General features: G+C 41.5%; 2 protein-coding genes and 1 long non-coding RNA gene across 25 annotated transcripts in view; 2 read left to right on the top strand and 1 right to left on the bottom strand.

Moving 5' to 3' along the window:
• PPIG (peptidylprolyl isomerase G) overlaps positions 1 to 47,610 on the top strand; it is a 58,429-nt gene extending 10,819 nt beyond the window's left edge. For 16 of the 17 annotated variants that reach the window (XM_008258714.4, XM_017342915.3, XM_070070721.1 and 13 more), the window contains 13 exons: positions 6,907 to 6,974; positions 7,933 to 8,009; positions 8,106 to 8,180; positions 8,581 to 8,688; positions 10,329 to 10,373; positions 12,780 to 12,867; positions 22,817 to 22,846; positions 22,930 to 23,069; positions 34,474 to 34,687; positions 35,720 to 35,887; positions 37,994 to 38,081; positions 41,682 to 41,818; positions 42,009 to 47,610. In XM_008258714.4, coding sequence (XP_008256936.1) covers positions 7,949 to 8,009; positions 8,106 to 8,180; positions 8,581 to 8,688; positions 10,329 to 10,373; positions 12,780 to 12,867; positions 22,817 to 22,846; positions 22,930 to 23,069; positions 34,474 to 34,687; positions 35,720 to 35,887; positions 37,994 to 38,081; positions 41,682 to 41,818; positions 42,009 to 43,119 — 2,265 coding nt within the window. In that variant the 5' untranslated portion in view covers positions 6,907 to 6,974; positions 7,933 to 7,948 and the 3' untranslated portion in view covers positions 43,120 to 47,610. The remainder of the gene's footprint in view (positions 1 to 6,906; positions 6,975 to 7,932; positions 8,010 to 8,105; positions 8,181 to 8,580; positions 8,689 to 10,328; positions 10,374 to 12,779; positions 12,868 to 22,816; positions 22,847 to 22,929; positions 23,070 to 34,473; positions 34,688 to 35,719; positions 35,888 to 37,993; positions 38,082 to 41,681; positions 41,819 to 42,008) is intronic. The other variant, XM_070070726.1, reaches the window with a different exon arrangement.
• A 5,817-nt stretch (positions 47,611 to 53,427) lies between these two features.
• On the bottom strand, positions 53,428 to 115,068 carry CFAP210 (cilia and flagella associated protein 210). The gene is made up of 9 exons (XM_008258719.4): positions 114,905 to 115,068; positions 105,146 to 105,372; positions 95,927 to 96,100; positions 95,616 to 95,809; positions 82,149 to 82,305; positions 74,330 to 74,469; positions 69,017 to 69,209; positions 67,466 to 67,630; positions 53,428 to 53,882 (listed from the first exon to the last, which is right to left on the bottom strand). The coding sequence occupies exons 1-9, from the start codon at positions 114,951 to 114,953 to the stop codon at positions 53,538 to 53,540; spliced, it is 1,644 nt and encodes a 547-aa protein (XP_008256941.1). The 5' UTR covers positions 114,954 to 115,068; the 3' UTR covers positions 53,428 to 53,537.
• Positions 115,069 to 115,083: 15 nt separating this feature from the next.
• On the top strand, positions 115,084 to 125,547 carry PHOSPHO2 (phosphatase, orphan 2). 7 transcript variants are annotated; one of them, XR_011387270.1, is made up of 5 exons: positions 115,084 to 115,354; positions 115,884 to 115,917; positions 119,135 to 119,309; positions 122,388 to 124,086; positions 125,462 to 125,547. It is a non-coding gene; the product is annotated as a phosphatase, orphan 2 (long non-coding RNA). The 7 variants fall into 7 exon arrangements; XR_011387264.1 differs by lacking the exon at positions 125,462 to 125,547 and having other exon boundaries at positions 115,100 to 115,354; positions 122,388 to 123,148; XR_011387266.1 differs by lacking the exon at positions 125,462 to 125,547 and having other exon boundaries at positions 115,108 to 115,354; positions 119,171 to 119,309; positions 122,388 to 123,148.
• Positions 125,548 to 144,179: the final 18,632 nt, after the last annotated feature.

The following is a 144,179-nucleotide window of genomic DNA, read 5'->3' as shown; positions in this document are numbered from 1 at the left end:
ACTACATAGAATTATAAAACATTAAATAGATAGGATGAATATGAATATATGCTCAGAAATCCTGGTCTGTAAAGCCAAGTTGCTGTAAAAAAAAAAAGTGAAAAGTTGGTTTCATTTATACTTTTAGTTATTTCATTTTTTTTGTGAATTGTCTGTTCATGTTTGTATATTTTATTGTTGACACATGGAGACTGATAGTCATTTTCATGGTATGTGCATAGGGACAGAGCATTTTTATTATTATAGGAAATGATATTTAATAGGGGCAGTATTGCTTAATATTTTTTGATTAGTAGGAAAATGAAGAATTGTCCTAATGCTGCCATTCCTAAGTATTATTCTAGAAACAGAAAATTAATACATCATATACTTGTTGAAAACCTTTCCCTCAACTTTTTTTTTAAAGATTTATTTATTTATTGGAAACAGAGTAAGAGAGCCCAGTGTCCAGAGCTGGGCTGATCTGAAGCCAGGAGCCAGGAGCTTCTTCGGGGTTTCCCATGCGGTTGCAGGAGCCCAAGGACTTGGGCCATCTTCTACTGCTTTCCCAGGCCATAGCAGAGAGCTGGATCAGAAGTGGAGTAACCGGGACTCGAACAAGGGCTCATAGGGAACGCTGGCATTGCAGGTGGCAGTTTTATCTGCTGCACCACAGCACTGGCCCCTCCCTCAACTTTTAACTTTGGCATTTCAACTTTAGACCAATAGAAACAATAGAAATAGATTCAAGTCTGTTTATTTCCACTATTTACTTCATTATTAATGATTTTTTAAAAATTATTTTAATTGATGGGGCCGGTAATCCTCTGCCTGGAGCACCGGCATCCCGGTTGCTCCTCTTCCAGTCCAGCTCTCTGCTGTGGCCTGGGAAGGTAGTGGAAGATGGCCCAAGTACCTGGGCCCCTGCACCTGTGTGGGAGACCAGGAAGAAGCACCTGGCTCCTGGCTTCATAAAGGTGCAGCGCCAGCCGTGGCAGCCATTTGGGGAGTGAACCAAAGGAAGAAAGACCTTTCTTTTTTTTTTTTTTTTTTTTTTTTTTGACAGGCAGAGTGGACAGTGAGAGAGAGAGACAGAGAGAAAGGTCTTCCTTTGCCATTGGTTCACCCTCCAATGGCCGGCACGCTGCGGCCAGCGCACCGCGCTGATCCGATGGCAGGAGCCAGGAGCCAGGTACTTTTCCTGGTCTCCCATGGGGTGCAGGGCCCAAGCACTTGGGCCATCCTCCACTGCACTCCCTGGCCACAGCAGAGAGCTGGCCTGGAAGAGGGGCAACCGGGACAGAATCCAGCGCCCCAACCGGGACTAGAACCCGGTGTGCCGGCGCCGCTTTGCGGAGGATTAGCCTAGTGAGCCACGGCGCCGGCTAGAAAGACCTTTCTCTCTGTCTCTTTCTCTCTCACTGTCTATAACTGTCAATAAATTAAAAAAATACATATTTTATTTGAAAGGTAGAGTTACAGAGAGAGACAGAGTTCTTCCATCTGATTCACTCCCCAAATAGCTGCAATGACCTGGGCTTAACCAGGCTGAATCCAGGAACCAGGAGTTTCTTCTGGGTCTCTCACATATGGGTGGCAAGAGCCCAAGCACCTGGGCTATCTTCCACTGTTTTCCCAGGTGCATTAACAGGGAGCTGGATCAGGAGAGGAGCAGTTGGGAATTGAACTGGTGCCCATATGGGAATGCTGGTGCTGCAGGTAGCAGCTTAAACTGCTAGGCCACAATGTCAGCCCTGATTATTAGTAATTATAAAAAGTTTAAGGGGCAAGTATTTGGCACAAAGGCTAACACACTGCTTGGGATGCCCACATCCTATATCAGCATGCCTGGTTTCAAGTTCTGCCTCTGCGTCAATTCTAACTTCCTGCTAATATGTACCCTGAGAAGCAGCAGGTGATGGCTGGGTACTTTAGTCCCTCTGACCCACATGGGAGACTTGGATTGAGTTCTGGGCTTTTGACCTTGACCTGGTTCAACTCTGACTGTTGTGAGCATTTGGAGAGTGAACCAGTAAGTGGAAGATCTCTTTATCTTACAAGTAATATTTTGTTTTAGTGTCCAGTTTGGGAGAGTATACAATTTTATGAAGAAAAATATCATTTCCTAAGATTAATTAGACTTAAATATTAAACAATAGTAGTAATCATGAAAGTGAGATACTATACGTCACCGAAGACTTACAGTGATAGCACTTTTTAATAGTTTCTAAGTTTATTGTACAAAATCTGGGAAGCTCAAAGTTTACTTATAACCCACTAACCTAGAAATAGGCTCTTAATATTTTTATGTTTCTCACTTTGATTTTATTATGCTGATAAGTTTTATTTCAATATTTACTCACTTTTAAAGGTTTATTTATTTGAAAATCAGAGCCACACAAATTGAGAAAGAGAGGCAGAGAGAGAGAGAGAGAGAAAGAAAGGTCTTCCATCTGCTGTTTCACTCCCCAGCTGGCCGCAACAGCTGGAGCTGTGCCTATCTGAAGCTAGGAGCCAGGAGCTTCTTCCAGGTCTCCCTTTGGGTGCAGGGGCCCAAGGACTTTCCCAGGCCATAGCAGAGAGCTGAATCAGAAGTGGAGCAGCCGGGATTTGAACCAGTGCCCATATGGGATGCCGGCACTGCAGGCGGTGATTTTACCCACTACACCACAGCGCCGGCCCCACTGATAAATTTTTAAATTCTGTTAATTTTAAGGTGGAAAACTGAAACATGAACACATTCTCATTGAAAAATTCAGAGCTATAATTTTTAATTTTCAAAATAATTTTAATTTTATATTTTTTATTTATTTGAAGGCAGAGTTACAGAAATGGAGAGATAGAGAGAGCTGTTTTCACTGGTTCACTCCCCAAATGGCTGCAAGGGCTAGGCCTGGTCCAGGCTGAAGCCAGGAGCCTGGAACTCCATCCAGGTCTTCATGTGGGTGGCAGAAGCCCAAGCACGTGGGTCATCTTTCACTGCTTTCCCATGTGCATTAGCAGGGAGCTGGATCAGAAGTGGAGCAGCTGGGACTCAAACCAGTGCTCATTTGGGATGTTTGCATCATAGATGGTAGCTTAATCCACTGCACCATAATGCTGGTCCCCAGAGCTATTATTAAAGCTGAAGACCCCACTGAATTCCTTCCCAGCCTACCTTACTCCCCAGTCCCTTTTATAGAGATGCATACTGTTGTTAGTTTTGGTGTATAGTCTCCAAATCTTCAGCTGTACAAATAGGGTATTATTTTTATGGTAATAAAAGAAACACAACTTTTTTGGGGGGGTTTCAACCAAACATTAAGTTTGGTGGATTATGTATATAAAGACTTTTTAAGCTACTGTATAGTATTAAATCACATATATGTATATGTCATTGTTTATTCAGTTCATTGTGAGACATTTTCGGTGTTTCTGAGCTTTTTTTGTTGTCGTTTAAAAAGGAAGACCAGTCTATTTTGTCAGTGGTACTGAACCCCTGTTGTTTTTCTTGCTTTTTATTTGAAAGGCAGGGTTAGAGAGAAAGGAAGAGACAGAAATCTTCAATCTGCCGGTTTATTCCCCAGATGACTACAATGGCCAAAGCTGGACCAGTCCAAAGCCAGGAGCTTATGCCTGGTCACCCACATGGATGCTGGGGCCCAAGCACCTGGGCTATCCTCTGCACTTTTCCCAGGCTCATTAGCAGGAAACTGGATCAGAAGTAGAACAGTGGGACTCAAACTGGAGCCCATATGGGATGTTGGTGTCACAGGCAGCTGCTTAACCTGCTATGCTGCAACACTGCCTGCCCACATTTTCTCTCTCTCTCTCTCTCTCTCTCTCTCATTTATTTATTTATTTATTTATTTTTAAGATTTGTTTATTTGAAAGGCAGAGTTAGAGAGAGGGAGAGACAGCTAGAGATCTTCCCTCATGGCTACAGTGGCCAGGGCTGGGCCTGACTGAGGGGAAGCTGGGAGCCAGAAGCTTCATCTAGGTTTCCTATGTGGGTAAGCAGGGACCCAGATCCTTGGGCTGTCTTATGATGCCTTCCCAGGCACATTTAGGGGAGCTGGATCTGAAGTGAAGCAGCTGAGACTCCAACCAGTGCTTGCATGAGATGCTGCCATTTTAGGTGGTGGCTTAATCCACTGATGCCATAGCACCATGCCCATTTCTGGGATTTTCTTTTTATAACATCGCATTTTCTTTTTTTTTTTTTTTTTAAAGATTTATTTTATTTATTTGAAAGAATTACAGAGAGAGGTAGAGACAGAGAGAGAGGTCTCCCATCTGCTGGTTCACTCCCCAGATGCCTGCAACAGCCAGAGCTGAGCTGATCCAAGCCCAGGAGCCAGGAGCTTCTTGAGCCAGGGGCCCAAGGACCTGGACCATCTTTTACTGCTATGCCAGGCCATAGCAGAGAGCTGGATTGGAAGAGGAGCAGCCGGGACTAGAACCAGCACCCATATGGGATGCCGGCGCTTCAGGCCAGGGTGTTAACCCACTGTGCCACAGCGCCGGCTCCAAACATCACATCTTCATGTGTACCTATCTTCTCCCATTTATTCACTCATTTAATAAATACTTATTTCCTGTCATGTGCCATGCACTGTTTGAGGAACCGGGAATTAAGAAAGGAGTGAGAGTCCATCATATTATAGAGCTTATATTCTAGTGCTAGGAAAGAAAAGGCATAATAAGAGGGTATAAATTGTTGGTAAATGAAAATTGCTATCCTGCATACACTAGTTAGGGATGGACTTCTGGAAAAGATGACATATAAGCAATGATTTTGGTTGAATGAGCCTTGGGAAGGTCTGGGGCAAAAGCATTCTATATAGTGGGAACAGCAAATTAAAGGACCTGGTAAGGGATAGGCTTTGGGATGTTTGAAGAACAATAGGAACACACATGTAAAGTTAAGGAACATTTTAGGAGATGTAACAGCAGTCAACAGATGCTGAAATATTTAGATGTGTATCATTGAAATTCAATAACCAGGAGCTATGTGTGGTTATTGAGCATTGGAAGTATGGTTAGTCTGAGCTGAGTTATACTTTAAGTATAAACGATACACTGGGTTTCTAAGACTTAGTGCCAAGAAAGCGATGTAAAATATCTTAATATTTTTATGTTGATTGTATGTTGAAATAATATTTTGGGACATGCTGAGTTTGAAAAATTTCTTGAAATTAACTTGTTTTTACTTTGAAAATATGGCTACTGAAAAATATAAATATATATTTATATAAATTTATATAAATATAAAGCTGTATTTCTATTGGATAATGCTGGTTTTAAATGTGATGGCAATTACAGCATTATAATTTTAGGCAAGGAGTAATGTGACAATGTTTATTTTTTAAAAGATTTACTGTTATTTATTTCAAAGAGTTAGAGAGAGATCAGTCTTTAATCCACTGGTTCACTTCTCAGATGGTCGCAATGTCCAACACTGAGTCAGGCCAAAGTCAGGAGCCCAGAGACTCTTCCGGGTCTCCATGTGGGTACAGGGTCCTAAGCACTTGGGCCATTCTCCAGTGTTTCCCAGGCACACCAGCAAGGAGCTGGATCGGAAGTAGGGCAGCTGGCCCTCAAACCAGTGCCCATATGGGATGCCATTGTCCTAAGTGGTGGGTCAACCCTCTATGCCACAGCACTAGCCCCAACGAGATTTATTTTAAAAAAAGAATTATTCCGCTGTGATTGTTTTATGAAGGATAGATGGTAAAGACTTCAGCAAAAGCAGAGGAACCAGTTAGGAAGTTACTCCAGTAGTCCACATAAGAAATGAGGATCGGGCCGGCGCCGTGGCTCAATAGGCTAATCCTCCACCTTGCGGCGCCGGCACACCGGGTTCTAGTCCCGGTCAGGGCGCCGGATTCTGTCCCGGTTGCCCCTCTTCCAGGCCAGCTCTCTGCTATGGCCAGGGAGTGCAGTGGAGGATGGCCCAGGTGCTTGGGCCCTGCACCCCATGGGAGACCAGGAAAAGCACCTGGATCCTGGCTCCTGCCATCGGATCAGCGCGGTGCGCCGGCTGCAGCGGCGGCCATTGGAGGGTGAACCAACGGCAAAGGAAGACCTTTCTCTCTGTCTCTCTCTCTCACTGTCCACTCTGCCTGTCAAAAATAAAAAAAAAAAAAAAAAAAAAAAAAAAAAATAAATAAATAAAAAAGAAATGAGGATCTAGCACTGACATGGTGCTGTAGAGGGTAAAGCCGCCACCTGCACTGCTGGCCTTTTATATGGTTAGAGGTTTGTGTCCCATCTGTCCCACTTCCAATCCAGCTCCCTGCTGACAGCCTGGGAAAAGCAGCAGAAATCGCATACATGCTATCCATGTTGGAGCCTGGAAGAAGGTCCTGCCAGGCTGGCTGTTGTGGCCTTCTGGGGAGTGAACCAGCAGATGGAAGATCTCTTTCCTTGTCTCTCCTTCTCTTTGTAACTCTGACTTCAAATTAGTAAGTTAATCTTTTATAAAAAAGAAAGAAATAAGAATCGTGGTAAAGGTAGTGAAAACATTTAGTATGATTTTTTAATCTAGAACAGTCTGCTTCCTGATGGTTTGGAAAATGGAATGTGAATGAGAGTGGAACTAAAGGTGATCAAGTTTTCAGCCATAACAAAACAATGTCTGTTTAATAGTAACAGTCGGCTGTGTAGATAAAGCTGTTATATAGTATCTCACTTACTGGTATTTTTTGTATCTTTATTGTCCTACCCGTAAAGGCTAGTGCTTGTGATCAGAAAATAGTCTCATATTTAGTCTCATAGTAGAGCTTTAAGGTGCTTTTATTTTATTCAGAATGTAAATCTACCATGTAATACTATTGTTAAAATACTTTCTTCCTAGATGTTTTCTTTTTGGTATTGTTTAAGGAATTTGAATGTTTTTGTTTTTAAAAGCTTTTTAAAATTAGAACTCTCATTTTTGTTTTCTAGGAACAAAACGATTGGATCAATTGTCCTGTGGTGTTGGTTTTTCCTTTTTTGTCTTTTTAAATTTAAAGGTAATCTGCTTGTTGTGTTTACTGATCATACAGTTTTCTTTTTTGGGCTGACAGTCTATATTTAGTTACTAAAATAGGAGTTTGATTTGATTTTATGATAATGGCTAAGCTTTATCTTTCAAGTGTGTGTGTGTTTTTGAAAAAGGCAAAGTTACTGGGCGGGGGGGATATCTTCCATCTGCTATTTCACTCCCCAAATGCCCACAATTTTGGAGCCTGAGCCAGTCAAGAGCCAGGAGTTTCTTCCGGGTCTCCCAGGTGGGTGCAGGGGCCCAAGTATTTGGGCTGTCCTCTGCTGCTTTCCCAGGCGAATTAGCAGGGAGCTGGATCATTAATAAAGTTGCTGGGGACTTAAACCAGCATCCAAATGGGATGCTGCACTGCAGGTGGCAGCTTTACCTGCTATGCCAAACATTTTCTATATCTTTAAAGCTTTTTCTAGTTGCTTCACAAAACACAATCTAATCTCTAAAAGTAAACCACTAATAATCCATGTATTATACCTCACAGAAATAGAAATCAAGATAAACTCAAACTACATTTCTTGTTAATGTACCACAGAATTTTTTTTTTTTTTTTTAAGATTTATTTATTTGAAAGAGTTAGAGAGAGAGGTAGAGACAGACAGAGAGATCTTCTATCTGCTGGTTCACTCCCCAGATGGCCACAATTGGCCAGAGCTGCACCGATTCGAAGCCAGGAGCTTCTTCCAGGTCTCCCACGTGGGTGCAGGGGCCCAAGGACTTGGGCTGTCCTCTACTGCTTCCCCAGGCTATAGCAGAGAGCTGAATCGGAAGAGGACTAGAACCGGCACCCATATGGGATGCGGGCGCTTCAGGCCAGGGCTTTAACCCGCTGTGCCACAGTGCCAGCCCCCCACAGAATTCTTTTTCCCACAAATATGTAAGAATCTTTTCTGTTTTAATTTCCTTGCCTGAAACTATATTTTTTCTCATAGATTGAGCCCTGGGACCATGGGAATAAAGGTTCAGCGTCCTCGGTGTTTTTTTGATATTGCCATTAACAATCAACCTGGTAAGATTATTAATATTACTAGCTAGCATTTATAAATCAGTATTTAATATTTTAAACTAGTAAGAGAATTTAAATTGTCTTTTTTTTTTTTTTCAGCTGGAAGAGTTGTCTTTGAATTATTTTCTGATGTGTGTCCCAAAACCTGCGAGAATTTTCGATGTCTTTGTACAGGTTTGTCCCCATTTTCAGAAACTGTGGTAGTAGTTCCATTGACTATGGTATGCTTAACTTTTTAATTTACTATATTTTGGGTTTTTTCTTCATGTATATTCTTTCTCTTAACATGAAGATTATGCGGCATTAATGAGGTCATGAAAGTAATTCTTACAGAAATATTAGGCATAATTGGATTTTATCAGAGATTAATTTCTACCTACTCCAGAAAGTATGGGTAATTTTTAAATGACATTAAAAAAATTTTGAAGGGACTGAAAATTCCATAGTTTAAAAGTTGGTAAATTTCAAGAAAGGTAAATTTAAAAGACAAAGGCTCTCTTCATTAATTTTACTTTAATACTATTTGCTTGATTATCTTTCTCCTAATTGTCCTACTGGTTTTTCTTCTGCACAGGTGAAAAGGGCACAGGGAAGTCAACTCAGAAGCCATTACATTATAAGAGTTGTCTCTTTCATAGAGTTGTCAAGGATTTTATGGTTCAAGGTGGTGACTTCAGTGAGGGTGAGACTTTGATTCCTACAAAAGAAAATCATGTATATGTATTCTTTATTAAATATCGTATCTCAAAATTGAAAAAAATCCCTAAGAATCTTAGTCCAGTTTTCATTTCACTTTATTTAGTATTTGGTCAAACAGAATTGCCTTAGACAAAACATAGACAATAATTTTACTTTGATACATCAGTTAAGTTCAAAAATTTACTTGAGTACAAAATGCTGTATTCCTGGTTGATTTTGTCATAACTGGTGATCTACTACAATATGAGTATGGTTTTTACCTCTTTATTGTAAAACGATTGATGCAAATATCTTTTTTTTTTTTATAAGATTTATTTATTTACTTGTTTGAAAGGCAGAGTTTTTGGGGAAGGGAAACAGAGAGAAAGAGATCACCCATCAACTGTTTCATTCCCCAAATGGGCGCAACAGCCAGGGCTCATCAGGCTGACGCCAGAAGCCACAAGCTTAATCTGGGTATCCTATGTGTATGCAGGGGCCCGGGCACTGGGATCATCCTCTGATTCTTCCCAGGTGCATTAGCAGGGAGCTGAATTGGAAATTGAGCAGCCAGGACTGGAACCGACATTCACATAGGATATTGGCATCATTGTTTCCACTTTATCTGGTGTGCCACAGCACCAGTCCCTTAAAACTGTGCTTTTAAAGACACATTTTGGGGGCCAGTGGTGTGGTGTAGCAGATAAACCACCACCTACAGTGCTGGCATCCCATGTGGGCGCCAGTTTGAGTCTTGGTTGCTCCACTTCTGATCCAGCTCTGCTTTGGCCTGGGAAAGCAGTGGAAGATGACCCAAGCACTTGTGCCCCTGCACCCACGTGGGAGACCTGGAAGAAGCTCCAGGCTCCTGGCTTCGGGTCAGCGTAGCTTCGGCCATTTGGGGAGTGAACCAGTGCATGGGAGATCTCTCTCTCTCTCTCTTTCTCTCTCTCATTCTCTCACTCTCTTACTCTCTGCCTCTCTGTAACTCTGCCTTTCAAATAAATAAATCTTTGAAATAAATAAATACATGTTATATCTTAATTCTCTTTAAAAAACCTGTCTAATCATCATCAGAATCTGAGCTCTAGTTTCTACCTATCTTAATAGACTTTGTCACATTTTTTGTAATGATTTTCCGTGAACATTTTGAATACTATTGTTTAAAAGTCTTGAGTACTGGCCGGCGCCGTGGCTCACTAGGCTAATCCTCCGCCTAGCGGCGCCGGCACACCGGGTTCTAGTCCCGGTTGGGGCGCCGGATTCTGTCCCGGTTGCCCCTCTTCCAGGCCAGCTCTCTGCTGTGGCCAGGGAGTGCAGTGGAGGATGGCCCAAGTGCTTGGGCCCTGCACCCCATGGGAGACCAGGAAAAGCACCTGGCTCCTGGCTCCTGCCATCGGATTAGCGCGGTGCGCCTGCCGCAGCGCACTAGCCGCGGCGGCCATTGGAGGGTGAACCAACGGCAAAGGAAGACCTTTCTCTCTCTCTCTCACTGTCCACTCTGCCTGTCAAAAAAATTTAAAAATAAATAAATAAATAAATAAAAGTCTTGAGTACTTACTTTGTAAGAAGTACTTTGCTTAGACAGCAGTTTTAAGGAACTTATTACCTTTAGGGTTCTGAGTCTGTGTTTTTCATTTTTAGGAAATGGACGAGGAGGAGAATCTATTTATGGAGGATTTTTTGAAGGTGAAAATATTTATATTTTTAATGTTTTCTAGTTTATTCATTTCATTATTTTTTTAAATGTTTATGTATTTTATTTTATTGGAAAGGCAGAGAGACAGAGAGGGATTTTTCCCTCCACAGGTTCACTTCACAAATGCTTACAACAGCCCAGGCTGGGCCAGACCAAAGTTAGGAACCTGGAACTCTGTCTTGTTCTCCCACATACGTGGTAGGGACTTAGGTGCTTGAGCCATTACCTGCTGCCCCCCAGGGGGTACATCAGCAGGAAACTAAATTGGAAACAAAATAACTGGATTCCAGCAAGGGAATCCAATATGAGATGCAGGTTTCACAAGTTGCAACTTAACCAAGTGCCAGATGTTCACCATTTGGTCATTCTTTCTTGAATCAACAAGATTATTCATTAAACAATATACTAATATTCAACTACCTGCAGCTCATCTGAAGGTTAATTTTCTTGTGGAAAATTCTGTATGATACTTTTTTTTATAAAGGTAAGTTTGTGTTTGGAACATTAATATATCATTTTATTTGAGGAGTTTCAATGATCTACACTAAAATCTTAGAAATGTAGTGCTAGATTAAGAACTTGTTCACTAAAAGATTCAGCAATATTTCTTAGTCATAAAATTCAAATTTTAGATATTTTTCTCTGTAAATTTTTAAAATTCTCTTGGTATGCTGAAATTTGACTGTTTTCCCCAAATTTATGTTTTTTTCTCTGTAATTTTTATCGGTGTGAAGATCATTTTGACAAATGCAAGCATGCGAATGTGGAAATAATTTTTTTCCCAATTTTCACTTTGGGTGTCAGTAAAATTTTGTTTCAAATTCCATAGGTTTTGTTTTCATATACTAATCTAATCATATACTAATCACCTCTTTGCAGTAGGTGATACTATGGCAAAGGTTAACTTAATGAGTCTAGACTAAATATTATGAGAGTACTTCAGAAAGGTTGGTGGTAAATGCAATTAAAAATAAAGTAGCCGGCGCCGTGGCTCAATAGGCTAATCCTCCGCCTTGCGGTGCCGGCACACCGGGTTCTGGTCCCGGTCAGGGCGCCAGATGCTGTCCCAGTTGCTCCTCTTCCAGGCCAGCTCTCTGCTATGGCCCGGGAGTGCAGTGGAGGATGGCCCAAGTGCTTGGGCCCTGCACCCGCATGGGAGACCAGGAGAAGCACCTGGCTCCTAGCTTTGGATCAGCGCAATGTGCCGGCCGCAGCACTGCGGCCATTGGAGGGTGAACCAACGGCAAAAGGAAGACCTTTCTCTCTGTCTCTCTCTCTCTCACTGTCCACTCTGCCTGTCAAAAATTTTAAAAAAATAAAAATAAAAAATAAAGTTTATTTTGCTACAAAAAATTTTTGAAATCCATGCATATGAAGGGGTCTTTAAAAAGTTCATGGAAATGTATATTAAGAATTACGGATTTCAAGTTTTCTTGTACTAAAAGAGACTTATTTTCTAATTCAGGTTTTCTTGTTTACAGGGTGGGGGAGAGGGAGGGAGGGAGGGAGGGAGGGAGGGAGGGAGGGAGAGAGAGAGAGAGAGAGAGAGAGAGAGAAAGAAAGAAAGAAAGAAAGAAAGAAAGAAAGAAAGAAAGAAAGAAAGAAAGAAAGAAAGAGGGAGGAGGGAGGAGGGAGGGAGAGAGATTGATTGATTGATTGATTGATTGATTCCAGCAGGGAGCTGAATCGGAAGTATAGCGCCCGTGACTTGAACTGGCACCCACAAGGGATGCTGGCACTGCAGATGGTGGTTTCACCTGCTATACCACAATGCTCCCCCCTCTTTTTTTCAGGATTTATTTGAAAGGCACAGTTAGAGATCTTCCACCTGCTGTTTAACTTTCCAAATGGCCACAATGGCCAGGGTTGGGCCACGCTGAAGCCAGGAGCCTAAAACTCTATCGTGTTTCCCATGTGAGTGGTAGGGGCCCAAGTATTTGGACCATCTTCCCCTGCTTTTCAGATTCTTAGCAGGCAGGTAGAATCCAAAGTGCAGCACCCAAAACTCAGACCAGTGCTCATGTGGGGTGTCAGTGTTAAGCTGATGGCAGCTTAACCTAGTGGGCCACAACACCAGTCCCATCTGTTTTCTTCCTTGGTTTCTTCTGAAAGTTTTGTGTTTTGTTTAAATAAGCCAACAGTTATGTTGTCTTTTCTAAAAATTGTACAGGACAAGATAAGTGGAAAGACAGGAAATTCATAAAGGCTTTGGTTTTTATAAGCAATAAATAGGAAAATTTAATATTCTAATCTAAACTTACAGGAAGGGAAATTGACTCATATTTGATCCTTTCTTTATAACCTACCTTTGTTGTCTTAAGTTGTGTCTGAAGAAGAATGAAAGTGAAGTTTTTTGGAGATTGTGTCTATAATATAACAGTGTTGCTTCTCTATAGATGAGAGTTTCGCTGTTAAACACAACAAAGAGTTTCTCTTGTCAATGGCCAACAGAGGGAAAGATACAAATGGTTCACAATTCTTCATGTAAGTATTTATGATCTGATGATTTAAAATACCCCATTCATTGTCTCTTGTTTTTCTGTGTACCTGCCATTAATCATTAGTAAGCAGGGGAGAAATTCATAAGGTGGGATAATTGAATGAAGAAGGTAAATAATTCTTGAAGAGAAAATTGTTAAAGGAGGAAGCTGCTCTTTCTCTCCATCTCCTGATCTCGCTCGCTCTCTCTCTCATTCTCTCTCTTGATCTCTCTTATGCTCTCCTTTTCCCTGTTTTCCTTCTTTGCCCCTTCCCTCCGGTCTGTCTGGTTTCCCTCAACAAACCCTTCCCCTTAAAAAAAAAAAACAGGGTGGGGTGGGGAGCTGAACTGTGGTGCTGAAATTTTTCAAGTGATGGAGACTTGTCAGTAGGACACAAGAGCCAGGTTAGGGGGGTTCCCACTGGCTAAATTGAGACAATATGAGCATCAAGAAAAAGAAAATAATGGTATCAAGTTACAATCAAATAGGAATCCCAGAGTCTGTAATGATGTTCTTATAGTCTTTCCTTATCTGCAGTTCCCCTTTTCTTAGTCTCAGTTATTCATGATTAACCATACTCTGAAATATTAAGTGAAAGATTCTAAAAATAAATAATGCATAAGTTAAATTATGTGCCATTCTGAGTAGCACGATGAAATCTCACACTGTCCTGCCAGGAGCATGAATCACCTCTTATAAACCACCCCTTTGTGCAATGTATACAGCATGGATACACTGCCTGCCTGGTAGCTGTCTTGGTTGTCGGATCACTCTTTGGGTATTGCAGTGCTATGTTCAAGTAACTTTTTTTTTTTTTTTTTTTTTTTTAAGATTTATTTATTTGAAAGTCAGAGTTACACAGTGAGGGGAGAGGCAGAGAGAGAGAGAGAGGTCCTCCATCCGATGGTTCACTCCACAGATGGCCGCAACGGCTGGAGCTGTGCTGATCTGAAGCCAGGAGCCAGGAGCTTCTTTCAGGTCTCCCACGTGGGTGCAGGGGCCCAAGGACTTGGGCCATCTTCTGCTGCTTTCCCGGGCCATAGCAGAGAACTGGACAGAAAGTGGAGCAGCCAGGTTTCGAACTGGTGCCCATATGGGATGCTGGCGCTTCAGGCCAGGGCGTTAACCCACTGCACCACAGCACCGGCCCCCTCAAGTAACTCTTAAGTAGTAGTTTAACACTATATCATATACCTGTGTCATTTACCTCATTTCATATAAGCATTGTATCATCACGAGAAGAAGGGTGAGTATGGTACAATTAAGATATTTTGAGAGAGACCATAATTTTTAGAAAAGTATATTATTATATTTGTTGTATTATTAACTTTATAATAAATATGGGAAAAAAACATAGTATATGTTGGCATTCTTGTTATCCTTGGTTTCAAGCATCTGCTAGAGGTGAATGCATCCCCAGTAGATGGGGGAATTATTGTAGGTAAAGGAATAAGTTAAAAGGGAGAAGGGAAAGCTGTTCCTTAGTAGCATGTCAGCTAATATATGTATATGTATATATGTATACACATATATATTATATGTATAAGGGAATGGTAGAGTTATAAAAGTTATTGTTTCGCAGTTATCATGGTAGTAATTTATTCAGGAAGGAGTCATCTATGCATAAATTTTGAGGGATAATTTTAATGGGAAAAGGGATGTAAGTAAAATAAACCTGATGTCATTATTCCCAGGCTTTATGAATTCACCTACACATTAAAATTTATTTGTAACACAAAGTTAATGCTACTAAAAGTTCTCCAGTTCTGCCTATAAAATAATTGTAACAAAGCTCTTGTCAGTAATATTAATATTTTTTATGCTGTACTGTGCATGAAGATTTGCTATCTTCTTCAATAACCTTGAAATCTTTTGTTGTTGTTGTTGTTTTAATTTTTATTTATTTGTTTGAGAAATAGGGCTCCCATCTGCTGGCTACCTGCAATGGCCAGGATTGAAGCTGAGACCAAAAAAACTGTCCCTGTCTCCCACTTGGGGTGCTAGGAACCCAATCACTCAAACCACTACTGCTGCCCTCCACAGTCTGTATTAGCAAGAAATTGTAATCAGGAACCAGAGCTGGGAATCCAACTCAGGTGCTCAGATGTGAAATGCCAGCATCATAACTGGTAGACTAAATGCCTGCCTGCCCCTCTCCTGAATTATTCCAGTATTTCGCTGTTCCAAAAATATTTTTTTAAAGATTTTTATCTATTTATTTGAGAGGCAGAGCTATAGCAGAGAGAAGAGAAACTGAGAGAATGGTCTTCCATCCTCCAATTCACTTCCCAAATAGCCGCAACAGCTGGACTTGGGCTTATCTGAAGCCAAGAGCCAGGAGTTTCTGTTCTCCCATGTGGGTGCAGAGGCCCAAGTACTTGGACCATCTTCCGCTGCTTTCCCAGGCCATACATAGCAGAGAGCTAGATCAGAGAGGAGCATCCGGGACATGAACTGTGCTCATAGAGGATGCTGGCGCTGTAGTCGGAGGCTTATTAGCTTACTATGCCACAGCACCACCCCTCTGTTGCAAATTTGTTAATCCCATCAGCAGTGAGAAATCTGACTCTTTTTACTTTCAGTATTTCTACACGTTTGCTGAGTTGTCAATACACAGTTACCATCCTATAGTACTATGCAAAAGAACCTACTAACTAAAGTTCATTATTTATAGTTATGTTTTGTTTTTAGGGTGAGAATAGGTGATTAAAATGACATTTAAAATTGGCCTGTGTTAGTACTTTTTTTATGATGTTTTGTAACTCACCAAGTATATTAGCTTTGTTTCTGATTACATTTTATTTTGTTCTCCCTCCTACCTTGCCATTTTGATTTGTTTTTGCTTTTTTTGGGGGGGGGGGTGTTGTATATTTATAAAATAGTAACATGATTCCAAAGGTCAAAACAAAAAGAACTATCATTTCTACCCAACCCTACTCTGTACCCATTCCCCCGTTTTGTTCAGCCCATTCATACCCATCCATGTTAGTATTCAGCCTCATTTGTTTCTGGTTCATCTTGCATTTTTTTGCAAATGTAAACCAATTTTTTCTTATTTTCCCTTCTTTTTAAAGTATTTATTTGAAAGGCAGAGAGACAGATTTGTTATCCAGTCTCCCAACCACTGGTTCATTGTCCAAATATCTGCAGCAGCTGGGTCTAAGGCAGGCTGTACGTGGCTTCCAGGAGTCTAGTCTCGGTTTCCTGTATGGGGGCAGGGACCCAATCACTTGAACCACTACCTTCTGTTACCTGGCTATGCATCAGCAGGAAGGTAGAATTGGGAGTGGAGCCAGGACTCAAACCCAGGCAGTACAGTAGGGGATGCAGGCATGCCAAGTAGTATCTTAACTTCAGTTTATTTACTATAGAATAGCTGGCATACTATCTATATTCTTTTGATTTTTCACATAACAAAATATTGTTGAAATCAGTTCATCCAGAGATAATTTTTTAAAGATTTATTTACTTATTTGAGAGGTAGAGTTACAGACAGAGGTACAGACAGAGAGAAAGGTCTTCCTTCCGCTGGTTCACTCCCCAAATGGACGCAAAGGCTGGAGCTGCACAGATCCCAAGCCAGGAGCCAGGTGCTTCTTCCTGGTCTCCCACGCAGGTGCAGGGGCCCAAGGAATTGGGCTATCTTCTGCTTGCCCAGGCCATAGTAAAGAGCTGAACTGGAAGAGGAGCAGCCAGGACTAGAACCGGCACCCATATCGGATGCCGGCATCACAGGCTGAGGATTAACCTACTGCATCAAGGCACTGGCCCCCAGAGATAATTTTTTTAAGATGTATTTATTTGAAAGAGCTACAGACAGAGGAGAAGGAGGGAGGGAGGGAGAGAAGGATGGATATCTTCCATCTGTTGGTTCACTACTCAGATGTCCACAGTGGCCTGGGCTGTGCTAGGCTGAGGCTAGGAGCCAGGAGCTTCATGCAGGTCTCCCACTTGGGTAGCAGGGGTCCAAGTACATGGGCCATCTTTTCTTCTTTTTCCAGGCCATTAGCAGGGAGCTAGATCAAAAATGGAACACTCAGGAATGGAACCAGCACCCATATGGGATGCAACAGGCAGTGGCTTTACCCACTATGCCACAACACTGGCCCCAGATCATTCTATTGTACACCTGTACAGTAATGTCTTTGTGTATATACTGTAGTTTTACAGCTGCATAGTGCTGTCGTCTGTGTATATATACTGTAGTTTATTCAGCCAGCTTCCCCTACATGAATAAGTCTGATTTTTTTTAAAGATTTAATTATTTTTTGAAAGGCAGAGTTAGAGAGAGGAAGAGAAAGAGAAATCTTCTATCTGTTGATTTATTCCCCAAATGACTGCAGTGGCCACGGCTGAGCCAGGCTAGAGCTTCCAGGTGCCCCATGTGGACCCAAGGACATGGGCCATCTTCTGCTGTTTTCCAAGGCATATTAGCAGAGAGCTGGATCAGAAGTAGAGCAGCTGAGGCTCAAACTGATGCCCATATGGGATCTTTGCATTGAAGGCAGCAGCTTTACTTACTACAGCTTTGCACATTGCACCACAAATGCTGGCCCCAGTCTTTATGAATTTTTAAAAGCTTTGTTACCTCTTGCATTTTGCTTTATAATCAACATCTGGATATAATATAAATCTTTGTATATAATTACACATTAATCCATTATTTGACTATATTATGCTTTATTAATCTCATTTTTGGACATTTGATTTGCTTTCTGTTTCATTTTTTTTATTTGAAAAGCAGATAGAGTCAAAGATTTTCCATCTGCTAGAAATGCCTCTAACAGCTGGGCCTGGTCAAGCTGAAACCCTGAGCATGGAACTCATTCTGGGATTCGTATGTGAGGGGAGGGACCTAATTTCTTGAGCTATCACTGCTGCCTCCCAGATTTTGATTTAGCAGCATGCTGAAATTGGGAGTAGAGCCTTAACTGCTGTGTCAAATACCCCTACATCCCAGTTTTCAGATGAATATTGTTATATCTTCTGTTTGATGTATTTTTAAAATTTCTTTAAGTTGATAAAAAGTTTACTTAGTGAAATATTTACACAATTTGGCATTTTCATATATGATTAGAATCTGAGAAGGATTTTCAGAAGGAAGTAAAATTGACTGTAGCATCAGAAGTAACTATGTGCTAATTTTACCATATCCTCAGTAAAAGAGTATTACCATTTTATTATCTTCTCTTAGATCTTTCTAGCCATAAATAAACTCCTGCTTATGTTCATGTAATTTTTTTTGGTAGTCTAAGAATCTTCCCTCAGAGTGTTGACTTCTCCTTATCTCTTTGTTTTCTTTCCTTTTTTTTTTTTTTTTAAGATTTATTTTATTTGAAAGAGTTACAAAGAGAGGTAGAGGTAGAGTTAGAGTTAGAGAGAGAGAGAGAGAGAGAAGGTCTTCCATCCACTGGTTTACTCCCCAGATGGCTGCAACGGCCAGAACTGAGCTGATCCACAGCCAGGAACCAGGAGCTTCTTCTGGGTCTCCCACACAGGTGCAGGGGCCCAAGCATTTGGGCCATCTTCAGCTGCTTTCCCAGGCCATAGCAGAGAGCTGGATCAGAAATGGAGCAGCCAGGACTCAAACCTGCGCCCATCTGGAATGCCAGCCCTGCAGGCCAGGACTTTAACGTACTGCACCACAGCCTCAGCTCCTCTCTTTGTTTTCTAGATAATCATTCCTTTTCTGTATTTTTTTTTTTTAAGATTTATTTACTTATTTAGAATGAGAGGGGAGAAGAGAGGGAGGTCTTCGAGCCACTGATTGACTCCCTAAATGGCTGCAATGGCCAGTGTTGGACCAGGCCGAAACCAGGAGCCAGGAGCTTCATCCAAGTCTCCCATGTGGGTGGCAGGGGCACAAATACTTGGAGCATGTTCTAGTGTATTTCCCAGGCCATTCGCAGGGAGCTGGCTGGGAAGTGGAGCATTCAGACACAAGATGCCATATGGGATGCCAGTGTTGTAGGCTGTGGCTTTACCCACGGTGCCACAGTGGCTTTTTTTATGTATCTTTTAAAGGAAACATCTTCGGTACTTAGAGAGCTTCATTTTTTTAGGAAAAAAATTGGATAATGCATTAAATGTAAAATTTTGCTATTTTAACTATTTGTAACTATGTAGTTGTCATTATTATTCACCATGTTTTGCAGCAATCTCTTATCTATTTCCATAACTATTGGATCATCCCAGAGACTATTCATTTCCCTTTTCCCTCAGCCCCTGGTAATCTCTAATCTACGTTCTAACTCTGAATTGCCTATTTTAGGTACTTCATTTAAGTGATAACATTCAATATTTGCCTTTTTATGTCTATCTTGTTCATTTAGCATGCTTCCAAGGTTCATCCATATTCTAATCTATATGAGAACTTCATTTGTTTTGATGGCTGAATATTACCACTGCATGTTTATAACGCATTTCTTTGTTCATTCATCTGGATATTTGGGTTATTTCTGCCTTTACAGTATTTTGAATAATACTGCAATAAGCATTGGCATTGGAGTCTCTGTTTTCAGTTCTTACAGCTGTATACCTAGAAGTGGAGTTTCCAGGTCATTTGGTAATTTTGTAAGTTAGAGGTTTTTTTTTAATTATTTAATTTATTTATTTGAAAGAATCACAGAGAGTAAGGGACAGAGAGAAATCTTCATCTGCTGGTTCACTTCCCAGCTGGCTGTCATGGCCAGAGCTGGGCCAGGCTGAAGCTAGGAGCCAGGAGCTTCATCCAGGTCTCCCACGTGGATGCAGGGGCCCAAGACGTTGGGCCATCCTCTGCTGCTTTCCAAGGCACATTAGCAGGGAGCTGGATCGGAATTGGATGAGCCAGTATTAAAACTGGTGCCCACGTGAGATGCCAGCGCCATAGTTGGCATCTTCACCCAGTATGCCACATTGCTGGCCCCTACATTTCGCTTTTTAAGGAACCACTAAACTGTTCTACAGCAGTTGCACCATTTTACATCCTACCAGCATTATATAGGAGTTTCAGTTTTCCACATCTTTGCCAACACACTTGTTTGCCACTCATGTTTTTGCAAAGGATCATGAAAACACCACAGGTTTTGGGGTTACAAGTAAGAATTTGCAAATATAAAATCTTTGAAGTGAGAGTTGACTATATCAGTGCAAATTACATGCAAGGACCTCAGAAAAATTCATGGAAAATGTGTATTATAAAAAAATGCACTGAGTTCAGAATGCTTTGCACCAAAATAAAGTTACTTTTTAATTCTGGTTTTCCTCATATATATGCACTGTGAATGTAACCGGTAAAAGACATATATAAAAATAGCATATTAGGCTTTTACATTCCTAGGTGATTTTAGCAAGTTCAATTGAATATAGTGTTATAATGAGGAAAACAGACTAATTTTAAAATTAAGCATGCTTAAAAAATGCTTAGGCTTTGTCCCAACTTTCAGTCCAGTTCTCTTGAGTGTGAAGTTTAATCGATGTCAGGTGTAATAAATTCAAAAGCCTAGTCAAGGCAGATAACAAAGCCTATTGGGACAAGAAACTAAATTATTAATTCTCATGTTAAAAAAAATGGGAATATTCAATCTGTCCAATTGTTGTCACATGCTAGGTACCGTAACTTCCAGTTATCCCAAGAAATCTGAAACTTGGATTTTTTTTTTGTAAAAAAGTATCCAAAACTTGGCAGCTAATTTAATTATTTGTAGAATACCATATGAACCATTTCTGTTTGGATCCAACAGAATATATCTGAATATCAATATGATCTGTGCTTTAATTGTATAAAATGTTAAGATTAAGGGGTCAGTATTGTGGTGTGGGAGGTTAAGCTGCTTTCTGCAAAGCTGGCATCCCATATATGCCTCAGTTTGAGTCCCATCTGCTCCACTTCCTGTCCAGCTCCCTGCTAATGCGCCTGGGAAAGCAGTGAAGTGGGCCAAGTTCTTGGGCCCCTGTACCCATGTGGGGAACCTGGATGAAGCTGGCTCGTGTCTCTTTCCTGGCCCAGCCCTGGCCATTGCGGCCATTTTGGGCGTGAACCACAGATGGAAGATCTGTGTCTGTAAATCTGCCTTTCAAATAAATAAAATAAATTAAAAAAAAAAATGTTTTTAAAGGGGGGCCAGCGCCATGGCGCAGTAGGTTAATCCTCCGTCTGCAGCGCCAGCATCCCATATGGGTGCCGGTTCTAGTCCCTGCTGCTCATCTTCCAGTCCAGCTCTCTGCTATGGCCTGGGAAAGTAGTAACCTTTATCTCTGTCTCTACCTTTCACTGTCTATAACTCTACCTCTCAAATAAATAAAATCTTTTAAAAAAAAAAAAAAGTACATATAGGGGCTGGCCCTGTGGCGTAGTGGGTTTACGCCCTGGGGCACCGGCATCCCATATGGGCGCCAGGTCCAGACTCGCTGCTCCACTTCTGGCTGGTCTGGCTCTCTGCTGTTAACTGGGGAAGCAGTGGAGGATGGTCTGGGTCCTTGGGCTCCTGCACCTGCATGGGAGACCCAGAAGAGAAGGATTGGCGCAGCTCCGGCCTTTGCGGCCAGTTGGGGGGGAGTGAACCATCAGCTAAAGGACCTCTCCCTCTCCCTCTCCCTCTCCCTCTCCCTCTCCCTCTCCCTCTCCCTCTCCCTCTCCCTCTCCCTCTCCCTCCCCCTCCCCCTCCCCCTCCCCCCCTCCCCCTCCCCCTCCCCCCCTCCCCCTCTCCCTCTCCCTCTCCCTCTCCCTCTCCCTCTCCCTCCCCCTCCCCCTCCCCCTCCCCCCCTCCCCCTCCCCCTCCCCCCCTCCCCCTCCCCCTCCCCCCTCTCCCCCTCTCCCCCTCCCCCTCCCCCTCTCCCTCTCCCTCTCCCTCTTCCTTTCCCTCTCCCTCTCCCTCTCTCTCCCTTTACCCCTCCCCTTTTCCCCTCCCCCTCCCCTCCTCTTCCCCCTACCCCTCTGTGTGGCTCTGACTTTCAGGTGAATAAGTAAATTTTTTAAAAAAGTACATGAAGTGTTCAGGAAAAAGTTTTCTTTTATCTGCAAGACAGATATAGAAAGAAATCTCGGCATCTGCCAGTTTACCTCCAGAAGCTCACAACAGCCCAGACTGTGCCCCAGATCCAGGAGGTGGGAACTCAGCTGGGTCTCAACTGTGGGTGGCAGGGACCCAGCTACTTGAGTCATCACCTGCTTTCTGTGCATTAGTAGAAAGCTGGAATCAAGAACTATATCAGCCGCTGGCGCCGTGGCTCACTAGGCTAATCCTCCGCCTTGCGGCGCCGGCACACCGGGTTCTAGTCCCGGTCGGGGCACCGGATTCTGTACCTGGCTTCTGCCATTGGATCAGCGCGGTGCGCCGGTCGCAGCGCGCAGGCCGGGGCGGCCATTGGAGGGTGAACCAATGGCAAAAAGGAAGACCTTTCTCTCTGTCTCTTTCTCTCACTGTCCACTCTGCCTGTCAAAAAAAAAAAAAAAAAAAAAAAAAAAAAAACAACTATATCAGGATTTGAACCCAGGCGCACTAGTCTAGAATGCAGACATTTTAAGTGGCATTTTAACTGCTATGACAGATGCCCACCACTAAGATGTTAAGATTGAAAGGGACTATTGTTAAAGTTGTAAGCTAGTAGGATAGTAAGATACATTTTGAATGTCTATACAGTAAGCTATATATTTTTCCTATTCAGTAAGCATTCAGTTACATGTAAGAAGCATGAATGGATAAAAGTAACAGCAAAATGTCATTCAAGTTTTATTACATTAAAGTTTTCAACAATGAGTAGGTATTGCTTTTATAATCAGAATAGATTTTTTAAATATGAAAACATTTTGCATTATATTCTACTTAAGGTAATATTCTGTTATATTAAGGTAGCATGTGATTTGTTTTCAACTTTTTTCCAATACAGTTATTTTGTTTTCCTTTTTAAGAGATGCTAACTTTGTTTTTTTTTCTTTGTTTTAATTATTCGATCTGATGACCTTGCAAAAGAACAACGAAGCCAACTCCTCATTTAGATGGGTAAAGATTCTTTTATTTTACAACATACTTTGTTAATATTAAATAAGAAGCTTTTAGCTAGTCATCTTTTCGTGACTCTTTAGGCATCATGTTGTTTTTGGGCAAGTGATCTCTGGTCAAGAAGTTGTGAGAGAAATAGAAAACCAGAAAACAGATGCAGCTAGCAAACCATTTGCTGAGGTACGGATACTCAGTTGTGGAGAGCTAATTCCCAAATCTAAAGGTAAGAATAAGTATATGTTTCTGGAAATCTAACCTAAGATAAGCAGGGCCACACTGCTTGTCATCGTAAAAGTGATAGAAACAGTAGATTTTTGTGTTCCTAAGTGTATTTTTATGTTTTTATGTCTAACTTTTTAAGATGACAAATAAAAATTGTATATGATTGTTATGAACAGCGTATTTTGAAATGTGTACTTTTGAGATGCCTAAATTGAGCTAATTAACTTGTTGCCTCATATTTTCTGGCGACAACACTTAAAATCTCTTAGTGATTGTGAAGAATACAATATGCCGTTATAACTATGGTTACCATGTGTATAATATATCCCTTGAACTTGTTCTTTCTATCTAACTGAAACTTTGTATCTTTTGACAAACATCTCACCTCACCAATCCCACCACCACCTCCATTACCGAAAGCTCCTGTTAACCACTATTTTTCTTGTTGCTTCTGTAAGTTCATCTGTTTTGGATTCCACATATAAGTGAATTTTTATGGTATTTTCCTTTCAGTGTCTGGCTTGTTTTACTTAATATCCTCTAGGTTTACCTGTGTTACTGCAAATAGCAGGATTTCCTTCTTCTTTAAAAAGAGGCTGAATAGTATCCTATTGTGTATATATTCTACTTTTCTAATCCATTAATCCATTGATGGACACGTAGATTGATTGCATTTCTTGGGTGTTGTGGATAAAGCTGCAGTGAACATGAGAGTACAATTCCCTTCAACTAACTGATTTCATTTATTTTGATTCTATATCCAGTATTGGAATTAATCATTGTTTTAATTTTTTTCTTTTGAGAAATCGCCGCACTGTTTTTTAACTATTAATTTACATTGCTACAGACTATGAATAAGAGTGCACTTTTTTCTACATCCTCACCAACAATTACTTTTTTCTTTGTATAACCATTCTTTGTTATAAGGTAATACTCTAACTGTGGTTTTAATTTGCATTTTTCTAATGATTAGCAGTATTGAAGATTCTACCATTTATATGTCTTTGGACAACTGTCTGTTCAGGTCATTTGACCATGTTTTTGATCAAGTTTGTTGTCTTGGTATTGAGTTGCTTGAGTTCCTTATATATTTTGCATATTAGCTTCTTTTCCGGTATATAGTTTGTAAATGTTGTCTCTCATTCCATAGCTGTCTCTTTGTCATTCTTTTGATTGCTTCCTTGATTATATTGAAGCCTTTTAGTTTTATGTACATTTTCACTTTTGTTGCCTATGCCTTTGGAATCATATCCAAAATCATTGCCTAGACCTGTGTCATGGAGCTTTTCCCCTGTGTTTTCCTCTGTTTAAGTCTTTAATCCATTTTGAGTTAATTTTTATATGACTTATGAGATAAAGGTCAAATTTCATTCCTCTCTGTATTGATATCTAGTTGTCCCAAGGCTGTTTTTAATGACATTTGTCTTTTCCCCCATTTTTTGTTCTTTTGTATTTCCATTTGTGTTAGATCATACTTGTTAATTTGTTTACATGGAACTACTTTTTCTTATTTATTTGCAGTAATTTGCCGTTTTGCTTCTCTTTGGCTTTTGGGATTTTTTTTTTTTTCATTGTAGTTGTCAAAATAGTGTAATGAATAAATATTATTCTAGAGAAAGAGACTGGGTGGAGGATGGTAATTGAAGAGAGTAAGATAAAGAAACTTTGTGGGAAGAGCTTTGGTTTTATAGTTAAGGTGCTACTTGGTTAAGTATGGTTAAGATGCCACATTGCCCCTTTGAGGAAGCCTGGGTTCAAATCCTGTCTCTGCTTTTTTTTTTTTTTTTAATTAATTTATTTATTTGAAAGAGTTACGCAGAGAGGGGAGAGGCAGAGAGAGAGAGAGAGAGGTCTTCCATCTGATGGTTCACTCCCCAAATGGCCACAACGGGCAGAGCTATGCCAATCAGAAGCCAGGGCCTGTTCCGGGTCTCCCACTTGGGTGCAGGGACGCAAGGACTTGGGCCATCTTCTACTGCTTTCCCAGGCCATAGCAGAGAGCTGGATTGGAAGTGGAGCAGCCAGGTCTCCAACTGGTGCCCATATGGGAAGCTGGCCCTTCAGGCCAGGGCATTAACCTACTATGCCACAGTGCCGGCCTGTGCTTCTGATTCTACTTTCCAGCCAGTGTACACTCGGGAAAGCAGCAGGTGATGGCTCAGGTTGTTGCATCCCTCACACCCAGGTGGGAGACCTAGATTGAGTTCAAGTTTCCTGGCTTTGACTTGGTCCAGCACTGGCTCTTGATAGCACTTGGGGAGTGAATTGATGATGGGACATTTCTCTTTATCTATCTCAGTCTGTCTTTCAAATAAAAAAAGAAAAGAAGTGAGACTTTGAGGGAATGAATTATTTTTGCTAAATGCACTGCTTAGATTCAGAAGCATTCTTTACTTTTTGAGAAACCTCTTTCACTTAGATCAGACCATTCGAAACTAAGATGATTAATTTGTGATATTGTCTGAAACAGTAAGAACTTTGCTTTAAGTAAATATTTTGTCTTTACATGTTGTATCGGAAATAAGCCAGTGCTATCATGTAACACAGATACTGAGTCTGACACTCTAAAAGTAATGGAATAAAATTACCTTTAAACCTGTACAGATGTATAACACATTAGACTATTCTTACTGATCTGGAGAGTAGTAATATGAATAGTTGTGGTTAGGAAATGTGAAAGTCATCTATAATCTTTTCTGATCCTTGAAATAACTCTATAATACTATTGCCCCAGTTTTCAGGTGAAGATAGGCAAAGAGATTAAGTTATTTATCATATGAGGGGATTGGGCTTTAAACCCAAGTTTGGGATTTAGAGCTTTTTCTGTTATATGTTACTGACTCATTGAAGTTTAAAATTCCTTACAAAATTGCTCTAAGTGGATGTTCTCATCTTTGAGGTATACTGATTTGCTCTATAATATTTATACATACATAGTTTTTAAAAAGTTTTTAGATACCACAGATGAGAATAGAGAATGCAAAATGCATATTTTAAATTTTCTGTCTAGTGATTTCATTTTCTTCAATATTGTACTGCAACTAATAATGGAACTACTTATATAACCTCCTGGTAAACCTGAGACTGGTACAAATAACAGATATAATGCATACTTTTTCCCTCTTGAATTTTTAGTAAAAGAAATGGTGAGACTATTTGAGTGGTACCCTACTAATGCAATTGTTTACATTTTTAAAAATAAACAGTAAAAAGCAGCCTATATCAATATTAAATGTTCGCAGATTTTAGACCATGGACTTTCTGATGTTGAAATCCTTAGATTGTTGTTAGTACCTTTAGAATTTTTTTAAGGTGCTACTTCTTCCTACATATAGAAAATTTTTATCTTCTGTACTTGACAAGTGATTATTTTTCTTTTGTTTTATAGTCTTTAAAGTCTCTTGTATTAGGATCTATCTTCTGATTATATAAGCTAAATGTCCTATGTGGCTTATATATTGAGTAAGAGATTGAGGAGCCTACACTGTGGCATAGTGGGTGAAGCCGCCACCTGCAGTGTTGGCATCCTATATGGGTACCAGTTCAAGTTCCAGCTGCTCCACTTCCAATCCAGCTCTATGCTATGGCCTGGGAGGGCAATGGAAGATGGTCCAAGTCCTTGTGCCCCTGTACCCACATGGGAGACCTGGAAGAAGCTCCTGACTCCCAGCTTTGGATTGGCCCAGCTCTGGCCGTTGTGGCCACTTGGGGAGTGAACCAGTAGATGGAAGAACTCTGTCTCTCCCTCTCTCTGCCTCTCTGTAACTCTGACTTTCAAATAAATAAATATTTTTTAAAAAGAGATTGAGATAATAAAAGCTTGCATTTTAAATTATAAATAGTAATCATAGACCCATAAATATAAAAAGTCTTTTGGTACAAAAAGGACAGTTTAAATTTTTGCTAAAGATCAAGAAGTAAATTAGTATAGCTCTTTATATATTACGACTCACATCTTTGTAATCTGTTGTCACCTGAAGAAATACAAGAGAATTTTAAGAAGTTCACAGAAAATTCCTGTTACCTTTTCTGTCTTTGGGAGCCAGTGAGGAAGCTCCCCAGATGTCTGCAGCAGCTTCACCTAGGCTGGCCTGATATCAGGAGTTGGGAACCCAGTATAAATCTCCTACATGGATGGCAGGAACCCAGTCACTTGAGCCTGACTGCCTCCTCAGTCACCACCTATCAGGGGTTGGAGCCAGGTATTAAACCTCAGTGATTTGGTGAGGGATGCAGCATCCTAACTGGCTTCTTACCTGCTAAGTCAGCTTCCCATCTTTCTTGTTGTTTCCATTAACTTTTTTTTTTTTTTTTTTTTTTTTTTTTGACAGGCAGAGTGGACAGTGAGAGAGAGAGACAGAGAGAAAGGTCTTCCTTTGCCGTTGGTTCACCCTCCAATGACCGCCGTGGCCGGCGCGCTGCGGCCGGCGCACCGCGCTAATCCGATGGCAGGAGCCAGGAGCCAGGTGCTTTTCCTGGTCTCCCATGGGGTGCAGGGCCCAAGCACCTGGGCCATCCTCCACTGCACTCCCTGGCCACAGCAGAGAGCTGGCCTGGAAGAGGGGCAACCGGGACAGAATCCGGCGCCCCGACCGGGACTAGAACCCAGTGTGCTGGTGCCGCAAGGCGGAGGATTAGCCTAGTGAGCCGCGGCGCCGGCCTGTTTCCATTAACTTTTTAAAGTCCCTCATGTGGCCCTTTATTTACATATATCAGCTCAGGAATTCCTGGAAAAGTCAAGTTTATTTTGAGCCTGACTGCCAATTTTGCTCTGTTCTGGTTCACATTGGAAAGAAGAAAAGACCTTTATGATTGACATCACACAATTTGGCATCTGTTCCCCAATAGTCCTTTAATTTGCATTCAGAATATTGTCAGAATGAATTTTGTCATGGATTTAGATAATTTTTTCATAGCAGAGCATGTCTTACCTCCACTTTATAAGTTTGATGGCCTCTTTATAAGAATTTAAAAATCGGGAGGGGCCGGCGCCGTGGCTCACTTAGTTAATATTCCGCCTGCAGCGCTGGCATCCCATATGGATGCCAGATTCTAGTCCCAGCTGCTCCTTTTCCAGTCCAGCTCTTTGCTGTGGCCCGGGAAGGCAGTGGAGGATGGCCCAAGTGCTTGGGCCTCTGCACCCGCATGGGAGACCAGGAGGAGGCACCTGGCTCCTGGCTTCAGATCAGCATAGTTTTGGCCATAGCAGCCATTTAGGGGGTGAACCAATGGAAGGAAGACCTTCCTCTCTGTCTCTGTCTCTGTCTCTCTCTCTCTCTCTCTCTCTCTCTCTCTCTCTCTAACTCTGTCAAATAAAAAAAGAATTTAAAATTGGGAACAGACTAAAACTTTGTGTAGCACATTGGTGTTCATCATTATCATATTTAAAACCTCATGTGATGGCCGGCGCCGTGGCTCAATAGGCTAGTCCTCCACCTTGCAGCGCCGGCACACCGGGTTCTAGTCCCGGTCGGGGCGCCGGATTCTGTCCCGGTTGCCCCTCTTCCAGGCCAGCTCTCTGCTGTGGCCAGGGAGTGCAGTGGAGGATGGCCCAGGTGCTTGGGCCCTGCACCCCATGGGAGACCAGGAAAAGCACCTGGATCCTGGCTCCTGCCATCGGATCAGCGCGGTGCGCCGGCTGCAGCGGCGGCCATTGGAGGGTGAACCAACGGCAAGGGAAGACCTTTCTCTCTCTGTCTCTCTCACTGTCCACTCTGCCTGTCAAAAAAAAAAAAAAAAAAAAACCTCATGTGAAAGATTTATACCCAGTTTAAGAAGAAATAAATATAAAATCTTTTTTTTTAACTTCCTGAAAGAAAACAAAAAAACTTCTGAAGAAATCTGACTGGGCCCACCTGTAGATGGTCTTTCTGAGTCTGGGCACTTTTCTTGTCCCTTTGTTTCTGTGAGATTGGAGATTTGCTTTTTGTGTCAGGAAGAACTTGGCAACAAATGCAGAGTTGGAACACTGAAAGCTTCTAAGAGCTGCAGTCCCCACAGAGCTTCAACAAAGGACTGTCGAGACAGTAGAGGATAGAACACTTACCACCAGAAGATGAAACCACTGTCTTGGCTAAAGTGCTTCCTGTTTTTTAAGGAGTTGACATGACCTCAGGTCATGTTTTCTCTTCAGAGTTCACTGCAGTTGTTAGAGTCTCTCCATCTTTGCCATAGCTCAGAGAGATGAGGGTGTTGCTATATATGTTGAGTAGATTAGGCATTAAGTGCAGTTTGACTTAGTTGTGGGTTTTTTTGTTTGTTTGTTTGTTTTTTAATAGGCACAGTAGCCTTCCATCTGCAGGTTCATTCCTCAGATGTTTGGGAACTGAGAACCTAATCCAGGTCTCCTCTGTGGGTGGCAGGGACTCAACTATTTGAGCCCTTACCTGTGGCCATTATTTGCTGCCTCCAGATTGTGCATTAGCAGGGAACTAAAATCTGGAGCAGAACTGTAACTAATTCAGGTTCTCTGGTATGGGATACAGGCATCCCAGGTGTCGTCTTAACACTTGGGCCACCTTCCACTGCTTTTTCTAGACATTAGCAGGGAACTGGATTGGAAGTGGAGCAGCCTAGACACAAACCAGTGGTCTTATGGGATGCTGATGTTGCAGGCAGCAACTTTACCCACTGTGTTATAATGCAAGCCCGTTGAGCATAAATTATTACCTGTAAAAAAAAATAACCTTTCCTCGTTCCTCCTTCCCTGTCACTCTTTCCAACCTCTATAATCACCTCTTTGTTCTCAACTTCTATTTGTTCTGTTTTTCTAGATTACAAATATTAATGAAATCTTGCTGTGCTTAGCTTGTTTTGCTTAACATAATGACCTGTATCTAGCTCCATCCATGTTGTTGCAAATGACAAGATATCATTCTTTTTGTAGCTAAGTAGTATTCATTGTATTTACATACCACGTTTTCTTTATCCATTCTCAGCTTATGGTTACCTGGTTGTCCCCATTTCTTGGCTACTGTCAGTACTGCTGCAGAAAACATGAGAGGCATTCAATGGACTGATTTCATTTGTCTTGTATATACACCCAGTAGTGGAATCACTGGATCATATGGTATTCTAGTTTTGTTTTTTTTAAAGAACCTCTGTGTTTTCCATGATGGCTGTATTTAATTTACATTTACATTCCCACCAACAGTGTGCAAGGGTTGCTTTTTTTCCATATCCATGCAAGCACTTGGTGTCTTTTCAATGATAACCAATTTATTGGAGTGAGGTGATATCTCATTATAGTTTGGATTCATATTTTCCTGATTAGTGATGTTGAACTTTTTCATGTTCCTCTTGACCATTTGTATGTCCTCCTCTGAGATATAACTGTTTCTACTGCTCATTTAAATTTTTTGGCTTCTTTTTTTGTTTTTGCAATGGTGTTATGTTGCTTATGTAGTCTGATTATTAACGCTTTGTCAAGTGGATAGTTTACAGATCTTTTCTCTCATTCTATAGGTTGTCTGTTTACTCTTTTGCTTATTTTCCTTTGCTGTGCAGAAATTCTCTAGTTTGATGAAATCTCATTTGTCTATTTTTGCTTTTGTTGCCTGATCCAAGAAATCCTGGCCATTCCAATATTTTTGAAGGATTTCCTCTGTTTTCTCGTCTAGTAGTTGCTTGTCTTACGTGTAGGTTTTTAATTCATTGAGTTGATTTTTGTATGTAGTAATAGACATCTAGTTTCATTCTTCGGCATGTGGATATACAGTTTTACCAGCACTATTTATTGAAAGAGCTGTCCTTTCCATAGTTGTATTCTTAACAGTTTTATTAAAGATCATTTGGCTGTTAAAAACAAGATTACTTCTAAGGCCACTTTGTATGTGTTACGGCAGAACTGACTATACTTCCTCAAAGCCTTTCTACTCTATTGCTACTTACCTCTAAATCCATATACAGTTAGTAGACGATGTCCATAAAATGTGTTACTAAAATATTTTCTGATGCTGTTTGCTATTGAACTCATTTTCTGGCCTGTATTGTCCAAATAGGGTATAAGCTTGGTGAGTACAGGGCCCATGTTGTATCTGATTTTCTCTATAACTTTGCCCTATTATCTTTAATTCTTCATGTCCATGCCCCAGTGTTATGTTGACTTTCTCTCTCTCTCTCTCTCTCTATATATATATATATATACATGGACTGTTAATTTAAACATACTGGACTGTTAATTTATACATATATATGGACTGTTAATTTAAACATACTGAAAGATAGTATTTTACTCATATTCTGAAGCACCTTAATCATATTTTTAAATTTTAGGTTAACATAGATTTTAGTCTCAAGTTACAGTCTACCAGAAGTAATATTGCTATTGTTATATCTCCATTTTTGCTGTTTTACCTTTCTGTTTTTTAATTGCCATTTGTTCCTTAACCATTTTCTCTCTTTTTCTGAACAGATTCATAGGAAAAGGATAAATTAAAGTTTACTCAAGCATAATATTAACAAATCTGAAAAGAGAGGATGTTTCAGTATTAGAGCTTTCTAAGCTGTATTTCAAACACCATTTCTAAAACAGTCTTTTTCTTTTATACTTAATACTGCCTGATACTTAGGTGCATTATATTATTATACAAATAGTTAGGAGTCTCTTTATTGTCTTACCATGCTATTTTGGTATCTTTAATAAGATGATTTCTTCAAAATGATGCAAAAATTAAATAATGGTGACTTAAAAATATATTTGTGGGGCAGGGCAGACTGTTTTCAAAATAAATCCACTGCAGTGTATTTCTCATAGGAAAGAGTCCCAAAATGAAATAAATATAAATTGGAGCTGGCGAAGAACCTTTATTATTCATGGGGTAAAATGCTACTTTTATCAATTTTTTTTTCATAAAACTGCATTTTTTATTTCATAAGCATTAAGGAAAAAACCCTGCTCCATATCCACCCTACCCATTTGCAAACAGTCTTCATATTTTATGTTATCAATTTTTTTCTTTTTTTTTTTTTGGACAGGCAAAGTGGACAGTGAGAGAGAGAGACAGAGAGAAAGGTCTTCCTTTTTCCGTTGGTTCACCTTCCAATGGCCGCTGCGGCTGGCGCACCGCGCTGATCCGATGGCAGGAGCCAGGTGGTTCTCCTGGTCTCCCTTGGGGTGCAGGGCCCAAGCACTTGGGCCATCCTCCACTGCACTCCCTGGCCACAGCAGAGAGCTGGCCTGGAAGAGGGGCAACCGGGACAGAATCCGGCGCCCTGACCGGGACTAGAACCCGGTGTGCCGGCGCCGCAGGCGAAGGATTAGCCTATTGAGCCAAGGCGCTGGCCTGTTAGCAAATATTTTTAACATGCATATTTTGTGTTTATGTGGATTATTTTCATTTTACTTGTTTATATATACTTGTATATATTATTTGTATATAGTCTGATTTTTATTTAAAGTTACTCATATCTTATGAATTTATTTCGCTCTTTTAGATTCCTTTAGAAATTTTCTATTCCTCTTTCTCCTGCATACCTCTCAGACTTTTATTTTAGTACATATATTATACTAAATATATGTATATATGTATAAACATAGATTTTTCACTTTTTACATGTTTGCTTACCTATTCTGCATTAGCAGCAGCAATGATTGGGGGTTCAGAATCACAGCTAGACTCGTGAGAAAGAATAGGCTTTTCCCAACGCTAAGTTTACTTACCTTTAAAAAAAAAATACAGGATAGGAAACAGTACACCTGGCAAAGCAACAACATAGTGAAACTGTTAATGGTGTCTAGGTACTACATATAATAGATTCAGGTCCTGAGGAACATGGCTGGATGAGAAAGGTGGACTCAGCTTGGTTGAATGAGGCCTTTACATCAACATTTTTTCTTTTTTAACATTCTATTAATTGAAAGACAAAGTTAGAGAGGGGGAGAGGGAAGACAGAGAAAGAGGTCTTCTATCCACTGGTTCACTTCCCAAATGGCCGCAACAGTCAGGCTGGACCAGGCCTAAGCCAGGAGCCAGGAGTTTCTTCTGGGTCTCCCACATGAATGCAGGGGCCCAAGCACTTGGGCCATCTCCCATTGCTTTCCAAGCCATAGCAGAGAGCTGGATTGGAAGTGAAACAGTCGGGACTAGAACTGGTGCCCGTATGGAATCTGGCACTGCAGGCAGTGGCTTTACCCTGCTGTGCTATAGCGTCACCCACCCCCCATACATTAGCTTTTATACCTCATTCCCATTCTTAAGTGTAGCAATATCAATATCACTATGAGATAATGGATTTAAATATATTTACTATTTTCTAGTGTGTTGTTATTACCACCCATATATCAGTTTTCCATCTTTGGCCTGATTTAGTCTCTTCAAAACAACCATGCTAATGGCCAGCGCTGTGGTGTAGTAGGCTAAGTGTCCATCTGCATCACCATCATCCCACGTAGGCACTGGTTCATGTCTTAGCTCTTTCTCTTCCAATCCACCTCTCTGCTTATGACCTGGGAAAGCAGTGGAAGATGGTCCAAGTGCTTGGGCCCTGCACCCATGTGGTAGACCCAGAAGAAGTTCTTTGCCTGGGATCAGCTCAACTCTGGCCATTGCAGCCATTTGGAGTGAACCAGAAAATGGAAGACCTTTCTCTCTGTCTCCCTCTCTCTGTCTTTAACTTCATCTCTAAAATAAGTAAATATAGTCTTTAAATAAAGGATAAACCCATTATGCTTTGAATTAACATATTATTAAATAATCAGACACTACTCAGTTTGTTATTTCTTCCTCAAATTTCTATGTGATATATCTTGTTAGCTTCATGTTTGTTAGTTGCCTGGTCCAGAGAGCATTTGAAATTTTGGGTCTGTTTAAAAATCATTTAATTCCTTAACCCAAGTTTCAGCTTGAAAAATTACTTTTCATAGACATATCAAAACACAGTTACTCATCATGGGCACATGACTTCCCTTCAAATTATGAATTGTGAATCTGCTCTTCAACTGAAGCTAGATTTCCTAATCACTAGAAGAATACTCAGGCATTAAAACATAAGCCTCATGTCTTTAGAATCATGTTTCTTATCTCTTCATGTTGAGTATTTTTTTAAATTATTTTCTTATTCCAGTTTTACTTCCAATCTTGAGAAGAGAAAAAGTAGAAAAAAGAAGATTTGAATCTGGGAATCTTAGTTGTACTTCATTAAAACTTAGTATTTCTTAACATTAATTTAGTTTAGCATTTTAGATGATACTTTTCAAAAATTGTTTGTGTTGACCCACAGATCTGTAGATCTGGATTCTAATCCTGTGTCATACCTAATTCCATTCATATACCTATCAGATCAGGTAGCTGGATAAGCTGAGAGTTAAATACCAGACTCAGTGAAAGTCTGCCGAAAAAATTTAATTTCCACTTACAAAGGTTGTCTGAAAACTGGTGCCTATAACCTTTTTGTTTTCATTAAAGTTAAGAAAGAAGAAAAGAAAAGGCATAAGTCATCATCATCTTCCTCCTCATCATCCAGTGATTCAGATAGCTCAAGTGATTCTCAGTCCTCTTCTGATTCTTCTGATTCTGAAAGTGCTTCTGAAGAGAAATCAAAAAAAAGAAAAAAGAAACATCGGAAAAATTCCCGAAAACACAAGAAAGAAAAGAAGAAGCGAAAGAAAAGCAAGAAAAGGTCTTTAATTTCATAATCCTACCTTTATATTCTGGTTCCCTCTGTTTATAAATAAATTTATTGATGTTTTAGATCAATTAAAATAGGAATCTTTTATACCATGAAACATCATAAGATCAGTGTCAACATTCTGTCAACTGTAAATTAAATTTGGGTACATGGATTTCCATTTAAAAAAAAAAAAACCTTTGTTTGTTTTATGTTCATTCAGTAGAGTGATGCTTTTGGTTTTATAGGCTTGTACATTGTATGGGAGGACCATAGGATTAATGAGAATATAGGAAACCAACTTGTTTTCATTGTTTTATATGGTGGGCTGTTGTGCTTTTTTGTCCATTATCTCTCTTGCTGTTATGATAGCATAAAGGAAGAAAACACATAATGCTCACATAATTTAGTTTCTTTTCCATTTTGTTCAAAATAATCTGTGTTTGGACTAAAATTTGTCTTTATCTTCCTGTGACCTCCAAAGCAATTATTTTATTTATTTTTTTTTTAAGATGTGTTTATATATTTGAAAGACAGAGTTACAGAAAGAGAGGGAAAGACAGATCTTCCATCTGCTGATTCACTCCCCAAACGGCTGCAACGGCCAGAGCTGGACTGATCCAAAGCCAGGAGCTTCTTCCGGGTCTCCCACATGGTTGCAGAGGTCCAAATACTGGGCCATCTTCCACTGCTTTCCTAGGCCTTTATCAGAGAGCTCGATTGGAGGTGGAGGAGGATGAGGAAGTGGAGTGGGATGCTGGCATCACAGGCAGCAGCTTTACCCACTGCCACAACACCTGCCCCACCTGTCATATTTTAGACTCATTTTATGGCAAAATACTTTTTGAGAATATACAGAAATAGTTTGTTTGGGGCTTTCATTAGTCAATTTGTCAGAGGATGGAGTTAGATTTTACCTGTGACCACATCTTTGGGAGGGATCGAGTTGTCTGTATATTACAATATAAGGGGTATATCAACAATTGATATTTTGAATATGTACATAATAACCAAATGTCAATTGTTTTCTGTGTTTCTGTTAAGTGCATCTAGTGAAAGTGAAGCTGAGAATCTTGAAGTGCAGCCCCAGTCTACTGTCCGTCCAGAAGAGATCCCTCCTATACCAGAAAATAGATTCCTAATGAGAAAAAGTCCTCCTAAAGCTGATGACAAGGAAAGGAAAAACAGAGAGAGAGAAAGAGAGAGAGAGTGGTATGTAAATGTGTATTTTTTATAGAGTGCCCTACATACTTTAAACTTAGAACTTTTCCTCACTTTGAAAAGTTTTTACTTAACTTTAGACAAATTTACTTAGTGACCTTGTCCCAAAGTTGAAATCTTTTTTTTTATAGGATATTATTAGCGAAACTCCTTTTTGATAACCATGTACATAGCTAGAAAGATAAATTGAGTTATATTACAAGCAGATTTTTGGTAAAATTTACTTTATGAGATAGTAGGCACTACAGATATGAAGACAACATACTAGGTGAAATCAATAACAAAGTATTGTTAAACCAGTAAAACAACATAGGGTCTTAACTGTGTTATTTGTGTGCATTAAACTCTTAAGCTTGTTTTTAAAATATATGTAATAGGAAAATATCCTGTGTTCCTTATCAGGTTTACAGTGTGTGGTAATTAAAGCTGATATCATGTTCAACTACTTTGAAATTTTTCTAGATAAATCCATATTAATCAGTCCTGTTGGTTCTTTGTGAATTGTTTTAATAGTAATGTCTAAAGTTAGTAAAAAAAAAATTGAAGTCTTTCTTAGTTATGAGCAAACATACAAGTAATAACATTCCACGTGATCCCCTTATGCTTTTACAGTACAACAGTAAAAATGACTTATTTGATATTTAGGGTGATTTTAATGAATTCAGTTGAGTGTATTTTTCTTTTCTTTTTTTTTTTTTTTATATTTATTTATTTGAAAAGTACAGTGACAGATTCACTTCCCAAAAGGCTGCAACAGCCAGGTCTGGGCCAGGCTAAATCCAGGAACGTGTACATCTTGGTCTCCCATGAGTGGCAGGACCCAAGTACTTGGACTATCTGGAAGCTGGATTGGAAATGGAGTAGCCGTAACTTGGGTCTTGAACTGTCACTCTGAAATGGGATGCTGATGTTAGAAGCAGTAGCCTAACCCACTGTGCCACAGTGTGGTCCTAAGTTGAGTTTATTTTTCTGCTAGTATAGGAAGAGATGTTTCTAAGGAAATAAAGTACAAGAGACTATTTGAACTATATTAGGGTGAACTTTTGTGAATGTACTGATTAAATATTACCTCATATGACTATTTGAAAACATGATTTCCCCTTTTATTATGTGAACATTTCCTAATTCACACAAGTTTATCTCTGTGATTCACATTATTTTATTTTTTTTTCCCTGTTTTTTATTTATTTATTTTTCTTTTTTAAAATTTTATTTGTTATACAAGTTTCGTGTATTTCATATATACATATTTAGGAACATAGTGATACTTCCCACCCTATCCTCCCTCCCAACCATGGTCCAACCCTTTTTCCCCCTCCCTCTTCCATAGTTCTGTTACCAATAGGATAACAAGATACTGTGGGATAAGATACTTTAAAATTGTTCTCTGAAAAGCATGTACCACTTCTGAACTCTTCTGTGTTGATATTCTTTAGCGTTATCAATTAGCTTCATATTAGAAGTGAGGTTTGGTTTTTTTTTTTTTTGATAGAGTGGACATTGAGAGAGAGAGAGACAGAGAGAAAGGTCTTCCTTTGCCGTTGGTTCACCCTCCAATGGCCGCCGCGGCCGGCGCACCGCGCTGATCCGATGGCAGGAGCCAGGTGCTTTTCCTGGTCTCCCATGGGGTGCAGGGCCCAAGCACCTGGGCCATCCTCCACTGCACTCCCTGGCCACAGCAGAGAGCTGGCCTGGAAGAGGGGCAACCGGGACAGAATCCAGCACCCCGACCGGGACTAGAACCCGGTGTGCCGGCACCGCAAGGCAGAGGATTAGCCTAGTGAGCCGCGGCGCCGGCCATAATTGTTTCTTGACAAGGCATGATGAGCATTTTGGGGCAACATTGTTCTTCATCCTCACACATTACAAAACTTAGTGTTTCTGACTCCTGAGCACTAAGAACTGGTGATAGTCTACTCACTGACAGCTGAAGAAATGCTCCCATACTTTTCCAGATATTTGCTAGGAATTGATAGCATTTTGGGTTGAGAATTACTGATTATTGTTTTGAATCTATTTACAGTCAGCAAAACTATATTCTCCATATTCAGTTTTATAAAGTCAATATGTATTAACAATTATTTTGGTTCCTTCTAGCAACCTGCCTAACTCCCAGCCTGCGTCATACCAGAGACGGCTTTTAGTTACTAGGTCTGGCAGAAAAATTAAAGGAAGAGGACCAAGGGTAGGTGATTCTTTCTCCAGAAATCTTAATAGTATTGAATTTATCTTTCTTAAATACTTTGAGTGTTTTTCTAGATGTTATTTTACTGAACAGGTTCCTAAATTTAAGGAAGATGTGAATATTGAATTCATAGTCTCTTTTTATAGCAGGAGTGGGGAACATCAGGTCCATAGGCTATATAATGCCTATGAAATAATTTGATCTGGCCCTGCCAAGGCAACCACATGCAGGACTCGAGATAAAACTGTAATAGGCCTGTTTTTAAGTTGATAATTTCGTATGGCCTGTGAATGATGTTACAAGTTTCCAAATGGCCCTTAGCAGAAAAATGGTTCTCCACCTGTATTTTATAGTAACTTTGCATGTTGATACTTCTAGCTCTAAAATCCATGAGATATAAATGGATTTTACAGTTACATGGTATAAAATGGGATTGAAATTTTCTGTGGCCTTTGTTAGTTTCTGCCCACCATACCTCTATTCTTGTTCAAAGTAAAGAAGGAATTAATAATTTTCTCGTGTTTCATTCTCTTTCTGTTTACTGTATTGTCTTCATCAGAATGGAAATGTCTCCTTGTGTTTTCAAAACTTTAGAAACTTAACTATACTTCCTTATTTCTAACTCATTCCTGCAGTATTTCAGTGTGTCTTCTTATCATTAGTATTCTACTAAAAATAGCATTTGCAATATAGTCAGCTTCATGTCACAAAATCCAATATATCCTTTGCAGTCTTCCTTTTAGCTCTCTCCTTGTAATATTCCCTCCTTGTTGTTTTTGTCACATTTTCTTCCTGTCTTTGTCTCTAGTTCTAGTTCATAGTCCTCTATCTGACTGTTAACTATTACACTACTTCAGAGTTCCAACTCTTCATACTATATGTGTTCCATGGACAGTCTGATTACTCCCATGGCTGGGAGTAATTGATAGTTGATAGTTATCAAATTTCATCTGTTCTTGCCACCAAAGGTTTATTTGACTAAGGAATACTGCAAACTTAGCCTGTCAAGAGATGAGCATAAGCACTTCCCCTTCAGATCTAATCCTTCTTTAGGTTCCTGGTCTCAGTGAGTAGCAGTACAGACTGCACAGTTCTTAAACCTAAAGCCCAGGAATCATTTTGATTTTCCCTTTTAATTCATGCCTCATATATCTTATTAATTCTGAAGTCTTCTCAATTTTACGTACTAAATACTCTGAAATCTATCTACTTTCAGAAAATTTTACTCTTGCCATGTTAATTCAGCTTATCATCATATTGTCCAATCTGTAAATGGCTTTCTAATTTGTATTTTGGTAATTCTCAAACTTTTTTGGTCTCAGTTCTGGTTCACACTGTTAAAAATTATTGAAGACCCAAAAGAGCTTTAACTGATGTGAGTTGTATAAAATGAGGGGTTGGCACTGTGATGTAGTAATTTAAGCCTCTGCCTGTGGCACTGGCATCCCATATGATGCCAGTTCAACTCCTGGCTGCTCTGCTTCCAATCCAGCTCCCTGCTAATGTGTCTGGAAAAGCAGCATAAGATGACACAAATCCTTGGGCCCCTGTATCCAAGTTGGAAACCCAGAACAAGCGCTTGGCTCCTGGCTTTGGATTCTCCTGGCTCCAGCCATTGTGGTCAATTAGGGAGTGAACCAGAGGATGGAAGAGCTCACTTTCTGTCTGTCTCTCCCTCTCTTTGTAATTCTGCCTCTCAAATTAATAAATAAATCTTTAAAAAATTAAAATGAGTAATATTTAAAACATAAGACTATGTAAGAACATATTCTAGTAGCTATGAGGACGATAATATCAGAACACATATGTGATCTCTGAATGACTACACTATATGCTAATGAAAGATTGAAAGTGGAAAGGCAGATAATATATTATTTTGAAGTAGTTTTGACCTCTTAGATCCCCAAAATGTGGGATCCCTAGATCACAGTTTGCAAATAACTGATCTAGTCCTTTTTCTTTCTTTTTTTAAAAATTTTTTTCATATTTGAAAGGCAGTTTTAGAGAGAGAGGGAGAGAAAGAGAAATTTTCCATCCACTGAGTTACTCCCCAAATGACCAGAGTGGTGGGGGCTGTGCCAGGCAGAAGCCAAGAACTTGGGGCTTTTTCTAGGTTTCCCACATGGATGCAGAGGCCAAGGCACTGGGGCCATCTTCTGCTTCTCAGGCACTTGAGCAGGGACTTGGATAGGAAGTGAAGTAGCTGGATCTCAAACCAGTGTCCATATGGGATGTCAGCGTGACAGGCAGCAGCTTTATCTGCTGTGCCACAACTCTGGCCCCAGTCTTTTTTTTTTTTTTTCTTTTTCTTTCTTTTCTTTTTGTAGTTCTTTTTCTTAACAGTAACAGAAATGTCATTTAGAAATGAAAAACCACTGGCATCACATTTAGGTGCCAGTTCAAGTCCCAGTTGCTGTACTTCTGATCTAGCTCCTTGCTAATGTACCTGGGAAAGCAGTAGAAGATGGCCCAAGAACCTGGAAGAGGATCCTGGCTCCTAGCTTTGGCCTGGCCCACCTCTGGCCGTTGTGGCCATTTTTGGAGTGAATCAGCAGATGGAAGATTCTGTCTGTCTCTCCTTCTTTCTGTAACTGCCTTTCAAATGCATAAAATAACTATTTTTTAAAAAAGTATCTCCTTTACCATTATGTCCCTCTTTTACCATTAATATTAGGACAAATCCAAAATTTCTATGATAGCCTACAAGACTTCACAAAACTTAGTGCAGGCTTACTTTCTTAGAAGTATCTAGTTCTATATTTCCTTCTTTTTTCCTATTTTAGCTTTAGCTATAATAATCCTAATCTGTCTTCTAATAATATCTAAAACCCGCTGTATAGACATGGTATTTTTTCTGCCTAATCTCTGTTGCTCTTCACTCGTTTATCCTTAGCCCCTTTACAAGCCTCTTGTTTCCTTATCCTTCCCTAGGTAACTCATCATGAGCATTCTTTGGTTCTCAGATTTCATTGTCTTAACTATTCATACTACCATACTAGGTCAGATCACTCTGCGATTTTTTTGGGAGCAGCTCTTTTCCATTTACACTCCTACTTTTTTAGCTGCATCTATGTTTAATAATAGTGATTATATGTCTTTTCATGTGTTCTGCCCATGGAATACACGTTCCAGGTGAGCAAAGTCAAATATTTCTTGGCTCACTAACGTTCCTCAATATGTGGTAGAGTGGTTAACTCTCCAAGGGCTGAATGAATTTTGGTTGAATAAATAAACATCTGCACATTTATTAAGTTTTTCTCTTAATGTGGGACACATCAAATTGGAACTTTGTAACTCATAAGAGTTTGATCTAGCATCACTTGAATATGACTGTTGTTCCGTGTTAAGATACAAGTGGCTAACTTGTAAGTTTCTGTGGTTAATGTTTCTTACTTGGAATCATTGGTATAACTATTTAAAGTGCTTTATTGATTTCCTGTCTGAAAATTTGGAAATTTTAAAGCCATAGAAATATCAGACATTTTATTTGAACCAAGAAGAATATATACTAGTTATTGCTATAATACTTATTTATTTTTAAAGATATTTGAGAGGCAAGTATTTTTATTCATTAATTTTTCCCCTTTTTATTTTCTTAAGCGTTATCGAACTCCTTCCAGATCCAGATCAAGGGATCGTTTCAGACGTAGTGAGACTCCTCCACATTGGAGGCAAGAGATGCAAAGAGCTCAAAGAATGAGGGTATCAAGTGGTGAAAGATGGATCAAAGGGGATAAGTAAGATTTAACTTTATCACTTAAAATGTAGTGATAAGTATATTTTAACTATTGTACATAGTTACTTTGTTAATGCCATTTTAATTATTTCTCTGTACCTTAAGGAAAATAGAATATCATTGTAGCTAAAATTTACACCATTCTTTACTTGGTAACATTTCTGAAAATATTTTTTTTCCTTATTTTTTAGGAGTGAGTTGAATGAAATAAAAGAAAATCAAAGAAGCCCAATTAGGGTAAAAGAGAGAAAAGTAATTGACCACAGGCATGTGTCTGAGAGTCCAAACAGAAAAAATGAAAAGGAAAAGAAAGTTAAAGAGCATAAATCTAACAGCAAAGAGAGAGAGATCAGAAAAAACTCTGAAAAAGATGAAAAATATAATAAAAACAAAGTGAAGAAAAGGGCCAAATCTAAAAGCAGAAGTAAGAGCAAAGAGAAATCAAAGAGTAAGGAAAGAGATTCAAAACATAATAGACACGAAGAAAAGAGGATGAGGTCAAGGAGCAAAGAAAGAGATCATGAGAATATTAAAGAAAAAGAAAAGCCATTAGATTCTAAAGGAAAAGATCAGGAAAGGAGTAGAAGTAAAGAGAAGTCTAAACAATTAGAATTGAAAAGTAATGAGCATGATCATAATAAAAGTAAGGAAAAGGATAGACGTGCACAATCTAAGAGTAGAGAACGAGATATAACTAAAAGTAAGCACAGTTACAATAGTAGAACAAGGGAACGGAGCAGAAGTAGGGACAGGAGCAGAAGAGTGAGATCTAGAAGCCACGACAGAGATCGCAGCAGAAGCAAGGAGTACCATAGATACAGAGAACTGGAGTACAGGAGAAGAGGAAGATCCCGCAGCAGAGAGAGACGAGCAACACCAGGAAGATCCAGAAGTAAAGACAGGAGGAGGAGGAGGAGAGATTCCCGGAGTTCAGAGAGAGAAGAAAGTCAAAACCGAAACAGAGAAAAATACAGAAACCAAGAAAGTAAGAGTTCCCATAGAAAAGAAAATTCTGAGAGTGAGAAAAGAATGTACTCTAAAAGTCGTGATCATAATAGTTCAAATAACAGGGAAAAAAAATCTGATAGAGATCCAAGTCCATTCTCGAAAATGAAACAAAGCAGTCAGGACAATGAATTAAAGTCTTCCTCGTTGAAAAATAAGGAAGATGAGAAGACGAGATCCTCAGTTGAAAAAGAATACCAAAAATCAAAGGGTCAAGAAAATGACCATGTACATGATAAAAACAAAAAATTTGATCATGAATCAAGCCCTGGAACAGATGAAGACAAAAGTGGATGAGTGAGTCCTGTATACTTACTTCATTTTTGTCTCAAATTTTAAGTTTTACAGACTTGGCTGATGAATCTCCTTTATGTTGTTTTCATTGTTTTGGGGTTGTTTTATGTTTGTCTTTTTTTTTTTTTAATGTGGACTTCATTGAGTTGATCTTTTGATAATCTGCACCTGGATAATTTGTACTGCTAAAGTTTTAATAAACTTGAAATGAGAAAAACACTTTGGTGTAACACTGTGTGCTGTGTTAAACTATTTTATGTATGCATTTTTGTGTTGCAGCAGTCAACCAGTAGCATCCAATTTCTTTAATCATCGCTTGGAAATAAGCTTAATGATTGTTGGAATACATTGTTTAAAAAAAGTTCTTGTTTTTCATGATTAAAGTAACTTTAGAAACTAGTAGAAATCTAGTATGGATTTTTCTGATTACATTTGTGATGGAGGCTTGCAGCAATTTTTTTGAATTATACAGAAGCAGGATTTTGTCAGCTTGAGATCTTGGACAGTTTTTTTGATTCTACAGTAATTTGTGCTTTAAAATAGATAAATATTTAGTTATTTATAAAGTGCTTTATACCTTATTCTTTATGGTTCCAGCTGTAGCCATTTTGTTTGGTTTTGTTTTACTTAACTGCCTTTTAAAATCATAAATATTTTTTTCAGTTGATGTGCTGATCAAGCCTATGTTCCTATTGTACAGCATTTGACGGGAATTATTCTTTGGAAGGCTGGGTTGTAATTCTTAATTCTATGTTGTTTTTGGTCTGAAGAGTTGAAATTGTTGGTTTTTGAGAACATTGTTTTATTACTGTTGTTATTGCTATCTTCTAAAAGAAAAATACTTTTTTCACTAAAACATAATACTTAAGCTAGAAAGATCCTAAAAATTGTTAGTATTTACACATTAGCTTCTAAGATTTCTCTTTTTTGGCCCTAACCTATATAATGTTGAGTGATAAGTCTGCATGGTTTTTGTTTTTTAAAACTTGAAGTGACTTCTTTAACTCTGATAGCTGTGAGTTTCAAATGGCAAGAATATCCATCTTTTCTGTATGTGTTCCATGATCGGCTGTTGCATGTTTATGACTCTGATTTCTTTTTGTTCAGGTGACTTTATACCATTATTATTAACATTATTTTAATTGGGCATGTATAACATTGCCGCATAGAATAGAGTAGAAAGTTGCAAAACTTGGTAACTTAAACACTGAACATATCCAAAATCTATTCAGAGTTTTGTGCATTGTATTTTGCTATTTTTGTGATGTTATCCTGTAAAATCTCCCAAATAAAACATTGAACATCCAACAAACACAAAACCTGCCTCATTTGAAAAGAAATTTTAAAATTCTGAATCCTGTAGTCTCTAGAGAGAGTTATACTTTAATATTTGTCACTATAGTGTCAATTCTGTTACCAAGTTGGCTTCTGAGTAAATCAGTAGCTACTCAATGCTGTTTGTATTGAATGAAGCAATGCTTAACTTGATACTTCCCATTAAGATTAATGCCAACAGTGATACATTTGGATCCTAACTTGGGAATACCTTGAAGCAAATATCCACAGTGGATTTTTTCTGATATTTTTCTGTCTGATCATGGTAAAACTAGATGTTTATTATAATCCAGAGTGATCAGTTCTTTAAGAGACTGACCATAATTCCACATTAGGGATAATTGAGTCTTAGTGCACAAGCTGTATAATCTATTGTGTATTTTAATCAAATTATTTTGTCTTAAATTCAGTGACTTGCATTTCAAAATCTTTGTTATAAATTATCAAGTTTAAAGAAAGGTTCAATTAAAGAAAGGATTTCTAAAAAAAAAAAAGGCCATGCTAGGGAAACATACTTCTATCTTGTCTGATCCCAGAGCTTTATCTCTTAAAAATTATGGACGAGAACTGTCCGAATCTTAGTTTAAAACAGTTACCATGAGGGGAAATTTTCAATTAAGTAATATTCTCCTGTTTGGGTTATCAGAAGAGCAACTCCATGCCAAGCATTATTTATAGGCCTTTTTTTTTTTTTTTTAAGCTTTGTTAGCTGGTTTTGCAGAACAAGTGTGGTGAAGTAGTTGAAATGAGAGAGGACAATCAACTAGATTTTGTTTTCAGAATGTAAAGAATCTTAGGAAAATAATTAAGCAGCACTAACTGTACCTCAAGTCTGCCCTTGTATTGTAATGACACAGCTCAAAATGGTCCTTTTCTTTCCTTACATTTTTAATAGTTGTGTTATCTTTAGTTTTATTTTGAACATTGTTTTTCTAAGTGTCAGTTACTGGTTTTTCCATCAAGTTGATTTTACATTCATAGCTGAGCTTACGTAGTTCATGTCAAACTATTTTTAATTTCATAACCTTTTATCCATTTAAAGATAGTTTAAGTATGCCATTTTTGTTTTTGTTTTTGCTTGATTGGTGGTAACTGAAAATTTCTTCATTATGTAGAATTGTGTGTAGTAGCTGGGTAAACAGCTACTACAGAAATTGACAAAAGAGATTAATGTAAAATATGCAGTAGAGAGTGTTTGTTCTAGAACATTCTTAAATTACTCTAGTTAAGTTCGGAGAGCATTGTCGTTTAAGTCACTTAATTGACGCCCTCAGAAGTTGCAAAGAACTCCTTTGATAAATCTGTCTTTGCACAGGTGTGATACTATTGCATGTTGACTTTGCTAATGGCCTTTGATTGTTCTGCTCAATGGAAGGTGTGAAAGTAAAACCAGTAAAGATTTCTTTATCTTATTGGCAGACACACATTGAGTTTGTTATTTTGAGTAGTGGTATTCACTAACAATTCTAGTGTATTTTCTACTTAGCATTTAGAGCCAGTTAGTATGTCTTTTAGTACTTTATTGTGCTTTGGTCCAGATGGCAATGGTTTTCATCGCACTGAACTTTTTATATTAAACTTCTGTAGAAACTTGTTGAGTTTGCCTTCACCAGAAGGCAAATTTACATATGTACCATGTAATTGATTGTTTTAAAGAAACAAAATGAGTATTTTTCTGTTTACTTTTAGTTGTGTTTACTGTAGTTACTCTGCTTTGGACTCATACTTTTACAGTTGAAAAAACTCCAGGGACTAGGCTGATGACATTTATTTTGTAAAAGTGTGTTTTGTTACAAATACTTGGTTAGAGAATTAATAAAGTAAGCCCCAAAAAGTGCATCTTTGGCTGGCACACCTTCCCACAGTGGGCTTCTCAACTGCATTGAAGGGATTCAGGCAAATGAAAATTCTCTGGCCTATTGTGTGACAAAGTAGTAAGTATTAAAGGAAAAGAAAAGGAAGTCACGTGAATAAGAAAATCCCATCAGCAAGGTTGAAAGAGAGGGGTGTGTGTGTGTGTGTGCGCGCATGCACACTCGTGCACACACAGGAGGTAGCAGAGGGACTGGTACATGCTTTTATTTTATTTTTTAAAGCAAATTTCTTATGTTACCAAAAGCACATGCTGTATATTTTCTTCCCCTTTTGTATGTTTATAGTGCTTTGAAAGATTGATAAGTGAGTTGAGCATTTCTATGTGGGGATGTTCAAAGTTGTGGCTGCTCTCTTTGTGAAAGGGGAAAATAATGAAGTTAATGCACTTCTTTTCCTAGCTCAGAAGTCACTGTGATGTATATTTTTTTAATGAAATTTAGAAATAAAACTGTTGTCTTCTCAATTGTAAAGTTAGTTTCAAAATGCTGCTTCTCGTTATTCTTTAGTAACTGTTTTCTGCATTTTACAAAATTTAATCTTCAAAACTGTATTAATTTTTATAGTTAAACATTGTATTAAATAAACTATACTATAGTCAACAGTTTGGTTTTGTATTTTTTAAGTTGTTACTAGTTTTTTGACCTTTATTTTTAGTAAAAGCAAATAATGAAACTAAGCTAACTAAAATATACTTTTATTTTACCCTTGGAGATAAAAATTACATTTATTATGAGAAAACTGAACAGAGTTTAACAATGCCGACCTTCTTGAAGAATTTGGCCGTTGCCCAGCAGTGACAATTTCCAGGTTTCAGAATAAGTTCTAGTGTAAGTGTGTAATTATAATGCTTCAGATTGCAGCATGTCTTTTGGACAAACAGACTTTTTAAGGTTAAACTTAAGGAATTTGCAATACTGTCTACTAGAATATTACTTTTAATTTCTCAGTATTAGGAAGACTAATATATTCTGTGCTTGTCAGTTTTAATATTTATAGTTGTAAGGCCATATACAAATTCACTTTTATACAACAAATTGTCTAGTTGTTTTGTTTTACTTAAATTACACATTTAGGGAAAATTTTCCTAGTTAACTTAGGGAAAACACATGAGTAGGAAAAACATTCTGAACACTCAGAGGTTTGTGTATGTGAATAAAAGTGTTAAAAAAGAGTACTAAACTAAAATCTGGAGTGTTGGTAAATGCTTTATTTAGCCAGGAGAATATATAAAATGTGAGTGCTGCATATGAACTGTACAAACTATTAAAATACTTTTGGAATCAATTTGCCTTTTCTGTTTTCTTTGTAGATTTCTCTTCCAAACATGGTGGTTTTTTTTTCCTAATGCTGTAAGTGCTGATGCATTACTTTTATGCATTTTCCCCTCCTATCAGAGTTTTCTTAGAATCCCAAATGCCTTGGTTCTGCAGTTTATGTCTTTGCTACACATTTTATATACAGATTTCCTTTACCAAACTGCCAGATTATAGCAGTTGGATTTTTTCTGCTTTGTGTGCTGTACTGGTTTCATTGAGTTGTTTTGTGATTGATTTAAAAATATTTGTATGGCCTTCATTTTGTTTTTGATGTGCAATGTTAGTAGAATGTGCAGTCCAGTTGTAACTAAAATAAGTTGTGTATATAAGGAAGAAATACTAGTAACTTGTGTTTACCTTTCACTCAACTAACTTGGTTATATAATGCATTTAATGTTATTAACCATTTTGTAAAACTATAATTGTTTCATAGTACGAAGATGATTGTATCTAAAATTAGTAACTACCACTAAATGTCATACTTTTTAAAACTGAATTTAAAGCAAAGAATGTATGACAAAGGTTCCCAGACTTGCTTATTTTACCCTTACATCCCAATAAAACTAGCATGCTAGTTAATCCCTAAGCCAAAGGAAATACCTAATAGATGTGTATTATATAATTTTTGTATGATATTTAAATCCTTACAACTTAGTACCATTTGAAATTTTTTCTATTTTGAGTAGTTCAAAAAGTTTATGAGGAGCTGTCATCTGGCCTAATGTTTTAAATGCCCATGTTGGATAGCAGAGTACATGGGCTGAATTCCCAACTCTGGCTTCTGACTCCATATCCTTACTGTTGCAAATCTTAGGAGGCAGGGGCTGATGGCCTAAGTAGTTGGATCACTGCCATCCATGTGGGAGACCCTGACTGAGTTCCTTGCTCGTGGCTTCCACCTCCTCAGCCACCAGTTCTAGGAAGCCTTTGGGGAGTGAGCTAGCAGATGGGAGCTCACCTTGTGTATGTGTGTGTTTTTCTCCCTCTCTCTCTCTCTCTTTCTTTTTCTTTTTCTTTCTTTTTTTTTTTTTAGACTTTCTTGAAAATACTCAAGCATGCATAAGTTTTTCATAAGCATTTTCCATAAGATTTCAAAAATCTGTCATATGCATGGATTTAAATTTTTTTCACCAAAAATAAACTTAATTTATAATTTCCATTTCCATGAAGTTTTTGAACTGTGTTTTTATTTCATTCTTAACTACAGTTTTAACAAATGGGATGTGTGCAAGTGTTGGTCATTGCACAGCTCCCCAAACCTTCAGGTTGTATACCACCACCCCATTGTTCCTGTAGTACTTTGTTTTTGTGCAATCTGTGAGTTTTAGCATATGAACTGCTGAAAATCCAGCTTTCCAAAGATAGGATGTCATTAGGAATAGTGTATGTAACATCCTGAGCTACCTCATGCTAGTAATAACCTGTGGTATCCTATAGATGTCAGATTCGTTGCGCTTCCCTTAAAAATTGTCAATGTTCCACCAGGTGTGCTTTTGTTAGTTCATTGAGGTCTCTCAGCACAAGCACTTTTGCACACAATTCAGGAGTTGGTATGTATAGGTTTTTTAATTGGTTTAAAAATCTAAAGCATGGTTTATTAAATTTCTGCTTATTTAAAAAATCAGGCATAGTGACAGAGATCTTCAACCCACTGGCTTACTCCTCAGATGCCCCCATTAACTAGAGCTGACCAGGCTGAAGCCAGGAGCCAGGAAATGTATCAGAGAGCGAGCCTCCTAGGCACATTAGCAAGAAGCTGGATGGAAAACAGAGGCAGCCAGTATAGGACTTGGATGTCCAAGTGGTAGCTTGACACGCTCCCCCAGAGTTTTAAATTTAGATTCCAAAGTGCTCACAATGATGACTCAGAATAACAGCTACTCAGATTCACCATCCTCATCCCAGATAGACTTCACCACAGTCATCTAGTTTTGGGTGAGAGTGCTGTGCTGTTTTTCAGAGTATTGTGGATATCCTGCAATTAGATGCAGAAGTGTGTGTGTTTCATATTGCTATTAGAGAGAGGTTTTATCAGACTCCCAAAGAATCATAGTAAGAATCTTGACTATAAAACTTGGCCTCTGGGCCGGCGCCGTGGCTCAATAGGCTAATCCTCCGCCTTGTGGCGCCGGCACACCGGGTTCTAGTCCTGGTTGCCCCTCTTCCAGGCCAACTCTCTGCTGTGGCCAGGGAGTGCAGTGGAGGATGGCCCAAGTCCTTGGGCCCTGCACCCACATGGGAGACCAGGAAAAGCACCTGGCTTCTGGCTTCGGATCAGCGCAATGCGCCGGCTGCGCCGGCCATTGGAGGGTGAACCAACGGCAAAAGGAAGACCTTTCTCTCTGTTTCTCTATCTCTCACTGTCCACTCTGCCTGTCAAAAAAAAAAAAAAAAAAAAAAAAATCTTGGCCTCTGAGGGAATGATACATTGTAAAATTAATACTTTGAAAAAATCTTGGCCTCTGAGGGAATGATACATTGTAAAATTAATACTTTGACTTATTCTTGTGTATCAGGTACATTGACAAAATGTAAAACAACATGCACAAAGCTGTTGATTGTAGAAATACTTGTATGCCAGTGGTTGAATAAACTGGTACACCCATACAACACTACTGTGGCAGTTGGAAAAACAGTAAAGATCTGTACTGTTACTCTGTGATCTCTAGAACATACTGAGTATAAAGGTAAAACCTCAAGGTTCTTTTGAGTATGACATATTTTGCTTATGAAAAAATAGCAAGTGACAACAATGAAAAAGCAACCTAAAGAGAGAGAAAATACTTCCAAATCCTTACATAAAGAACTACAACACTAAATGACTGATGGAAAGATGAACAAAGGATTTGGAATTGATTTCTTTTAAGATAACCAGCATTTTTAAAAAGGTCTTTGACCATTCATTAGGGAAACGGAAACCAAAGCCACAGTGAGATACCACTTCATAGCTACTTGAGATGGTTAATTTTTTTAAGGTGAAAATGTGCACAGAATGTAAATGGTGAAGCTACTACAGAAAATGGCATGATAGTCCAAAAGTTTTTTTTTTTTTTTTTAAGATTTATTTATTCATTTGAAAGTGAAAGTTACACAGAGAAGGAGAGGCAGAGAGAGAGGTCTTCCATCCGCTGGTTCACTCCCCAATTGACCGCAACAGCCGAAGCTGTGCCGATCTGAAGGCAGGATCCAGGTGCTTCTTCCAGGTCTTCCCACGTGGGTGCAGGGGCCCAAGGACTTTGGCCATCTTCTGCTTTCCCAGGCCGTAGCAGAGAGCTGGATCTGAAGAAGAGCAGCTGGGTCTCTAACCAGACACCCTTATGGGATGTCAGTGCTTCAGGCCAGGGCATTAACCCACTGTGTGCCACAGCGTCGGCCCCAATCCAAAAGTTTTTAAGACAGCATTGTATGATTAGGCAATCCCAATTCTGGGTAAATATCCAAAAGATGAGAGGCTCTCAAGGGTTAATTGCACAAAAACGTTCACAGCAGTATTATTCAGAGTAGCCACAAGGTAGAGCAGCTCAGTGTTTATCAGGGAAAGAATAAAATTGGTTCTTCCATGTAATAGAATATTATTTGGCCTAAAAAAGGAAACTGCTTGCTGCAACATGAATGGGTCCTGTGGAAAGTATGCCAAGTGAAGTAGCAAAAAGATGTGTACTGTATGATTCCTCTTAGGTAAAAAATGATTAGAATGGTCAAAATTACAGAAACAATAAAATGGTGCTTAGTAGGAGTTGAGGGAAGATGGAAATGGGAAATAATGGATCCGGTTGTGCAGTGTGACATGGCAGAGTGATGTAAGTGTGTACTACTGAAGTGTGTTTAGGAATGATTCCAGCCAGCGCCATGGCTCACTAGGCTAATCTGTCTTGCGGCGCCGGCACACCTGGTTCTAGTCCCGGTCAGGGCACCGGATTCTGTTCCAGTTGCCCCTCTTCCAGGCCAGCTCTCTGCAATGGCCCGGGAGTGCAGTGGAGGATGGCCCAAGTGCTTGGGCCCTGCACCCCATGGGAGACCAGGAGAAGTACCTGGCTCCTGCCATCGGATCAGCGAGGTGCGCCAGCTGCAGCGCGCCAGCCACAGTGGCCATTAGAGGGTGAACCAACGGCAAAAGGAAGACCTTTCTCTCTGTCTGTCTCACTGTCCACTCTGTCAAAAAAAAAAAAAAATGATTCCAATGGTAAACTTAATTTTTTTTTTTTTTTTGACAGGCAGAGTGGACAGTGAGAGAGAGAGACAGAGAGAAAGGTCTTCCTTTGCCGTTGGTTCACCCTCCAATGGCCGCCGCGGCCGGCGCGCTGCGGCCGGCGCACCGCGCTGATCCGATGGCAGGAGCCAGGAGCCAGGTGCTTTTCCTGGTCTCCCATGGGGTGCAGGGCCCAAGCACCTGGGCCATCCTGCACTGCACTCCCTGGCCACAGCAGAGGGCTGGCCTGGAAGAGGGGCAACCGGGACAGAATCCGGCGCCCCGACCGGGACTAGAACCCGGTGTGCCGGCGCCGCTAGGTGGAGGATTAGCCTAGTGAGCAGCGGCGCCGGCCGGTAAACTTAATTTTTTACAATAAACTGTTTATGTGAAAGTGACAGATCTGTTCACTGGTTCAATCCCCAAACAGCCACGACAGCCAGGGTTGGGCCAGGCCAAAGTCGGGTAGCATGGGGCCAGGTACTTGGGCTGGTTTCCATGCCCCCTCCCAGGTGCATTAGCAGGTAGCCTGATTGGAAGTAGAGCAGTTGTGACTCCAGGTCATAGTCCAGTGTGGGATACTGGGATCACAAGCAGTGGATCAATCTGCTACACCACAATGCTGCACTTACAATAAAAAAATTTTAAAGAACCAGAGAATACTATTAATAAAAACTATCTGAACCGCTACATCAATCTATGACAAAAGTACATGTAGAATAATTTTAAGTGACTTCAGAAAATGACCTGTCTAGTGAGGTACACTCTACATAGTAAACTGGAAAGACGTCTTAATCCGGGGCCAGCACTATGGTATAGTGGGTAAAGCTGCTGCCTGTAATGCTGGCATCCCATGTGAACACCATTTCAAGTCCTGGCTGCTCCACTTCTGATCCAGCTCTCTGTAAATGCACCTGGGAAAAGCAGCAGAAGATAGCCGAAGTGCTTGGTCCCCTGCCACCCATGTGAAAGACATGGATGAAGCTCCAGGCTTTGGCCTCCCTGCCTTGGCCATTACAGCCATCTAGGAAGTGAGCCAGCAGGTGGAAGATCTGTCTCCCTCTGTCTTAAATTTTAAAAGTCTTGATCTGCATTAGTTGTGATGTTAATATTGATAGTGTTATTTGATAGTAATACTGAAGGACAAAGCAAAGGCATATGAATTTGTTGAAAAAATAATATACCTGGTGTAATATTCAGGCATAAAAGGGAATCAAGTTCTGCTATGTGATACAACATATATGAGCATTGAAAATGGCTAAGTGCAGAAAATCAAAAGGCCATGTTGTGATTCCCTTTATGAAATACCCAGAGTAGACAAATGCAGAAAGCAAGCATTTTAGTGAGTGCCAGGGGCTGTGAGGATCAAGGATTGAGGATGCTTGCTTAATAGGTACAGAGTTTCCATTGGGAGCAACTAAAAAGTTCTGGGCCTAGATAACTGTCATTGCAGAATATTGTGAATGTGCTGAGTGCCACTAAATGTACATTTTAAAAATTATTTTACCCTAATAAGTATAAAAGGGAATTTGGAACAATTAATCTTGTGCTTTATAAATATCCAGTGGACATATATGAGAAGTCTAGTCAAAACAATTGGGATAAAGAGTAGCTTTATTAACAGAAATTATAAGTATATAATCCATTTACATTTGTGTAGCTCATTAACTATAAACATGGTCCTTTTGATCTTAAAATAATTTTTTCTACCATGTAAAACCTAGCCTTCCCTTTGACTTTTGAAAATTATTATACTTTGATCCCTGAGAGTTATAAAAAGGGAGCTGGACTCCAGTAGTATCATGGGCCTGATAGCTGGGTCTTAGTCCACCTCTGTGCACAAGCACTGGTCCGTGGCCACCTCCAGGTCCTTCCCGTGCAGCTTTTACCAGAGGATATATATATTTATTTGCTGACTCAGACTCAAACTCAATTACTTCTCTGGCATAATCCTGAAATTCTTTCTCCTTTCCGGCAGCAAGAGCTTCAGTAAGTCTGCAATAATCTAATTCTGCTTGTTTTGCTTGCTTTGCCTTTAATTTATTTTTGGCCTAATTGGGAAAGAGAGAAAGTAAAATTTTATTTTCATTAAAAACATCAAATTTCTAAATATATGTATCATTTCAAGAGGTATAAATTTCTAAACTCACATTTTACAAGTTTTGACAACTACACACCATAACTTATTAACAAAACTCATGCTTCTTCATGCTTAAAGTAGTGGCTCAGTAAAGCTTATCTTAATAGGCTTATGTTATAGATGTTCAAACAAATAATACAGAGAAAGGTTAAAAATGTGAAATTTAGATTTTAAAAAATCAGTTAATTGAGTTTAGAAACTTTAGGCTATGAACTTTGGCAATTTAGGAGTTATAACAATCATTGTCCCCAACCTGTCCACTATTCTGAAGGAATTCAATCAATTCTAGTTTCGTGGGTCAGCCTAAGAAACAGTGTTTTCTAGACATAAAAGATTGAATCAATAGGAAATATCTGAAGTGAATTAAATTATACATTCTGGTTTCCAAGAATTTGAAGTCAGAACAATGAGTGACATCTATCAGCATAAGTTAACCAGGAGCTAGGGAGAATGAGTTATTCCACTATTTGCCAAAAGCTGATCTACAATATTTGGTAAAAAAATATTTTGTTGTACTGGTTCATATTCTTTTTCATTAGATGATTTTAGTGAATTTTCTGTGATATTCTAGCTAACTCTTCATTTTGTCTTGTCTGTTTTTCAAGTGCTGAGTTCATCAAAAAAAAAAGTAACTTTGTATTTATGAACATATAGTCATGACAGTGTTTTTTCAAATTCAAAAACTTAGGGAAGCAGAGAACAGTAGCCCAAACCCGATATCTTCATAAACTGAAATTTGAGGGACTAGAACAACCATATGAATATCATTTCCTATTACTGAGTGCTACAATTCAGATTTAAGACTGAGGTGCTATTTGTTGAATTAATGACAGAATGCTAGCAGTTTGAAGAAAAAGAAAATGTCATTCAGGGACAGGGTCTTGGTGTGGTAAAGACACTGGTTGGGACGCTCACATCCCATATTGGACTGTTTGAGTTCAAATCCTGGTTCTGCTGCCAATTCCAGCTTCCAAATGCAGACCTCCAGAGTCAAGAAGTAACCGCTCACGTAGTTTGAGTTCCTCCACCCATGTGGGAGACCAGGACTGAGTTCCTGGCTCCCAGCTTCAGCCCTGCTCCTGGCTTCAGCTTGGTCCAGTCCCCACCACGGTAGGCATTTGAAGAGTGAACCAGTGAATGGATGCTCCTCCCTGTCTTGCCTCAAATCAACAACATGAAAGAGAAAAATGGTTTCCAATAAAATTGGAACAGAAGTCAGGGCTAAAATTCATCAAAGGTAAAATGCTCAATTTGGGGTTCTTAGGGGCAATAAGGATATGTTAAACACAATTTATAAAAAGGTACTGATGGAACAGGAAAAAGGATTTGAAGAGTGAAAATGGAAGTAAAGAACTATGCTGGATCATACAATTGGCACCTCAAATTTGATTTGCTTGAAACAAATACAAATTTTTATTTTAAAATTCTGAAAAATTTTTAATCCTGAAAAAGGCTAAATATGAAGGTAAAGTAACAAGTGCCTTTGGAAGATAGCAAAGAGCTAATTAATTATTCTGAATTTTGGAAAATGAGTCAAGTATCCTGAGTTTCAAGATAGTACCTCAGGGGAATCAAATAGTTGGTCATGAAAAGTTCCTTATAGGTTGCAGGCAAATAAATCAGAATGGATATATATACATATACCCACACATACACATATGTACAAAGACATGGGATATATAGATCTCATTCCTGATTGAAACTTACAAGACAATTTGGGAGAAATGCAGACCCTGCTGGTTGTTTTCAATGTCATGCAATTGTAGTTTTGTTGATTTCTAAAGGGTCTCTTTTTAGAGATGCATACACGTGGATAAAATGTTATCTGGAATCAGGCTTTATATTGTGGTGAAAACATGTTTCATAATTTGAGTAAATGGAAAGCAATTTAAAAAAGCAATGCTCTCAGAACAAAAACAATTTGGAATTTCTACAACTTACTCTTTTTAGAATATCAAAAGTTTTGAACTAGAAATTACTAGAACATAGAGAAACAGGAAAGTGTAACGTACTTCTCATACAGGGTTGGAATGGGGGAGAATATTCAACAGAAACTCGAGTGGAAACAGGATTGATTTTAGTACTCAGATTTTGAAGCAACTATTATGGATATATCCAATTAAAGAAAAATATGCTCAGAATAAGTGAACAAATGGAAAATCTAAACAAATACAAACTAAAAGCAAACCAAATGAAAGTGTAAAAATTGAAAAGTTCAATAATAAATGAAAAACTCAGTTCAATATCAGAATCAGTGAATTTAAAGGTAAATTTACAATAGAAATTGTATAGCATCTGAAGAACCAAGAGAAAGATTGGTGAGAAATGAACAGAGCTCAAAGATATGGTATAGTATCAAATGTCTCTGTAAATTAGGTCCCTGAAGAAAAGAAAGAAGCAGGAAAAATATATGGAGAGGGTAAAGACATTACAGCTGATCACATTACATGTGATCTGAGAAAATATTGAGACCAGGAAGAGAAAACTGACAAATCATGTTTGGGGATCCAATAAAATGACTAACATTTGACTTCCCATAAGAGAGCCAGAAGACATTGGAATATAACACAGCCAAAGGGCTGAAAAATGTGATGTCCCATAATTTTATATTTAATGAAATACAAAGCTATTGCTTGGAAAATTTTATTGCTACACACTTGTGGCATAAGACATGCTAAAGGAAGTCTCAAGCTGAACATAACTGACACAAGATGGTAACGTGGATGCATAGGAAAAGAGTGATGAACACTGGAAAACAGTAAATATGTGGATAAAAAAGTATTTTATACATATCTCCTTCTTGCTCGTAATTTCTACAAATGGTAGCACTATTTAAGACAAAATATATAGCTGTGAGTGTGTGTGTATTAAATCAAGGGTGAGGATGGGGACACATGGTATAAAAGCTCTCTTTAGTTCCAAGAAATCTGTACTTAATGCAGGTAGAATATGATTGGCAAAGCATGCGTGCTCGAATACCTACAGCAGTGATCCTCAAACAGGAAACTTCTTCCTAAGGGATATTTGGTAATCAGTGGAGACTTTGGCTCTTACAACCTAAAGGCATCTAGAGTAGAAGCCAGAGATGCTGCTAAACATTTGGTAACTCATAGGAAAGAGGGCGTATGGCGCAGCAGTTAAGATGCTGCTTGGGAAGCCTGCATCTCCTGTTAGAGTGCTGCCGTTCGTGTCCAGGCTCTGCTTCTGCTCAAGCTTCCTGCTGAAGAACATTCTGGGAGGCAGCAGATGATGGCTCAAACAGCTGAGTCTCTGGTACCCATGTGGGAGACCCAGATTGAGTTCCAGGCTCCTGGTTTCAGCCTGGCCCAGCCCCAGCTATTGCAGCCATCTGGAAAGTGAATCAGCAAAATAAAGATTTCTCCCTGTCTCACTCTTGGTTTCTCTCCCTTTTAAATAAACATTTTAAGATCTCTCTCTTTTTCAAATAATTTTTAAAAACAAACATTGTTGGGGTCAGCATTGTGGCATAGCAGGCAAAGCTGCAGCCTGAAACGCTGGCATCCCATGTGAGCATGGATTCAAGTCCCAGCTGCTTCACATCCAATCCAGCTTCCTGCTGATGTGCCCGAGAAAGCAGCAGAGGAGAGCCTAAGACCCCTTGCATGGGAGACCCAAGGAAAGCTCCTCGCTTTGGACGAGACCCACACAGCTCCAGCCTCTGCGGCCATTTGGTGAGTGAACCAGCAGATGGAAGATTCTCTCCATCTCCACCTCTATAAACTCAGCCTTTCAAATAAATAAATCAATCTTTAAAAAAATAAAAACAAAAAAAGCATGCTGTTCGAAAGTGTCAATAGTGCTATTGTTGAGAAAGCTTGATTTCGAACCATCACACACACACACACACACGTGCACTGGACTGTGTAACTAAAAAGTCAGCATAGTACATGACATGCCAAAAGCACTATTTAGCTAAAAGAAAAAAAAAAAAAACACAAGAACAAGAGGAGACTAAACCAAAATAGTTGAGACAAATAGAAAATAAATCACTAGATGAAAGAACTATATTTAAATAGAATAGATAAAAGCAAAATCTATATACTGTGTACCAGAAAAACGCTTTAAATTCAGAAAACACAAATGGATTGAAAGTCAAAGGAAGGAAAAATAACTACATGGAAACTGGTAGCAAGAGTTGTAGTGGTGATATTAGACTTCAAAACAAGGAAAAAGAGTTATACAACAATACAAATTGCCTAATGCCACAGAAGTACAGAGCTAAATTTATTAAAGTAGTTAATTTTATAAATTTTGTTATGTACATTCTAGTACAGTAAAAAACTACATTCCCAATAAAATCCCATTTATTGGCCATATCTCCCTCTTCCCCTAAAAACTGAAAAACAAGGAATATTACTATAAATAGGGATATTTCATAATGATACAAAGAATGTTGCAGGAACATATATAATTGTAAATATATATATATACACATAGTGTATATATATGCACCTAACATGGTTCTAAAATATGTTAAGCAAAAAATGATAAAAATGAAAGAGTAATTCCACAAGCATAGTAGGAAGTTTATCAGTAAGAATACAGATGATGAAAATAACACCATAAACCAATCTGATCTCATTGGCATTTATAGAATTAAACAATATACAATCTTTCCAAGGATACATGTAACATTAACCAGAATAGACCATTTATTTCAAAACAAAAGGAATCTTAATAAATTTATTTTTATTTATTTATTTTTTATTTTTTGACAGGCAGAGTGGACAGTGAGAGAGAGAGACAGAGAGAAAGGTCTTCCTTTACCGTTGGTTCACCCTCCAATGGCCGCTGCAGCAGGCGCACCGCGCTGATCCGAAGGCAGGAGCCAGGTGCTTCTCCTGGTCTCCCATGCGGTGCAGGGCCCAAGGACTTGGGCCATCCTCCACTGCACTCCCTGGCCACAGCAGAGAGCTGGCCTGGAAGAGGGGCTACCAGGACAGAATCCAGCGCCCCGACTGGGACCAGAACCCAGTGTGCCAGCGCTGCAAGGCGGAGGATTAGCCTATTGAGGCGCGGCGCCGGCCGAATCTTAATAAATTTAAAATGACTGAAGTCAAACAGAGATCATTCTCTAACTTCATAAAATTAGAAATAAATCACAGGGAAAAATCTTGGAAATCCCCAAATCTGCAGAAATTAAGCAATATATTTCCAATTAGCCCACTTGTCAAAGAATATGTCAGAAGAAAAAACAGACTATATCTGCTTTCTCAGGCACATCATCAAGGAGCTAAATTAGAAGTGAAGCAGCTGGTTTAAGAAAAAAAAAAAAAAGCAGTGGAGTTGGCCCAAGTGCTTGGGCCCTGCACCCATATGTGAGACCTGAATGAAGCTTCTGGCTCCTGGCTTCGACCTGACCCAGCCCTGGCTGTTGCAGCCATCTAGGAAGTGAACCGGCAGAAGGAAGACCTCTCTGTCTCCACCTTTCAAATATTAAAATAAATCTTAAAAAAAAAAAAAAGAAGAAGAAGAAGATGGAGCAGCAGGGACTTAAATTGGCTACCATATGGGATGCCAGCATTGCAGGTGAAGGCTTAACCTTCTATGCCACAATGCCAGCCCCTAGGGCTTTATTCTAATGAATAACGACAGGTATACTCTAATGAGTGAAGATAAAAACATACCAAAATGTGAAAGGTTAGAAAGAAAGGATGAGAGGATGGGGCCCCGGCACTGTGGCAGAGTAGGTTAAGCCTCTGCCTGTGGCGCCAGCATCCCATATGGGTGCCGGTTCCAGTCCTGGCTGCTCCTCTCCTGATCCAGCTCTCTGCTACAGCCTGGGAAAACAGTGGAGGATGGCCCAAGTGCTTGGGCCCCTGCACCCCCATGGGAGACCGGGAGGAAACTTCTGGCTCCCTTGGCTTCAGATCGGTGCAGCTCCAGCCATTTCAGCCATTTGGAGAGTGAACTAGCAGATGTAAGACCTTTGTCTCTGTCTCGCCCTCTCTCTGTAACTCTACATCTCAAATAAATAAAATATTTTTTTTAAAAAAAGTATATAATCTCCAATTTTTATAATAGAAAATAAGGTCTAAAATTAATTACTAAAGCTTCTACCTCAAGAATTTAGAAAAAGGGGACTGGCGTCTTTGCACAGGTTAAACCACCACCTGCAATCCCAGCATCCCATAAGGCAATCCAGATTTGAGTCCTGGCTGCTACAGTACCTGGTAAAACAGTGGAAGATGGACCACGTGTCTGGCCCCCGCCAGCCATGTGCGAGACCCAAATGGAGTCCAGACTCCTAACTTCAGCTTGGCCCTGCCTGGTCATTATGGCCATCTGGGGAGTGAACCAGTGAATGGAAGATCACTTTTCTCTCTGTCCCTCCCTGTCACTCTGCATTTCAGATAAGATAAAACCAAGCCTTTTTTTTTTTTTAATTTAGAAACAGAGGAAAAAGTAGAAGGAAAAATCTAATAATCAGAATGGAAAACAATAAAATATGAATGTGCACACAGTTGAGAAAACTCACTGAAACTAAAACCTGGTTCTTTGAAAAAGTTAATAAACCCTTGGCTAAAATGACAAAATAAAGCAAGCACAACTTAACTAATGTTAGGAAGAAAAAAAAAATCAATGCAGAATCCACAGACTTCAAGTAGATAATAAAGGGACAACACCAACAACTTGGGTAAAATCATCAAATTCCTTGAAAGACACAAATTATGATAATGGAATCAAGAAGAAATAAAAAATTTGAATAGCTATATATAAAGGAAAGAAATTTAATTAGTCGTCTAACAACTTTTCCAACAGGCCCAGATGACATAACTGGTGAATTCTATCAAGCATCTGAAAACTGATATGGGGGCCGACAATGCCGGCATCCAAAATGGGTATCAGTTTGCATCCCAGCTGCTCCACCTCCTATTCAGCCCCCTTCGGATGTGCCAGGGAAAGCACTGGAGGATGATCCAAGTGCTTGGGCCCTTGCACCCAAATGGGAGACCTGGATGACGCTCCAGGCTCCTGGCTTTGGCTTGGCACAGCCTTGGCCATTGCAGCTATTTGGGGGAGTGAACCAGCAGATGGAAGATCTCTTTCCTTCTCTAATTCTGACTTTCAAATAAATCAATCAATCTTAAAAAAAAAAAAAAAAAAAACAGAACTGATACTGGGTTGGGGGAAGGCGGCATTGTCAGTAGCTAGTTAAGCTATTGCCTACCATGCCATTATCCCATATTCGAGCTGTTTTGAGCCACAGCTGCTCCATTTCTGATCCAGCTCCCTGATAATGCACCTGGGAAAGCGGTAGAGGATGGCCCAAGTCCTTATGCCTCTGCACCCACATGAGAGACCCAGATGAAGCTCCTGGCTCCTGGTTTCTGCCTGGTCCAGCTCCGGCTGTTGCAGCTTTGGGGAGTGAACCAGGGATGGAAGATCTCTCTGTCTCTCCCTATTTCTTTCTGTAACTCTACCTTTCAAATAAATAAAATATAAAGTAAAAAGTTGTGTTTTTTTTTTTTTTTTTTTTTGTTGACAGAGTGGACAGTGTGAGAGAGAGACAGAGAGAAAGGTCTTCCTTTGCCGTTGGTTCACCCTCCAATGGCCACCACGGCTGGCGTGCTGCGGCCGGCGCACCGCGCTGATCCGATGGCAGGAGCCAGGTGCTTCTCCTGGTCTCCCATGGGGTGCAGGGCCCAAGCACTTGGGCCATCCTCCACTGCACTCCCGGGCCATAGCAGAGAGCTGGCCTGGAAGAGGAGCAACTGGGACAGAATCTGGCGCCCCGACCGGGACTAGAACCCAGTGTGCTGGTGCCGCTAGGCGGAGGATTAGCCTGTTGAGCCACGGCGCTGGCCTAAAAAGTTTTAATTGTTTAAAAAAAATCCTATATGAAGTCTCCCCCCCCCCCAAAAAAAAAAAAAAAAAAAACAGAAGGTAGCAATACTTCCCAATTTATTGAATAAGGTCAGTTTTACTTAATCTAGACAAAGACATCATAAGAAAATACAGACTAATTTTCCTCATGAATATAGATGTAACAATCCTTAATATTAGCAACTGAATCCAGTTATATACATGTATATATGTTGTATGTTATATGTTTGTATATATATGTATGTGCTTTTAAATTCACCATGACTAAATGGGTTTAATCCCAGAAATATAAGGGTACTGCAAACAGTTCATGGAAAATAGAATTAAAAGATGGTTATTTTTAGTAGTGAAAACATGAAAATCCACACATTTGAGGGGTCTTCAAACCATTTGTGAAAGAGCATATTATGAAAAAACTATACATGGATTTCTAATATTGTTGGAACAAAATAAACATGTTTAATTCTATTTTTCCATGAATGTTTTAAGTAGCCTCATACAAAGATGTTTTAACATCTAAAAATTAATAAACATATTATATTAGTAGATAACAGAAAAAGCATAAATTATCAATATATGCAGAAAAAGTATTTGACAAAATTCAAAACCCATCTGTGATCTTTAAAATAACTTTCAGTAAATCTGGGAATAGAGGGGCACTTCATCAAGCCGACAAAGGACATCTACATAAAAACCTACAAAAAGTATGCCGTAATGACAAAAGACTGATGGCGCAGACATAGGGCACAGCAGTTAAGCTGTTGCCTGGGACACCCACATCTCATATTGTCCTCATCCCACTTCAGAGTGCCTGGTTTGAGTCACGGCTACTTCACTTCTGATCTAGCTTTCTGCTAATGCACACCCTGGAAGCCAGCAGGTGATGGCTCAATGTAATTGGGTCCCTGCCACTGACATAGGACATTAGAATAGTTCTGGGCTCCTGGCTTCAGCCTGTCCCAGCCCTGGCTGTTGCAGGCATTTGGGGAATGAACCAACAAATGAATTTTTTTTATTCATTCATAAGGCAGAGTTACAGAGAGAGGGAGAGACACACAGAGAGAGAGACACAGAGACATAGATCTTCATCTGCTGGTTCACTCCCCGATGGCCAAAACGGCCAGGGCTAGGCCAGGCAGAAGCCAGGAGCTTCATCCTGGTCTCCCATGTGGACTCAAACACTTGGGCCATCTTCTGCTGCTTTCCCAGGCAAGCATCAGGGAGCTGGATCGGAAGTGGAGCAGCCGGGACTTGAACTGCACCCATATGGGATGCTAGCGTTGCAGGTGGCAGCTTCACCCATCCAGCCACAACACTAGCCCCTTAAAAAAAAATACTTAAAAAATAAATTTATAAATAACTACTGAAAAGGCTAAGAAAACTTGTAACTGAATTTAGCAAGGCTGTATGATATGTCAAAATACAAAAATAAACTATACCTCTATATATTATGAATGGTACAAATACAGAAATAAAAAAATAATTTCACTCACAAGGACATTTTAAAAATAAGAATAAATGTAATAAAAACATTAAGGGCCTAGAAATCCCAAACTACAAACCATTAAGAGGGAAATTAAAGAATACCCAATAATATATAATGTTCACGAATTTGAAGACTGAATATTATTACAATAGACCCCAAAATGTTTTCTCCAATTCTTCCTAAGTTGCACTATTTACATATTTATTGTAATCCTTAGAAGGACTGGTCAGACTTTTTTTGTGGTAAAAATTGACTCTAAAACTACTATGCCGCCAGCACCGCGGCTCACTAGGCTAATCCTCTGCCTGCAGCGCCAGCACACCGGGTTCTAGTCCCGGTCGGGGCGCCAGATTCTGTCCCGGTAGCCCCTCTTCCAGGCCAGCTCTCTGCTGTGGCCTGGGAGTGCAGTGGAGGATGGCCCAAGTGCTTGGGCCCTGCACCCGCATGGGAGACCAGAAGTACCTGGCTTCTGCCATCCGATCAGCGCGGTGCGCCAGCTGTAGCGCGCCGGCCACGGTGGCCATTGGAGGGTGAACCAACGGCAAAGGAAGACCTTTCTCTCTGTCTCTCTCTCTCACTGTCCACTCTGCCTGTCAAAAACAAAACAAAACAAAACAAAACAAAACAAAACAAAACAAAAAACAACTACTATGCCATCTCCTGCTCCTTCCAGAGTATGCATGAGCAGGAACCTGGAATTGGAAGTGGAGCCAGGTCAATCCAGGCACTTCAATACAGGATGTGGGCATCCCAATGGTCTCTTTTTTTTCTTTTATTAAGATTATATATATATAGATATGTATATATACATACTTGAAATACAGTTACATATATATGTATACATATATATATACTTGAAATGCAGAGTTACAGAGAGAGGAGGAGAGACAGGGAGAGAGAAAGAGAGAGATCTTCCACCTGCTGGTTCACTCCCCAAATGGCTACAATGGCCAGGGCTAGGCCAGGCCAAAGCCAGGATCCCAAAGCTTCTTCCAGGTCCCCCACATGGGTGCAGAGGACCACTTCCACTGCTGTCCCATAATGCATTAGCAGGGAGCTGGATCAGAAGTAGAGCAGCTGGCACTTAAACCAGTGCCCATATGGGATGCTAGCATCTCAGGCAGAAGCTTAACCTTCTATGCCACAGCACTGGCCCCTTGGTGTTGTCTTAACTACTAGGCCAAATGCCTGCTCCTTATACAAAATATTTATGACCTAGTTTAGGTAATGTTTTTTCAGCAGGGTCACAAAAAGCACAAAACAAAATTTAGAAATTGATAAATTGGACTTCATCTACACTAAAAGCAGTGGGGAGGTGTTTATCCTGTGTTAGGTTCCCAGCTCTGGATCCAGCTTCCTGCTAATGCGGACCTTGGAAGGTAGCAGTGATGGCTCAAGCAATTGAGTTCCTGCCACCCACATGGGAGACCTGGATAGAGTTCCCAGCCCCTGGGATCAGTCTAGCCTACTTCTGGTCATTGTTAGTATTTGGGAAGTGAACCAGGTAGTAAGGGCATGCTCTTGGAATCCTCTCCCCTCCCCTCTCCCACCTCTGTGTGTGTGTGTCTGCACCTCTGTCTCTCAAGTAAAAATTTAAAAACATTTGTTCATTAGAAGATAGCATTAAGCAGTAGAAGATGGCCCAAGTGCTTGGGCCCCTGCACCAGCGTGGGAGACCCAGAGGAAGCTCCTGGCTCCGGATCAGCGCAGCTCCAGCTGTTGTGGCCAACTGGGGAGTGAACCAGCAGATGGAAGACCTCTCTCTCTCCCTCTCTCCCTCTCTCCCTCTGCCTCTCCTCTCTCTGTATAATTCTTTCAAATAAATACATAAATCTTTTAAAAAATTTAAAAATGGGCAAGAATTGGAGTAAACATATACTCAAAAGAAAATAGCAAAAAGTCAATTAGCACATGTAAGTGAAAACCACAAAGAGATACCACTTCAGACCAATCATGATAGCTATTTTTACAAAGGAAGGAATGAAAGAAAACAAGGGGAGAAAGTATTGTTTACAGAAATTGGAATCTTTGTGCATTGCTGGTAGGCATGTAAAATGGTGTAACTACTGTAGGAAACAGTCCAAGATTGCATAGAGAATTACCATGTGACCATCAATTCCAGGCTGGCCATCTAAGCAAGAGAACTGAGAGTAGAGACTCGAGCAGCTATGGTTTACTAATGTTCACAGAAGCGGTATCACAGCAGTCAGAGGTGGGAATGACCCAAAGATCTGCCAACAGATGAAGGGTAAACAAAATGTGATGTATACATCCGATGGAATATTAAAAGAAATAAAACTGATATATACTACCACATGGACAAACCTTCAAGACATGCCAAGTAAAATAAACCAGGCACAAAAACACAAATATTCTATGATTCCACTTACTCATGAAGTACCCTCAGGGGTACTTCAAAAAACTGTGGAAAAGTGGGATGAAAAGGTTATTTTTGTGCACTCACCATGAACTTTCCAAAGACTACTTGTATGAGATACTTAGAATAATTGAATTCCTAGAGACAGAAAACAGGACAGTGGTTCCTGCAGCTGTAGGGAAAGGGAACAGGGAGCCGCTGTTGAATGAGTATGAGGTTGTAGCATAGGATGCTGGAAAAGTCCCAGGGACACACAGCGCTGGTGGTCAATGAAAACAAACTTAATGCCTTCCAGCTGTCCACTTAAAGATGGTTAAAATAAAGATGGTTAACACACAATTATTCTTAGGTGTTTAAATGTAATTGAAAAGTGATCCCTGTTAAATGTAAGAGAGGGCGGAGATGTACAATTTGGGACATGCTCAATCGGACTTGCCCCAAATGGTGGAGTTAGAAATGTGCCAGGGGATTCCAATACAATCCCATCAAGGTGGCATGTACCAATGCCATCTCACTAGTCCAAGTGGTCAATTTCAGTTCACAATTGATCATACTGATAGGTCTAAGAGTCAAAGGGATCACATAAACAAGACTAGTGTCTGCTAATACTAACTAAAAGAATAAAAAAGGGAGAGAATGATCCAACATGGGAAGTGGGATATACAGCAGACTCCTAGAATGGCAGATGTCCTAAACAGCACTCTGGCCTCAGAATCAGCCCTTAAGGCATTTGGATCTGGCTGAAGAGCCCATGAAAGTATTTTAGGCATGGAAAGCCAAGACACTGCGCAAACAAACAAACAAACAAAAACCACACAACAACAACAAAAAATGAAATGAAAGATCTCTGCGAGTGAGATCCCAGTAGAAAGAACAGGCCATTAAAGGAGATACCATTCTCTGAAGGTACGACCTTGTCTAAATAAGATCGAAGTTGGCGAACTCAAAAGGCTTCCATAGCCTTGGCAACTCATGACTAGAGCCTAGGGAGATTACTGACGCCATAAAAAAAAAAAAAAATGGCAAACTTTCTGTTAGGTATGTTTTACCATAATAAAGATAATCAGAAAAATTCAACGATACACAGCAACAAGTTTGACTAGACGCTACACAAAAGCAAGTGTGCAAGTGACCAACAAGGACATGCAAAGATGTTCACTGTCTTGGGTCATTCAGAAAATGCTAAACTAAGCCATGCGCTATCACTACACAGCAATAGTTAACCCCAAAGGATGACCGCGTGTCTGTGAAGATGTGCGGCAGCACGTGCTTGTAGACATCGCTGGAAGGAATGGAAAATGGCACAACCATTTCCAAAAGGAGATTTGAGCACAAATGATAGGAAGCCAGATCCTCTATGCATACTGCAAAATCTCTGCTCTCCCCACTCGCCCCAAATCCAAAACTTCCAAGATCCCAATCAACACAGTCTCTGGGACATTTTCGTTTTACAGAGTGGGGCGGGCGTTGGGGGTGGGGGGAGTAAAAGCAAGCATATGAGCATCATGGCCTGCACATGCATGTGGATGTTCTGTATAAAGCATGACAGGCAGTAAGGAAAGATAAGCATTTGTGCAAGAGATAAACCTGGTATGGAAGGAACTTCAAAGCAGCCAAAACCAGAAACTAACCTTGCATTTTAAAATATATATTTAATGTGTCATAAGCATAATAACCACTTGTTCTTTCTCCACAAAAGAAACCACTGGGGAGACAGAAAGCCAGCATGAATTCTGTGCCGCACATTTATTGTGGGAACAAATAAACACTTCAGAAGAATTACCATTTGCTGAATGTGTGCATCTTGAAGTTCTCGGCGTTCTTTATCGGCTCTGGTTTTTTTCTCCTTTTCATGCTCCTGGAAAATCTGATCTGCTTTCAGGATAGCCAGCAGTTGTTCTTTAGACTCTATTTTTCTTTGTTTTTCTTCTTCCTCTTTATTTTTTATCTAGAAGTTTAAGGGCAAGGAAGAAAATTAAAACCAGGTTTAGCAATTAGTCACTGGTTGGAAACTGGTTAGAAAGATAAGAAATTCTAGGAGTGGGGAACTTTTTTTTGCCCAGAGCCATTTGTGTATATATATATATATATATATATATATATATATTTATTTATTTATTTATTTATTTAAAATTCAGAGTTACACACAGAGAGAAGGAGAGGCAGAGAGAGAGAGAGAGAGAGAGAGGTCAGTTGGGGAGTGAACCAGCGGGTGGAACACCTCTCTCTTTACCTCTCCTTCTCTATCTGTGTAACTCTGACTTTCAAGTAAAATAAATATTAAAAAAAAAAACTTAGCCTGCTATAGATATATTGAATTTAGAGTCCCACCTGTAGTTGTTTTGGCAGGGCCAGACTATATGATTTCCCAGGTCTCACATGGCCTGCAGGCCAGACATTCTCCAATGCTATAAAAATAGAGTCAGCCAGAAGCAATGCAGGAGCAGAAAACTGCATGTACTTGGGTACATTCCCATATGGCCAGTTTACTTTGGTTTTGGTCCACAGTATTTTTTGATTACAGGAAACATTAAATGAAAATATAAGTAAGAGTGATACAGATAAATGTCTACCGGTTTAAGAAAGAAAATACAAGAATAGAGGGGCTGGCCCTATGGCACAGCAGGCCCCAGTTTGTATCTCTGTGCTCCTCTTCCGATCCAGCTCTCTGCTGTGGCCTGGGAAAGCAGCAGAAGATGACCCGAGTGCTTGGGCCCCTGCACCCGCATGGGAGACCTGGAAGAAGCTTCTTGCTCCTGCTGTTGCAGCCATTTGGAGAGTGAACCAGTGGATGGAACACCTCTCTCTGTCTCGACCTCTCTCTGTAACTCTGCCTCTCAAATAAATAAAATAAATCTTCATGTCTTTGAAAAGCAAAGAGAAAGAGATCTCTCCCATCCACTTGTTCACTCCTCGATAGCCAGAGCTGGGTCAGCCAAAGCTAGGGATAAAAACCCAATCTGGGGCTCTCACACAGTGGGCAAGACCCAATTACTTGACAGTCATCATCTGCTCGCTCCCAAGGGTTCGCGTTAGCAGGAAGCTGGAATTGGGAGTGGAGCTGGGACTTAAACCCGGGTTCTCTGATAAGGGATGCAGGTGTCCCAAGGTGCTTCTCAATGCCCACCCATATAAGTATCTTATTTGTAACTGACTGACAAACCATCATCTTCTATTAGAAGGCAAATATTATCTGATTTCAAGATTATGGAAGATAACACATTGCTTTTCTCCTCTCTGGCTAGTTTTTTGTCAGAGAGGCAAAGAGGGTAGAAACCAAAGTGGAAAGGTCTTAAATTTGACTATTTTTATGTATCATGATTGAATTATTTACCACACTGTCTCTATATTCTGCAATAGCATTCAATTCTGCTTGCTTTTTTTCATATTTTTCTTTTTCTCTTTTTTCCCATTCAGCTTCGGTTTCTGCAATATCTCTAGCAATCATCAAATCTTCATTGTCCAGTTTCTCTTTTATTAGTTCACTCAAGAAATTATTTATTCTTTCTCTCCGTTCTTCCATTAACCTGTAACAAAACCATTCATGTCAAATCTTCATGAACAGATTTTTAATGCAGCCACTATACTTCAGAGTCAGATATTTCACAAAATGTAGTTCTACAAAAACAAAAGGAAGCCTGCTGCTCCAAACACATATCTAAATATATTATTTTAAGTGGAAATTATTCTTATAACTATAACTACCAAGTAACATATATTCTAAAAGTCAAAACAGAGTAATAGGTACAATATGGCAGTGTGTGTATGTGTATTTAGGAAAGGTTCAAATTCTCCAGAAATTTTTAGCGATACTTGTTAGTCTACTGCTTTAGCATTGGAAGCATAGGCTATCAAAGGCCTGCCTTTAAAAGCCCTAGGGAAAATCTAATAAAAGCTATCAAAATCCTGAAGAAATCATTCTGAATATCCTGCTGAAACTTATTAACTGCACTTTGCTTGATCTGTTTGTGTATCTCTCCCCCTTTATACTATGGGATTCCTGAGGTCAGGGGCTGGCTTGTCCTCTCTCTAGCCCGAGGTCCAATGTGTGTCTGATACACCATAAACAATAAACACATTTTTTCAAAGGAGTGGGAGCAGGAACTTGTACAAAATGTACTTGAGTTGTGGCAAATTCACTAATTTATTGAGTGAATTTACAAAGCAATACATACGAGGAAATCACAGTCTAAAGTGGAGAGAAGACATTAATGTAAATAACCACGTAAGGCACAGTGTTAAACGCCACGAGAACGCTGGGAAGTGATACAGACAAAGGAGGAAAGAACGACACTCTCATAAGACGGATGATTCAGCTGGGATTTAAAATATTTTAGACACTTCTAATGATTGTTTACTTTGTGCAAGAAGTAAATATTTCAGGGGCTAGGGACCTGACAGTGAACAAACACGTTAAAAATCTCAGCCCGCACAGAGCTCTGATTATGGGTGGAGAAGGAGAGTAAAAATCAGTAAGTAAAATATGTAACTGAATGAGTTAAAGGAGCAGGTTCTGTGTTCTCTGTAGGTGAGCATTCCCCAGAGAGAGAGTACTGAAAAGTCCAGTGTAGGTGAGAAAAAGAAGGAGAGAGTAGTAGCAGGTGAGGTGAGAGATGAGCCGGGAATTTGTGTGGGTGGAGAGCCTTCTGGGCTATTGTAGAGACTTTTTTTTTTTTTAAAGATTTATTTATTTGAAAGTCAGAGTTACACAGAGAGAGTGAAGAGAGAGTGAAGAGAGAGGTCTTCCATCCGATGGTTCACTCCACAGATGGCCGCAACGGCTGGAGCTGTGCTGATCTGAAGCCAGGAGCCAGGAGCTTCTTTCAGGTCTCCCACGTGGGTGCAGGGGCCCAAGGACTTGAGCCATCTTCTACTGCTTTCCCAGGCCATATCAGAGAGCTGGATCGGAAGTGGAGCAGCCAGGACTAGAACCAGCGCCCATAGGGGATGCCAGCGCTTCAGGCCAGGGCGTTAACCCACTGCGCCACAGTGCTGACCCCAACTATTGTAGAGACTTTTAAGAGCAATGTAAAGCCAGCAGAGGATTCTGCACAAGGAAAAGCGTGATCCAGACAGAAATACCGTGTACTGTCATCTGGCCTCCTACTTGTCTCTTCACTCCATCCCAAACTGCTCTCTAAGGTAAACAATGGCATCTTTATCTGATGGACACTTTCTTTTTAAATCTTATCTGTGGGGAGCAATCCGGACTAGACTGTTACTGGAATTAAGACTTATTCTATGCATCTGCTCTCCCACAATATGGCGCTGGGAGAGAAGTGAACAGCTTCCGCACAGCTGCCTCCAGTTCAACTAATAAACTGTAGGACTTGCTCCTGATTGGAGGAGAGCAGCGTACTCGGCGTGTGGGCAGCCGAGTCAGGATTGGCGGAGGAGGACTATAAAGGAGGAGAGAGACGGCATGCACCAGGAACATCTATGGGGAACATCTAAGGGAACCCGTGCAGCCCCCGAGAGAGCCGGCCGGCGGTGTGCCGCTCCCCCTGCGGAAGTGGGGAATGTGGCCAGGGGGAACTGCCCTTCCACGGAGGTGGAAGGGATAGTAGCCAACCCGGGAAGAACCAGCAGCAAACCCGGGGAGGGCCGAGCAGACAAAAGAACAGCGCAGGGTCCTGTGTTGCTCCTCCACGAAGAGGGGGAGCGACATAATGGTGCCGTGACTCGGATATGAAGCCTAGGCAGGGTTTAGTGTTGCTCCTCCATGAAGAGGGGGAGCGACATAATGGTGCCGTGACTCGGATAGGAAACCTGACTCGGATAGGAAACGTGACTCGGATAGGAAACCTAGGACGGATAGGAAACTTAGGAGGGAAGAAACAGGAAGAAATGGGAAAAATATCGGAGAGAGAGACTAGCAAACAGCCTAGGGAAAAGCTGGACGAAAAAGGAGCCGGAAGAAGCTATTGAAAGCCTAGGCATAGACTCGGATACGGACTACGGGGGGAAGCTGGGAGAAATCTCTAAGGGCGAAAGCGAAAGTGAAAGCTAGAACAAACAGACTCGGACGCGGACTGTGGGGAGAGGCCAGGAGAAATGAGGGAGGAATATCGTTGGAGGAAAGCTTGGGGAAAACATACCGGGTAGAGAAAAATGTTAGGGAAATTGAAGCCGCGGGGGGCAGGCCGAGGCGGAAACGAAAGCCACTTTGGGATTCTCAGGTTAGCCCGGGAATAGGGGGCGAAAAGTTGAAACCAGAAGCTGAGACGTAAGCCAGATTGGGATCCGTCTGATTAGCCCGGGGAGCAAAGGACGGGAAGCCAAACCATGGGGCGGAGACGTACGCTGGGTTGAATTCGCCAAGCTAGCCCGGGGAACTTAGATTGAATGCTAGTGGTGGACACGTAAGCTACGCTGTGTTACTCGCGGAAGCCGCCGCGTGCAGAGAGAGCACGGGGCGTGAATAGATAGGGAACGGGGCTGGCGTAGGCCGTGGTTCAGACGCGAAAGGGTTAAGCGTGGAGACCGCGGAGCGCGCGAAGCCGAGCCGCGCAAAGCCGGGAAGCTGCGCAGATGAGAGAGGCGCGCGGGCTGAAGCGGCGCAGAGCCGGGAACCCAACGGCGGGGCGAGGTGCTGGAAAGCCGCAGGGATAAGAGAAACAGAAGTTTAGAAGTAAAGTGAGAAAAATAAAAATGCTGGGAGATAGAAGTAAAATGGGAGAAATAGGAATGCCCGGAGATAGAGAAATAGAGAAATAGAAAGGCCTCCCCTCAACATGGCAATTAGAAGGCTTGGATTCGGTCTGCCCGATTAGTGAGGCGATGAGCACCTGGGCGGCTAGCAGCTTATGCGCCGCAGGTCACCGAAGACAGGCACGAATTAACATCAGTAAGGCTTCCCCACAATACCGCAATTAGAAGGCTTGGATTCGGTCTGCCTGATTAAGGCGGTAAGCGCCAGCAAGCAGCTCGACCAGAGTATGAGCTGCAGGTCACCGAAGATAGGCACGAACCAACACTAATAAGTCTCCCCCACAATAAGGCAATGAGAAGGCTTGGATTCGGTTTGCCTGATAGGTCTTGTAAGTCCCCTGCAGGCAGAGCAGAGCATGCGCTGCAGGGCACCGAACACAGGCACGCATCAGCGCCTAAAAACCTCCTCACAACATGGCGAAGAGAGGACCCGGATTCGGTTTGCCTGATAGGACTTGTAAGAGCCTGTAGCAACTCTAGCAAGTAGAGCAGAGTGTGTGCCGCGGGACACCGAAGACAGGCGCATATCAACGCTAAAAAATAAAAAGAAAGGGGGATCTGTGGGGAGCAATCCGGACTAGACTGTTACTGGAATTAAGACTTATTCTATGCATCTGCTCTCCCACAATATGGCGCTGGGAGAGAAGTGAACAGCTTCCGCACAGCTGCCTCCAGTTCAACTAATAAACTGTAGGACTTGCTCCTGATTGGAGGAGAGCAGCGTACTCGGCGTGTGGGCAGCCGAGTTGGGATTGGCGGAGGAGGACTATAAAGGAGGAGAGAGACGGCATGCACCAGGAACATCTATGGGGAACATCTAAGGGAACCCGTGCAGCCCCCGAGAGAGCCGGCCGGCGGTGTGCCGCTCCCCTGCGGAAGTGGGGAATGTGGCCAGGGGGAACTGCCCTTCCACGGAGGTGGAAGGGATAGTAGCCAACCCGGGAAGAACCAGCAGCAAACCCGGGGAGGGCCGAGCAGACAAAAGAACAGCGCAGGGTCCTGTGTTGCTCCTCCACGAAGAGGGGGAGCGACATAATGGTGCCGTGACTCGGATATGAAGCCTAGGCAGGGTTTAGTGTTGCTCCTCCATGAAGAGGGGGAGCGACACTTATCTAAATCTGTATTGCTGGAATTCTTTAACACTGATGACTATTCCCTTTCTACCAAAACTCTTCTCCCTTGATGTTTCTCTGGTTTTCTCACTATCTCTGGAAACTACCCTTTGGTCTTCCCATTATTCTTTCTCCATTTGACGAGTAAACGCCGAGTTCTCTAGTGACTATCTCACCTTTAATTCTTACCTACTCACCCAAGGTGAGCTCACCTGTATTCTCACTTCCAACTACCATTTATATACCAAAGGCTTACAAAGTCACAGCCCTCTCCCAGAACAGACCAGTATTTTCAACCATCTGCCAGATAGATGTCCTGGATATTCCAAAGGTTCTTCAACTTACATGCCCCAAACAAATCTTGTCAATAAATGCCCTGTTCATTTTTTTAAAGATTTATTTATTTGAAAGGCAAAGTTACACAGAAAGAGGAGAGGCAGAGAGAGAGAGAGAGAGAGAGAGAGAGAGAGAGGTCTTCATCTGCTGGTTTACTCCCTGATTGGCCGCAATGGCCAGAGTTGAGCTGATCCGAAGCCAGGAGCCTGGAGCTTCTTCCAGGTCTCCTACATGGGTGCAGGGGTCCAAGGACTTGGGCCATCTTCTACTGCTTTCCCAGGCCACAGCAGAGAGTTGGATAGGGAGTGGAGCAGCGAGGCCACTTATGGGATGCTGGCACTGCAGGCAGTGGCCCTACCCGCTATGTCACAGCGTCTGCTCCCACCCTGTTCTTATATAAAACAATGAAGCCTGTGTTCCAAAAGGCTACTTTCATAACACAACTTCTGAATTACTGTAAAATAATCTTAGAACTTTTAAAAGCCTACCTGTGTGTTTCAGCTTCTTTTTCTTTACCCATTTGTGTGAGACGCTTTTTTGCTTTGATAAATCTTCTAATCTTTTCATCTTCTTCCTCTCGCTGCTGCTGTTCTACAGCTTTGATTATATTTTTATCATGCAGATGCTCCTTGGGAGAAAAATGTACAGTATCCAATCACAGAATATCTTCCAATAATCACTATCTAACAGTAACCTGTCAAAGCTCTGATCCAGTTATTTGTCTCCTGGAAATTTATCCCAAAGAAACAATCAGGGAGTTGCATAAAAGTTTATGTACCATGTATTTCATTTAAGAAAAGAATCTTAAATACTCAAAAGGGAAATGGTTAAATAAATCATAATTTCAATGACATAAAATACTCAGAAATAATATGAGAAGAAGGAAAGAATACAAAACATCATAGTATATTCCAGTTTCACAAACACATGTAAGTACAAGTTTATAATGTATAAATGACTGAAGGAAATGTGCCAAATGTTAATAGCAGTTATCTTTGTGGTATGAGATAATGGATGACTCTTCTTAATGCTTTTGTATATTTTTCAAACATCGCATTTCCTTACAAATGTGTGATTAGGTGTCAATGTTGTGGTACAGCAGATACAACTGCTGCTTGGGAGAACTGCATCCCATCTTAGAGTGCCAGTTCAAGTCTTGGCTACGCTACTTCCAACTCAGCTTCACGTTAACATATCGTGAGAAGCAGCCACCCACATGGAGACGTGAGTGGAGTTCCAGGCTCCTGGATTCCATCTGGCCCAGCCCTGGGCTATTTATAGGTATTTAGGGGAGTAAACCAGCAGGTGAAACCATCCCCAACACCACCATTGCTCTTTCAAGTAGAATAAAATAAACATTTTAAAAGTGAAAATGTGATAGCAATAATTATATAATCAGAAAGATAAATATGTAGTTTTCATTTAATGTTTGAATAGTAAATATAGTCACATGGTTCAAAAGTTTAAGATATTTTTACATAAACAATGCTATGTTTTGGATCAGATTATGGCTCCCTAACTCAGGCAGACAATTAAATCTGAAAATCAGAAGTTGATGATGGGCTGGCACTGTGGCATAGTGAGTAAAGTCGCTGCCTGCAGTGCCGGCATCCCATGTGGGTGCCGGTTCAAGTCCCGGCTACTCCACTTCCAATCCAGCTCTCTCCTGTGGCCTGGGAAAGCAGTGAAAGAGTGCCCAAATCCTTGGTCCCCTGCACCCGTGTGGGAGACCAGGGGGAGGCTCCTAGCTCCTGGCTCCTGGCTTCAGGTCGGCCCAGCTCCAGCCATTGCGGACATCTGAGAGTGAACCATCAGATGGAAGACCTCTCTCTCCCTTCCCCTCTCTTTCTCTGCCTCTCTGTAACTCTGCCTTTCAAATAAATAAATCTTTAAAAAAAAAAAAAAAAAAAAAAAGAAGTTGATAATACTAAAGGGTAGAAATTTAATCCAATTACGGCATCAAGGAGGTGGGCCTAGTGGGAGGTTCTCTAGGTCCCTGGGGATGTGTAATCAGAAGCCAGGGTTGATTATAAAGGCCTGAGTCAGGCCCATCAGCTTGCTCTGCTTCCTGACTCCATGTGATTGTTCCTCTAGACTGCCATCTTCTGGTCTCAGTACAGGGCTACATCAGTGAGACCTGCCTGATCTTGTGAATCTTCAGAACCAGGAGCCCCGAGACCAACGTTTGTTTTTTTTGTTTTGTTTTAATATTTATTTACTTGAAAGTCAGAGTTACACACACAGAGAGAAGGAGAGGCTGAAAGAGAGAAGGAGAGGGAGAGAAAGAGAGAGAGAGAGAGAGAGAGAGAGGTTTTCCATCCGCTGGTTCACTCCCCAATTGACCACAACAGCCAGAGCTGTGCCTATCCAAAGCCAGGAGCCAGGAGCCTCCTCTGGGTTTCCCACGTGGATACAAGGGCCCAAGGACTTGGGCCATCTTCTACTACTTTCCCAGGCCATAGCAGAGAGCTGGATGGGAAGTGGAGCAGCTGGGACTTGAACCAGCGCCCACATGGGATGCCAGCACTGCAGGCGGTGGCTTTACCCTCTATGCCTCAGCACCAGCCCCTCTAACATGAGTGTTCTCAATAGGTTACTATTCTATTTATTTGAGAGAGAGAGCAAGCAAAGAAAGACCTTCCACATGCTGATTCACTCCCCAAATGCCCACAGCAGCCAAAGGTAGGCCAGGCTGAAGCTGGGAGAAGGGAACACAATTCAGGTCTCCCATGTGGATGGCAGGACCAAATACTTGACCCACAACCTGCTGCCTCCCATTGTGTGCATTAGCAGGAAGATGGAATTGGGAGAACCAGGACTCAAAAACAGCAGTCCAATATGGGATGTGGGCATTCCAAACAGCATCTTAGCCACTATGTCAAAGACTCATCAATGGCTACTATTTTAAAAAATTTTTTTTTAAATTTATTAACTTGAAAAGCTAAGTTACAGAGATCTTCCACTTAGTGGTTCACTTCCCAAATGACCTCAACAGCTAGGGCTGGCCAGGCGAAAGCCAGGAGACAGGAACTTCATCCAGGTCTCCCAGGTGAGTGGCAGGAAACCAAGCACTTAGGTCATCATCTGCTGCCTCCCAGGCGTATCAGCAGAGAGTTGGATCAGAAGTGAAATAACCAGGACTAAAACAAGTACTCCCATACGGGATGCACGTATCCCAAGTGGTGGCTTAGCCCACTGAATTACGATGCTTGCCTCTGGTTACTATTTTTCAAAACAAAAAGTAATCTGCTCACTGCAGTGCATATTTTATGATTCCAGCCAGAGCTAGTCATCCATAAAAATAGGTGCCTTCGAACACAATAGCCTGGATATATAGGTAAATTAGTGTATTCTGTAACTGTAAGCAGACACTAATTCAAGGAGAAGCTGTTGAAAACATGTACTTTTCTGACATATTTATAACTCAGGGTCTAATATGTGCCTAGTACTCCTTTCTTATATGGGTTGTTACTTTATTTTTTTTTTTTAAGATTTATCTATTTATTTTAAAGGGAGAGCTACAGAGAGGCAGAGGCAGAGAGAGAGAGAGACAGAGAGAGAAAGTCTTCCATTAGCTGGTTCACTCCCCAAATTGCCACAACAACTGGAGCTGCACCAATCCAAAGCCAGGAGGCAAGGGTCAGGAGATTTTCTGGGTCTCCCATGCAGCTGTAGGGGCCCAAGCACTTGAGCCATCTTGTACTGCTTTCCCAGGCCACAGCAGAGACCTGGATCAGAAACACTAAGCCACGGTGCCGACCCCTGAGTTGAGCTGTTACTTTAAAAAGCCTATAATCTGGGGCCGGCACTGTGGTGTAGCGGGGAAAGCCACCACCTGCAGTGCTGGCACCCCATATGGGTGCCAGTTCCAGTCCCAACTGCTCCACTTCTGATCCAGTCTCTGCTATGGCCTAGGAGAGCAGTAGAAGATGGCCCAGGTCCTTGGGCTCCTGCACCTGCGTGGGAGACCAGGAAGAAGCTCCTGGCTCCTGGCTTCGAATTGGCTCAGCTCCAGCCGTTGCTGCCATTTGGGGATTAAACCAGCAGATTGAAGGTTTCTCTCTGCCTCTCTGTAACTATGCCTTTCAAATAAATAACTAAATCTTAAAAAAAAAAAAAAAAGCTTATAATCTGGCTAAGAAATATATTGGCCAATAAGAAAAACAAACAAACACACCAAATTATTAAAAATGATTGTCTTGGGGGCCAGCATTGTGGTATAACAGGTAAAGCTGCCGCCTCCAAGGCTGGCATCCACTATGGTGCCAATTTATGTCCTGGCTTTTCCACTTCCCATCCAGCTCCCTGCTAATGTGCCTTGGAAAGCAGTGGAAGATGGCCTAAGTGCTTTGGTCCCTGTACCCACATGGAAGACCTAGAAAAAGCTCCGGCCATTGCAGCCATTTTGGGAGTGAACCAGCAGTTGAAAAATCTGTCTCTCTCTATATATCTCTGCTTTTCAAATACAAAAATATATCTTTTTAAAAAAGTGATTGCTTTGAATGATTTTTAATGATTTTTTTAAAAGTTATATTTTTCCAAGTTTATTGTAATGCTCATATAGACTTTTCATTATAGGAAAAACTATCAAGTTAATTAAGACAAAGTTAATTTCCATTAAAAAAATTGAAAGCTTCAGCTCTCATATACCTAGTAAATGGCAGAGTTAGCATTCAAAACTAGTCTGTCCCACTCCAAAGTAACTTGGACTATTACTCTGCACTAAACCAAGAACAACATTTGATGGAAACTGAACAATAAGATTATAGATAAACTCTTAGAAATTAACATGTTGATAGCTGGAATAAAAACCTCAGGGTCAGGCATTTGCTGCAGCAGTTAGAATGCCTGTTGGAATGCCTACATCCATATCCCATGCACTCAAGCAAAAGGATTTTCTTTTCAGCAAAGTGTGATTAAACTACGAGCCATGAAATGTAATGGAAATTGTGAAGTGGGACTTTTGGAAAAGTTCCTTCAAAGAAGGATCAATGGCAAATGTACTGCTTTTTAATCTTCATCTGTTCTTCCTCCTTGCTTCTTGGACTATGGACGTGAGTGTGGAAGCTCTGGCAGCCACTCAGGGCCAGCTGGCACTGTTAAGGACGGATGCCATGTATCTTCCAAGAATAGAGTAAAAAAAAAAGAGAAGGTACTTGCATCACTGTTGACTAGGAAGGTTCCGTTACAACTTGATAATGAGCCCACCTTCACCTTGAACTTAGACCTATTTAACCTACTACAATGTTGGGTTCTCTACTCTTTGCTTTTTTGGGCCTTCTTTGACAAGCAGAGTCAGACAGTGAGAGAGAGACACACACACACAGAGAAATGTCTTCCTTCCATTGGTTCACCCCCCAAATGGCCGCTATGGCAGGCGTGCTGTGCCGATCCAAAGCCAGGTACCAGGAGCTTCTTCCAGGTCTCCCATGTGGGTGCAGGGCCCAAGCACTTGGGCCATCCTCCACTGCCCTGCCAGGCCACAGCAGAGAGCTGGACTGGAAGAGGAGCAACTGGGACAGAACCAGCACCCCAACTGGGACTAGAACCCGGGGTGCTGGTGCTACAGGCGGAGGATTAGCCCAGTGAGCCGCGGCGCCGGCCGGGCCTTCTTCTAACTAATGAGAAAACTTTTTTAAATTGGAGCATCAATTCCTGAAGCCCAATATCTGTCAGAGAGGTTCTAGAACAATAGGGAGACAAAATGGAAAGAGACAAAAGTTCTCAGGCTGAAAGGTATATGAGTTCCACATTGAAAACACTGGCGCCACAGCTCACTAGGCTAATCCTCCGCCTGCAGCGCCAGCACCCCGGGTTCTAGTCCCGGTCGGGGCCCCAGATTCTGTCCCGGTCGCTCCTCTTCCTGTCCAGCTCTCTGCTGTGGCCTGGGAGTGCAGTGGAAGATGGCCCAGGTCCTTGGGCCCTGCACCCCATGGGAGACCAGGAGGAAGCACCTGGCTCCTGCCTTTGGATCAGTGCAGTGCGCTGGCCGCAGCGGCCATTGGGGGGTGAACCAATGGAAAAGGAAGACCTTTCTCTCTCTCTCTCACTGTCCACTCTGCCTGTCCAAAAAAAAAAAAAAAATCCACCAAGTGTCTAACAGAATGAATGATAAAGATTGTACCAAGGCATATCACTATGAAATTTTAGAGCACCAGAGATAAATACCCTAAAACCAGAGAGTGAAAGAAAAGAAAAACAAAACAATCACATATACTGGATGAAGACCATAGTGCCATCATACTTCTTTATAAACAATGCTGGAAAAAATCATAGATACAAAATTATGAACCCAGAATCCTATAACCAGCCAAATTATAAATCAAGTATGACTTTACAAGATGTTTTCAGACAACTCAAATTTTACCTTCCATAAACCCTTTCTTAGGAAGCTGTTCCAATTTTATTTCAGCAAAATAAGGAAGTAACCCAACAAAGAGGAAGACATAGGATTCAGGAAATGGGAGTGGCCCTGCATAGCAACACAGGAAGTCCCCGGATGACAGCTAGGCAGCAGACCTAGCAAACAATCGGTCCAGAAAGAAAGAAGGACTCCGGATGGGCAAGATCCAAGGAAAAAAATAAGATAATTGAATACTACTCAGTTGAACATTTGAAAACTAATATGAACATACATTTAGCAGAACTTACTGAACATTTAGAAAAAAACTGAGACTACAAACATTGATGAAAAAAAGATTTAGGGGCCTTCATGTGGCACAGCGGGTTAAGGTCCCAATCTGCAACACTGACATCCTGGTTCGAGTCTTGACTGCTCCACTTCTGATCCCGCTCCCTGCTCATGTGCCCGGGAGAGCAGTGGAAGATGGCCCAAGTCCTTGGGCCCCTGCACCAACATGGGAGACCTAGAAGTTGTTCCTGGCTCCCAGCTCCTGGCTTCAGATCAGCTCAGCTCCAGCCATTGTGGCCATCTGGGGAGCGAACCAGCAGATGGAAGACCACTCTCTCTCTCTCTGTCTCTACCTCTCTCTGTCAATCTTTCAAATAAGTAAAAATTAAAAAAATTTTTTTGAAAAAAGGATGTAAAGAATTGAGTAAAAGAAAATTAAAGCAAAAGCAATTATTTTACGCATGGAAAAATAAACATGCAATCAAAGAAATATGATGTATATTACTTGGCTTTGCAGAGAAAAATACTTCCATAATTATAAGTAAAATTGTGACAATTGTTTATTGGGTAGGGGAAGATAACAAGGAGCAGTAATTCAAGAAGAGATAAATCACCAATGATGAGGGCAGAGAAGTAGAAAATGTCAAAGTGAAAAATCAACAAACATCTTTTAGAACCTAATATGTATTTAAAGATCTAAATGTAGGACATTTAACAGAATTTTCTATCACAAGAAACAGACAAAAACTTAGAAATCATGGCCTCTAAGAAGAAGAAAAAGAGGTAGAGTAAGGAATGGATACTCTTCTTTTAAGAATTTTGGGGTTACTCAATGTTTCTGCAATGTATTATTTAGGAATAAAAATTTTAAAGAAAAATACAAAACTTATGAAGATTACAATAGCCATAAAATATTACCATTTACTGAACACGTAATAATAGCATAGCAAAAACTAATTCTGTTCTCTCATGCTTGAGAGTGCATGCACAGAAAGCCATGGCAACTACAAATAGTGTGTGTGTGTATACATATGTATGTGTGTATATATATATATATATGCTGCATGTATACATATGGATGGATTCTCTTAGAATAGCAACTTCTTTTCTACTCTACTATTATTTATAAAGGACATTTTTAAAAATTTATTTGACAGGTAGAGTTATAGACAGAGAGAAAGGTCTTCCTTCCATTGGTTCACTCCCCAAATGGCCGGCGCTGCGCCGATCCGAAGCCAGGAGCCAGGTGCTTCCTCCTGGTCTCCCATGTGGGTGCAGGGCCCAAGCACTTGGGCCATCCTCCACTGCCTTCGCGGGCCACAGCAGAGAGCTGGACTGGAAGATGAGCAACCGGGACTAGAACCCGGTGCCCATATGGGATGTGGACGCCACAGGGGGAGGATTAACCAAGTGAGCCACGACGCCAGCCCCTATAAAGGACATACTAAAAGTTAGGCATTTGCTCAAGTACTTGGGTTCCTGCCAAGCAAGTGAGAGACCCAGATGAAGTTCCTGGCTCCTGGCTTTGGCCTGGTCTAGCCCTGGCTGTTGCAGGCATTTTAGAAGTGAACCAGTGGATGGTCAATCTCTTTGTCTCTGACATTCTGCCTTTAAAAAAAAAAGTTAAGCATTTTACTTTGTACATTTTTCATTTGTTCATCATATTTTCAACTTACAAAAAACAGTCTCCTGCTTTCATGTACCTCTTCTTTTTTCTTCTTTAATTTTTTCTTCATTTCTATTTCATACAATAAATTTTGTCGCTTTATTTCCTCAGCATCTTTTTCTTCACATTTTCTCCTTCTTTCTTCCTCTTCTTCATGTTCCTTAATTCTAAAGCAGAAACATTTTAATGGAAAGGAAAGCAGAAAAACTGTTTATATTTTAAGAAATTAATTACATGCTAACTTGGGATGATTTGAAGCTGTAAGGAAGAATTTATTAATTTCTTTTGGGAAAATAGATATTAAATAGCAGAGGCTAAAACTAATCCAATCTTGGCTGATCCAGAAATGCCAGTACTTTGCTTTCTTCAAAATTTGCTCCATTCCTCACTAACGCAAATTCTGCCAGATTCAAGTGCCTCTTTTCTTAAGAACGAATAGTAAGGGGGAATGGTGATGCTATTTTACAGAAAAGTTCCTAATTCCTATCTTCCCAATGGTAGCACTAGATGATGCAACATAAAGTATGGGTCTAGCCCACGGGAAGATAAGGTCTGATGGAAGGAAAGAGAGGGACAAAGGTCTCCTTAGCCAACTGCCAAGTTCACTGCTATTCTCTCTGTAGCCAAGGCTCACTAGCTATTCATGCTTTCTGAGCGGTCAGGCTCCCAACATTGGCTGCCTCTCAGAGCTCCTCAGAGATCCCTGAGGGCTGCCTCTCTGCCCAGCCCTGATCTGGGAGACTCACCTCCATCTCTACCTCCAACCCACCACTACCAGGAATTCCTGCCACCTGCAGTTTACTGCAGACTCTATACCCCAGGGGCCCCTCATCTGGCAGCCAACTCTCTGCACCCTGGCCTGACAGCTTAGGCTCATGATGTCCTCTTGCCTGTGGAAAACTCGTGCATCTGTCAGCTGACCAACAAGTGTGCAGGCTGTTCCATGCCGCACTGCTAATAGACTGGCACAGAGTAGATCAACAATCTAAGCAAACACCTGAGGAGCAAACCTTTCCTAGGCACCCAATCAAGAAAGTGCCTTTCTCTCGAGTCCCGCCCTCAGCTGCAGGCAGAGAGGGGAATTCCCTTCCCTGATGCCGTGGAGAAGTGTGTATTTAAGTGACAGTAAGTTTACTCCTTACCACCACAGAAAAGGTTGTGGAGACAACCTCCTAGGCATCAACACCTGGCTATCACCTGGGCACCTCACACTCACTATGCTTCTCAATTTATTTGTATTTGAAAAGATATTTTTCAAATATTTCAAATATAGTGGGATATTTTTCTCACCCACCTTCACTATCACTTCAAATGATTTCAAACTGAATTCATCATCTTCCTTGTGAGAAACAGCCTCACCTGTCCATTCAAAGAATGGACTCAGGAAGTACAGCAAAAGTGAGACTTTTTAAAAAGTGATAACACTTATATAGAAAGTCAAAGTTAGAGAGGGAGACACAGACGTTCCATTCACTGGTTCACTTCCCAGATGGACACAATATCCAGTGCTAGATTGGGCTGAACCCAAGGGCCAGGAGCTTCATCTGGGTCTCTCATATGGGTGGCAGGGGCCCAAGCACCTGGGCCATCCTCAGCTATTTTCCCAGGCATATGAGCAGGGACCTGGATTGGAAGTTGAGCTGCGCCCACATGGAGTGTAAGTGTCCTAGGCAGTGGCTCTAATGTTTTGCCACAGCGTCAGCCCTGAAGGCAAGGTTTTGTTAATGATCTTGCAAGACTTGGTGCCTAGTGGGCCAGCACATCTGAGGTAGATTACAGCAAGATATTTATTTCCTAGCACACAGGTCCTGTCCCTGGTTCCTCATTGGCTCAGTAAATACGGTGGGGGTAGTTACAATGTCCCCAGCATTTGCTTCAGCTGTTTTGGCCACTAACATCCTGTGTGAGAGCTATCAGGTGCAAGTAACCTAGCTGGTATGCTAGCTGTCTACTAGCTAAACATCTTTGAAAATGAACCAAATGTTTGCTTCTCACAATCCCTTCTCTTTTTACAAATTTGGTCTCATTTTCATTTTTATTTGATGACTTTCTCCCTTTAACTTCAGGTATTTTGTGGAATGCCAGGGTGAAGGGAATGGCCACTTGAACTAAAGCACAAGTCCAGTAACCAGACATGGAGGCTTCTCTTTCCATGACACCACCAGACATCAGCCCAGGGTCTAAGGAGGGCTGAGTAGTTACCACCGTCAGGCTCACCAGGAACATCCAAGGTGCATGTGCAGGTAGACCGTTCTCCAAGAGGAAGAGCTCATATTCCCTATGGAGAAAGAAGGCACTGCCCTGGACACTGACCTCTGCAGAGTGGGGAAAACCAATGACAGGCTTTTGCAAGTCTTGCTTCCCCGCGGCAACTCACCCTGCTATGGAGCCAGCATGCCTCAGGATCGGTATCCCATCCTAGGGGAAACAGAACCACCTGTGCCCGAGGTAAGAGCTTGTATTGGAAATGTGACCCATTTTAACCAGGAATTCATATCTCTGTACCCTGTGGTAAAGATGTCCCGGCTGATCTTCTCCCTCCCACAGGTTTTTTTGTTTGTTTGTTTGTTGTTTTTTTTTTTTTTTTTTTTTTTTTTTGACTGGCAGAGTGGATAGTGAGAGAGAGAAAGGTCTTCCTTTTCCGTTCCGTTGGTTCACCCCCCACAATGGCCGCCACGGCCGGTGCGCTGTGCTGATCGGAAGCCAGGAGCCAGGTGCCTCTCCTGGTCTCCAATGCGGGTGCAGGGCCCAAGCACCTGGGCCATCCTCCACTGCCTTCCCAGGCCACAGCAGAGAGCTGGCCTGGAAGAGAAGCAACCGGGACAGAATCCGGCGCCCTGACCGGGACTAGAACCCGGTTTGCCGGCGCCACAGGCGGAGGATTAGCCTATTGAGCCGGCCTCCCACAGTTCTTTATTAATTTTGAGGACAGAGCCAACCCATAAACCTCTCTCAGTCACTTTTAAGGGCTCCTCGGGTGACTGGTTTTTGACCCTTTTTGGGTCTTGTTTACCAGTCCTTTTCAGCAGTTTGTATGGTCGTGGGCAGGAGCACGTGATAGGGCTTTCCCAACAGAGCTGGAACTTGTCTTCCAGGTCTTAATTAGCACCAGGTGGCCAGGTTGAAAATGAACTGTGGAGCCTGCGTTGTGGCACAGCTGGTTGTGCTACCGCCTGCAATGCCAGCATGCCATATGCACACAGGTTCAAGTCTTGGCTGCTCTGCTTCCAATCCTGCTCCACCTGCAGTGGAGGATGGCCCAAGAACATAGGTCCTTGCACCCTCGTAAGAGATCTGGAAGTTGCTCCTGGCTTCAGATGGGCTCAGCTCTGGCTGCTGTGGCCATTTGGGGAGTGAATGAGTGGATGGAAGGCCTCGCTCCTCTCTCTCTCCACCTTTCAAATAAAACCTTAAAGTGATGAACTGCAACTCTAGAGGTGAAGTCTTTTTAAGCTGAGGGATGATCTGTCTTCCCACCTTAGGTCTTTGTACAACCTCCACACACCTGCTTATCAATGATATAGATTCCCATATACTCACAGTATTTAAGGATTGCACACACATAGCTTGGAAACCCCAAGGGCTCCCTTAGGCAATTCCCTCACAAGTACAACATAAGTCTGGCATCATTTTATAACCCTGCAATGCATTTTTAGAGGCTCAAACCATGTGGCCAAAACAAGACAGTCCATTTAAGACTCAGTTTTCCCAAACAATCAAGGCTCACTAACAGCAGCAGAAACACACACACATGAAAGCTTTACCTAGCTTAGTTACAAAAACACAGAAAAACTTTAAATAGCATGTGATAGCAGCATCTTCAAACAAAGAGGCAGAGAATCAGGTAATCCTGCTACTTCTAAGATTCAACACAGTATTTAACTTCCACACATCTTCTATGACATTCCTCTTTGTACCTTAACCTTTTTTCACACAAAATGCATTCTCATGCTTATAGCTTTCTTACCAAAAAGCTGCAGACCCTAGAAATCTCAGGAAAACCTTTAATCCTAGAAAACATTTACGTGTCCTCTTCAGTAAACTGGGGCCTTAATGTTACTTCCCCCTGTTTATAAGGCCCCCGTCCAGATTTTTCAAACTTTAAAGCTTTATTGAGAGCATGCAATCCACAGGTTTGAGCTATCCAATTGTTAAGTAATCATCCACCCTCACACAAGGATCGGCTGTTACCACTGATGACAGCATCACCATCGTGTCTCTCCCTCTATTACTCGGGATGAACCATCTGAACAACCTCATCCGTCAGGCCGTGGGGCTTCCCTCAGATCTGGCCTGAGCCTGGTCTGCTATTCTACAATGTCCAAGTTGTTGTGGTCTCAACGTGTCTTGACTCTCCTTTCCTTTCCCCAGGAAACTAGCTGGATTCAGGCAAGTGTCTGCCATTAGTATCAAGTTCTATTGCCTGAATTTCTTCTGGAGACCATGGAAGGCAGGGAGGGGGCGGGGAGTCATAAGAGCCCATCCATGGTCTGCAATAACTGGCCAGTCCCAAAAGCTTTCTGAGCTCCCTTTTAGTTTTTTCACAAAGGCAGACTCACTATCCCTGATACCCTCTCTGGATTTTGGTTTTTGGTGTTTTTTTTTTGTTTGTTTGTTTTTTTACTTTTGTTCAATAGTTAAATACCACTTTTTCGACAAACTATAGATCACTGTTGTAGACTTGTAATCCTTTCTCTTGCCCAAAGTTATATAAGTTTATAGCGGTCTCTGACACTTTATCCTCCTTCTTTCCTTAGCATCCACTTACGGTCTTAAGAGCTCCTCCCTGTGTTTCCCTCCTAGCTGTTTGCTAACATTTGGGATTTCCTGACCTTTTATGAGGGTGACTTTGATCTACAGGGGAAACCATGACTTTTGCTTGCTGCTTTTGCTTTTCCTCTTCCTTCTCATGAAAACTTTCTGTGCTCCCATTAATAGTTCCTCAACTGACTTTTCATTCCGCTCATCAATCTTTTATAATTTCTTTGTGATATCAAGCCAGCTTTTGGTTACAAAAGTCAGCTTTTAAAAGTCCTTCTTCCACTGTCCTTGGGATCCTGTCCAGAGTGTTTCCTCATTTGAACTCTAAGTCTTTGTAGAAAAGCAGAGGGGGTTTCCTCTTTTTCCTGTTGAATTTCAAATGCCTTAGAAACATTTCGTGACTTTAGGACAGACTACTTAATCCCTTTGATCACTAATTCCCTTAGAGTTTGCATTTTTGCTCTATCACATGAGGAAGTATTATCCCACTGAGGATCTTTGGGAACTTGTTCTCAGCTGAGGAGACTCCCAGCCCAGGGGAGTGTTCTTTGTCAAATCAGGAAGCCATAGCCACCCTTCTGATCATACTCCTCTCCTCTCCTGGCAAATAATATATTCATTATGGACCCAAGTATAGTGGCTGGGTCCCAAGAATTGGTCTAATTGATTGGCCAGATCAAGTGGGTCTTCCAGGAGTGTTTTTTTTTTTTTTAATTTCTGACTTCAGTACTTGTAAGAGGGGCATTGACAAAGCCAATTTCTCCCTGCCCCATTGGAACGTCCCAAAGTGGGTATAGGGGAGTTCTCTAACTCCTTTCTGCATTGTCGTCATTCTTTGTGTAATTTCAGATATAAATCTATAGGTGATGAGTGTTCAATCCTTCTGCATTCTTAAGATTTATTTATTTGAAAGGCAGAGTTACAAGAGAAAAGTGGAGCAGCTGGGTCTGGAACCAGCACCCATAGGGGATGCCAGCATCTCAGGCAGTGGATTAACCCGCTAGACCACATGCCACCCCCACAACCACTGCTTTCTGTAGGCCCTGACTCCTCTGGCTCTTCTTCTCCTATCTGTTGTTCTTCTTGGGCCCCCTCCTGAGGTGCGTAAGGAAGAGGCAGACACAATAAGGGATCCCAGGACTTAGTCTCCAAGTTTTTTCCTCCTCTTTCAGAGGAAATGTGGGGGTGGAACTTAGGTTTTATATCCAGTGAAGAGAATAATCCCTCCACCCCTGGGAAGAAGAGCTCTACCACGTACAGACAAAACTAGAGCCTGACATCCACAGTCCTCATCCAAACCAAATTTAGGCCAGAACACTGAAGGCTTTAAGATCAGATGTTTTTGTTGTTGTTGTTGTTGTTGTTTGTTTTTTTTACCAAATGAAACACACTTCACACAGAAACATGCAAGTATGCATGTAACCCTTATACTGGCACACAAACATAACACCTAGACACACATATGCATGTGCACATGCTGAGACATGGCCCATGGGGTATTCCCCTAGGACCCCACCATTCTCCTCAAAGAATTTTCCAGGGGAATGCTCTTCCCTAGGCCTAGAACTTTCCAATTTTTGGCTAGGCACACTCAATCCACCCAAATGTGGATGTCTCCTGTACAGGTCTCCATGGTTGACTACTGCAAATCACTCACCCTTCCCTTTAGAATTTTCTTGCATAGCCAGGCTACATCTTAGCCACACACATGTGACCATCCAGAATGTTCCACCACAAAGACAGTATTGTAATATCCAATTTTCCCTACCTTAGCTCATGCATGGGGTTGCCTAATTACTGTGGTACCCACTTTTTCTTTTCTGGTTTGCCTCCACTGTTTTCCAAGTAACAGTCTTGGGCTTCTGTGTGACTTCTGCAGTGAGATGGGGCACCCAGACAGAGCAGGACACCTGAAATTGGGTGGGATGCATCTCCCCCATTCTACACGGCACAGAGATCCTGGACGAGCCCCAAATTCTGAGAAACAGACTCATCTGTCCACTCAAGGGATGGACTCAGGAGGTGCAGTAAAAGCAACACTTTATTAGCAACTTTGTAAGACTGGGTGCCTACTGGGCCAGCACGCTTGGGGTAGATTACAGCAAGCTATTTATTTCTTAGTACATTCACTGGCTGAGTAACTATGGGGTTACAATATTCCTGGCATTTGCTTCAGCTGTTTTGATCACTAACATCCTGTTTGCCTAAGAACTTTCAGGTGCATGTAACTTAGATGTTATGCTAGTTAGTTGTCTACTCACGGCTAAATATCTTACTTTGAAAATGAACCAAGCGTTTACTTTTAACCTTCCTCTTCTAAACTTATTCTTCTGGTCTCTTTTCCCTATTTTGGTGAACAGCACAACTATCTTTTCAGTTGCCATTGCTAGAGACATAAGAATCATACTTCTCTTGCCCATTTATTAAACAACTACTTGTTGAATTTCTACTACAATAATGAAACAGACATGGTTCTTGCCCTCAAGAAGCTTACATTCTACTGAGGGAGACAAGCACATAAGCTAAACAGACAACATAATAACAAATTGCAGTAAATGTTGTAAACATAAGACTAAGGAAAAGAATAATAACTGATCTAACATTTATATAACTTTAGACAGAGCTGTACCCTAAGTCAGAGAAGGCCCCTATGAGCTGGTAAGAAGGCCACAGACAAAGAATAAGAGAGTAAATTTCCAGACAGAAGAAAAAGCATAAGGTACTGAGGCATTCAAGAGTTGGCAGGTGCACAAGGCCCTGGAAAAACAGTGTGCTGGAGGCATAATAATGCAGAGGAAGGAGTAGAACAGGGGGTTGAAAGTAGATGAGGCCAGATCATACGGGACTTTGAAACAGATATAAAGTCTTGTTTCCATCTCACTTTAAATTAATATAAAGTCATGGAAGTGTTTAAGCTAGCAGAATATGATCAATTTATTTTAGTAAAATCTTTCTGAATGATGAATAGAGAAGGGATCATGGAAAAAAGGGAAATGTATGGACAGTTAATAACATGATGGAATAATTCATGGACTGTATGAGAGTGGCTTGGACTAAGATAATGGGAGTAAATTTGAGTTTTGGAGAAAAAATCAACATGAATTGCTAATAGGTATGATGAGGGAGATAAAGGAAAATGAGGAATCAGGTAGATCCCTAGGTTTCTAATTTGAAGAAATAGGTAGATAAGGATGCCACTAGAAAGTCCAGGGCAGGGGTGGGGAGTCAATAGCTCTGTGTTAAGACACTTTAAGCTTGAGACATCTATGAGACACAGAAATGGAGATATCAAGAAGGCAGTTGGATACATGAAGCTGGACTCAAGAGAATGGTTAAGACTAGTGTTCCCGGGCTGGTGCTGTGGCATAGCGGGTAAAGCCGCCACCTGCTGTGCTGGCATCCCATATGGGTACCAGTTCGTATCCCGGCTGCTCTACTTCTGATCCAGGTCTCTGCTATGGCCTAGGAAAGCAGTGGAAGATGGCCCAAGTCTTTGGGCCCCGGCACTGACATGGGAGACCTGGAAGAAGCTCCTGGCTCCTGGCTTCGGATCTGTGCAGCTCCAGCCATTTGCGGCCACTTGGGGAGTGAACCTGTGGATGGAAGACTTCTGATTCCCTCTTCCTGCTAATATGCACCTGGACCCAGACTGAGTTCCAGGCTCAGGGATTCAGCCTGGCTACTGCAGGCTTTGGAGAGTGAACCAGTGGATAGAAGATCTCTGTCTGTCTCTGTGTCTTTAAGTTTTTGGAAGAACAGTGAGGGGCAAACATGTGGGACAGCAGACTAAGTTTCCACATTCAGAATTCTGGTTTGAATCCTGGCTACACCACTGCTGATCCATCCTCCTGCTAATGCATCCTGGAGGCAACAGATGATGGCCCAAGTATTTGAGTCTGTGCCACCCATGTGGGAAACCTAGATGGAGTTCCCTGGCTTTACTTTAGCCTGGCCCAGCCCTAGCTGTTGTGGAGAGTGAACCAGTGGACATACATCTCTCTCTCTCTCTCTCTGTGTGAGTGTGTGTGTCACTCCACCTTTCAAATAAATAACATAAAAAGTATAGTTAGCGGCCAGCGCCGTGGCTCAATAGGCTAATCCTCCACCTTGCGGCGCCGGCACACCGGGTTCTAGTCCCGGTCGGGGCGCCGGATTCTGTCCTGGTTGCCCCTCTTCCAGGCCAGCTCTATGCTATGGCCTGGGAGTGCAGTGGAGGATGGCCCAAGTCCTTGGGCCCTGCACCCGCATGGGAGACCAGGAAAAAGCACCTGGCTCTTGGCTTTGGATCAGCGGGATGCGCCAGCCGCGGCGGCCATTGGAGGGTGAACCAACGGCAAAAGGAAGACCTTCCTCTCTCTCTCTCTCTCTCACTCTGCCTGTCAAAAAAAAAAAAAAAAAGTATAGTTAGCGTAAACAACACTTTGCTACTATCCACAAGACAAAGCCCCCAGGAGGAGTAAGTAAAAAGACATATGCTGGGCCGGTGCCGCAGCTCAATAGGCTAATCCTCTGCCTGCGGTACTGGCACACCGGATTCTGTCCCACTCACTCCTCTTGCAGTCCAGCTCTCTGCTGTGGCCCGGGAGTGCAGTGGAGGATGGCCCAAGTCCCTGGGCCCTGCACCCACATGGGAGACCAGGAGAAGCACCTGGCTCCTGGCTTCGGATCAGCAGGGTGCACCAGCCACAGCGGCCACTGGGGGGTGAACCAACGGAAAAAGGAAGACCTTTCTCTCTGTCTCTCTATCTCACTGTCCACTCTGCCTGTCCAAAAAAAAAAAAAAAAAAAAAGACATATGCTGACCCTGGAGCCTGAAGAATATTATCCTGACTACAGTGAAGATACACCAAAGAAACAACTAACACAAGTAAGTCTGCTTGAACTTCTAATCTATTGCAAAACAACAGAAGTGAAGGGAATTCTGTGGCCCAAGCACAGTCTAGACATAGTGGCTATAGGTGAGTAGATGACCTATGAAGGTGTCAGCCTTGCCAGGTATTTGCTGGAGATTGTGGGGAGCAACTCGGACTAGACTAAGTTACTGGAATTAAGACTTATTCTATGCATCTGCTCTCCCACAATATGGCGCTGGGAGAGGAGGCAACAGCTTCTACCCAGCTGCCTCTCACCAACTTGACAAGCTGCAGGAGCTGCTCCTGATTGGAGGAGAGCAGCGTACTCGGCGTGTGGGCAGCTGAGTTAAGATTGGCGGAGGAGGACTATAAAGGAGGAGAGAGACGGCATGCACCAGGAACATCTAAGAGGAACACCTGAGGAACACCTGTGCAGCCCCCGAGAGAGCCGGCCGGTGGTGTGCCACTCCCCCGCGGAAGTGGGGAATGTGGCAGGGGGAACCGCCCTTCCACGGAGGTGGAAGGGACGGTAGCCAACCCGGGAAGAACCAGCAGCAAACCCGGGGAGGGCCGAGCAGACAGAAGAACAGCGCAGGGTCCTGTGTTGCTCCTCCACGAAGAGGGGGAGCGACATAATGGTGCCGTGACTCGGATAGGAAACCTAAGAGGGAAGAAACGGGAAGAAGTGGAAAATGCCAGAGAGAGAGACTAGCAAACAGCCTAGGGAAAAGCCGGACGAAAAAGGTGCCAGAAGAAGCTATTGAAAGCCTAGGCATAGACTCGGATACGGACTGTGGGAAAGAAGTTAGGATTTAAAGTGAAAGCAAGAAGAAACTTAGACTCAGATACGGACTGCAGGTTGAAAGTGAAAGTGAAACCTATAAGAAACTTAGACTTGGATATGGACTGTGGGGAGAAGCCAGGAGAAATGAGAGGAATATTGTTGGAAGAAAACTTAAGGAAACATACCGGGTAGAGAAAAATGTTAGGGAGGATGAAGCCGCGAGTGCAGGCCGAGGCGGAGACGTAAGCCACCTTGGAATTCTTCAAGTCACCCCGGGGAGCAAGAGGCGAAGATCTGGAACCAGAGGCAGAGACGTGGGCCGCCAGGTTGGAATTCGCCAGGTTAGTCCGGGGAACTTAGATTGAATACTAGTGGCGGAAACGTGAGCTGGGGCTGTGTGACTCGCGGAAGCCGCCGGGTGCAGAGAGAGCACGGGGCATGAATAGATAGGGAACGCGGGGCTGGCGCGAGGCCGTGGTGCGGACACGAAGGGCGTGGAGACCGCGGAGTGTGCGCGCGAAGCCGAGCCTCGCAGAGCCGGGAGCCCGCCGCAGGGTGGGCGCCGGCACGGGCTGAAGCGGCTCAGAGCCGGGAAGCTGCCGAGAAGCAGCCTCGGGGCGGGCGCCGGGAAGCCACAGGGATAAGAGAAACAGAAGTTTAGAAGTAAAATGAGAGAAATAGGAATGCTGGTAGATAGAAGTAAAATAGGAGAAATAGGAATGCCCGGAGATAGAGAAATAGAGAAAGGCCTCCCCACAACACAGCAATGAGAGAACTTGGATTCGGTCTGCCTGATTAGGACGATAAGCACCTGCTGGCGGCTAGCAGCTTATGCACCGCAGGTCACCGAAGACAGGCACGAACCAACACTAATAAGTCTCCCCACAAGACAGCAATGAGAGGGCTTGGATTCGGTTTGCCTGATTGATAGGACTTGTAAGCACCTGTGGGCAACTCTAGCAAGCAGAGCAGAGTGTGTGCCGTGGGGCACTGAAGACAGGCGCGTATCAACGCCAAAAAATAAAAAGAAAGGGGGATCTGTGGGGAGCAACTCGGACTAGACTAAGTTACTGGAATTAAGACTTATTCTATGCATCTGCTCTCCCACAATATGGCGCTGGGAGAGGAGGCAACAGCTTCTACCCAGCTGCCTCTCACCAACTTGACAAGCTGCAGGAGCTGCTCCTGATTGGAGGAGAGCAGCGTACTCGGCGTGTGGGCAGCTGAGTTAAGATTGGCGGAGGAGGACTATAAAGGAGGAGAGAGACGGCATGCACCAGGAACATCTAAGAGGAACACCTGAGGAACACCTGTGCAGCCCCCGAGAGAGCCGGCCGGTGGTGTGCCACTCCCCCGCGGAAGTGGGGAATGTGGCAGGGGGAACCGCCCTTCCACGGAGGTGGAAGGGACGGTAGCCAACCCGGGAAGAACCAGCAGCAAACCCGGGGAGGGCCGAGCAGACAGAAGAACAGCGCAGGGTCCTATGTCGTTCCTCCATGAAGAGGGGGAGCGACAGAGATCAGACTGTTATCTTTAATTCTCTTGGAGCAATAATATAAGAGAATCTTCTCAAACATGAGTGACTCACTGGTCAAATACCTTCCTCTCTCTGACAGTGGCCCTGTCTCTAACTTGTACAAGAGCTCTATGCTGAAACAAATTACAATCAAATCCAAAGGTTTTTATTTTCTTTTTATTAAGGATTGAGGTAACTGAAGAATATATCATTTGGCAATATATGTACCTGATAATTGATGTCTGTGTCACTTAGATATTTGTGATTTGGGGAAACAATTATATATACACAGGTGAGTGAGAAAATATCATTTAACAAAATGATTGTGTTGATCTAACTTCATTTAATAAAATGTCAGTATATAGGCTCAGAAAAAAAATCCATCAATAGATCAAGGGTTGCCAGAGGCTTGAAATGGGAGATAAAATTTAATGCAAAGGGACGAGGGGTGATAGAAATGTTTTATGCCTTGATTTGGATGGTGGTTACACAAATATATGCTTTTTTTTTTATTTGTTTGAAAGGCAGAAAGGGGCGGGGGGAGAGGCAGAGAGAGAATCAGGCAGACAGAGAGATCTCCATCTGCTGGCTCACTCCCTAAATGCCCATGACAGGTGGGTGGGGCCAGGCCAAAGAAAAGAGCTGGAAACTCCAATGCAGGTTTTCCACATGGGTGGCAGAAAGCCCAAGAACTTGAGCCATCACCTGGTGCCTCCCAGGGTGCACATTAGCAGGAAGCTGGAGGCAGGAGTGGAGCTGGGACTCAAATTCCAGTCTCTGATATGGAATGCAAACATTCCAAAGGCATCAACCACTAGGCCAATTGGCCATCCCATATGGTTTTTTAGTCAACTCTTAATGAATACAAATTATATCTAATGAACTTGATGTCTCCAATATAAAAAGCAAAACTGTATGGTTACACCAAATTAATAATAGTAACATCTTATGGTAGATTACTTATTGTTCAAAAAGAGATTCACAGTCTCACCCCTCCTCCCACTTCATGACAATGTACTGTTCCATTGAGACTGGGGGTTGGCCATGTGACTTGCTTTAGATTCATGGAAATCTAAGCGTACTTCTTTGTCCTTTGACTTTGGGTTTAGCCATGTTCTGAGCAAGCTTCGGCTTGTTCTCGTTTCTCTGTCAATATCATGTGAACACTTTCCCCCCAGGTGGCTGCATCATCCTGGACCTTAGAGTGTATACATACATGTGCGTATTGGAAACCTCCCCTCAGCAAAGAGCAAAGCCAGCTAGTCCATGGTTTGATGAAAAGCTGCCCCCAAGTCTAGATTAGACCAACCAACTCCTCTAACCCACAGACACATGAGAAATAAGTGTTTATGGTTGTATACCACTAGAATGATTACTTGTTATGCAGTATTGGCAATAGTAACCAATATATAATCTTTGCATAAGGGAGCAAATGATTTTTAACCTTTGTAATTTTTCCTGATAAGTATTTTAGTATGTATTACCTTTATATGTAAAAAAAAAAAACCTATATTCATTACAAGAAAAAGAGAAAGGTACAAACTGGTATCTGTGCATACATACTGTTTTAGATGATCATTAGCAAGAGCCACCCTTTTTGTCCGTTGTTTTTCTGCTTTCTCTTGCTCTTCTTTAAAAGCTTTCTCAATGTCACGCTTCATTTGTTCCTCCCATTTTTTATCTGATTTTATCTTACACTTTTGGAATTCAATCTGAGCATCACGTTCTTTCATAACTCTACTAAGAAGAAGTCCAGACTGTGAAAAAAAGATTGCAATGTTTTATGAAAATAACATTTATGCATAGATATGCTAAATATATATATATATATATATATATATATATATATATATATAAGAAAATTCAAGTAATACATGAAAATTTTTCACTCTTTCTGTCTGGTAAAATTGAAATTGCTTTGCATGTTCAATGGCCTTTTTTCTTTCTCCTTGTTTGTGTATTTCTTCTTCCACATCAAGAATTTGTCTTTCTGCCTCAATTTCTTCATCACGCTTTTTTTTGGCTTCAAGTTTCTGTTCTTTCATTCCCTATGAAAAACAAAATTACTATTTTTTCAAAAACTTTACCAACAATTGTACACTTAGGACTGCAACGTGACATTTCAATACATGTATAAAATGTGTCTGATCAAACAGGAAATCAGCATTTTTCCTTCCTTGATAATATGTTATAGTTGGAGGCTTGGAGCTTCTTTCTTCTCTTTGTTCATACAGTATCTACTAGTTTATGGTGAACTATGATCTCCCCACTAAAAAGCAATCTTTTGTATTCTTTTCTCAATTTATCAGTTTTGAACATTATAATGTGATAATTTGAACTTTCATTGCAAGTTTTTATTGTGTTTGCATATTTCAATAATAAAACAAGAAGTTACACTTTTGAGCTTTTTTTTTTTTACTGAATATTTTAGGTGGCACATTTACACAGTTCAAAATCCAAAAATACTACAGTGATATATGGTGAACTTTTTCTTCCAACCCTGATTCCCATCTACAATCTCAACTCACTCTCATATAACGATTATTATTAGTTTCTTGATATTTACTTCCAAAATTCCTATGAGGGCACTTCAAAAATGCATAAAAAATGGAATTCAAGATTATGTTTCAAAAAATTATCCTTTTTAAGTTTTTTTTTTTTTTTTTTAATTTGAAGGGGACAGTGATGGGGGAGAGAGAGAGAGAGAGAGAGAGAGAGAATCTTCCACCTTTTAGTTCACTCCCCCAGTGGCAGCAACAGCTGGAGCCGGGCCGATCAGAAGCCAGGAGCCAGGAGCTTCTTCTGGGTCTCCCACGTGGGTACAGGGGCCCAAGGCTTGGGCCATCACCTGCTGCTTTCCCAGACACATTACCAGGCAGCTGAATTGAGAGCAGAGCAGCCAGGACTCGAACCAGTGCTGATATGGAATGTCAGTGCTGCAGGTAGTGGCTCAGTTCCACAATGCTAATCCCTTAAATATCTTTTAATTCCATTTCCAAACAGATTTTTTTTTTTGACAGGCAGAGTGGACAGTGAGAGAGAGAGACAGAGAGAACGGTCTTCCTTTGCCATTGGTTCACCCTCCAATGGCCGCCGCGGCCGGCGCGCTGCGGCCGGCGCACCGCGCTGATCCGATAGCAGGAGCCAGGTGCTTCTCCTGGTCTCCCATGGGGTGCAGGGCCCAAGCACTTGGGCCATCCTCCACTGCACTCCTGGGCCACAGCAGAGAGCTGGCCTGGAAGAGGGGCAACCGGGACAGAATCCGGCGCCCCGACTGGGACTAGAACCCGGTGTGCCGGCACCGCAAGGCGGAGGATTAGCCTAGTGAGCCACGGCAACGGCTTCCAAACAGATTTTTTTAAGTAGCCACCTAGAATTACATAATAAAAATATCAACGGTAGCGCATTTTATATGTTCTTCTACATCTCTTAGGAATCCACTCAATGTTTCATGTCATATTAAATCTTTCTTCTCCTTTACTGGTATATTTTCTATGTCTTTTTATTTATTTGAAAGTCAGAATTACAGAGAGAGAGAAGGAGAGGCAGAGAGAGAGATTGGACTTCCATCTGCTGGTTCACTCCCCAGATGGCTGCAATGGCCGGAGCTGCGCTGATCTGAAGCCAGGAGCCAGGAGCCAGGAGCTTCTTCCAGGTCTCCCACATGGGTGCAGGGACCCAAGGACTTGGGCCATCTTCCACTGCTTTCTCAAGCCTTAGCAGAGAACTGGATCAGAAGAGGAGCAGCTGGGACTAGAACTGGCACCCATATGGGATGCCGGCACTTCAGGCCATAGCTTTAACCCGCTGTGCCACAGCACCAGCCCCAAGCATTATTCTTTTTTAAAAATAGTTATTTATTTGAAAGGCAGAGTTACAAAAATACACACACACACATACACACACATAGTGAGTTCAAGAAAATGAGTGAGAGAGCAAGAGCAAGAGCGAGAGCGAGAGCTAGAGAGAGAGAGAGAGGAAGAGAGATCCTACGTCTGCTGGTTAACTCCCCAAATGGCCACAATGGCCAGGACCATGTCAAGCCGAAGTCAGGAGCACGGAACTCAATCTAGGCCTCCCACATGAGTGGCAGCAACCCAAGCACTTGGGCAATCATCTGCTGCTTTCCCAGGCACATTAGTGGGAGCTGGATCCAAAGTGGAGCCACCAAGACTCAAACTGGAGCTCATATGGGATGCTGGCATTAAAGGCGACAGTTTAACCTGCTGTGCCATAATGCCAGCCTCAGCATCATTCTTAAAGATGAAATAATGAATAATTTGTTCCTAAGATTAGGAAACAGTCAAATATATACAATTTCACGACATTTATTCAACATTATATTGGAGGTTCTGGCAAGTTGCAGTAAGTCAAGAAAAAAGAAAATACAGAGGACATCCATATTGGAAAGAAACAAGTAAAATCAGTTTCTGATGCCATGACTATCTATGTAGAAAATCTGGTAGAATTTACATTTCAGTTATTAGAACTAATAAGTGAAGTTAGCAATGTTGTAGGATGTACGATTAATACAAAAAATTGTATTCCTATAGATAACAACAGTAGCAAATTCAAAGTACCATTTTTTTTTTTTTTTTTGACAGGCAGAGTGGACAGTGAGAGAGAGAGACAGAGAGAAAGGTCTTCCTTTGCCGTTGGTTCACCCTCCAATGGCCGCCGCGGCCAGCGCGCTGCGGCCAGCGCACCGCGCTGATCCGATGGCAGGAGCCAGGAGCCAGGTGCTTTTCCTGGTCTCCCATGGGGTGCAGGGCCCAAGCACCTGGGCCATCCTCCACTGCACTCCCTGGCCACAGCAGAGGGCTGGCCTGGAAGAGGGGCAACCGGGACAGAATCCGGCGCCCCGACCGGGACTAGAACCCGGTGTGCCGGCGCCGCAAGGCGGAGGATTAGCCTAGTGAGCCACGGCGCCGGCCTCAAAGTACCATTTATTATAGTATGAGAAATGTGAAACACTTAGGGAGAAATCTGACAAAAGATATATATATGCCCTACACACAGAAATGTATAACAAAATATTACTGACAGAAATTAAGATCTGGGTCTGGCGTTGTGGCATAGTGGGCTAAGCTGCTGAGACATCAGTATCCCATATTGCAACACTTGTTCCAGTCCCACCTGCTCCACTTCTGACCCAGCTCCCTGCTAACATACCTTGGAAGGCAGTGGAAGACAGCCCACTTGGGCCCCTTGCACCGACGTGGGAGATCCAGATGGAGCTCTGGACTCCTGGCTTCTGCCTGAACTAGCCTTGGCCATTATGGCCATTTGCGGAGTGAGCCAGCACACAGAAGATTAACACCCCTGCTTCCTCCTCTCCCGCTCTCCTTCTCTCCTCCTTTCCTCTCTATTTGCCTTTCAAATAAATAAGTAAATCTTTAAAAAATTAAGATCTAAGTAAATGGAGAAAGAGAGAACATTATCAAGATGAAATTCTCTCCATATAGATCTAAAGATTCAACACATTCCGAATCAAAATCCCAGCTAACTTTTTGATTGGAACTGATAAAGTGATCTTAAAATACATAAGGAATGGAGATGTCACCTGGGACTCCTGCATTCCAGATCAGAGTGCCTGAGTTAGTTTCAGTCTTCACTCTGATTCAGATTCTAGCTTTCTGATAGATTGCAGCCTGCGAGGCAGCAAGTAATGGCTTAAGTACTTGAGTCCCTGCTATTCACTTGAGTGACAGAGATTGAGTTCTTGGAGCGTGGCTTTGGCCTGACCTGACCCTAGCTATTGCAGGCATCTGAAGAACAAATGGGAAATTTTGTACTGTCTGTCTCTGTTTCTCTCTGCTTCTACCTTTCAAATAAAAATAAGTAAAAAAATAAAATTAAAATTAATAAATGCAACAGATCTAGATAGCCAAAACAATTTTGAAAAAGAACAAATTTTAAAAATTGATACTACCTGATTGTTAAGATTTATTATTAAATTTAAAGTTATCAAGATAGTATGCTATTGAGTAAAGATAGATGAATAGATAAATGAAACAGAATAATGGTCCAGAATTTTCTTCTGCATATATATGTGTGTGTATTTTACACACACATCAGAATATTCTTCTCAATGTGATTTTACATATAGAAAAACCTGAAGACTCCAACAAAAAAACTGTTGGAACTGATTTTTTAAATTCAGGAAGTTTGTAGGATACTAAATCAACACAGAAAGACTGCAATGAGATATTATCTTACTCCAATTAAGATGGCTACTCTAAAAAAAATGCTGGCAAGGATGCAATGAAGGGGAACACTTATACTCTCCTGGTGAAATATAAACTAGTACTAAAAATATGGAAAACTAAAAAATAGAACTACCATTATGGGAAACAATATAACTAACAATGATCTAGCTATCCCACTACTGGGATATCAGTATATCAGAGATATCTGCACAACAACATTTACTGCAGCACTATTCACAATAACTAAGATATGGAATCAGCTGAGGTTTCTATTGCCAGATGAATGGGTATAGAAAATGTGGAATATTTTTCAGACACGGAAAGTATGAAATTCTGTCATTTGCAGCACCATGGATAGATCAGGAGGACATTACTGGAATATGGCAGACACAGAAAGACAAATAATGAGTGTTCTCACTCATATTGAGCTTAAAAAGTTGATTTTTGGGGGGCCGGTGCTGTGGCGCAGTGGGTTAACACCCTGGTTTGAAGTGCCGGCATCCCATATGGGTGCCAGTTCAAGACCCAGCTGCTCCACTTCCGATCCAGCTCTCTGCTACGGCCTGGGAAAGCAGTAGAAGATGGCCCAAGTCTTTGGGCCTCTGTACTTCTTAGTGGCTCCCAGCTTCATATCTGCGAAGCTCCAGCCGTTGCGGCCAATTGGGGAGTGAACCATCAGATGGAAGACTTCTCTCTCCCTCTACCTCTCCTCTCTCTGTGTAACTCTGACTTTCAAATAAATAAATAAATCTTACAAAAAAAAAAGTTGATTTTGGGGCTGACATGTGGCACAGTGGATTAAGTCCCTGCCTGTGATGCTGACATCCCATATGAGTCCTGGCTGCTCCACTTCTGATCCAGCTCCCAGCTAATACGCTGGGAAAGTAGCAAATGTTGGCCCAAGTGCTTGGGCACCTGCAGCCATGTGGGAGACTCAGATGGAATTCCAGGATTCTGGCTTCAGGCTGGCCCAGACCTGGCTGTTGTGGCCATTTGGGGAGTGAAACAGTACATGGGAAGATCTCTCCCTCTCTTTCTCTCTGTCTCATTCTCTCTATTCTCTCTCTCTCTAACTCTGCCTCTCAAAGAAATAAATCTTTTTTTAAAAAAAGTTGATTTCACAGAAGTAGAGAGTAGAATAGTGGTCACCAGAGGCTAGGAAATGTAGTGGACTGAGGAGTATGGGAGTTGGATGATGGGTACTAAAATACAATTAGGAGGAATAAGTACTAACGATCTACAGCATGATAGGGTTACTATGGTTTACAATTTATTACACACTTCATGAAGAACTAGAAGAGAGGTGTTAGTAGTTTCCTAATACAACAAAATAATAAGTGTTTAAAGAGAAGGAAATTCTAATCACCCTGATTTGATTATTATATGCTGTATAGGTATACTATATGTTGCTGTATATTATATATATATATACACATAATTATATAAGTTATATAGGTATATTATCACACTGTATGCAACAAATATGTATAATTTTTAAAATAAAATAATTTTATATTAAAAAATACTCTTTTCAACAAATTATACCAGGGCAATTATATTTTCTCATGCAAAATAAAAAATTCAATCAATACCTCATTGCATATAAAGTAATGACCTATACATGGTTGAAAAGCCTATATATTGAACCTAAAATTTTAAAACTTTTAGAAAATCTTTGTGACCCTGGATTGTGAAAAGCCTTTAAAGAATGATTCGTGCAAGAAAACTTTTTTCTAAGGCCGGTGCCGTGGCTCACTAGGCTAATCCTCCGCCTAGCGGCGCCGGCACACCGGGTTCTAGTCCCGGTCGGGGCGCCGGATTCTGTCCCAGTTACCCCTCTTCCAGGCCAGCCCTCTGCTGTGGCCAGGGAGTGCAGTGGAGGATGGCCCAGGTGCTTGGGCCCTGCACCCCATGGGAGACCAGGAAAAGCACCTGGCTCCTGGCTCCTGCCATCGGATCAGCGCGGTGCGCCGGCCGCAGCGCGCTGGCCGCGGCGGCCATTGGAGGGTGAACCAACGGCAAAGGAAGACCTTTCTCTCTGTCTCTCTCTCTCACTGTCCACTCTGCCTGTCAAAAAAAAAAAAAAAAAAAAAAAAAAGAAAACTTTTTTCTTTCTTTCTTTTTTATTTGAAAGGCAGAGTTACAGAGAGAGGAAGAGGGAGATAGCGAGAAATAGAGAGCGCTTCATCCCCTGGTTCACTTCCCAAATGTCAGCAACAGCCAGGGCCAGGCCAAAGCCACAAGCCAGGAGCTTCCTCCAGGTCTCCCACGTGGCTGCAGGACCCCAAACACTTGGGCCAATTTCTGCTGCCTTCCAAGGCACACCAACAGGAGCTGGATGCAAAGTGCAGCAGCTGGGTCTCAAACGGGTGCCCATATGAGATGCTGGCATCAAAAGTGGAGGCTTGACCAAAATGCCACAATGCCCTGAAAAAAAAAATTAAACTAAATTCAAGCTTAAAATTTGCTCTACAAAAGACAAAGTAAGGTGTTAGGGCAGGCATTTGATATAGCTCTTAAGTTGCCATCTAGGATTCCTGCATTCCTTATTAGAGTTAGCTGGGTTTGAGTCATGGCTCTGCTCTCCATCCAGCTTCCTGTTAATGCACACCCCAGAAGGCATCAGGTTATGGCTCAAATACTTGGTTTCCTAACACATATGCAGGAGACCCAAACGGAGTTCCAGGCTCCTGGGTTTGGCCTAGCCCATCCCTGACTGTTGCAGGCATTTGGGGCGTAAACCATCAAATGGAAGAGCTCAGTCTGTCTGTCTCATTGTCTGTGTGTACACATGTGTGTGTATCTTTCAAATAAAATGAAAATAAATAATTTTTTAAAAAATGAGTAAGGAAATAAAGTCTTAAGTTTAGTTTAAAAAAAACCTACACTTGAAAATTCTGCTCTTCAAAAGATAAGGTAATTAAATGAATGATAAGTCAAGACACAGGGAAAAATATTTTCAAATCAAATATCTAAAAAAGTATCTGTATTCAGAATATATTCCGAAAATTCTCTAAACTCAGTAATAATAAAACAAACCTGGGGCTGTCACTGTAGCATAATGGGTAAAGCCACCCCCTGCAGCGTCGGCATCCCATATGGGCACTGGTTTGAGTCCCACCTTCTCTACTTCCAGTCCAGTTCTCTGCTAATGCACCTGGGAAAGCAGCAGAATATGGCCCACGTGCTTGGGCCTCTGCACTCATGTGGAATACAAGGAAGAAGCTCCTGGCTCCTGGCTCCTTGCTTTGGATCGGCTCAGCTCTGGCTGTTGGGGCCATTTAGGGAGTGAACCAGAGAATGGAGGATTTCTCTCTGTATATCCCCTCCACCCCACACTCTCTATGTAACTCCAAATAAAAAAATAAATCTTTAAAAAAAACACACACACACAAACCTAATTTTAAAACAGCAAAAGATTTGGATATTTCACCAAAGAAGATATACAATATAAAATAAATTTATGAAAAGAGTTTCAACATCATTTGTCAGAGTTGACTTCAAATTAAAACTATGAGATATGTCACACCTATTAATATGTCTGTAATTTAAAGACTGACCAGAACTACTATTGGCAAGAAAGTAAACAGAATTCTCAAATACTTCTGGTGAGATGTCAAACTACAACTGCTTTGGACAACAATTTGGAAGCTTCATAGAAAGTTACATATATACCTACAATGTGATTTAGTCATTTAACACCAAGATACTTATCCAAGAGAAATGAAAGCATATGTCCACACATAAACATGAATATTCACAACTTTATTATTTTTTTTTGACAGGCAGAGTGGACAGTGAGAGAGAGAGAGAGAAAGGTCTTCCTTTTGCCATTGGTTCACCCCTCAATGGCCTCCGTGGCCCGCACGCTGTGACCGGGGCACTGCGCTGATCCGAAGCCAGGAGCCAGATGCTTCTCCTGGTCTCCCATGCGGGTGCAGGGCCCAAGCACTTGGGCCACCCTCCACTGCACTCCCTGGCCACAGCAGAGAGCTGGCCTGGAAGAGGGGCAACCGGGACAGAATCCAGCACCCCGACTGGGACTAGAACCTGGTGTGCCAGTGCCGCAAGGCAGAGGATTAGCCTATTGAGCCGCAGTGACGGCCCACAACTTTATTTGTAATAGCCAAAAAATTGAAAGAATTCTAATATTAACATTTGATGTCAAACCACTAGTAAGTGACCAGATAAATATTATATTGTAGTATATCATACAATGTAATACTATTTAGCAATGAAAATAGGTGAATAATTGATACATGTAACATGAATGAATCTCAAAGTAACTGAATTAAATCTATAAAGTTCTGAATTAAATCTATTATAATAGAAAGTAGATCAGTTGTTGCCTAGGGGTGAAGAGGAAAGGCAAGAAGGACTAAGAGGGAAAAAATGAGGCATGAGAAAACTTAGTTCTCTTGTACTGGTTCACTCCCCAAATGCCCCAATGGCAGGGGATATGCCAGACCAAAGCCAGGAGCCAAGAACTCAATCCAGGTCTCCTCCATGAGGGACAAGAATCAATTGGAATGATCATTACTATCTCCCAGGGTCTATATCAGCATGAAGCTGGTGTCAAGAGCCACGGAAGGTAATGAACTCAGGTACTCCAATGTGGGACATGGACATCTTAACTGTATCTTAACCATTAGACTAACCACCTGCCTCTGCTTATTATCTTAATTGTAATGATGTCCACACTTATCAATTATATAAATATATTCATATTATGATGTCACACCTAAATAAGCCATTGAAAATGTTGTTTTGATGTATTTTATGAAGTTTTATACACTAAAATATTTATAAAAGAAGTATAAGAGAGTAATAAGAAACAAGAATAATTAGTCCATGCAAGCATCTTCCTGGATGATTGATACTTACTGCATATGTATTAGTCCAGTGTTTCACTACTTCTTGGGATCGCAAATGCATTTCTTTCTTTGCCTTCCTTTCTGCACGAAGAGACGCTGCTTCTCTTGTCAAACTGTCAAGGCTATCTTGAATCCTTCTCCACTCATCGTGTGGAATTATGGTTACCTGTCGGAGATCTACTTTGCTAGGTAGAAGAGGTGGATAGGGAATTCGATCTTCTTCAAAGTTTCTCATTCCTAATAAATTTTAAAAAATGATCATTAAAATTTTTCAAGAAGAATTTAGGGGACTTTTTTTTCTCGGAAATGTCTATATTGGCATGACACCTGAAACTTGCATCAAGTGTTTAATGTATCTTGTTATCTTAAGAACAGTTACCATTCAGTTGCCACCTGTTGCATGGCAATTTGCTATCCCATAAAAATTGTCTTTGTTAAAAAGTCTGCTAAGCTATCTTTTAGGTCCCCAGAAAAACCAGACAGAACCAGGTGCAGCCTAAATTGTGACTAGAGTATGCACAGACTGAATCAGGCTGACCAGAGAGTTACCTGGTTACATGTTAAATGACACACCCCAGATGATGTTTCGGCAGCCATCTTTGAACTTGCAATGTGTGTAAAGCATGGTTAAAGTATATGCTGAAAAATAAAAGACCTAAATGAAAGATCTCTGTGAGTGAGATCCCAGTAGAAAGAACGGGCCATCAAAGAAGGAGGTAACTTTCTCTGAAGGGAGGAGAGAACTTCCACTTTGACTATGACCTTGTCTAAATATGATCAGAGTCAGTGAACTCAGGGGGCTTCCATAGCCTTGACAGCTCATGACAAGAGCCTAGGGTGATTACTGATGCCATAACAAGAGTGTCAATTTGTTAAGTCAACAACAGAGGTCACTGTGCACTTACGCCTCATGTAGGATCTCTGTCCTTAATGTGTTGTTCAATGTGAATTAATGCTATAACTAGTACTCAAACAGTACTTTACACTGGGCCCCTGCATCCACTTTGGAGACCCAGATGAAGCTCCTGGCTACTGGTTTCAGCCTAGCCCAGCCCTGGCCTTGGAACTGTTGGGAAAGTTCCAAGATCTCTGTTTCTAGCCTCTCTCTCTGTAACTTTCTTTCTTTCTTTCTTTTAAAATTAATCCTAGTATGGTGCTTGGAGGTGTGGCTGGAGAGGTGTTTTTTTTTTTTTTTTTTAATTTATTTGACAGATAGAGTTAGACAGTGAGAGTGAGAGAGAGAGAGAGAGAGACAGAGAGAAAGGTCTTCCTTCCACTGGTTCACCCCCCAAATTGCTGTTACGGCCAGAGCTACGCTGATCCGAAGCCAGGAGCCAGGTGCTTCTTCCTGGTCTCCCACGTGGGTGCAGGCGCCCAAGCACTTGGGCCATCCTCCACTGCTCTCCCAGGCCACAGCAGAGAGCTGGACTGGAAGAGGAACAACCGGGACTAGAATCCAGTACCCATATTGGGTGCCGGCGCCACAGGCAGAGGATTAACCAAGTGAGCCACGGTGCTGGCCCTGTAACTCTGATTTTCAAATAAATAATTTAAAAAAACAAATAAGAAGTGAGCAAAGGCCAGATGAGGATCCTTCCTCCTACTAAGGGAGAACTTTTAAGGCTTTCAAAAGTTTACTGACATTGATCTGGAGGCTGCTGAAAACTTAAAAATGGTTAACATGGCTTTTATTGATAGCAAAAGAAATTGCAGGGGCTGGTGCTGTGGCATAGCAAGTAAAGCTACCAACTGGAGTCCCAGCATCCCATATGGGTGCTGGTTCCAGACCTTGCTGCTCCACTTCTGATCCAGTTCTCTGCTAATGGCCTGGGAAAGCAGCAGAAGATGGCCCAAGTGCTTGGGCCCTTGTACCCACATGAGAGACCTGGAAGAAGCTCTTGGCTCCTGGCTTCAGATGGGCCCAGTTCCAGCTGTTTTGGCCATCTGGAGTGTGAATCAGTGGATTGAAGTTACCTCCCTGCCTGTCTGTCTCTCTCTCTCTCTCTCCCTCTGCCTCTCTGTAACTCTGCCTTTCAAACAAAATAAATAAATTTGAAAGGCAGATACAGAGATAAAGATACAGAGAGAATCTTAGAGAATCTTCCACTGCCTGGTTCACTCACAAATGACCACAGGGGCCAGGGCTGATCCAAGCCAAAGTCAGGAGCCAGGAACTCTAGACTGGTCTCCCACATGGGTGGCAGAGACACAAGTACTGGGCCAGCTTCTGATGATTTCCCAGGCACACTGACAGGTTCAGAAGTGGAGAAGCTCTTGCCAGGTGTCCTTGTGAGAGTGAACTGTCTTTAAAATCCACGTGGCAATCCCTGACACATTATCATGATGCTCACTTTCTGAAAAGCTCAAGGCCTTCCTGGCTGATCCAGCCTAGCTCCCGCTGTTGCAGCTATTTGGAGAGTGAATCAGGGAAGGAAGTCCCCTCCCTCCCACCCTCCCTCCCTCTCTCTCTCTCCCCACCTCCATCTCCACCTCCACCTCTGTCTCTGCCTCTCTGTGACTCTGCGTTTCTTTGTTTTTTAAAATTTATTTATTTATTAGAAAGGCAGAGTCACAGAAAGGCAGTCAAATCAAGAACAATGAGAGGAAAAATTACAAAACTAAAAAATATTGTTGGGGATCTACAAGATACTATCAAACGACCCAACATACAGGTTCTAGGATTTCCTAAAGGCATGGAAAGAGAGAAAGGATTAGAAGACCTTTTTAGGCCGGCGCCGCGGCTCACTAGGCTAATCCTCCGCCTTGCGGCGCCAGCACACCAGGTTCTAGTCCCGGTTGGGGCACGGTGCGCCAGCCACGGCAGCCATTGGAAGGTGAACCAACGGCAAAAGGAAGACCTTTCTCTCTGTCTCTCTCTCTCACTGTCCACTCTGCCTGTCAAAAAAAGAAAAGAAAAGAAAAGAGAAGAAAGAAGAAGAAGACGACCTTTTTAGTGAAATAATAACAGAAAACGTCCCTAATCTGGAGAAAAAAAGGACATCCAACTACAGGAAATATAGAACTTCTAACAGACATGACCAGAGAAAGTCTTCACCACAACACATTGTAATCAAACTCTCCACAGTAAAACATAAAGAAAAAATTCTAAAATGTGCATGAGAGAAACGCCAGATTATCTTTCAGAGGATCTTCAATTAGACTCATAGAGGACTTCTCATCAGAAACCCTACAGGCTACAAGAGAATGATGAGATATATTCCAAGTCTTAAGATAAAAAAACTGTCAACCCAAAGTACTGTACCCTGCAAAGCTCTCATTTATGAAAGTGAAATAAAGACCTTCCATAACAAAAAGAAATTGAAAGAATTTGATACCACCTGTCTAGCCTTGAAAAGATGCTTAAGTATCTGCTGTACACAGAAACATGGTCACCACTACGAAAGAAGGTAAAGGAAGAAAATCACCCAGTAAAAGTACAAAGGAAATGCATAATAAAAAATAGGAATATTTATGGAAAAAATGGCAGGGCAAATCATTACTTATCAATAGTCACTCTGAATGTAAATGGCCTCAATTCTCCAGTTAAAAGACAGACTGATTGAATGGATTAAAAAACAAAACCCATCTATTTGCTGCTTCCAAGAAACATATCTCACCAACAAAGATGCACACAGACTGAAAGTAAAAGGATGGAAAGATATTCCACACTAACAGAAACCAAAAAAGAGCTGGTATAGCCATCCTAATATCAGACAAAACAAACTTTAACACTAAAACTGTTAAAAGAGACAAAGAATGGCATTATGCAATGATTCAGGGATCAATTCAACAAGAAGATATAACGATTATAAATGTATATGTACCTAATTACAGGGCATCTAACAATTTAAAAGAAATGTTAAGGGATTTAATAGTAATGAGGGACTTTAATACCCCACTTTCAGCAATAGACAGATCAACCAGACAGCAAATCGGCAAGGAAACAATAAAATTGACACTATAGACCAAATGTACCTAACAGATATCTACAAAACTTTTCATAGGCCATAAAGCAAGTCTTAGCAAAATCAAAAACCTGGAAATCATACCAAGCATCTTCTCAGACCACAATGGAATGAAGCTGGAAATCAGCATCTCATAAATCTCTAGAATATGTGCAAACACATGGAGATTGAACAACATGCTCCTAAATGAACTGTGGGTCATAGAAGAAATCAAAAGAGAAATCAAAAAATTTCTGGAAACAAATGAAGATGACAACACAACATCTCAAAATCTATGGGATACAGCAACAGCAGTATTAAGAGGAAAGTTTAGGAGCTGGCATTGTGGCGTAGTGGGTAAAACCGCCTCCTGCAGTGACAGCATCCTATATGGGTGCTGGTTCGAGACCCGGCTTCTCCATTTTTCTTCCCAACTCTCTGCTATGGCCTGGGAAAGCAGTAGAAGATGGCCCAAGTGCTTGGGCTCCTGCACCTTTGTGGGAGACCCAGAGGAAGCTCCTGGCTCCTGGCTTAGCATTGGCATAGCTCCAGCTGTTGCAGCCATCTGGGGAGTGAACCAGAGGATGGACAGACTGGATAAAGAAATTATGGGACATGTACTCTATAGAATACCATACAGCAGTCAAAAACACTGAAATCCAGTCATTTGCAACAAAATAGAGGAATCTGGAAAACATTATGCTGAGTGAATTCAGCCAGTCCCAAAAGGACAAATACCATATGTTCTCCCTGACCTGTGCTAACTAGTAGAGCATCTAGAAGGCAATCTATATAAGGGAAACTGACACTTTGAGAGCAATGGCTTTGAACAGTCCTTGTCTCAACTGCTGAGGAACAATTTTTTTTTCAGACTATCTGTTGAACTCTTTTTTTTTTTTTTTTTTTTTTTTTTTTAACAGGCAGAGTGGACAGTGAGAGAGAGACAGAGAGAGAAAGGTCTTCCTTTTGCCGTTGGTTCACCCTCCAATGGCCGCCGCTGCAGCCGGCGCACCGCGCTGATCCTGGCAGGAGCCAGGAGCCAGGTGCTTTTCCTGGTCTCCCATGGGGTGCAGGGCCCAAGCACCTGGGCCATCCTCCACTGCACTCCCTGGCCATAGCAGAGAGCTGGCCTGGAAGAGGGGCAACCGGGACAGAATCCGGCGCCCCAACCGGGACTAGAACCCGGTGTGCCGGCGCCGCAAGGTGGAGGATTAGCCTATTGAGCCACGGCGCCGGCTCTATCTGTTGAACTCTTAACACAGAGTTAATCATATATGTAAACCAGCGCCGCGGCTCACTAGGCTAATCCTCTGCCTTGCGGCACTGGCACACCGGGTTCTAGTCCCAGTCGGGGTGCCGGATTCTGTCCCGGTTGCCTCTCTTCCAGGCCAGCTCTCTGCTGTGGCCAGGGAGTGCAGTGGAGGATGGCCCAAGTGTATGGGCCCTGCACCCCATGGGAGACCAGGATAAGTACCTGGCTCCTGGCATCTGATCAGCGCGGTGCGCCGGCTGCAGCGCGCCGGCCGCGGCGGCCATTGGAGGGTGAACCAACAGCAAAGGAAGACCTTTCTCTCTGTCTTTCTCTCTCACTGTCCACTCCGCCTGTAAAAAAAAAATCATATATGTATAAAGTTAATTGAAAATAGATCTCAGTAAAAAATAAGAATGGGAATAGGAGAGGGAGGAGGAAGAAGAGAAGGCAGGTATGGTGGGAATAATCATCACTTTCCTAAAGTTATAGCTACGAAATGTAATAAAAAAAAAAATAAAGATGTCATTAAGCTGAAATACATTTAAAAGTTCTTCAATTTCTGATGAAAAATGCCCAAATATTTCTAAGATGAGACTTCTACTAATGCTACAACTTTATGTGCCTAATTACTTGCCTGTGCTTTCTGTCATGTTTAATGTTTATTGTTTTGAAGTTATTATCTTTCATCCTTGGTTTATATACTACAGACTGCATTAAATGATTTGCATGCATTACTTAAAAAAAAAAAAGAAATGTTGTGTTTCCAGCCTTCAGACTCAACACCAAAATACTAACCGTCACCTGAATCTCCAACCCGCTCACATGCGGGATAAATTTTGAACTTCCAATTCCCACTATCATATGAATCATTCATCTAAATAAATCTCTCCCTTTCTCTCTCCCCCTCATATACAGATGATACCTGACTTATGACGGTCCAACTCAAATTTTTCAGCGTTATGATGGTACACAAGCAATAGCAATCAGTAGAAACCATACTTGAAGTTTATCTTTTCCCAGCCTAGTGAAATGTGGTCCAATAGGAGAAGCCTCACCTCCCAGTCAGCCACAAAATCACAAAGATAAACAACCAATAATACACTGTGTACTGTATTGCTAAGCTATGATGTTTGGTATGTTAGGTGAATTAAATACACTTTCAACTTACAATATTTTCAACTTACGGTGAGTTTATAGCCCATAGATGGAATATAACTCTATTATAAGTTAAGAAGTATATATACAAGAATATATTTAACCCATAAATTGTTTTATCTCAAAGTACTTTCTAGTTTCCCTCAACACACTTTTTATGTAGAAGGATGTTGCTTTATTTCCAAATAATTGTGAATTCCCCAAATTTCTTTGTTACAAATCTCCAATTTCATTACATTGTAGTTAAAGAAAATATTCAGGGTCTTCAAAAGTTCATTGAAACTCATATTATGAAAAAAATATGCATGGGTTTCAAATTTTTTACAACCAAAGTAATTACCATTGAATTCCATTTTCCATAAACTTCTTACTTTTGTATTTTTATACTTCTATGCTTATAAATTTATAAAGGATTGATTTGTGGCCCATATGGTAGTTCTTGAAGAATGTTTCATGTACATTTGAAAGGAATATATATTCTGCTCCTGTAGTATTTTACAGACGTCTGCTAGATTTTTTTGGTTTATACTGTTTTCAAATCTTTAATTTCCTTGCTGATCTTCTGTTTCACTGTTCTATGCATTATTGAAAATGGGGTGTTGAAGTCTCCTACTATTATTATTGCACTGTCTAATTCTCCCCTCAGTGCTGTCAATTTTTGCTTCATGTATTTTGGGGTCTGTTGTCAGGTGTATTTTTTTTTTTTGGTTTTTGGAGTTTTTAATTATTAATCTTCTTCACTGAATTGATTGTTTTAGCAGCATTAAATGTTCTTCTTTTTCTCTAACAATATTTATCTTGAAGTTTATTTTGTCTGATCTTAGTATAGTCACTTCATCTCTCTTTGGTTACTGTTCACCTGTTCTATCTCATTTACTTCTTTGAAAAGCAGAGAGACAGAGACAGAAATAAACAGAGATCTTCCAGCTACTGGATCACTTGCCAAGTGCCCAGAATAGCCAGGGATGGACCAAGTCAAAGCCAAAACCTAGAACTCAGTTTGGGTCTCCCATGTGTCCCACACGACTGGCAGGGACCCATGCACTGGATCCCTTACCTGCTGCCTCCCAGGTTTGCATCAGTTGGAAGCTGGAATCAGATGCAGAACTGGGACTTGAACTCAGGCATTCCAATATAGGACATGAATATCCCAAGTGGTGTCTTTCTTTTTTCTTTCAAATATTTATTTATTTCAAAAGCAGATATACATAGAGAGACAGAGACAGAGAGAGAGAGAGTGTGTGAGCGAGATCCTCAGGGCCAGCACTGTGGTGCAGTGGGTTAATGCCCTGGCCTGAAGCGCCGGCATCCCATATGGGCGCTGGTTCTAGTCTCGCCTGCTCCACTTCGGATCTAGCTCTCTGCTGTGGCCTGGAAGAGCAGTAGAACATGGCCCAAGTGCTTGGGCCCCCGCACCCACATGGAAGACCAGGAAGAAGCTCCTGGCTCTTGGCTTCGGATCGGCACAGCTCCGGCCATTGTAGCCAACTGGGGAGTGAACCAGCGGATGGAAGACCTCTCTCTCTCTCCTCCTCTCTCTGTGTAATTCCGACTTTCAAATAAATAAATAAATCTTTAAAAAAAAAAGAGAGAGAGAGAGAGAGAGAGATCTTCTATCCACTGATTCACTCCCCAAGTGGCCACAACAGCCAGGGCTGGGACAGGCTGAAGCCAGGAGCCGCATCCAGGTTTCCCTTGTTGGTGCGGGGCCCAAGTACCTGGGCCATCCTCCGCTGCTTTCCCAGGCACACAAGCAGGCAGCATATTGAAAACCTCACTGTTGTTACCAGCTGTATTTCTTGGATAAAGACTCCTTGGATTATCATAAACCTTTGGATAACAACCAGAGTTTGGGAAAAGTTGCCAGTGTTCTTGCTGATTTTAAGAACAAAAGGATTTTCAGGGATCCTTATTCCACAATTCTGGCTGATGTCACCCTATTAAAAAAATTTTTTTTGGTGGGGGGGAAGTGGAATGAAGACATCCAACTGATGTATCTTTTTAAAATTAATTTATTTGAAAGAGTTACAGAGAGAGAGAGAGAGAGAGAGAGAGAGAGAGAATCTTCCATCCACTGGTTCACTCTCCAAATGGCTGCAATGGCCAGCACTGGGCCAGGCCAAAGCCAGGAGTCAGGAGCCTCTTCCAGTTTTCCCACATGAGTGCAGGGGCCCAAGCCCTTGGGCCATCTTCTGCTAGTTTCCCAGGCACATTAGCAGGGAGCTGGATAGGAAGTGGAGCAGACGGGACTCAAAACCGTTGCCCATATGGAATCCTGGCATCACAGGTGGGGGTTTTACCTACTATGCCACAATGCCAGATCCCCTAAATCTTTATATAACCATCATTTTTAACATATAGTTGTTTACATGTCTGAAACCCTCTTCCATTTCACCGTCCTCCAAATGGAGATTATAATTTAGCAGTGAGGCTCAAATAGAAAATTTTGTGCCAGTTGTCACAAAACATTAACATCTAGGCAAATCTTAAGTGATTTGGTACAGTGCAGCAGATAAAGTGAATATGTGCGCTTTTCAATAGTTGCCTCTTGGGTACTTTCTCCTTTGACATGACAGTACTCTGCTGCTACTTAATAAGGCCTATTTTGCACAACTGCCTACTAGTGAGAATGGCTGGCTCTCCCTGAATCAGGTGCAAGGGGGGTGCTATTGATAAAAAAATCCTAGGCAAAGACATGATGACAGTCCAAATCCCCAAGGTTTTAGTTGTCATTATGACAATAATATTTATTGAGAATTTACAGACCTAGGAAACCGTTGTAGTTGGAACTGGGAAAATTCTTTAGAAGCCCCACTAGTCTATATCCATTACAAAACCAACATGCTTCTAACAGGTCATCTGAAGCACAGTGCTGTATGTAGCATTATGTTTTTACACTCTGTCAAGGCATTTGACTTTGGGAGAGATCTTACCTTTACTACAGAGTGGAGAGAATTGAGACATTTTCTTCAGAGACTTTAGTAAAAAGCCCTCCGCAGTTCTACAGTCGAGTTAAGACGCTAAAGGCCATCGATCTTTTCAAAAGATTTCAATTCACTCCATGAATAACAACGCTTTGGTGCGCGGGAGTTCAGCAAACACTAGACTGGGAACTGCGAACGGCTGAGGATCTGACCAGCTGGTCAGCTGGGGGGTCTCTAGTTTCCTGTCTTTTCTCCACACCTACTTCTATGAACTGTATCCCACCCTCACTTCATCTTTCCCTCTTCCGTCCATTCACCTGAGGGTAAAACGGGCTAACTCCACAGAGCCCAACGGTGCTAACTGCTGCTGCTTTCCACCTGCTGGAACCCATTTCAAAAGACTGGTATCCTAGCCTCTCCTCTCGTGCTGGGGGTGCGGGGGAGAAACAGAGGCAGAAACCATCCCGGCGCTGGAATGAGCCACTCCCGCTCACCTGTGCTTTCCTTCACTCGTCCACAGCGCCGTCCAAAACGCACCAGCATCTCTGACGAGTTGCCCACGCCGCTCCCAGAGCTGCAAAGGCGACTGTTAGTGTCGAGCGGGGCGGACTCTAGCCAGCTGAATGTTTCCCACGCCGCGTGGTTGCTAAGCAACGCCGCCGGAAGTGACGCCACTGTCGCCGGGGAACGAGGAACGCGCCGAGGTCGGCTGGGGTGGGGGCTGAAGATCCGAGGCTGCGCCTGCGCGGGAAGTGGAGGCCCGGCGTGTGGAGGAAGGGCGGCCCTGGCGCGCAGGCTCTGGGGCGCCCAGGGGCACCAAAGCCGTGGAGGGAGGGCGGCTGCCGGGGCCAAGCCTAGGCCCGTGAGGTGCGATCTATTGCTGCCATTTCTTCCTGGTGACCCCCGACTAGATCCCGACGCCTACCTCTGGGTGGACTGTGCAGGTGTGTGAGAGCGCCAGGCCTCGCCTTGGTGTGTGTGGCCCCCGCAGGTGCAGTGTGAAGGCCCGAAACCCTCCCTCAGGTGTGGAAACCCAGGGATTAAATGACAGTAAAGTTTTTTATACTCTTTTGTTTCCTGAGGCATGGTCAAGGCTAGATGGCCTAAGATTTTTTTTTTTTTTAGTTATGTTAAAAATTGAATGTTGTCCCGAGAATATTAACTTCTTTAATATTAATATTTAATATTAAAATTTGATATTAACTTATTTAAGTTAAAATTTCTTGGTAAACAAACTAATAAATTGAATTCGAGGATCAGTCGGATTTTTGACACAAAAATATCTTGAGAGTGGATTTGCGCTTGACCACAGAACATCCTTTTCTAACATGTTCATGATGTCCAAGTGATTTCATTACTAGTTAATTGGCTGTGACATGTATAATTTAGCACCAAGTTGAATTCCCTCAACATGAGAGGATGCAGGATTTTTAATAACAAAAATTCTAATGAAGTTGTGCTGTTTTTCTTCAGGTTTTCTCTCAGATGTGCTGCTGTAATAATGCTGGTAAGTGTGGAAGGGTTAACAAAATATTTGTAGACAAAAATTAGTTTGTGTGCATATGGCACTGGTGGGTTTTGGGAAGCATAGCTTAAATAATGTCAGGAACTAGGAAGGGTCAGAGGTTTTTACCCTATTTAAAAGCTAACAACTTACCGTGCTGCAGTTTTGTGCAAGATAGGAGACTCCTAACAGATTCTGGCAATAGCCAGAATACCAGCAGTTTGGCCTCAGTTCCCCCGGGATGATGCAAAGAAGTCAGTTGGATGTGGAGTATGTTGGATTACAGGAGAGGAGTGCTGAGCCTAGGGAACCTCATTCTTTATAATGGACAGCCTCTCAAGGCTGTTGACTGTGCAGACACCTGTGAGATAGTTCAGAGCAAAGAGCAAGTGAGTGCCTTGCTCATAAGCTAAACAGAACCACAGAGACCCATGGAGAATTGTCTCCAAACAAGAATTATGTGAAATTATAATTACATTGGTTACAAAACAATTTGAATTTCGTAAGATGTGATGTCATTAATTTGCAAATTTAACATAGTGGTTAGAGATCACTTCAGATTCCAGTTTTCAACTCTAACCTACAGATCTTCACAATATGTCAGTCTGGAGATTTGGAGTTACTGTTTGTTCTTCGGTTCCTCTTTTTTTTTTTTTTCCCTTGTAAGTTTAAGAAGGTAGCCTATGCATACTGATTTGAAACAGTTTATATTACTCTGGGAAAAAAAAAAGTGTAGAAAGTGTATTAACTACAGTTGAACCACCCAAGACTCTACCACTGTACACATAAGCATTTGTTTTTAAAAACAAAAATGGGATTATACTGTACATACTGTTTTGTGACTTACATGTTTAATTTGAAATAAACATATTAGCTTTTACTGGCTGAATAAATAGCTGACTTTCACAAATAAACCTTATTTAAGCAGTTGCTAATTTTTGGATGTATATGTGGTTTCTAGTTTTCATTATTATGCAAAGTACGTAGGCTACTGAAGACATACCAAATAGACATTGCTTATGCTTTTGGAGAAAAGAGTTAATAACTGCTTTGGAAATGTTAACAAATTGGTTTAAAAATAGATTCACATTCTTAAAAATAGATCTATGCAAATTCTTAAATTTTTGGAGACATTTCAAATATACCATTAAATTTCTAGATGTTTATTGAAAACAAAAGGTTGTATTCCTCTATTATTTGACAAAAGAAAAAAATGAAATCTGTAAATATCAATTGGCTTATCTCTTAAGATTTTATCTACTCATTAAAAATTTGTTTTTTCTATTTTTTTATTATTATTTTTTTTAACAGGCAGGGTTAGACAGTGAGAGAAAGACAAAGTGAAAGGTCTTCCTTCTGTTGGTTCACCCCCCAAATGGCCGACACCAGGCCAGGTGCTTCCTCTTGGTCTCCCATGCGGGTGCAGGGCCCAAGCACTTGGGCCATCCTCCACTGCCTTCCCAGGCCACAGCAGAGAGCTGGACTGGAAAAGGAGCAACCAGGACAGAACCGGCACCCCAACCGGGACTAGAACCCAGGGTGCGGGCGCCACAGGTGGAGGATTAGCCTAGTGAGCTGCGTCACCGGCCAAAAAATTTGTTTTTTCATAACATTCCCTGTTTTGCATTTAGGTAAGGTTTTTTGCTTAATTATGTTTCTCCCATTGCTGATAGATGCTTTTCTGATAGGAATAAACAGCTTATTTAGAAACGACAACATTTAAAACTTTTTTTTTAAGATTTATTGAGGCTGGCGCTGTGGCTCAGTAGGTTAATTCTCTGCCTGTGGAGCTAGCATCCCATAAGGGCACTGGTTCTAGTCCTGGTTGCTCCTTTTCCAGTCCAGTTCTCTGCTATGGCCTGGGAAAGCCATGGAAGATGGCCCAAGTCCTTGGGCCCCTGCACCCGTGTGGGAGACCCGGAAGAAGCTCCTGGATCCTAGCTTCAGATCAGTCCAGCTCCAGCCATGCCCATTTGGGGAGTGAACCAGCAGGTGGAAGACCTTTCTCTCTGTCTCTCCTTCTCACTGCCTGTAACTCTACCTCTCAAATAAATAAATAAAATCTTTTTTAAAAAAACCTCTTTTTTTAAATAAAAAAGATTTTCTTTATTTATTTGAGAAACAGAGAGAACTCCCATCCTTCAGGTCACTCCCCAAATGGCCACAATAGCCAGAGCTGGGTGGATCCAAGAGCAAAAGCGTGGAACTCCATCAGGGTCTCCCACGGGGGTGCAGGATCCCAAGCACTTTGACCACCTTCTGATGCTTTCCCAGGTACATTAGCAGTGAGCTGGATCAGAAGTGGAGCAGCCAGGAATCAAACCTGCATCCATTTGAAATCTGGTGCCGTAAGCGGCAGCTTTACCACTACACCACAACATCAGCCCCAACATTCAGAACTTTTAAAATGTGATCATTATGCTATTTACCCATTAAAATAACATCCTGTCATTTGTAACAGCATGAATGGAACTGGTGGTCATTATATTAAATGGAGTAAACCACACACAGAAAGACAAAGACCATATAATCTCATATGTGGAACCTAAAAAAGCTGATCTCATAGATCGTGAGAGAATAGTGGTTACCAGAAGTTGTAGGGGTGGGGAGAAATGGGAGAAAGGTTTATCTAGGAATATTAAAGTATAGTTAACTGGGGCTGGTGCTGTGGCATAGCAGATAAAGATGCCGCCTATTCAAGTGCCGGCTGCTCCACTTCCAATCCAGCTCCTTGCTAATGTGCCTGGGAAAGCAGTGGAAGATGGCTCAAGTACTTGGGCCCCTGCACCAACGTGGAAGACCCGGAAGAAGCTCCTTGCTACAGATCTGCTCAGCTCAGGCTACTGCAGCCATGTAGGGAGTGAACCAGCAGATAGATGATCTCTCTCCCCCTCTCTGTAACTCTGTCTTTAAAATAAAATAAATAAATCTAAAAACAAAGTACAGTTAACTAGGAGAAATAAGTTCTGGTGTTCTGTTATACAGTAGGATGACTATAGGTGACAATTATATGCTATATATCTCAAAAAAGCTAGAAGAAAGGATTTTTCAGTTTTTTCACTTCAAAAAAACTAAGATGAAATGTTTGCAGAGATAGGTATGTTTACTCTAATTTGAGCATCACACAATATATCCACGTATCAAAATAAAGCATGATACCCCATAGGCAGTGTACAGTTTTGTATGTAACTAAAAAGTAAAATACTTTTATTAATTTTAGGAGTTAAGAAACTTCCTTTCCTTTGCTCCCAATCAGAAGATTTTGCACCCTACGTATAGAACAGGCATAATGTTTAAAAACAACTGGGTGGTGTTTAAAGCTGAAGATTGTCATGGCTGTTTAACCTAAGCTCTGTGCTGAAGTAAAGTTAATTGTCTTGGAAATACTAATTTGGGTAAGTATTTTTTAAATAAATACTAATAGAAAAAGATCTGAAATTAAGAAAATTTATTAGGTCAGCAGTGGAACTAAGTTGTCTTGTGATATTTTGATGTTAATATTTTAGGAATTTCAGTAACTTGCAGCTAATTAAATCTTAAGCTCAAGGCAGATTTCAACCATGAGTTGCAGTTGAAAAGTTTTTTTTTATTGTAAATTCAGAATGCTCCAAAGTGATGTTTAATTTAAAATGTGCCTAAGTGCAATGGTCATTTGATCTTCAATTATGTCTTACTGTATTTGTTATATTGTGATAATTGAAAATTCAATAGCTAAATCTCTGGGAGTCAGAGACACCTGGACTAGACATTTAAAGATACAGGATCCAGAGTATCAGAATATTATGTACAGTCTACATTTCCCACAACAGGTGATATCCCTCTGGCTTAGTTCTAACTTGAAAGAAAACAGATTACTGTACTTGAGTTAAGAGCTCTATTCTGTCTCCTCTAAGAATCTGTTGCAGTAAACTGGAAAATATATGTGGTTAAATGCCATGCTCTCCATTTTTAGGTGATCTCTTCTTTTTCTTATGTGAGAGGCAGAGAAAGCGAGAGCTTCCATCTGCTGGTTCACTCCCCAAGTGCCTGTACTGGCTGTGAGCCAAGAACTCAATCCAGTTTCCCACATGGGTGGCAGGAACTCAACCACTTGAGCCATCACCACTCTCCCCCGGGATCTACATTAGGAGGGAGCTGGAGCCAGGCATCAAATCCAGGCATTCCAGTGTGCAGTTGTAGGTACCTTAACCACTATGCCAAGTGCCAGCCCTGGGTCTCTTCTTTTCTTGTGGGTAGAATTCTTTTCTTTTTTGGCTAAACCTCAGAATGGTTATAGAGTAAATCATACATGTGGTGTTAGTTAGTGTATCCTTTGAGACTAATGAATATTTGTGTAATTAAACACCTTTTTTTTTTTTTTTTTTTTTACAAAATGACCTACTTGTTATTTTTAAACTAATGAATAGTCTTTAAATGTTCTATTTCTTAGGCACTGGAGTATAGACCTGAAAAGCATGAACTTTGAAATCAAGCCAACCTGAGTCCAAAATTTCAGCACTGCCACTTAATTAACATTTAGTCACTGGCCGGCGCCGCGGCTCACTAGGCTAATCCTCCTCCTGTGGCACCGGCACCCCGGGTTCTAGTCCCGGTTGGGGCGCTGGTTCTGTCCCAGTTGCTCCTCTTCCAGTCCAGCTCTCTACTGTGGCCTGGGAAAGCAGCGAAGGATGACCCAAGTGCTTGGGCCTGCATCCTTGTGGGAGACCAGGAGGAAGCACCTGGCTCCTGGCTTCGGATCGGCACAGTGCACCAGCCGTGTCAGCCATTTGGGGGGTGAACCAACGGAAGGAAGACCTTTCTCTCTGTCTAACGCTGCCTGTGAAAAAAAAAACTTAGTCACTTTAAGCTCCAGTATATATTTTTAAGATGAGGATAGTAATTCCTACTTAATAACTTCTAATAATTAAATGAGGTGATGATTGTAAAGTTCTTAATCCAGTGCCTAGCATGTAATGAGCCCTCAAAAATATTTTTATAAAGAATTGCTCACATACTATAGCTTTTCCTGGTAATTTTCCTGATAATTTTCATCTTTACCATCAATTTATTCTCTCCTTTTCTCTTGAGATTCATAAGTAATAACTGTCATTATTTTCTAATGGAAACAGAAAATTGAATACTAATTGTTACACCATAAGCAGTATGATTACTCATAAAGTAGCTGAAGCAGATATAAATTAACATGTGACAACTGTTAACAGAATTAGCCTCTGGTTTGGAAGAATTCAGTTGACCTCCAGTTTGCATGTAATTTGTTTAGAATTTCAAGTAGAGCATCAGGCAGTAAGTTTTTTTTGTTTGTTTGTTTTTAAAGGTTTATTTATTTATTTAAAAGAGTTGCAGAGAGAAAGAGGAGAGACACAGAGAGAAAGATCTTTCATTCTCTGGTTCACTCCCCAAATGGCCTTATCAACTGGGATTTGGCCAGACTGAAGCCGAGAGCCTGGAACTCCATCCAGGTCTCCCACTGTGGGTGGTAGGAACCTAAATATGAGCCCACTGCTTCCTCAAGCACTTTATTTATTTATTTATTTATTTATTATTTTTTTGACAGGCAGAGTGGACAGTGAGAGAGAGAGAAAAAGGTCTTCCTTTGCCGTTGGTTCACCCTCCAATGGCTGCCAGCCGGCGGGCTGCGGCCAAAGTACTTGGGCCATCCTCCACTGCACTCCCTGGCCACAGCAGAGAGCTGGCCTGGAAGAAGGGCAACCGGGACAGAATCCGGCACCCCGACCGGGACTAGAACCCAGGGTGCCGGCGCCGCAAGGCGGAGGATTAGCCTAGTGAGCCGCGGCACCGGCCTCTCAAGCACTTTAGAAGGGAGCTGGATCAGAAGTAGAGCAGTTGGGGACATGAACCAGTACCCATATGGAATGCCGTGTTGCAGGCAGTGTCTTAACCTGTGCCACAACCCCAGCCTTAATCACTTTTAATATGGGCAATTAGAAATCTGTTTCAAGCTAAACTCTCTTAAAAATTATTTTACAAGATTTCATGTTACATAAAATTTGTTCAGAATTTTGGTTAGTACCCAGAGAATGTATATTATACATGACCTATTATTAAGATTACTGTAAACATTTTGAACTATAAGGATAGCTTTAATTGACAAAGATATTAAGAATTATTAACCTGCATTTTTCTCTCTTAAAATTGTGATAAATTTGTAAGAAATTGTTTCATTATTTTTCTCTGAATAGCTCTGTAGTTTCATTTATTCAAAGATTCATCCCCACAGGAACACAAAGATACTAAAAGTGTCTTTTTTAGATACTTTGTTTTCCATTCACTTAATATACTCAAATTTGAACTTTGCTTCCTAGGAAAAAATATTTAAGTGGTGGTTTTAAAATGCTTAATCACTTTTTTATATTCCTTGGTTTAACAGATTAACCATTACATTTCTCAAATAAGTATAATAACTAGATATGTAAATGCAATATGTTTGCAGGATAATATTTCTTCTTTTTCAGGGCAATCCAATCTGCTCCTGGAACCATGAAAATTTTACTAGTTTTTGATTTTGACAATACAATCATAGATGACAATAGTGACACCTGGATTGTACAGTGTGCTCCAAACAGAAAGCTTCCTATTGAACTACAAGATTCGTATCAAAAAGGATTTTGGACAGAATTTATGGGCAGAGTTTTTAAATATTTGGGAGATGAAGGTGTAGGAGAAAATGAAATGAAAAGAGCAGTTACATCAATACCTTTCACTCCAGGGATGGTGGAACTTTTCACCTTTATAAGAAAGAATAAGGATAAATTTGACTGCATCATTATTTCAGATTCAAATTCAATCTTCATAGATTGGGTTTTAGAAGCTGCCAGTTTTCACGATGTGTTTGATAAAGTGTTTACAAATCCAGCAGCTTTTGATAACAGTGGTCATCTCACTGTGGAAAATTACCATACGCATTCTTGCAGTAGGTGCCCAAAGAATCTTTGCAAAAATGTAGTATTAGTAGAATTTATAGATAAACAGTTGCAACAGGCAGTGAATTATACACAGATTGTTTATATAGGTGATGGTGGAAATGATGTTTGTCCAGTAACCTTTTTAAAGAAGAAAGATGTTGCAATGCCACGGAAAGGATATACTTTACAGAAAACTCTTTCCAAAATGTCTCAAAATCTTGAGCCTATGGAATCTTCTGTTCTGGTTTGGTCTTCAGGTGTTGAAATAATTTCTCATTTACAGTTTCTAATAAAGGAGTAATGTGCCTACATTGGAAATGTGTATCCATTAAGATTAGATTCAGCTGCATAAAAGTGAAAACCCTAACCAGCCAGTGGCTTAAAGAGAAGTTTTTTCCCTCTCACTTAAAATAATTCCAGAGGTAAGTATCCCAAGGCTTCTTTCTCACTCTACCAACCTCAGTACTTGACTTCCAATTTGTAATCCAAGGTTTCTGTTCAAGCTGCAGCTCTCACAGACATTCTGGCCAGCAAGAAGAACAGTGAGAAGGTCACAGCCCTTTGTTTTAAGGACATTTCCTAGAGGTTGTAACCAATGTCTGTTTAAATGCTGTTGGCTAAAACTTAGTCATCATGTTCCCACCTAACTGCAAGGGAAGAGAGCTCTTGTCCAGGTGGTCATATGCCCAGGAAAAATTGGGAGGAGTACTGAATGATGAAAGTGCAACTAGTGGTCTTTACTATGGTGGTTGATAGATTATATTTTTTAACTTATTCCTGGATAGAGTAATATTATACCTTATCAGTTATTTATTTCAAAAATATCCAGTCATTAAAAATCTTAACCTGTGCCACAACCCCAGCCTTAATCACTGATGTTTTATTCACATAAGAGGAAAAGACTTCAAATATATGTCATATCCTCCTAAAGCAGTGTATTATACAGATAGGGATGCAATATATATTGTTCAAGTTTTCATCAATTTCAGGCATTCCTTTTGAAACGGAATACATATTAGTATTAAAATATTCAAATATTTTAAATTTATATCATAGCATCATAGACAATAACTACAATATGCTGATTTACTCAGCTATTTTTCTTTAGCAATACAGTTGTGCACAACACAAGATGTAGAAATACATCTAGAGTTGTTCACAGTAGAAATACTAGAAAAATACAAGTGATCTGCAAAGTTGTAGCAGTCTGTGCTATTTTTAAGAGAGACTTATTTATTTGAATGGCAAAGTGACAGAATCTTCCACCTGCTGGTTCATTACCTAAAAGGCTGCAAGAGCCAGGGCTGGTCCAGGCCTAAACCAGAAGCCCAGAACTCCATCCAGGTCCACCACATGGATGTCAGGTCCACTGCCTTCCTAAGCACATTAGCAGGAAGCTTGATCAGAAGTGGAGTAGCCAGAACATGAATTAGCACTCCAATATGGGAGCCTGTTGTCTCAAGTGGTGGCTTACCCTCCTGCACCATTATGCCTTGCCCCTATGCTAATTTCTATGCTCATGTTTTAGCTATAAATATTCAGTGTATAATACTATGATTTCCTTTTCCAAATTATTGCAATGTCCAGAAATAGAAATATTCAACATAATTTAATGGAGAAAAAAATAATACTCTTTAGTAGATTAGATTATGTTGAAACACATCTACTGTTAGAGATTATCATTTGTATACATTTTTTAACATTTTATGAACGTTAATAAAAACACGAACAAAATGGTACTAATTATAGATAAATATAAGGAAATGAGAATGTATTGCAGAGGTACATTAAATTGATGACAATGGGGGCTCAAAATTCAGAGCAGGGAGGCTGCTCTCCCAGGCACATGGTGGTTCTAGGTGGGGCTGGGAACTGAGTGCCATTGAGCACTCTCAGAACACACAATGCACTCTGAGGCCCTCTGCCTCTGTTGGCCTGGAGACACAGTGACATTCCCTGTGCCCTAATCTTGGCCTTGAGGCTGTTGCTCCATCAAGCAGGTCATCTTCTAGCTCTCTCACTGAGCCTCTCAGTGGACTGGAACCAGAGTCCAAATTGTGCATCACGCTGAAAGCTGTATTTACTGGCTGCCACCTGGAGCAGCTGGATATTTTGAAGCACATTTATCTACTGGGGTCAGAGGGACAGACTGGACACTGTGAGGCCTGCACTGAGAATTGTCTACATGTTGAAACTGTAAGTTTTTGAAGTTAAAAGACTGATTTATAGTGATGGAAAACCAAATAATTTAAATTGGATCTGCTGAGAACATCTAGTAAAGGTAATAGCTGAACAGTTTTTTTTTTTTTTTTTTTTTTTTTTTAATGAAATCTGCTTAAACAAATCAGAGCTAACAACATGAAGAATTCCTAGGGAAGCATAGAAACTGGTACGTGGGGCTAGTGCAGTGGTGTAGCAGGTAAACCTGCCACATGCAGTGCCAGCATCCCATATGGGCACCGGTTCAAGTCCTGGCTGCTCCACTTCCAATCCAGCTCCCTGCTAATGCGCCTGGGAAAGTAGCGACAGATTGCCCAAGTGCTTGGGCCCCTATACCCATGTGGAAGACCCAGAAGAAACTCTGGCCCTTGTGGCCATATGGGGAGTGAACCAGCAGGTGGAAGATTCTCTCCCTTTCTGCCTCTGCCTCTCTGTAACTCTCTCTTTCAAATAAATAAATAAATAATATTTTAAAAAAGAAAGAAAAAAACTGCTGTAGGTGAGTTGTTTTCCCCATAGGCAATGGCCAGTTCTGTAAGTAGTGACTGATGCGCTTAGTGGCTATGTTGATAACCTCTTGCAACCAGGAGAAATAAGCATTGAAATATGAGGGCTGTACTGGTAAGTCCTTTCCTTTAATTTGAAAAAAATCCTCAATGGCTATCTATTAAGACTAAGAATGATCCAGAAGTAAACGTAAGTAAATAAAGGGATAAGCAGCTCAGCTTTGAATAAAATACCTCTGAAATTGCATTGAAGTTATCTAAGATTTTTTTTTTTTTTTTTGGACAGGCAGAGTGGACAGTGAGAGAGAGAGACAGAGAGAAAGGTCTTCCTTTGCCGTTGGTTCACCCTCCAATGGCCGCCGCGGCCGGAGTGCTGTGGCCGGTGCACCGCGCTGATCCCACAGCAGGAACCAGGTACTTATCCTGGTCTCCCATGGGGTGCAGGGCCCAAGTACTTGGGCCATCCTCCACTGCACTCCCTGGCCACAGCAGAGAGCTGGCCTGGAAGAGGGGCAACCGGGACAGAATCCAGCGCCCTGACCGGGACTAGAACCCTGGGGTGCTGGCGCCGCTAGGCGGAGGATTAGCCTAGTGAGCTGCGGCGCCGGCCATAAGATTTTTAGAGCTCCTAGAAGCAAATCTAAATTTGTTTCTCAGGAGGAAGTTACTTTACATGTGGTAGACAGACTAAGATGGCCCTGTGATCCCTATCTCCTGGTGTGTGTGTGTGTGTGTGTGTGTGTGTGTATGTGTGTGTGTGAGAGAGAGAGAGATGTTTCCAATCAATAGAATATCACAAATATGGTGATGTATACATTACTATGCTGTATACATGATTGTGTCAAATTCTAAAGCCCATCTTGTTAAAAGATTGTTGATTTTAAAAAAGTAAATTATGAACTGGTCTTTGGAGAGAGCCACATGGCAAGCCACTTAGGGTGTCCTCTAGCCAGCAGTTGGCAAGAAACAGGCCCTGTTGCAGTCCAAGGAACTGAATACTGCCAACAATCAGGTGATTTGGGGAGTGGGTCTTGCACATTTCCAGCTAATACTTTGATTGTAGCCTTGTGAGACCATGAAGCAAAGAATCCAGCTAAGCTGTGTATGGACCTTTCACCTTAAGAGCCTGTGAACTGATGTGCGTTAAGACTAAATTTGTGGTAATGTCATGCAATAGAAAACTAATATACTATGCCCAAAATCTATGAGTGGTTTGCAAGTATATTGTAAGGAACATAATAAAAAGTAGCCACACAAAGAGACTTGAATGGATAGTAACAAAAAATTAAACAAGTCTGTAGGACCTCCAACTATTGGAACTTTCAGAAACAGAATTTTGTCAAAGTGTTGAAAATTGAGAACCAAAATGGAAACACTAGAACTTAAAATGACCATGACTGAAGTTAGGATTTTGATTGACAAAACAGGCATAGATGAAGAAAAAATTAGTCAATAAGCACAAATTAGAATGTCCAAATAGTGACAAAATATAGAAAACAAGATCTAACTTGGAACTTGGTATCCCAGGAGAGAAAGAAAATAATGAAGCATAAGCAATAATTTGAGACAGTGAGGGGCAGGCATTGTATAGCGAGTAAGGCACCTGCAATGCCAGCATTCCGTATGGGCACCAGTTCATGTCTTGCCTACTCTGTGATCCAGCTTCCTAATGGCCTGGAGCAGAAGAAGATGGCCCCAGTACTCTGAAACCCTACCACCCCCATGGGAGACCTGGATGAAGCTCCTGGTTTCTGGCTTTGACCTGACCCATCCCTGGCCATTGGAACCATCTGGGGAATGAACCAGTGGATAGATCTCTCTCTGTCTTTCCCTTTCCCTCTCTTATCTGTAACCAACTTTCAAATTAATAAATCTTTTAAAAAAATACTATTAAAAAGGAGACAATAAGAACTTGACGAAATTGGCATGAAACTATAGAATGCTTAGGAGCCCAAAGAGGCCAAACAAAATAAAAATAAAAACGGCATGAAATTACTTAATTGTAAAACTTCTGCTAAGCAAAGATAAAAATAGAAAGTAACCAAGAAAATAAAAATAAAAGATGTTACATTGAAAGGAGCAGGAATTATTCAGCAAGATGCCTTTGGGCACTGTGGATGTTCTGAGAGAGAAGCAGAAGGCCCAGAAAACTCAGTACATCTTGTTCCATGGCAGTGGCAAGAGCAGGAACACAAACACCATCATCAGGTGAAGCCGAGCTCCCTTCAAATACCCTTCCTAACTTTAATATTAAATAAAGTTTCCTCATTTGGGGGGAGTGGGGGAAGGAACAAGCTAATAGCTGGTATTATTTTTAAATACTTAATATAATTCAATAGTGAAAATATCCAGACATAGTGTTTTCTTTGTTGGAAGTATAACACTAATTCTATTTTTTAATAGACACAGCACTATTCAGATTGTATATTCTTGAGTAAGCATCAGTAGTGTGTGACCGTTAGTTGTCTATTGATGCATAATAAATTCACTCAAAATGTAACAGCCTAGAATAATAAACATTGTCACATCATGTCTGTGGGGCAGGAATGCAGGAATGCTCAGCAGGTAGTTGTGGCTCAGGATCAAAACTGGATGAAGGTGTCAGTTGGGGTACAGTTACATGAAAGGTCAGTTAGGGCTGGAGGATCTACTCCAAGGGACCCTCTCTCGTATGGTATTTGGAAGAGGCCTCAGTTCCTCACGGACATCATGAAATCTCAGTGTACAGCTGATTATTGGAAAGATACTTCAATTTCCAACCGCATTGGCCCCTCTGTAGAGCTTGAGTTTGCAAGAGAATAGATGGTAGTTGTTCTTTTGCCTAGTGAGTGACCCAAGAGAAAAGGCTAAGGGAACCAAAATGCCTTTTATGACCTATCTTAGACGTTATATACTAATACTTCTTCCGCATTCTATTTCTTAAAATACAACACTAGATGTAACATTCAGAGAGGGGAATTAAGACAACAACTTTAGAGGAAGTAGGAATCAATCAATGTGTGGATGTACTTTTTTTTTTTTTTTTTTTTTTTTTTTTTTTGACAGGCAGAATGGACAGTGAGAGAAAGAGACAAAAAGGTCTTCCTTTGCCGTTGGTTCACCCTCCAATGGCCGCCGTGGCCGGCACACCGCGTTGATCCGAAGCCAGGAGCCAGGTACTTATCCTGGTCTCCCATGCAGGTGCAGGGCCCAAGCACTTGGGCCATCCTCCACTGCACTCCCTGGCCACAGCAGAGAGCTGGCCTGGAAGAGGGGCAACCGGGACAGAATCCGGTGCCCCGACCGGGACTAGAACCCTGGGGTGCCGGCGCCGCAAGGTGGAGGATTAGCCTATTGAGCCACGGAGCCAGCCCAATGTGTGGATGTACTTTAAAACCAGCAGTATTTCTTAATTTTATTCCTTTCATTTAAGTTGTACAATTCATGAGCATATAATTTTCATAATACTCTTATTAAGTTTTTAATTTTACAATGCATATTTACTCACTATAGAGATTCTACTGTTAATATTTTACTCTTGTCAATCTCTATCCATCCTATCTGCTCTTTGTTCTTTTGCCTTTCAGACATGAGTGTTGTCCTTCTCTTTCCTTCTTTGTTCCTCACTGTGTTAAACCAGTGCTTCTTTGAAACTGGTTGAATCTCATGTCTTTCAGCTCTGTGAATTGTTTATAGTTTCAAAGTCATTCTCTTCCCATACTTACAGAATTTCACCTTGCACATGTATGGCCTCCTACTCAACCATAGAATCAAGGACACATCCTCCCCTGCAAATGTCTGGCATTCTCTCAATTTAACTCCCTCCTCCCATAGAAATAATACTCTGCTCTGTAAATTCCAATCACTTCTGCCTTTCCAGACTGATCTCTTCCACTCAGACTACAATAATCTATTTGGGGACCCCCCCCCCATATACCTTAGGCTAAAAAGTGTTGCCAGCAGAAAAACAGACAATTATAGAGCTCATTTGTGATAATACTGTACTGCATGTTGTCAATGCCTGGGAACTTATTTCATATATTTTGCCCAGTTTCTTGTTTATAGTGAGTTATTCCAGTTCCAGTTGCTCCACAATTCTAGCATATTATTTTTTAAGGATTTATATTATATTTATTTGAAAAGCAGAGTTACAGAGATGGGGGGAGATAGAGGGAGAGATCTTCCATCTGTTGGTTCACTCCCCAGGTGGCCATAAAGCCTGGGGCTGGGCCAGGCAGAAGCCAAAAACCACAAGCTTCTGAGTCTTCCACGGGGGTGCTGGGGCCCAAGGATTTATGCCGTCTTTTGCTATTTTCCCAGGTGCATTAGCAGGGAGCTGGATCGGAAGTGAAACAGCTAGGACGCAAACTGGTGCCCATATGGGATGCTGGTGTCGCAAGTGGTGGCTTAATCCACTATGCCACAATACTGGCCCCTCATTTTTTTTCCAAATGCAGCATAGTGGTTAAATATTTTGGACTAGAAAGATCTGACTTCCAATTCTTGCCCCATATTGAGTAAATTTTCTCAATACCTCAGTTTCCTTTTCTGTGAAATGCAGATAATACAATGCGCCTATTTCCTAAAATTATTGTAAATATTGAAACATTTTATTTAGTTTGCTTTGTCTGCTATAACAGATTACCACAAACCAGGTGGCTTAGAACAATAGAAATTTATTTTGCAAAGTTATAGAGACCAAAAGTCCAAAACAGTTTCCCTGGCCTGAAATCAAGATTCTCAGCAGGGCCACCGTTTTAACGGGGCCCTAGGAAAGAATCCATTCCTTGCTGCCTCCATCTTCTGGCTGCCAGTTTTCCACTTATGCTTGCATCACTCCAATCTCTGCTTTCATTGTCACATTGCTTTTTCCTCTTCTATTCATATCAAATCTCCTTTTGCCTTTTTTTAAAATAAGGATACTCTTGATTGCAATTAGAGACCACCCAACTAAACCAGACTAATCTTCACATTTTAAGATACTTTATTTAATTCTATCCAGTATCTTTTACCTTACAAGACAACATTAACGAGTCCTAGGAATTAGGACCTGAAATCTTTGGATGGCCATTATTCAACCTACTGTAAGATATTAAAGCATTTGACACACATCGTGTTGCAACCAAAATATTTAACAACCACTGCAGGTATCAATAAATAAGGATGGGTGCTGATTATAAGTATTCAGAATGGTGCTTTTGGCTGAATAGCAGCCCTACACTTAGCATATGCCACGACCTTGAGCATGTAGTATACACTGAGTAAATTTTTTTAAAAATTTTTTTTGACAAGGCAGAGTTAGAGAGAGAGAGAGAGAGAGAGAGAGAGAGAAAGGTCTTCCTTTTCCCATTGGTTCACCCCCCAAATGGCTGCTACGGCTGACATGCTGTGCTGATCCGAAGCCAGGAGCCAGGTGCTTCCTCCTGGTCTCCCATGTGGATGCAGGGCCCAAGCACTTGGGCCATCCTCCACTGCCTTCCCTGGGCCACAGTAGAGAGCTGGACTGGAAGAGGAGCAACTGGGACAGAACCAGCACCCCAACCGGGACTAGAAGCTGGTGTGCTGGCGCCACAGGCGGAGGATTAGCCTATTGAGCTGCGGCGCCAGCTGCGAGAGCCAACTTTAATAAGTCATGTCTATTTCCTCTTTTCAAATGGCTTGTCTTCTGCTTATTTCTGCTTGTCTATTTGAGTACTTCATATGTAGAAAATACTAACATTGCCATATTTATGAGAAATATTGTTTGTATTATAGTGTATTAATCTTTTCTAAATCTTATGCTTGTTTTTAGATATTTTAATCTTTGTCTTGAAATACATCTAAAATGAAAATGTGACTTAGAATGTATCAAACTTAATGAAATAAATATATTGATATATACTAACTAGATTTTTTTAACATTTATTTGAAAGGCAGAGATACAAAGAGAGAGAGGCATTGAGAGAGAGAAATATTCCATCTGCTGATTTATCTTGAAATGGTCGCAACAGCCGTGACTGGGCCAACCCCAAGCCAGAAGCAACTTCCGGGTCTCCAGAGTGGACGCAAGGGCCCAAGTACTTGGGCCATCTTCTGCTGCTTTCTCAGGCACATTAACAGGGAGCTAGATTGGAAAGTGGAACAGCCAGAACTTGAACCAGTGCCCATTTGGGATGCCAGTGCTGCAGGCAGCGGCTTTCCCCACCACACCAGAGCTCTGGCGCCTTAACTATGCTTTTTAAAAAGCAATATTCTTTTTCCTTAAAGTTTTTCCTTTGCAAAGAAATGAAACCCCCATGTTTAACCTCAAACATAAGTAAATTCTCCATGGCCAGTTTTATTACGCTTAAGTGAACACATGTAAAATAAAGATGTTAAAGTTAAATTGAATTGAAAAGACTGTTGGAGTCAAGATAGGATTCCATAGAAAAATTAAAGTAGAGGAACCTCCTGTTCATCACAGGAGTCTCTCTAGGGTAGTTGTCCCCGAGACCCATCCTTACTCCCACGAACATTCCCTGCATAATCCCTGGTGTTGTGAATTTGATATCTTTTCTGCTGTGGTTGATAGTACAATTGGCCTAAAAATAAGGAGATAATCCAGTGGACCAGATCTCATCAGGCCGGCGCACCGCGCTGATCCAATGGCAGGAGCCAGGTACTTCTCCTGGTCTCCTATGGGGTGCAGGGCCCAAGGACTTGGGCCATCCTCCACTGCACTCCCTGGCCACAGCAGAGAGCTGGCCTGGAAGAGGGGCAACCGGGACAGAATCCAGCGCCCCGACTGGGACTAGAACCAGGTGTGCCGGCACCGCAAGGTGGAGGATTAGCCTAGTGAGCTGTGGCGCCGGCCCACTGAGACCTTTAAAAGTAGAGTTTTCCTGTCCACTTGCAGAAGAGGAAGTCATAGGTCTGACGCATAGAAGGATTCAACGTGCCATTGCTGGTCTAAAGGTGTAATAAGGAATGTGGGCAACTTCTGGGAACTGAGATTAGCCCCTGGCTGACAACCAATAAACAGGGACCCCAGTCCCGCATCTAATTGTAAGGAAATGAATTCTACCAACAACCTGGTGACCCTAAAGAAAGACCCTGACCTACAGATCAGAAACAGCCCAGGCTGACACCTTGATTTCAGAGTAGTCCCCAGTCATCCAGATTTAGAACCCTCAGATACTAGGAGAGAATAAAGCTCTGTTGCTTTAAACTGCCTGATGTGGGTAATTTGCTACATGGCAATGGAAAACTAAAACAACAGCTAATCTTAAAATTGTTTTCATGTTTGGCAATTCATACTATGAAGTACTGAATCATTTTTTATTCTGATCAAACATCATTCTGATCTTTGAAGAGAGGTTAATTAAAATGTCACTGCCCGGGGTCAGCGCTGTGGTATAGCATTTAAAGCTGCCATCTGCAGTGCCAGCATCCCATTTGGGTACCTGTTTGAGTACCAGCTGCTCCACTTCCAATCCAGCTCTCTCCTATGGCCTGGGAAAGCAGTAGAAGATGCCCAAGTCCTGGGGCTCCTGCACCCTCATGGGAGACCCAGAAGAGGCTTCTGGCTTCAGATCGGTGCAGCTCCAGCCATTGTGGCCAATCAGGGAGTGAACCAGTGAATGGAAGACCTCTCTCTCACTCTCTCTCTCTGCCTCTCCTTCTCTCTCTGTGTAATTCTTTCAAATAAATAAATAAATCTTTTTTAAAAAAATTTCACTGTCCTTGAAAGTTTAAAGGTTGCCTAATTTTTCTACTAATTATTTTCTAACTTTTTATGAGTATGCTTTTTCACTTTTGTATTCACCAGTAAATGGGCCGGAGCTGAGTTGCCCAGGTGGATTGATTACATAAATTGTGAGGCCCAGAGCACAGTGAAAATGCAGGACCACTTCTTCAAAGAATTAAGAATTTCAAGACAAGGACAGCAGAGCATTAAATTGAGAGTTGGGGGTCAGGGGTCAGCATTGTGGCGCAGCAAGTTAAGTGTTGTTGCCAGCAACACTGACATCACATATCAAGTCCCAGTTGCTCCACTTCCAATCTAGCTCCCTACTAATGTACCTGGAAAAGCAATGGAAGATGGCGCAAATACTGGGGTCCCTGCCACCCACATGGGAGACCCAGATGGAGCTCTGTCTCCTAGCCATTGCCACATGTGAGGAGTGAAATAGCAGGTGGAGGATCTCCCCTCCCCTCCTTTCCCCTTTCCCCCTTCCCTTTCCCTTTCACTTCCTTTCCTTCCCTTTCTCTACCTTACCTTACCCCTACTTCTCTCTCTGAAATATTTCTTAAAACTTACAAAATATAACCTTTATTCCTTTTTTTAATATAAGAAAACAAGCTCAGTGAGGTCACAAATCCAAACAATAAAAGGGTACTTTGAAATTGGGTGATGCTGTGTCAAAAGACTTGAATTCTAATCCCAGCTCTGACTGCTAACTAGCTGTATGACTTTAGATATGGTTTCGCTTTTCTGGAGTTCATTTTATTTTTTGCAGAATGCCTAAACTGATTGATTGTATCCCCATGTACCTTCTGTTTCTAAGATTCTGTAACTCTAATATTATAAATTTGAGTGATCTCTAGGTCTGATTATAGGAGCTTTTAAAATCTATCGTTTGTATAAGACTATGTCATTAACATATTTATAAGGTATTTAGAAGGAAGTTTTCATTTTATTACAATTTTTTTTTTGACAGGCAGAGTTAGACAGTGAGAGAGAGACAGAGAGAAAGGTCTTCCTTCCATTGGTTCACCCCCCCAAATGGCCACTACGGCCGGTGCACTGCACCGATCCGAAGCCAGGAGCCAGTTGCTTCCTCCTGGTCTCCCGTGCGGGTGCAGGGCCCAAGCACTTGGGCCATCCTCCACTGCCTTCCCAGGCCACAGCAGAGAGCTGGACTGGAAGAGGAGCAACCAGGACAGAACTGGCGCCCCAACCGGGACTAGAACCCGGGGTGCTGGTGCCGCAGGTGGAGGATAAGCCAAGTGAGCTGCAGCGCCAGCCTCATCTTATTACAATTTCAAACAATTTAGGGGTCAGCTTTGCTGGTAATTTGTAGCATATTGAGAGCTAATGAGTTTGAATTCTCCATGTTACTTAGTTTTATCTTTGAGCTAAATAATCTTAATTTCTTTATCTGGCCCTCTGAGATCTATTTTTATCTTCATAACTCTCCTCTCACCTACCTACTCACAAGCCCTCTGACCTTCAGGGCTGTCCCTGAACCTGACCCAGCACTATATTCAGGGATTGAGTTGCTGATTGCCATCTCATTTTGCTCTTAAAATCATTGTCTTTCTCCTTTCTTCCTCTATGTATTAGAATGGTATTCCTCTGAGGATCATGTTAAAATGCCAATTCTGTTTCAATAAGGCAAGGGTGGTCTGGAAGTTCTGCTTTTCTTACATTCATAGATAATGTTGATACTATTGGTCCCCAGACCACACTTTGAGAAGCATGGTTTATCCCATTGAAATATGCTTTGTTAAAAAAAAAATGTTTTAATGACCTCTTTCCCACAACCTAAGTAATAGCCATTCGTAGGATTTTTGTGGTGAGGTAGTATACTTTTTTTCCAGACATGCCTAAGTTCTGCATGTTCTGCCACAAGTACTTCAAACACTCAGATGTTCCTTCATTGCCTATCCTGTCCTGAAAAGGTAATAAGAACCAAAAAACAAACTTGATTGGCCTACACCTGAAGTCTGGATGCATAGAAGCAGTCTGAAAGTCAATTCAATCCTTTAATGTCCAAACTACCCTCTAAATAAGCAGCCAAATATGAAGACATTCAAGCTTACTTGTCACAGAATTATCACCCTGGCTCCTGTGCACTTAACCACCAAAGAGGAATTACTAGACACAGAAATTGCTTGGAGTTGGAGCTACCATAGAAAATGGCAGTACAGTCATTCTCAACTTGGCTCTGTAGACAGTTGGGGCCAGATAATTTCTTGATGGTCGAGGCTGGAGGGAGTGCTGTAGGAAAGGTGCCTGCATTGTAGGAAGTTTAGCAGCATCTCTGACCTCTACTCACTAGATGTTGGTGGCAGCTACTCCCCCACCCAAGTTACGACAACCGGAAATATCTCTAGACATTGCCAAATATCTCCTTGGGAATAAAATTGCTCCTGTTTGAGAACCATTTGCTTTAGGCTCTAAAGTTCGTATCTTATTTGTGAATAAAGTGAAGACAGAAATCATACATTCTCTGGCTTATCTTAAAGAACATTTGTCCCTAAGTAAGTTCTTATCACCAAGTCCTTAGCTTTGTTGCAGCACAACAATCATCATATGAGTGCTTAATAAGCATTTTTGTTGCTTAACTTAATCACCTACTTGTGTTAGATGCATTTTGGATTCTTTACTTATCTAGATATAATATATGTACAGGTATTATGGCATACATCTGTTCACTCAGATCAGCTTTTAAATGTCTTTTGTACACAATCTGTGATTGTATCTATTTTATGTTTTAAAAAATGCTATTTCTGATACACCCACATATTCATTTACTTTTTACAGTATTTTAATGTTTTAGCATTTACTTTTTACAGTATTTGAATGTTTTAGCATCTGGTTGAAACTATCTCTAAGGGAGTTAGATTTCCCTTTATGGTCTCATAGGCTGCTTCATGAGCTAACATATTGATCCACAGCTGGTGGATCGGTAGGCAACCACAGGAAGGCACCAGATGGGATACAATTGGCTTCCTCAGTACTGTGAGTGGGATATAGAATTTATAGCAGCTTCCCTACCTACTTAATATCAGATTTTTATCCCAGAAGATGGTAGGAAGAGTCTTTTACTAGCCTAATAGCTCCACAGCACATCTTCAAGTGACACCAGTGATAGGGGATAAATAGTTAAAACAATAATGCATTGACCAAACTCTTACCTAATACCCCCTATCATTTGGGGCATCCTGTTGGATTTCTCTTTTAGATGGACAGTGTGGTAGTTCTGTTGTAGACATATTTTTAGATGGGCTCTATAACAGTTAATGGAATAATACATTCTGGGCCAAAAGCTAAATCTGTTCTTGTTTGTGTTGTATAAACTGATGTCTGTGTGATGATGGTTCATATGGAAACAAAATATTAACATGGATTTTTCCCAGGACAGAAATTCTTAGAAACTCGCATTGTTTATAGAAGATGTAACTTAACAAAAAATGGTAGTTTTACTTTTACATGATGGATTTTCAGTCATATATCTAAACAGCTAGAAAAAATTATTTACAGTTAAACTAAATACCAGTTGTCACACAAAGTTTCATAATCAGTGCATAATGGAAATCTTGCTCATTCATATTTTTTCTACCACTATACAGTCATACTTTGGATTTTGTTACATATGAAAATCACAAGCTTTTTCACAAATAGATCCAATAAATATTACCCTCAATTCAATATCAAGGTATATTCTTCTTTGAGGATCTATTATTAACACTGTAGCCCTTGTTATATTCAAATCCAGGAAAATATCCTTTTACACAATTTTTGGTGCTAAAAACATTCAGCAAAGTTTTGGGAAGTGCTTCCTATGTACAAAATAGGAAAACAATAATCTGTGGAAGTTTGAGATGTATAGGACTAAATCTTACAAAAAATATGCCTTTCAGGGCCGGTGCTGTGGCGCAGTGGGTTAATGCCCTGGCCTGAAGTGCCGGCATCCCATATGGGTGCCAGGTTCTACTCCCGGTTGCTCCTCTTCCAGTCCAGCTCTCTGCTATGGCCTGGGAAAGCAGTAGAAGATGGCCCAAGTCCTTGGGCCCCTGCACTGGAGTGGGAGACCCGGAAGAAGCTCCTGGATCCTGGCTTCAGATCAGCACAGCTCCGGCCACTGTGGTCAATTGGGGAGTGAACCATCGGATGGAAGACCTCTCTCTCTCTCTCTCTCTGCCTCTCCTCTCTCTGTGTAACTCTGACTCTCAAATAAAAAATAAATAAATCTTAAAAAAAGTCTTTCAGTGAATTTACAATTTGACTAAAGAGATGGGTTGTATACACATGTAATATATGCTAACATATGCTTCATAAATCATCTTAGTTATTAGCATAAACAAAAGTACTACAAGAGTGGAATAAATGATCATTATAGCATTGTGGTTTATATTCAGGCAATTAATTGTGATATAAGAGAAACCTTATTAAAGGATGAAGTGTGATCCACACTTTATTTATTTATTTATTTATTTTTATTTGACAGAGTTAGACAGTGAGAGAGAAAGGTCTTCCTTCTGTTGGTTCACCCCCAAATGGCCACTTTGGCCGGAGCTACGCCAATCCGAAGCCAGGAGTCAGGAGCTTCCTCCTGGTCTCTGATGAGGGTGCAGGGCCCAAGCACTTGGGCCATCCTCCACTGCCCTCCCGGGCCACAGCAGAGAGCTGGACTGGAAGAGGAGCAACCGGGACTAGAAGCCGGCACCCATATGGGATGACAGCACCGCAGGCGGATGATTAACCGAGTGAGCCATGGTGCTGGCCCCTACACTTTTTCTATTTTTAAATATTTATTTTATTTACCTGAAAGGCAGAGAGAGAGAGAGAGAGATCGATCCACCTGCTGGCTCACTCCCCAAATGTCCACAACAGCTAGGCCAAAGCCAGGAGCATGGAACTCCATCCAGGTCTCTTCTGCTGCTTCCCCAGGTATGTTAACATGGTGCTGGATTGGAAGAGGAGCAGCTGGGATGAGAACTGGCCCTTGTATGTGATGCTGGTGTCACTGGCAGTGCCTTAACCTGCTGTGCCACAATGCCAGCCCTGTGAGCCACATTTTAAAGGATGGGAAAGATTTGCAGGACACAAAGGTCATCTTGGAGCTTCCCAGATGACAAGAACAATGTGGACTAAGATGCCAGTGAGCACAACATGTTCATGAGGCAATAATAAGTTCGTTGACCTGATGACATTAAGTGTTGAAGCCAAAGAATAGTGGAATAGATCTCTGTAAGTGGGGTTTGGCCACTTTATAGATAGGCCAATTAAAAAAGTTTTTTTTTTTCCTGGTAACTCTTAGGAACAAATGAAAAGAAGTGGTATGAAGAAAATGGTGTTTAGGCAGGATTAAAGGTAATTTAGAGTAGTACAGTTTGAGAGAAAGGAGAGAGACTGATACAGAGAAATCTTACAGTCAACCAATTAAGAAATGATACAGACCTAAGTAAGAGACATGTTACAAGGCCCAGCTACCCTGCCTCCTATTTGACTTCCTTCTAATGTGCACCTGGGAGGCAGCAAATGATAGTTCAAGTACTTGGATCCCTGGCACCCATATGGGAGACTCAGACTGAGTTGTGGGCTCCTGACTCTGACCTGTTCCAGCCCAGCTGTTGAAGGCATTTGGAGAATGAACCAGCAGATGAAAGATCTTTCTCTCTCACTTTTTCTCTTTCAAATCAATTAAAAAATGAAAACGTACAAAAATTGTAAAAAGTAATGTCAGAAGGAATTAAAAAGAAGGGACAGATAAATTGGATGCTTTGCATTTTAAAAAAATTTTTTTTCATTTTATTTGAAAGACAAAGTGAGAGATCTTCCGTTGACTAGTTTACTCCTCAAATGCTCACAACAACCATGGATAGGCCAGGTCAAAGCTAGAAGCCAGAAATTCAATCCTGGGTCGCAATGTGGGTGGCAGGGACCCAACTACTCCGGCCAATCACTGCTGCCTCCTAGGGTGCACATTAGCAGGAAGCTGGAATTGGAAGCAGAGCTGGGACTCAAACCCAGGTATCACAACAAGGTATGCGGGCGTCCCAGGCAGCATCTTAGTAGTTATGCTGAAGGCCCACTCCTAGATGTTATGTATTTTTTTTTTTTAAGATTTATTTATTTGGGCCGGTGCTATGGCAAAACAGGTAAAGCCATCGCCTGCAGTGCCAGCATCCCACATGGGTGTCAGTTTGAATCCCGGCTGCTCCACTTCCGATCCAGCTCTCTGCTATGGCCTTGGAAAGCAGTAGAAGATGGCCCAAGTCCTTGGTCCCCTGTACCCGCGTGGGAGACCCAGAAGAAGCTCCTGGCTCCTGGCTTCAGATCAGCACAGCTCTGGCCATTGCAGCCATCTGGGGAGTGAACCAGCAGATGGAAGACTCTCTCTCTGCCTCTCCTCTCTCTGTATAACTCTGACTTTCAAATAAATAAAATAAATCTTTTTTAAAAAAACACTTTAAAAAAAAGTAGATTTCAAATAACCCAGTAATGCTACTTAAGGGACTAGAAAAGCAAGAATAAACCAAACCCAAAGTTGGTAGAAGGAAAGAACTAATAAGGATGTAGGCAGAAATAAATGAAAGAGACTAAAAATTACAAAAAACAAAAAGATTTATTTGTTTGTTTGAAAGGCAGAGTTACAGAGAAGGAGAAGCAAATGCAGAGGTAGAGAGAAAATCTTCCATCAGCTTGTTCACTCCCGAAATGGTCACAACGGCTAGGGCTGGGCCGATCCAAAGCCAGGAGGCAGGAGCTTCTTCTGGGTCTCTCACAGTGATGCAGGGCCCAAGCCTTTGGGCCATCTTTCACTGCTTTCCCAATCATATCAGCAGGGAGCTGGATCCAAAATGGAGCAGCCGGGACTTGAACTGGCATCCATATGGGACACTGGAGCCACATGTGACAACTTTACCAGCTATGCCACAGTGCCAGCCCCTGCTATGTATTTGAAAGTGAAAAATAGCATGAAACTTTTAGGCCCTATGCTGCAAGAGAGCAAGGTCTATGGATTAAATCACTTATGTAATTTCTTTAAGAACTGTGTGCTCTTAAGATTTTAAAGAAAACCTTGAAAATCTTACTCTTAATGCATTCATACTTACATTTATACAATAAATATTTATCCAACACCTTGTCAGTGGCTGAAATTGTTCTAGAAATACAAAAATGAGCTAGGGATACAGCAATGAATAAAACAGACAAAACATTGCTTTCATAGAGTTTATACTCTGGTGGGAGAAGTCACGTGATAAACTAATAAAATATAAAATATAAATAGTAAAAGTACTATGAATTAAAGCAAAGAAGAATAGTGAATAGCAATTGGCAGTAGGAAAATGTCGCTCCCCCTCTTCGTGGAGGAACGACACTAAACCCTGCCTAGGCTTCAAATCCGAGTCACGGCACCATTATGTCGCTCCCCGTCTTCGTGGAGGAACGACACAGAACCCTGCGCTGTTCTTTCGTCTGCTCGGCCCTCCCCGGGGTTTGCTGCTGGTTCTTCCCAGGTTGGCTACTGTCCCTTCCACCTCCGTGGAAGGGCGGTTCCCCCTGCCACCTTCCCCACTTCCGCGGGGGAGCGGCACGCCGCCGGCCGGCTCTCTCGGGGGCTGCACAGGTGTTCCCTCAGATGTTCCTGGGCATATTGGCTCTCTCCTCCTTTATAGTCCTCTTCCACCAATCCCAACTCTGCTACCCACACGCCAAGTACGCTGCTCTCCTCCAATCAGGAGCAGGTCCTGCTGTTTATTGGTTGAACTGGAGGCAGCTGTGTAGAAGCTGTTTCCTCCTCTCCCAGCGCCATATTGTGGGAGAGCAGATGCATAGAATAAGTCTTAATTCCAGTAACTTAGTCTAGTCCAAGTTGCTCCCCACAGGAAAATACTTTTTTTAAAAGATTTATTTATTTATTGGAAAGGCAGAATTAGAAAGAGGAAGAGACAGAAATCTTCCATCTACTGGTTCACTTCCAAATGACCACAACAATCAGGGCTGGGCCAGGCTAAAGCCAGGAGCCAGGAGCTTCTTCCAGGTCTCTCACATGGATGCAGGGTCTCAAGTACTTGGGCCATCCTCTGCTGCTTTCTCAGGCACATTAGCAGGGAGCTGGATCAGAGTGGAGCATCTGGGACTCCAACTGGTACCCATATGGGATGCCAACATCACAGGCAGCAGCTTTACCCACTACACCACAGCGCTGGCCCCGCAAAAGAATTTTCGAATGGCTGATAAAGGCCTTGTGGGAAGGTGGCATTTGAGCCAAATCCTTATGGAAGTGAGCAAGTCAGTAGGCGGGAAGAAAGAGATCCAGCAAAAGGGATAGCTAGTAGTAAGTTCCTGAGGCAGCACCCTTCTTGGCAAAGGCAAAAACAAGATGAGGAATGGGGATCCAGGAGCCCTTGTAGTTATTCTGGCTTTTACTGAATGAGATAGGAAGTATTTGGAAAGTTTTATTATATATCTTATTTGAGTCTTGATGTCTTAGTTTGAATGTCTCCTCCAAAACTCATGTTGATAGTATTTGAAGAAGGAACCTTGGGATTAGATAAAGTTGTCACGATGGAGTCCACATGGTGGCTTTTATGTAAGAGGAAGAAAGCAGACCTGAACTGAAACACACTTGCTCTGCCTTGCCATGTAATACACTCCATCCATCACGTTATTCAACAGAAAGGCCCTCATCTGATTCTGGTACATGCTGTTAGACTTCCTAGTCCACAAAACCATGGGCTAAATAAACCTCCATTCCTTATAAATTACCCAGTCTGTGGTACTCAGTTATAGCAACAGAAAATGAACCAAGATACTTGGTTTATTTGAGCCAATACTCTTATACTCCTTTTTAGTTGGAAGAATTGGATATCTGTTGCTTGTAATTGAAAAGCCCTGGTGGGGCGAGCGCTGTGGTGTATCGAGTTAAAGCCACCACCTGCAGTTCCAACATCCCATACGGGCACCAGTCCGAGCTGCTCCATTTCCAATCCAACTCTCTGCTATGGCCTGGGAAAGCAGTAAAAGATGGCCCAAGTGCTTGAGCCCCTGCACCTGCATAGCAGACCTGGAAGAAGCTCCTGGCTCCTGGCTTAAGTTTGGCACAGCTCCAGCGGTTGGACCATCTGGGTAATGTACCAGCGGATGGAAGACCTCTCTTTCTCTCTCCCCACCTCTGCCTCTCTGTACAAATAAATAAATCTCTTTAAAAAAAAAAAAAAAAACGGGTTTTTTTAATCCTACTGTCTTGTATCTGGAATTTAGCTTTAACGAGCACATGGAAAACACATATTCAGATACAAACAGCTGTCTTTTAAGTGCCCTTCCCTCCAAATAGTAACAGGCTAATTGCAGTTTCAAGACTAGATCAGTGGGTTTTCACTAAGTACCCATGAAGTAACTGAAAAACTACGTACTCGGGTTGGCACTGTAGTGCAGTAGGTTAATCCTCTGCCTGCTGCACTGGCATCCCATATGGGCTCCAGTTTGAGTCCCAGCTGCTCTTCTTCCAATCCAGCTCTCTGCTATGGCCTGGGAAAGCAGTAGATGGTCCAAATGCTTGGGACCCTGTGGGAGACCAGAAGAAGCTCCTGGCTCCTGGCTCCTGGCTCCTGGCTCCTGGCTTCAGATCACCTCAGCTCCGGCCGTTGGGGCCATTTGGGGAGAGAATGAGCAGAAAGAAGACCTTTCTCTCTGAATCTCCCTCTCAGTGTCTGTAACTCTACCTCTCACATAAATAAATTAAATTTTAAAAAAACACTATATATTCACTTCTACTTTCTTATTTTACAGGAAGCATGCTAAAAAAAGGCTTTACCAAGACGTGTCTGCAACAGGGCAGCCATAAATAGCTGTGCTGTTTGGGTAATACACAACTCCTGAGGACAGTGTTCACTTTACACTCTGAGTGACATGAGCTGGAATTGGATAGTACACAACTTACACAGCTCTATGTGGTGGCCATATAAATTATACCTTTTTTTTTTTTTAATTTGGCAGCAACTTGTTCAATCCATTATGTAAATAGAATGTACAAAATTTTCTGTCTACACGTACTCAATACACACTGATAATGATAGCATAAGTAGCATATCAAACAATTAATGGCATGGTTGTAATTATTGGAAATAGATGAATAAAGTAAAAGCAATAAATAAAATCACTTTTAGAAAGCAGGAGTCCTTTGAAAGGTGAAATATAACGCCAATAAGGCATCTAATTCCATGCCAAACTGAATATCTGTGAGAATCATGTCTCATTTCTGTGAGGGCTGTTTATTTCTTTAAGGCTTGGAATCACAGATGGCACAGCTGTTTTCTCGAACAGTGTCATTAACTTATTTAACTTGTGAATGCTAATTATATGCTTCTGAACACAGCAAATCTATCTGCCTTTGCAATGGTCTGTTTGATAAAGCATATGCAGGTAAAGCAGATTGATAGTCCAATATACACGGCGCCGGCGCATACTTCTAAGAAATAATTCAAGTCAGGGAGCATTGGGCAGTGGAAGCAAATGTTTCATTGGGTCCATGCAGCAATCTGAAATAATTTTTTCACAAAATAATACATCACTTCTGTTGTCCAAGGACCATTGATCATATCTAGTTAGGGTTCTAAAAGCCCCTACTCTAAGTTAGGTGGAGCCCTAATATTTTCTATGCATTAAACTTGACAAATAGAAAATATTGCTATAAGTAGCCACCAGTACACTTTAATGATAAAAATGGAAAGAATGTCCCATCTTCAGTCAATCAAAATTGTGTCTTTGAAAGGCAACACTGACAAAAGCGTCACGATCAGTTCTGAAGGAAAAAATGTAATTACACTTAATTATAGTTCATCATTTTTGAAATGTTACTAATATGGTAATTTCCAAATTGATGCTACAATGGAGAATTTAATATAAAAAATCCTCTCATTGGGGCCAGTGCTATAGCACAGT

Source organism: Oryctolagus cuniculus, chromosome 3 (assembly GCF_964237555.1).
Source record: "Oryctolagus cuniculus chromosome 3, mOryCun1.1, whole genome shotgun sequence".
NCBI lineage: Eukaryota > Metazoa > Chordata > Mammalia > Lagomorpha > Leporidae > Oryctolagus > Oryctolagus cuniculus.
The sequence above is the reverse complement of the archived record's forward strand: the minus strand, read 5'-3'. Positions and strand labels throughout refer to the sequence as shown.

Excerpts from the sequence above, each read along its gene's own strand:
- CFAP210 (XM_008258719.4), bottom strand. The coding sequence starts at position 114,953 with ATGCTGGTGCGTTTTGGACGGCGCTGTGGACGAGTGAAGGAAAGCACA. Across the intron at positions 105,373-114,904 it reads ACGAGTGAAGGAAAGCACAG|GAATGAGAAACTTTGAAGAA; the intron begins GTGAGCGGGAGT and ends AAAATTTATTAG. Across the intron at positions 82,306-95,615 it reads GCTAATGATCATCTAAAACA|AATTAAGGAACATGAAGAAG; the intron begins GTATGTATGCAC and ends TTTCTGCTTTAG.